Raw genomic sequence first — 121,492 nt, 5'->3', positions numbered from 1 at the left:
CTGCACCACCACCACCTTGGGGCTTGCCTCCGACTGGGTCATCACCCCTCACAGCTCAGCAGCTGGCCATCCACTGACCAAGCGTAGACACTGAAGCCAGCATCATCCCGCTTATCACCGAAAGGCAGCTTGGCTGGGGCACCTCAGGGACACCAGACATGGCAGAACCATTCTGACCCCTACAGCTCTCCAGCCAGAGGCGTCCAGTGAGGAGAAAGTGACCAGTGTCCAGAGGAGAGGGCTGTGCCAGTGGGGGAGGGGTCAGTGTCCAGGAGAAGCCTCAATACGCACTTGGAGGCCGAGCCTGGGAGAAAAGACCAAAGGGGCCAGGGACACCCATACTTGGCACTGTCCCCATCCTACACGCCCCTCCCCCACGGTCAGTCAAGGCAGAGATAAGATTCACACACATTAAAAGTTCAACGCATTAGAATTTTTCATGCCAGCACTGAAGGGGGTTTCGTCCCAATACTTTCCTAAGCTCCAAAATTTGCATTTAATTATATGCCTAATTATACAGCACACAATTCATTCCGTCACAGGAAATGAGACTTCAGTGAACATTTGAGCAGCGCCGTCAGATCCATAATGCATGCATTCGAGAGGAAAGGGGTTCATAAAGCCACTGCTGGCTTGGTTCTGGCCCATCGGTTTCTTCACCCTCCCCACTGCCCCTACATTTCACACGCCAGGACCTGCTGCCAGGGCTTCCCTTTCTTCTGAGAGAGAAGTCTGTGTTGTTGCATGGGAGTGGCTGAGGCCCCCTCAGGGGAGAGGACTTCTCAGCCCCAGGAGACAGCGTGCCCTGCATTGGACACAGTAGCCACCTAGGACGAGGCGCTTCCGTTTGGGGCTCTGGTGTCATCGCCTAGGGAGCGTGATGTCTGTGTGGGGTGACCCCCAGCTGGAAAGAGGTCAGGGGGCAGGGTGGGCAGATCCTGGCCGGGGCCTCCAGCACCTGCCCTTGCGCCACTGATGGACTGAGCGCCGTGTGGACTGAATTCCTCGGAGAGGAAACACTGCGTTTTTTCCACGCATGGAGCAACACCCAGTTCGGATTCTCCAGCTAAGATTTCCACACACGTTCATTTGGGCTGGGTTGTTACAATGTTACAAAGGCAGCTGAAATGCAGCAAAGGTGTTCAGGGGATAGGTAGAGGCTGGTGACCCTACCAAGAAAGCAAAATACAAATCACAGGGAGGCAAGCTTGGCCAGGACCCTGTTTCCTGCTGGAAGGGAGAAGGAGGGAGGGAAAACACTCTGTCAGGGTGTCAGCTTGACAATAAGATGAAACATGCAAGCAGCCTTGAGCCAACTTGGAAATCGATAGGGATCAGATGTTTCCAACCAACGGTGGTGGTCGTTTTTATGTTCCTGCCATGACACACTTTTTAAATATTCATATTTTCTCCTAACAGGCTCTGTTGGTCCAGTCCTTTCAAGAAGCTGAGGCCGAGAAGAGATTAAGTGTGTAGGAGTCACTAGAGGGCACTGTGGATGAGGGCAAGGGGAGGGGGCAGCAGGAGGTGGGGCCCCTGCAGGCTGGGATGCTGGCGTGACACCCGTGAAAGAAGAAGAGGATGGAGGAGCCTCCAGCTCCATCTGTTCCAAGAAAGTTTCAACCAGACCGCCAGGAAGTCTGAGAACCAAAGTCTCCATTGGAGAGGGTCCCACAGCTGCAGGAACAGGCCTGGGTCTGGACCCCACGTGCTCAGCCACTGCCTGCTAACAGCACATGGTGTGACCTTAGTGAGTGAGACCCCCCTGCCCCGTAGAAGGGACCCGCCCCCCACCTTCTCACCTCAGAGCACTTATCACTATCAGAAGGTATCCTCTTGATATTGTAAAGAGGGAACAACAAATCTGACTCCATGTTGGATCTCTTTCTTTGACTTTAACCTTTGTGCTCTGTTGCCTGTGCTGAGTCAGGCTGGCTCTGCACCTTTTGTAAAAGTATGTTGCCTAGAGCCTGAAATATGCAGGAGAGCCCATCTCAAAGCTCTGATCTTTAAGAGTATAACACCTTTCCACTCCTATGGCAATAAAAAGGTGCAGAACAGAATATAACATTGGTTTTGTTGGAGGTTTACAGGAGCACCGTGACCTGACCTAGGGGAGCAGCTGCAAGAACAAAGGATTCCAGCACCAAGAAGTTTGCCAGGACCAACCACGCCCCTTCCCTTTTTAGTATAAAAGAAGCCTGAATTCTGACTGGGGTAAGATGGTTCCTTGAGACGAGTCTGCTGTCTTCTCGATCTGCTGGCTTTCCCGATAAAATCACTACTCCTTGCCCCAGCAACTGGTCTCCCAAATTATTGGCCTGTCCTGTGGTGAGCAAAACAGTTTGGACTCAGTGGCAATGCATTTGTTTCTTTGTTCTTCTTTCTCCTCCACCAGACTATCAGCCCCCCGACCCAGGGCAGGGACTTCATCTGTTGTATCAGCCTCTGGCCTCTAACACGTGGCTAGACACTCCGTAGGCACTCACATATCTGTGGAAGGAAAGAATGCATGGAGGCAGACCTGGGCTTGACAAATTATTGTATTGAAACTGGGATTTTGAAACTGTGGAAGATTAACTCATCAAATTAGAATAATAAATATTCAGATTTCTTTTCTTGGTTGATATCACAAAAAATCATGTGTTTGTTCAAAAAATAAAATCCTCTCTGCACTCGTGATGCCTGTAGCCTTTGTAACCCATGGTGCTGGGGACTCTCTCAACTTTATTCCTTTCAGCAGAAGGTCTGTGATACGCAAAACTACATGTGGTTTTGTTTTCATCCCTCTGTTAGACTTTCCAAATAAAAACATTCCTTCCTCAGGGAGGAGGAAAAAGAAATTTTATGGCAAGCCATGCAGGCTAATTTCTAGCTAATGATGTAGAATTCATGTAGACGAAAGCTTAATATCATTGCATATTAATTGCCTCAGTTATGAAAGAGTTCAGTCTCCACATAAAACCGTTTTTCTTATATTGTTTTATAAATAGAGCCTCTTCACACCAGAGCAAAGTATAAAGATAAACGTTTGGAGCAGAATAACTAAAAAAACCTGAAATCATTATAATCAGAAACAGCCTCTGAACGTGCTTCATTTCCTGACACTGTTACATTATGGTTTTGGTGGGGTTTTTTCTTTCTTTTTTAATTTTTTGGCCGTGCCATGCAGCATTCGGGACCTTAGTTCCCCGACCAGGGATCGAACCTGTGCTTCCTTGGCATTGGGAACACGGAGTCTTAACAACTGGACCACCAGAGAAGTCCCTGTATTATGGGTTTTGCCAAGAGGCTTTATTTTTTCAAATAAGGAAAAAAAATGCGAATGTGTGTGTTACTAATTCTATCAAAGTTCACAGGCTTTAATGACACTTCAGTATATTAATTATTCCTGAGGTGACATAGAGTCCTCGAAATGCAAACGACATGGGAAAATCCAGATTACTGAGCCGAGGGAAGATTATTTTTTGGAAGTAAATGATTTTATGTGTGTCACCAATCGGCAGTTCATGTGCCCGACGCACAGCAAAGCCAAACCGCACTGAAATGCTGGAGTCTGGAGCAGAGAAAGGGTTACTGCAGGGTGATGCAAGGAGACAGGTGGCTCATGCCCAAAACACCCCCAACTCCCCGAAGGTTTCAACAAAGCATTTTTAAAGGCAACGTGAGGGAGGGGCGTGGTAGGCTGAGTCACGATGTCCCTGTAAACCTCCAACAAGACACAAGACACATGTTATTCTCCGATCCCAAACTTTTTATTTTTATATGAATGGAAAAGTGTTACATCCTTAAAGGTCAGCCTTGAGAAACTGGGCTATCCTGTATATTTCAGGCACTAGGCAACATTCCTACCTGGAAGCCAAAGCAATAGAATACCAAGGTTAAAGTAAAAGAAACAGATCCAATATGGAGTCAGATTTGGTCTTCCCTCTTCCAGTCACACGGCTGTCAGTTTCAAAATGGGAGCCACAGCAGACGGGGCCTGACTCCCTGACGACCTGCCCCCTCCAGGCGCCGCCCCCCGCCGCCCGATCTGGCTTCAGGTGGGCTCCACCGACCCTTCCCAGAGGTTTCCTGGGGAGGCTGTGTCCCAGCTCCCTAGGCTCCGCGTGTTCACCATCTTTTCCACCGAGAAACGTCAGCAGCCCCGGGTGACTGATTGGACAGTGATAGGAGACCCAGCCCCACTACCGCTTCCCTGGTGAACAGCAAGTAACCGTGTTTACTTGGCCCGTGGCTGCTTCCCCACCCCGAGCCCTGGAATCCCTCCCCCCACGCCCTCCAGCAACAGTGATGCGGCCGGCTGTTGTTCCCACGGTTTCCCAACAGGGAAACTGAGGCCTGAAGGGCAAGCGGGATGCCTGGAATCAGTGAATAGAGGGAGGCTGAACTCCAGCTCCCAAGGGATTTTTCTTCAATCATCCACACACCTTTCTTTTAGTCTAGACTTGCTTTGGAATGCGAGGTGCTGGGACATTGTTTACGTGTCGATCCGACGAGGCTTGAACTGTTCTCATCCCTGAGGACACACAGGAGAAGCAAACGGGGAAGATCGCTGCCCCCTACCCACCCCTCACGATGGCATCCCAGCCGGGAGCCCGGCAGTGGTCCTCCGCTGCACCCCAGCTTCTCAAGAGGTGACTCTCCCCCAACTCGGGGTCACCTGTCCAGCTTTCCCTGCATGTATGAGCCTCACTGTCTCCTTGCCATCTGCCCAAGCAGGTGACAAACTGAGTGGGGAGACCCCGGCCACCTGGATGACCAGGCAGGAGGGAGGGTCCCCAGCTGCTCCTGGCCAGGCACTTGTCCCAGTACCTCACGGGGCAAGGACCACACGGCTGTGACCTTCAGAGTGTCCTCTCCCCAGGGAGGGGCTAGACAAGGAACTCAGGACCCTCACCACCCTCCCAAGACAGGGTATGGGCAGGGGTTGTCTGGGCTGGCGAGGGGGGCCATTTCATTACAGTATTTTATTTTAGGCCTGCCCTTGGGAGGGGCTGCTTGAGAAAACTGGGGTTCAGGGCGAGGTGCACCATGTTCAAGGCATGGGCTACCAGCGACACCCAGTTTCCCCAGGACGTTAGAGTTACAAGTGGAGATCCTGACGCAGGGTTGTATTGATTGTACCCCATCGTAAGCCAAAGGGCGGGCACAGCCGGGTGGCTTGGACTGATGGGGACTGTAGAGCAGCATCCCTGGAGCCCACCCAGGCCAAGACAGCAACAGGGAGGCCGCGAGTCCAGGTCAGGCCAGGCCCAGCTGAGGCGCGGGGGTGGGGTGTGAGGCAGCCAGGCCCCACCCCCAAGTCTGGAAGTTTCCTCGCTCATGTGGTCCTTCTTATCCCTAATCTAAGCAGACATTTACCAGGCTGGAAAAGAACACGCAGAAGAGAAGGGAAATACAACTCCCTTCAGAAGCCAAGATGCGGAGAATTATCTTCATACTTTAAAAAAAAAATGGGAATAACATGATATGTCTGAGGCCCATTTTCCGTGGAAAGTTGTATTTATTCAACTGTTCCTTGTCTTCTCCCTCCCATGACAGGGTGAGAGCCAGTCTGATCCAGGGGACCCTCGGAGTTCGGGGCTTCTGGGCTGGAGAGCAGGGTGCTGTTGAGGCCTTGACCTTCCTCAGCAGAGGCTCTGGAAACCTCTGTCTCTCCTCCTCTCCCCTCACCCCTCTCTTCCTTGCCCCCCCCCACTCTCTGCCTTAGATGTCAGCTAAGGAACATGTCATACGTGACATACGTGATCCTGGAGAAACACCATGTGTGCTGGCGGCCCCCGCGGAATCCTCGACATCTCACCCCAGTTTCCCAACATCCACGTCAAGATCCTCCAGATTAGCACTTTTGTCAAAGTTTTAAAAAGCTTTTTCAGGAAACCCAAGTGTTTCCCGTTTGGCCCCGGCCACGCTGAAACATCCCGCAGGGACTCGGCAGGGGATGCTCGTGGTCATGGAAGTTGGCTCGGAAGGAGGCGCAGCGCCGTGGCTTCCAGTATCCTGGTGAGGCTGAACTTCCATCATTTCCTTGGCCGCTGCTGCTTCCTCCATAAATGACACGAAACACACACGGCCAGCCTGGAAAATCACTCGTTAACGCACCAGACAGTCCTCCGAGCTCCCGCCTGGGGCACACCCCCCCGCCTCTTCTGATGCCATCAAGTTGACTCTCCTTGTGACAAACGTGGCATGTGGTGTCACGTGCTCAGCCCTCGGTTTGACCATCTGTCCCTCACACACGTGTCCCCATATCGAGGACCTTCCCCATGTCAGGTGCGGCTCTGTAACGCCCTGGGAGACGGGGACAGGCCCAGACCCCAGCCCTCATGCAGGCTCCATCCAGGGGGGAGCCCAACTGACGTGAGGCCTGTGAGGGGTCTGGGGCCTGGCTGAGTAATGACGTGGAAAGTTCTGGAAGGTGGAGGCGTGAAGGAACACAGCCCCAGAGGCGCGCGGAGGCCCAGCCGTGGCTCTGAGTGAGGGGAGAGGCCTCAAGACCCCCGGCAGAGAAGACATGAGGTCCAACTCCACTCTCAGGGGGTCACGCTGGCTGCCTGGTGGGGAAGGCCAGGCCAGAGTCAAGGGGCAAGACCTTCCCAAACCAGGCCCACAAGGAGGGACGGTGGCCATCTGAGTCCTGGGCTCCAGGGTACCATAAAGTCGTAACTTTTTAAATCACAAAGTGAAACAAACTCAGGCCATTTTCATACCACGTGAATAGACGATACTTTTCTGCTAAAAACATTCCTTAAAGCTGGCCTCGCAGTGTTGGGAAAAGCATAAGCGTGATCACAGAACAGGCCCAAGGAGGTGCAGGGTCTGGCATCAGGACAGCCAGGGGCTGACTGGCCAACAAGCCCTGTACCTCATCTCTGAGGGGGGGGTGATGAGGCCGACGTCAGAGAGGGGTGAGCTGCAGCAAAGGGGGGCTAGGAGCCTCCCCGACGCCCATTAGCGCCCCCCCTTTCCCAAGCCAGGCCTTTGTCTGCCCCAACTGCACAGCAACGGCAGCAGCAGGGCCAGCCAGAAGGAGCAGGACACCACCCGGCCAGGCAGCCTCTGCCCCCCGCACGCTCACGTGGCTGCCCTGTAGGGGGGAGGCGGAGCCCCCATCCCTCCCCGAGTGCCAGGCTCAGGCTCCCTCCTGGACCTGCTGCCCCCGCTGCAGCCAGGGTCCCCCAGGGTCCAGCTTGCACTGTCCTAGTGTCATTGGGAAGTGGGACAGAACACCTCTCAGATCAGTATGAGGGCCACTGGATGTGGCCGGTGAGTGCTGGTGGCTGGGTCGGGTCTCAAGCCAAGACCCTGGGCCAGGTGTCCACCCTCAGACCCATCCCAGTGGGCAGGGAGGCCCATGTGGCCGTGGCTCCCATACTGGACAAAAGAAAGTTCTACTGGACAGAGCAGGGCCCAGTAGACCCGTCTCCGGGGCCTTCCCTCAGTTGATGTTCTCCGTTGAGAGTTCTTCCCGTGTCCTAACACTAGTCCTTTGTCACGTCAGACCTCTGCATATGTTTTCTCCCTCTCTGTAACTTGTCTTTTCATCTTACCAGGGTCGTGCACAGAGCAGAAGTTTTTAATTTTGATGAGGTCCAATTTATCAATTTTTTTTCTTATGGATCATACTTCCTAATGCCAAATCTAACAACTTGTCACCCGGACCGAGGTCCCCAAGATTTCCTCCTCTGGTTTTTCTAAGATTGTCGTGGTTTCATGTTTTACATTTCAGATCGTAACCCACTTTGAGCTGAATTTTGTAGAAGGTATGAGGATGGGTCCAGGTTCATTTTCTGTCTATGATATCCAGCTGCTCCAGGCCGCTTGTTGGAGAGTCCTTCCCCTGCTAAATTACCTTCGCACCTTTGTCAAAAATCAGCTGGTGTACTCGTGTTCATGTTTGTAATTAGCTCACGGAGCTGCTCAAAGTTTTAAATGTGTAACGTGGAAGCTCAGCTCCGTGCTGCCAGTGGGATGTGCGCACCTTGGTCAGTGTGATTGGACGGGAAAGGCCAGGTCCCCGTAGGCCCAGGGTAGCCCTTAGCCTGAAAGCCATGTCTTCACCCGCCATCCAGCCCTGTGGCCACTGTAGGGACACACACAACCCCTTGATAACCCCAGGGGGGCTCGGCCAAAACTCTACCCATACAAGCGTGCCCTGGCGTCGTCACCCCTTCACCACGCAGGACCCACTGCTAGTCTGATGGCAGAGGCATGTGGGGAGGCGGAGGGAGAGTCCTTGAAATCCATGTACTGGGGGTGGTCAGCAGTGGGCTCCCCACTGTGATGTCCAAGGTCAACCAGCCAGGGGGCTCCTTCCTGAGCCCCCCTCTGGACCCCACACCATTAGGTCCCCAAAGAGCCCCTCCCAGCATCTGGCCCTGAAGCAGCAGCCTCTCCCACCCTGTTAACACGGGCCCCCCGCCACTGCGGCTCAGCCCGTTTCCTCCCCGTCCCTTCTGGCAAATGAACAACGCTGGGAAGCATCTCTGCGCCACCCCCAACCCCTCCCCGTTCATCAGCCGGCAGGCAGCTTCCATCTTCCCCTGAGCAGCCCCGGGGTCCCACTGGTGTCACCCAGGCAGATCCACTCCCCTCCGGCCCCTCGCAGGACAGCTGAGCCTTTTCAAACCGCCTCATCTTATGGTCAGAAAGGACATCATCAGCCCCAGTGAGATATAGGGAGGCAGCCCTGCAAGGACTCGGCCCAGCCCTGCTTAGGTGCCACGCAGGCTGCCCTGTGCTGCAGGGACAGAGATGAGGCAACGTCGTGCACCCTCCCTCCCCTAAAGGTGGCCAGGCCTCTCACGCGTGCCAGGGGTGGGGGGACTGGGTACAAGCCTGGAGTGGCCAGAACCCCAGGGCTGCGGGGACCTCGTGTTTCTGGAAGACCAGGAGGCCCTGGGGAGGGGCTGGGCCTGTGGCTGCCCCGGGGGATGGGGGGGGAGGGTCTCTGAGAGGAGGAAGGAGGGCCGTCAGACTTTGGGAGTCAGGGAAGGTACAGGGCCCGGGAGTGGGGCAGGCAGCCTCATCTGTGGGGTTTGAGAGTCCAGCCTCCACCCCAACTTCCCCCTTTAACACGGGCCCTGCTTGTGGCACTAGGGTCCTTGTCCCCCAGGGGGACAAGGTGAGGTGAGGCATCACGGGCTAACCCTCCACCATCGCCCTGGAGGGTCACTGAACTCAAAGATGAGGGTATAGGGAGTGCAGACTAAAGTCACTGCACAAAGCGTGATTTTATGGCGATGGATTGTGTGATAGAAAATTTTACGTGAGCTTTAAGGGGGAGTGATGACCAGGCATCAGAGAGGTCTCACCCAGCCCGCCCAGCCCAGACCCGTGACGTCTGGGCTGCTTTTCCCTGTCCTCCCAAGGGGCCTACTTGGGAGAAAGTGTGAGAATTCCAGACTTTACCAAGAAGCTGTGAACGTGCCCCCTGGGTGAGGCTGCCTGTGAGGTCACCAGCAGGAATTCATTCCTCATTCCTCAAGCGCTGAGCATGAGTCACAGAGACCAGCAGCCCTGAGACTGTGGGGCAGGAGCCCTGCGGGAGGTGGGTGGGGTGGGGGAGCCCAAGGGCAGAGCTCGCAGACACTGGCCCCGAGGGGCACTGGGGTTGGAAGGGAGGACCCACAGACAGCTGCAAAGTCTCCCCCACTGTACCTGGTGAATCTGAATCCGCCTGACCTGGGGCCCACCCCATCCTGACGAGGGTCCGGCAGTGGCTGCTCTGAGATCCTCCAGTTGCAGCAAACATAACCCAGCACCTGTGTCTCTATCCTGAGTTAGAAGGGTTCCCGCTGCCAATCACAGAAGCCCTGTTCCAATGAACAAAAAGACTCACCTAACAGGAAGGTTCAAGAAAGGCATGAGTTTCGGTGATAACTGGATCCCCACTCAAACAAGGTCATCAGGCCTCTCTCCCCATCTCTGTCTGTCTGTCCCTCTCTCTCACTCTGCTATTCAGCTCTGCTTGGGACAGTGACCGTCAGCACCCCCAGGCTACAGCACCCTGCAATAAGGAGCAGAGGTCTCCTGTCTCCCAGGGCCCACATCTCAATCCCAAGGAAGGCTTGAATTGGCTCTTCTTGGGTCGTGCACTGTGGCCAAGAGGCGGGGACCCTCCACTGGCCCAGCTTGGCTGGCTGGGATGAGGGGATCATAATTAGCCATTCCCCAGAGTGACAGGGAGGAGACGACCCCAGGGGAGGGAGGCAGGCAGCCGGAAATGACCTTGATGCAGACTTTTAACAAAGCATTTTCACAGGCATTGCCTCATCTGACCCCCATAGCAAAGCCCTCCGGGGCACAGGGCAGGAATGATACCTGCCAGAGAGTCTGGGTGCTACCCAGTGCTACGTGGAGCGGCAGGGGCCTGACCCCAGACTATCCGGTTCCAGAGCGGTGCTCTCTCTGTCACGACACTGTCAAAGCTGCTCTTCTGGGGCAGACACCGTGCCAGCCCTCACCCCGGGCACACACCCCCCTTTCTTCCCACCACAACCTGGAGGCTCTCGGCCTGAGGGCTGTGTCCGTGGAAACAAGAACCTGAACGGCTCACACTCAAGGGCAGGACGAAAGTGCTGAGGCACTAGGGACCCATGAGCAGCCCTCCACCAATGACAGGCCGGGGACGCAGAATAAATACTCCACTGCTCGCCCCTTGAGGGGGACGACCCTGGAGACAGTCTACACAGTTCCGAGAGGCCCCGGTGGCCCACAGTGGGAAGCTGTGCGTCCACACCTGCGGCCTCACAGGCCCCCTGGCCTCCTGTTTCTCCGGGCCACCTCCCAAATAAATGACCTGCACTCAAACTCTGGTCTGGGGGTCTGCTTCTGCAGGATCCCAAATTAAAGTGCTCTGAACACACTAAAATAAACTATCGTCAATAGAGCAGATATAAATGATTCCATACAGTAGCTAAACTTTAAACAAATACCCTCCACCCAGAAGGCACAGAGCTGGACACGGTCCGCACACTTCCACACCCTCAGCAGCAGCCGTTGCTAATTGATCACAGCCCCCTTTCTCCAAGCACAGGGAGAGAGAGCATCCTGATCACCTAGTCATGTCTGGCACTGGTAGAACAGGTGGGGGATACAGCAAGTGCCTCGCCATTTGCCATGCCTGCGCCTGCCCACGGGCTGGCAGAACCCCTAGAGTCATTCAACAAATCTCACTGTCATAATGTCACCAGCTCCTGCAACGGCTAATGTTCCTTCCCTCCACCGCCAGCCTTGCTAAGAGTCACGTGTGCAGAAATATCAGCTGGAAAATGCCAAGTCCCCAGATCACCTAGCCGTTGGACCAAGGAAATAGAGATGCCGAACGCAGAAAGCCCCTAGCGTCAAACCTGGCCCACCTGGAGGAGTGGCACTGCTAAAAATAGGTCTGACTCACACTTGGCTCGAAGGGCCAAGTCACAGTTCCAGCAAGCCCTCCTCTGCCTCAACACCACCTTAGGCGCCCAAGGAGCAGAACTGGGTGTCCTGTATGGACAGCCCAGTGTGGGCAGATCGGACAGCCCGGCGTGGGCAAATCACACAGCCGCACAGCCACCTAGACCCAGCTCTCGCCAAGAGTCACGTGGCCCGGGGAGTACCTGAGGGCTCAGCTCCTCACGTTACACTGAGCACATCGGGCACCACCTGGCCAGGCCTCGAGCCCACTCGGAGTCCCTGCATAAACAGAGCCGTCACCTAGGAAAACAGAATTACATTTTCCATAGCGATGAAATAAATCTCCAGGGGGTATTTACAAAAATGCATGCTCTGTCTCCTAAGGGACAGTATGATTCCTGCCAGTTAGCTTGAACAGGAAGCCCAGGATCTTTGCACAGCATAAGGAAAAGAAAAAAGTCAGAGAAGGAACCAGAGTGAGAAAAAGCAAGTCCAGTCAGGTCCGCATTCAAATTAAACAAATGTTATAGTTACAGACAGTCCCTGATTTATACACAGGCTAAGTTCCAGGGCTGTGTTTCCAAGTCAGTTCTTTGGAACTTGAGATGTATTTTCCCATAGAAACTGTGTTCATGGGTCATCAAGTTAACCCATAGCTGTCTCTTCCTCCAATGATGTATGAAAGTACATTACCATTTTCACTTTTCTGGTTCCCCTCAGCATCAAGTCTGGCATTGCTTCTGTGAGAAGATAAATCCTGATGTCCCGAGCAGATCAAGGGAGGCCCTCTCTCCTGGCGGGGGCAGAGGTGGGGAGGGCATGGGTGGGGGCAGGGAGACCTGGTAGGTGGCCATCAGCTGTGTGCCTGAATCCCAGCACCCGCTTCAAGCTTTGGCAAGATCTGTAACCCCTTTCAGCCTCGGTCAGGTCATCTCCGAACGGTTCCCACTTTAGTCATTGTTGGGAGGACTACGTGGCAGAAAACACATAAATCACAAGTCACTGGGCTTGGTCCCAAACGAAAGCTTGACAAATGGTGGCTGGTATCTTCACTGTGACATTTTGTGTGCAGGAGAGAGCTTGATCGTCAAATCTGAGCATCTCAGGGTTTAGGAGGGTTCACTGAGTGTTCCAACAAAGGGCAGGACCACATCTGTTTTACTCTAATATAACTCCCCTGCATGGCCCATGGTAAGCTCTAACAAGGTTTGGATAGATGAACAAATGGATGGATGGACGAATATGGATGGGTGGATGGATGAGTGGGTGGATGAATGGGTGGGTGGGTGGATGGGTAGGTAGGTGAATGGATAAATGGATGGATATATGGATGGATGGATGGATAGATGGATGGGTGGATGGATGGATAAATAAATATATGGACAAACAGAGGGATGAACAGATGGATGAATAAATGTATGAAGATCAAATATATTCTGCCTTCTTTTCATTCACCACTGCCTCTGGCTTGAGCCCAGGGCCCTCTTCTCAAGGCCCCCTGCCCCTTAGCACTGCCACAGGCTTTGATGCCATTGACTCCACCCAGTCATTGACACTCTCCTACCCCAGGCTCTGAGGAATCACCTCTTTGCACCAGCTCTTCCTTAGCCTTTTTCCCTGACTGCTGGTCCCTCGGATGCCATGTCCATGGAGGTATTTTCCATGGCTCTCCCTCAGCCCCATCCTCCCTTTCTCTCTACCCTCTCCATGGGCATCATTCTCCCATGGAGTCAGCTCTCTTTCCCCCACTCATTTCCAGGCTTAATGTCTTACCTGAGCAGCGAATCAGGTTCACTATGCCCGGTGGTTATTTTCCTACTGAGATCCCACCAGCACCTTAAATCCAAAACCACAATGCCTTCTTTTTCTTGCTTCCTTCCCCAAGCAGGTCTCTCCTCCTCCCGGGTCTCCAGCCCCCTCTGAGGACCTTCCCACCCGTGCAGTCGCAGGCTTGGACTCTCAGAGCCTCTGCACTTCCCTTATTCTCCTCATCTAGTCAATCAGGTCATGAGGACTGTTTCTACATAGCCTCCCAGTCTTGGCGCCTTTGCCAGTGGGCAGGCCCTGCTATCTCCTGGCTGATCTGTTGGGCTGTCATCTGTTACATCAGGGAAGTAAACATCAGCTACTGCAACAGACAGACCCCCAAGTCACAGCGCCACTGCGTCTCCTCTCTCACCTTGTTAGGCACCCATCGCTGTGTGCAAACCCTGCTGAGACTCAGTGGCTCAAAACAACCACTGTCTTTTCACTCATGATGCTGTAGGTGGACAGGTTCAGCTGGGCCGTTCTTCTGTTCCACCTGATGTTGCCTGGGGATGCGGCCGTCTTGGGTACCTGACTGGGTAGGAACGTCCAGCATGGCTCACTCAGAGGTTTGGCCCCTTCGGAGGGATGGCCCGAACACCGGACTCAGCTGGGACACTGAGAGAGCTGAGCACCTCTCTCCCTCTGAATAGCCCCAAGGCAACTCCCTCTGTACTTGGTAAGTACAGCAGGGTACCCGGACTTCTTATGTGACATCTTAGGGCTCCCCAAGTGGGAAAGCATCCACTGCCAGGCCTTCCTAGAACTTGGATCCATAACTGACCCAGTACCACTTCTGCAACGTTCCATTGGCTCAAGAGAGTCAGAGGGCCAGCCCAGATTCAGCATGGGAGAGCTTTACACAAGGATCTGCTGTGCACTGAAAATCCCCAAGGTGATGCTATTAGGAGATGTGAGATTTGATATTTGAGAGGAGATTGGGTCATGAGGGCAGAGCCCTCAAGAATGGGATTGGTGCCCTTATAAAAGAGACCCAGAGAGCTCCCTTGCCCCCTCCACATGTGAGGACACAGTAAAAAGACAGCCATCTGTGAACCAGGAAGCTTTCACCAGATACCAAATCTGTCAGCACCTTGATCTTGGATTTCCCAGCCTCCAGAACTGTAAGAAATAAATGTCTGTGGTTTATCAGCCACAGACCACTATGGTAGTTTATTATGGCGGCTCAAAAAGACTAAAACAGGTGTGAAGACTAGGAAGTGTGGTTCATCGGGGCCGTCTTTTGTTTTGTTTTGTTTTGTTTTTTGCGATACACGGGCCTCTCACTGCTGTGGCCTCTCCCGTTGCGGAGCACAGGCTCCGGATGCGCAGGCTCAGCGGCCATGGCTCACGGGCCCAGCCGCTCCGCGGCACGTGGGATCCTCCCGGACCGGGGCACGAACCCGTGTCCCCTGCATCGGCAGGCGGACTCTCAACCACTGCGCCACCAGGGAAGCCCTGGGGGCCGTCTTTTAAGACTGGGTGCCACACTCACTCAAGCCACGGCCCTCAGCAGGTGGGTGGCTCATCCCCATCTTGTCACTAACATCGTTTGCAACGTGTGGTCTCCAAAGGCATCATGGCAGGAGAAAACAGAGAGAGACCTGAAGGAAGTACAGTGACTTTTAAATGCCTCTGCTCAGAAGTGACACGGCACTTTCCATTGGCCAGAACTAATCCTGTGTCTCCCAGCTTGACCACAAGGGAGGTGCAGAAATGTGCAGGAGCGGATGACCATTCCACCTCTGCCCCATCATCCATCTCCTTTAAAGGATGGTACCCCGCGTTGGTGGGCCTATGCCGAGACCCCCCTCCCTAGTACAGGGACGGCCTCTGCTGGAGGATAGCGGGGGCCCCTCCTCACCCCCAGCCTCCTGCTGGCTCCTGGCTGGGTGTGGAGACCACGCCATGCACAGACCACCCCTGCCACTGGCTCTAAGACTGGGTGGGCATTACTCAGCCACAGACAACAAAGGCTGAGTAATATTAGGACACCAGCCTCTGGTCTTCTTTGCAGAGCATTCTGTGGTGCTGGCTGGGATAGAGAGGAATTCATTCCTCTCAAGGGTGGGAGCTGCCTGGATGACGCCGCTGATTCCCACCTAGCTCTGGAGGAGAACACACAGCATCCTTGTGGGAGGAAAGTTGGCCTCAGGGGGCGAGTTGATTTGTGTGGCCTTTTCAAAACACTGCACCCAATTCAGGGCAGCGTATGAAGGCAAAGGTGGGGAAACCAGAGAGAAATCCAAGAGCAACAAAACCACTTGACCTATAAAGTGAAGGGGGAAGGGACTGGGGTTAACTCACCAGAAGAACAGGAAATGAATCAGCGTCAAATGCCCACGAACAGCAAGTCGTCCAGAGTGTGGACCTGGTGTTGAACGAACCTGGATTCGGGGGCTGACTCCATCGCTTATCAGCTGTGGGGCCTTAGTCACACACTTAACCTCTCTGAATGTCACTTTCCTCACCTATAAAGTGGCCAAAGTCATGGTAGCTCCCTTGCAGCGCTCGTGTGACCGTTGAATTAGACAGTGCGTGTGCCGGCTTGTGGTCAGCACTCAGTAAATGCGGGCGGTGTTGTCGCTGTGCATGCTGGGGACGAAAAATGCCAACTGCTATATCAGTAAACAAGGGATGCTGCGGCCATGAAGCCAGCGGCCACTGCAGCCTCCCCAGCTGTGCACCCTGAGTGGATTCAGGATGGAAAAAGCAGGATACTGGCCCTACATAGCTGAGGTGCAAATCAAAGGAATGATTTCCATGAGCCCAGACTCCTGCATCTTCCCATATCTAGAAAAGCGCTAAATCCATTAACTTGAGATGCTTGTTTTTTCTTTAACGGTAATCTTCTGATGTTCCGACTACCTGGTCTTAGTTGCAAAAACTCCTATGTATCCTGGTTCCTCCCTTGCCTCTTCAGAGCCATCCCTCAGAACATTGGAGAGGCTGCCTCCTGGGCTGAAGTCCAGCAAGTCTGCCAAATAGAACATAATTCTAAACTTTTTTAGGTTGTGCATTTTTTTCAGCCAACAATGTCGTTATGCCTATTTCCAACTATGTTGGGATAACAGAACAATTTCTACAACTTATTGGGTTAATGGAGAGGGGAAATTATTCATAGTCACAGGACAGGACAGAGCCTCAGTGTGGCACTGCAAACACGTCTCTCTCTCCAGCGTGATCCCATCTCTCACCACACCCCATCCCTCATGAAGAACTTACGGTTTGAACCGGTTATGGATCTTCTGGATGAACTTGAGTGAACTTAAGCAAACGGGGAATGTCCTGAGATCCCAAGACGCACCGAAGAAGCAGGACTCAGGAAGGGCAAGAACCAGGCAGCTCTTGGAGAGAGGAGGACTTGAGAGACTATTCTATGTACTTTGAGTTTCGGATGCACGTGAAAGGCGGCCCGGGCTCACAGGACGGCCTAGGATGGTTAACGTGTAACCCAGCATGAAAGGCGCTGCTGGGGAGAGGGACGACCAAGTTGATGATGTGGGGTGGGTCTTTTGGGCAATCTGCCTTGGCATCAACAAATGTGTGCTCTTGGAGTGAGGAGTGTGTGCCATTGGAGCGCGAGAGATGACCTCCAGTGTTTCGGGCACAAGCATGCTTTATCTTGTGTTAGAAATAAAATTGCAGAGCACACCAAACTCTTGGTTTTACAGGATTACTACTTAGCAAATGTGAAAACTAGGACTTGACTTTAAAAGAATCCATTTCAAAGTCGTGAGCCAACAGAGGTGGCACGTGGATATGGCAAGTCACAATGGGGCTTCGTGGATTCACGCAGCCGAAGAAGGAATGTGGCCTTAGAGGGATGGTCGTAGCATGCACATTATAAATAGACATGTCTTAATGAACCCAGGGTCCTAAATGCAACTGTTTTTGAGGACCAGACAGGAAATTTAAGTGAGTAAAGTGGGCCAGGTGCGAGACAACAGGGAGCGGTGGAGACAGGGGCAAACCGGAGGGGGCACCATCCAACTGGCTCGACTCCATTCAACAGTTGCTATGGAGAAACGCAGGCCCAGTGTGGTCAGATCTTCTGTTTGCAAAGAAAAGTTGGACCTTCTAGATTTTTATGATAATTTTTCAGATTTTTCAATGTAAGTAGCTAACTCAAAAGTTGTAAAACAATGGGTGAGCCACACAGAATGTGTCACAGACTGAAGCGTGCTCGTGGGCCCGCACTTTCAGCCCCACCGAGATGGAAGAGAAACCCAAATGCTGCCGACCGGGGGGGGTTATACTGTCCCTCACTGTTTTCTCAGCAAAGCGAGAGAAAGGGCTGTGTAACTGTGCTCCAGGGAGACGTGGCTATGCCAGAAACGCATCTGCCTCTCCCCACTGAAAGGTGGAAATTTCGCTTAGAGAGGGCATTTCTTCTATAATATTTTATTACGAAAATATTCAAACATACAGCAAAGTTGAAAGCCCCTTATAGTGAATATTCAGATCTCCTCCACTCAGTTTCTGCTGTCAGTATATCACGGTATTTGCTTTATCATATAGCAATCCATACATCCAGCCCTCCACCTACCCACCTACGTAAATTCATGATGCGGCTTCCAGCAAATTAGCATGGATGAGGTTGTGAAAGATGTCCCGGTCATTTGCCTGTTTTCTTTCAGATTCATATCCTGACAATATTCCCCATTGTCTTCTAGCTTGTGGGTGGGTTTAGACAAGGGCAGACACTGGTGGGGGAGGACAGGTAGGGGATGAGTCAGGGTGTTTCTACTTCTCTCTCTCTCTCTCTTTCTCTTACTTTCTCTCTCACTGTCTCTCTTTCCCTTTCCATTTTAGGTGCCCCCCCAACCTGACTACAATGGATCCTCCAGCCCATCCCTCTGGGATCCCAGCTCCTACATGCCATGCCTGAAATGAAGCCAGTGTCCACTGGGTGGCCCCAGATCCTGGGCTCCAGCAACACCTCCTCCCATTATCCCTCTGGACCTAGAGGGGTGGGCGACTTCCTCCTCTTGCTAATGTCCTGATTGTCTTATTATTCTGTATCCTGCTCCTTACCTCTTTCTGCCACCTGTGGAAACACTTCCCTGCACTGTGTCCTCTCTCTGAAATAACCGGTGTGGATTCTGTGGTCTTGGTTGGATTCCGGCTGAAGCAAGAGGTTGGCAAGTATGTGACTTCCAGTCTTCGGGAGGCACTGGCCATGGCAGAGGTAGAGTGCAAGACACCTGTGGTGGACGGTGCCTGGGAAAGGAAGAGGCGAGGGAGACGGTGATGCAGGTGGCCCTGGGACACCAGCAGGGAGGGAGAAGGGGGACAGTGCTGGGAGCGCTTGGACTGCGGTGCTCTGCTGGGACGCACCAGCCAGCCCTGCGATCGTCCTGCGCTGGGTAGAAATGGCCAGGCTCTGACCCCTCACTGTGCCCGGAGCTTGTCCAGAGCTGCCCACAGGAGCAGCCTCGGCTCACACACCAGAATGGATCCTAAGGGTGTTGAAAACCCAGGCTGCCAGCAAACTCTCTCCAGCTTTCCAGCGAGTTCTTCCTTAAAGGGAAATCTTAGTGGCTCACCTCCATATTGGCAACAGCAAGCTACTCCTTTGTAAAAACTTGTCTCACTTACACCTTGATTTCACCCTGAGGGAACCCCATATGAGAAAGAATGGGGGGCCCACCCCAAGAGACTGATGTGTAGCCCCAGAGCCAAAAATCTCTTCTCTACAGACACTTTTAAACAGACCATTAATCACACGAGCCACAGGGAATGGGAGGGTTAGGGCCCAGCTGGAACGAGTTAAATTATCTACAGAATGCAGAGAAATATTTTAAGAGAGAAATCTCATCCAGCTGTCAATTGGAACATGGGAAACTATGCTCTAAAACTGACGTTTGTAACCAGCTCTACCGCTGAGCTAAAAACCTCCCGCTCCGATTTAGGGAAGCCTATCCTTTTCAATCAGATATAATTTACACCCAAATGCACTCATTTCAAATGGATATTTCAATGATTTTTTTCTTTCTATGTATATGTAATTAGATAGTGTGAGAGAAACATGTCTAGTGAAGTTACCCAGAAATAGAAGAAAATCCTCATTTCCAATTATATATTTTACATGAAAGGGGAACAAAAACTGAAGTTCTGTGACTATGTATTTATTTTTTACTGAAGTTTAGTTGATTTACGATGTCATGTTAGTTTCAGGTGTACAGCAGAGTGATTCAGTTATACATACACATATATATATATATACTATTTTTCCATTCTTTTCCTTTATAGGTGAATGCTGGAGAGGCTGTGGAGAAAAGGGAACCCTCCTGCACTGTTGGTGGGAATGTTAATTGGTGCCCAATGTGGAGGACAGTATGGAGGTTCCTTAGAAAACTGAAAATAGAGCTACCGTATGATCCATCAATCCCACTCCTGGGCATATATCTGGAGAAAACTATAATCTGAAAAGATACATGCACCCCAATGTTCACAACAGCACTATTTACCATAGCCGGGACATGGAAGCCACCTAAATATCCATCGACAGATGAAGGGATAATGATTTCTGATGAATGTGTACACCTAGGTACGTTAAGTACATATTTTGATGAGTTTCAACAAATGCATCCATGTAGCCACCACCTCAATGAGGGCAGAGAACATTTCCATCACCCCAGAAGGACCCCTCGTGCCCCTTCTTAGTCAGCCCCCACCCTCAGCTCCAGACAACTTCTTACCTCAACGAAATTAGATCCGTCTCCTGCAGAGCTTCGTGTAAATGGGCCCATATTCCACGTCCTCTTGTGTCCGGCTTCTCGCACTCAGCGTGTCTATGACAGCCACTCAAGCTGCTGTGTTATCGTCAGTTTGTCACTTTTTATTGAGGAGTCGTTAGCATTCCACTGCACAAAGGACCCCACTTGGCTTACCCGTTCACCCGTTCACCCATTAACAGATATTTGCATTCTTTCCCATTGTGGGCAGTTACGCTATGGACATTGTGTACCAGTTTTCATATCTCTTTTAACTCATTCACACTTTCTAACTTTTTACTTTGAGATCATTGTAGATTCACGTGTCGTTGTAAGAAGTAACACAGAGAGACCCAAAATGCCCTTTACCTAGTTTCCATCCAGGACAACATTTTGCATAACGGTAGCACAGTATCACAACCAAGAAGTTGACCTTCATACAATTCATTGACCTTATTCAGATTTTATTGGTTTTATGTGCACTGGTGTGTGTGCACGCCAGTGTGTGGGTGCACTGTGCACTGGTGTGTGGGTGCGCGAGTGTGCGTGTGTTTAGTTCTGTGCAGTCTCATCACACTTGCAGATCCTTGTAACCAGCACCACAGTGAAGATACAGACCAGCTCCTTCACAAGGACGGCTTCCACGTCCATGGCCACCTCCCTCTCTCCCCCTTTTCTAGCCCCTGGCAACGACTCAACTTTTCTCCTCCTCTATAAATTGGTCATGTCAAGAAGGCTACTTAAATGTTACCGTGCAATTTGTGACCCTTGGAGATTGACTTTTTTCATGCACCATAATTCCCATAAATCACAGTCCGAGTGGTGGCACGTACAAATAGTCTGTTCCGTTTACTGCTGAGAAGCATTTCAAGCTATAGATGCACCACAGTTTAAAGTTGTTTAACCTTTCACACATTGCAGGACACTGAGTTGTTCCCAGTTTAGAGCTAATACAGGTAGAGCTTCTAAGAACATTTGTATACAGGTTTTTGTGTGAGCATACGTTTGCAAATTTCTGCAATCGATGCCCAGTTGTGCAATTGCAGGACCATCGGGGTGAGGGCATGTTCAGTTTTGCAGGAAACTGCCATACTCTTTTCTAGAGGGGCTGCACCATCGTACATTTCTACCAGCAAGTATAAGTGATCCAGTTTCTCTTCATTCTCTCCAGCATTTTGTGTCATCACTATTTTTTGCTTTAGCCAGTCTTACAGATGGGTAGTCATATCTCTTTGTGGGTTTTTTTGCATTTGCCTAATGACAATTGAGGGTGAATATCTTTTCATGTGCTTATTTGCCATCTGGGAATCTTCTTTGGTGAAATGTCTGTTCATTTCTTTTGCCCATTTTCTAATTGCATTGTTTGGGGGATTTTTTGCTGTTGAGTTTTAAGAGTTCTTTATATACCCTAGATACTAATCCTCTGTTGAACGTATGGTTTGCAAATATGTTCTCCCAGTGTATAACATTTCTTTTCATCCTCTTAACAGAATTTTTCACAGAGCAAGAGTTTTTAGTTTTGATACACTCCAGTTTATCCATTTCTTTTTCCTGTTATGGACAGTGTTTTTGGTGTGACGTCAAACAACTAACTCTTCTCCTAGCCCTTGATCTAAATTATTTTCTTTTTTTCCCCTAAAACTTTATTGGTTTTATGCTTTACATTTAAGTCTGTGATCCACGTGGAGCTGATTTTTGTAAAATGTGTGAGAGTTGGGCTGAGGCTCATTTCTTTGCCCTTGGATGTCCACTTGCTCTCACACCCTTTGTTGAAAAGGCTGTCCCTCCTGGATGGGTGCTCTTGCATCTTTGTCAAATACCAGTTGAAGACATGGAAGCAACCTAAATGCCTGTCAACAGAGGAATGGACAAAGAAGATGTGGTACCTGTATACAATGGAATATAACTCAGCCATAAAAAAGAAGGAGATAATGCCATGTGCAGCAACGTGGATGGGCCTGGAGATGGTCATACTGAGTGAAGTAAGTCAGACAGACAAAGACAAACATCTTATGATATCACTCATACGTGGAATCTAATTTTTTAAACAGTGGTATAAATGAACTTATTTACAAAACATAAACCGACTCACAGATTTCGAAAGCAAACTTATGGTGACAAAGGGGAAACGTGGCGGGGAGGGATAAATTAGGAGCCTGGGCTTAACATACACACGCCACTATATATAAAATAGATAACCAACAAGGACCTCCTGTAGAGCACAGGGAACTCTACTCAATATTCTGTAATAACCTGTATGGGAAAAAAATACGAAAAAGAATGGATACATGTATGTGTATAAATGAATCATGATGCTGTACACCTGACACTGACACGACATTGTACATCGGCTGTAGTCCAATAACATGTTTAAAAGAAAAGGAAAAAAAGGGGGAAATATATCAGTTGAGCACATTTGTGTGGATCTATTTCCGGTTCTCCATTTTGAGCCATTGATCTATGTGTCTATCCCTTTGCCAATACCATACAGTCTTAATCGCTATAGCTCTATAGTGACACAAACATCATAATTCATTCTTCTTTTAATTTTTTTTTTTTTTTTTTTTTTTGCGGTATGCGGGCCTCTCACTGTTGTGGCCTCTCCCGTTGCGGAGCACAGGCTCAGCGGCCATGGCTCACGGGCCCAGCCGTTCCGCGGCATGTGGGATCTTCCCGGACCGGGGCACGAACCCGCGTCCCCTGCATTGGCAGGCGGACTCTCAACCACTGCGCCACCAGGGAAGCCCATCATTCTTTTTTTAAGAAAACAAAGTAATTTGAACTAAATTTAATTTTAACTTTCCTCACATCCTTTGAAGATCCTGCCAGAGTTAGGACACAGTGAGGGTCGGGAAAGTAGCATATGTAGCCCTGAGCCCGGCCACCACTAGAGAAAAAGGGGTGGGGCTTAACCCTTGGGCAGGTGGAAGGGATGGAAAAGGCTCAGCAGGGTTCCCAACCTGCACAGGTGGGTGGGGTTGAGGGTAGGGCTGTAGCCACAGCGCACCGGAGATCTGGGCACACGGCATCTGGGCACAGGGCAGGAAGTTTCAGTGGAGGCCCCACTGCGGGGCTGGACAAACTCTGAGGTCACAGGGCATATGGGGAAATTATAGCAGAGTGGTGTTTTCAGTGCCACACATATCTGTACCCGGTGCTGTGACCGGAAGCAATTTACTGGTAACCGCAAAGCTCTGTGCCTGAAGCATCTTTCCTGAGGGTAAGAGTCTCCATCAGTGATGGACAGAGAGTTAGTGGATGAAATCTCAGAATGCTCAACCCAGGATGTGATAATTCCGAGGCGTATGCTCCCCGCACACCCCGTCTCCCACCAGGCACGACTCCAGTCGCCCGTGGTGTAACTGACTTGATAATACACTCTTTGACCTCAATTCCCAGCCTTAATTCCCCTCTTCCCTGGAATGACCTCCAAAAATAAATTATTTGCATCAGATGTGCTCAGGGTCTGCTTCTGGGGGACACAAACTGAGAGCGGGGCCCAGGGTTGCTTTGAGCTGGTTGCCCTTGGCCTGTAATTGCATTGGCACCACACTGTCTTCACTGTGGGTCTCCATTCTTGTAGACCAACCACTCCCTAACATTCAGGCCGTCACATGATGAAGCTGTCTGTCTCAGCCAACAGTAACTGCAGCTTTGGCATTTTTATCTAGAGGCTTCCAGAGGGGGGCAATTATTTGAATGCCATGTTTTATTCTCATAAAAATGAGTAGTGTTGTAGACTGAATGTTTGCATCCCTTCAAAATTCATCTGTTGAGCCCTAAGCCCCATGCGACTATATTTGGAGACAGGGCTTATAAGGAGGTATAGAAAGTTTAATGAAGTCATAAGGGTGGGGTCCAGATCCGACAGGATTGGTGTCTTTATAAGAACAGGAGGAGCGAGCACAGGTCTCTCTCTCTCTCTCTCTCTCTCTCTCTCTCCACACAACCACACAGAAGAAAGACCACATAAGGACGTAGCATATTGGGAAGGCAGCCATCTGCAAGCCAGGAAGAAAGTTCTCCCTAGAAACCAAATTGGTGGGAAGCTTGATCCCAGACTTCTAGCCTCCAAAACTGGGAGAAAATTCATTTGTGTTGTTTAAGCCACCCAGTCTGTGGTGTTTTGTTACAGCAGCCCAAGCAGACTAATACAAGTAGTAAATAGAAAGGAAAGAAGGAAGAAAGGAAGGAGAGGGATGGGGGAGGGAGGAAAGGAGGAAGAAACTGTTCATACTAGTGATGCCTCTTTAACTCAATACAACTGAGACAGGGATGGAAACCTTTAGAAGGGCCAAAGCAGGGAGCCCTTAGCTTTGATCAACATTCACAAGATGCAAGGAAAAGAACCACGAGGGGAGGATGAGTTCCTCCCAACCAGCCAGCTCCTGCTCAGCTTCCAAGCACCCTTGTCTGAGAGTGGGTGAGGGTGGGCTGCACCTGCTGGGGACAGAGCCACCCGGCTGCCCTGACGGGCTCCGAACTCCTCGTGCGCAGGGACACACAGACGTACCTGGTGGGCTACGGCCACCAGACTTGGGAAGCTCCTGCGGCAGGAGGGCTTCCCAGCCTGTGGACATCCATTCCGGATTTTACACAACAGACGTTTTGGCAGGACCCTTGCAGACTTTCCCATCCAGACGGCTGAAGTCATTCTGCTTATGAAATCAGGCATAGGCGTTCTAAGATGCCAAAGACCATCAAGTTGAAACCAGACACCTCAAGACGTGGCAAGCCATTTAGCAGAAGAATGCAAGCCTTAAAGCACTGAAGCACGCCACTAGTTCTGCTCAGTAGGATTCTGTGATTATAGGTCCCTCAGACGCTAATGGAGATCAGATGGGGCCGCCTTGCAGCCCCCCAAGCTGCTTGCGGTGGGGGTAGGGAGGGCTGCGGGGCCTCGCTGTGGGCTCCAGGTCAGGGCAGATGGACATGCTTAGCAGACAGAGGTCTGCTGTGGGGCTGGGACTAAGGCCTGGGGATCTTGTGTCCCCTGGGCCGGCAGGGTCGGCTGTAGTTACCCTCTCTGGACAGTAGAGGGCATCAGAGGGCAGCGGGAACCGGCAGTGGACCAGGGAGTCCAGGCCCAGCTGGCCTGGGGGGTTCTTTCCTTGGCTCCAGGGGGAGCTTCCAGAAGGTACAGACCTCTGGGTCAGACCTGTGGCCACTGCCCTCAGTCCTGAGCTCCTGGAGGGCGGGCAGCCTGTTACACTCCAAGGCCAAGGGAGCCATGGGAGAGATGCCAGGGGAGACCTCGCAGGTGGGCAGGGGGCGAGGAGGTGTGGGCTCAGCTCCCGGAGCCCGAGGGTGCCCGGTCATGCAGCTGGGGACAAAGGGCCTGAGGGGACCACGGAAGCCAAGGGGGGAGGGGTGTGCATGCTAGAAGCTCCCTCTGCAGAGAGGTGGGGCATTTGGCTGGAGATAAGAACAGCACTGGGGATCTCTAGGGGGTACATCCCAGGCCGGGGTGCTGGGGGCCTGGCCCAGGTCTATGGTGAGGGGTCAGAGGAGGGTCTGGAAGGGAAAGGTGATGGAGACGTGGAAGGGGTGTGTGCCAGTGCCTGACCCCTGCCCAAGGGCTGGGCCAACAGTCACCAGACTGGGGTCAGCAGAGTTTGGCCTCAGCTGTCAGATTCCCCGGGGACCAGCGCAGGGGCGCCAGTGGCCCAGGTGGCCTTCCGGGGAAAGCCTCCCGTCAAAAAGGCACTGACCTGAGAAGGAACCCCGGCCAAACCCGCACCGTCCAGGACCTTTGGAAAGTCGCTCAACTGACGTTCAACCACCCTGAATCTCAGTCTCCTGATCCATAAAATAGGAATGTTTCAGCAGCGTTTACCCCACAGGAGTGCCATAGGGACGGAGTGAGGTCGTATGAGTGACACTTGGGGCAGGGCTGCACATGGCCTAAGGGCTCAGTATCTGGGAGCCACGATTAGCGTCACGCAGTTGTCACTTTATGTGCAGTGGGAGGAGATGACAGTCAGCTGGGCCCCCCTGTGTCAGCAGGTGACGGGCACAGAGGCCCAGGGCAGTGCCCCACTCACAGGGCCCTGGGGACCACCCTAGGCGCTGTACCCCGGCCCCCAGGGAGCCCGAGTTTGCCTGCCCCACTCCTGCAGGGGTGGCCTTTCTTTGAGAAGGAGTGGCAGGGAAGGGCCCAGGACCCACTTATGCTTTCAATCCACAGATATTTGCCGAGTGCCAGCTCTCTGCAGACACCACTGTGGGCGCGCGGCCTACAGCTGGGAACGAAGTCAGGCCAGGGCGTGAGAGGCAGAGGGACGGGAAGGCTTCGTCCTCCCTGGAGGCTCCTCCCATGTTGCCTGCCGTGGGGGCTCCTGTGGCCAGAGGGTCAGGAGGCCTGGGAGGGGGTCAGCAGCCTCTCACCTCACCAACTGCTGCTTCTTAGGGACCCCAGGGAGCCTAGGGCAGAAAGGGCTGCTGGGAACTTGGAAGCCCAGGGACATGTGCGGTCATCCTACGTGGGGCCTCTGTGCCCCTCGGGCCCCGCCTCCCCACCCTGCTCTGGGTCCCGGACACTGACCTCTACGGCCTGCATCAACTGTGCCCCTGCTCCTGGCTTCCCAGCAGGCTCAGCCAACGAGGGGCGCCAGCCAAGCCTGGAGAGCATGGTCCTTCTCCCCTACCTGCATGCAGCGGCCCTGGCTGTGCCGTATCCCACAGTGCTGGTGACACGGCCCCCCACAGCTCCACACTCCGCGTTCCAGAAACCACGCCCTCATCTGCCCCTTAAGACCTAAGGTGGCAACGGCCTCCACTGTGGCCTCCGCTGTGGCCAGCTCCAGGGCCAAGTCAGTCTCCTTTGCTGGTTCCCTTAACTCTGCCCACACCTCTGCCAGGGGTCCCTGGACAGCAACTCTTGTGGCCGTCTCCTTTCCAGACCCTGCAGGGAGAAGGCACTCAGGGAGGCCTGTGGGGTGCACGGCCTGGAGCCCCCACGAGACCAGGCTAAGAGAATGGGCAGAGACAGAGCAGTTGGGGCAAACCCCAGGTCGGGGGCGGGTGGTGGCGCAGAGGTCCCGGAGCCGCCCAGGCCTCGGAGCATCGTGGAGGACTCCACAGAGTGACAACCACGGAGGGCGCCCACCCTCCAGGGAAGCCCCTGTCGGGAGCGGATGCTGGGTGCGGACAATGAGAACAAGGCTTCCCAGTGTCTCCACAGAGCCCTGACTCAGTCTCCTGGAGGCCGGGACGCACATTCCCACAGCCAGCGCGGCCGGCCCCGCGCCACAAGCCGCAGAGCCCGTGCCGCGACTGAGCCGCCAGCAGACGCCGACAGTTTCCCACTGGTTCCTGGGAAATGGTCGACCCAGGTCCCACCCGTCTGCCTCCCGAGACTTAGAAGTAATTCCTGGCCCCTTCTCCCACCCAGCCCGCCCAGCCCACCCGCCTGCTGCCCCCTCACCTAGAGCTGTGGCCTGAAGTGATGCCCCCCTCGGGTCTGCCCTGTGGGGAGGCGGGGGCCCAGCCTCCTCGGGTGGTTCCAGCCAGAAGGGGAGTTGCTGGGAGCAACTTCCTAGCAGGAGCTGCTAGTTGGGGCTGGAGAGAGAGGGAGCAGCCCTGGAGAGCCCCGGGCAGCCATGGGTGGGTCCCTGGAGGCCTCTGCAGGCCTCGAGGTCCAGGGGCTGTGATGGGCACCAGGCCAGGGATCCTGACCCCGTATGTGGGGATGGAGGGAAATCCCGGCACTGGCGCCATCCCCACCCCGGGGAGGGCCCAGGACTCTCCTAGCTGGACCCGGAGCAGAGGGTGAAGTGATGTGATATGCCGGTGCAGGTCCCTGCAGCTCCCGAATGACTGCCCACTGGGAGGTGATTTCCCGAGGATCCCAGCACACGGGGGCCTGGGCCACCAACAATCCGGGCAGGTGCACCAAGTGATGAATTTTTTCTTAAATTCGATATTAAAAACCAAACCAAACCGAAAACAATATTCAAGTAACTACTGTGGATAAAAACTCTTGGCGGGAGATGGGGGGTGCAGGCCAGTGCTGGATCGCCAGAACTTCGCTCTGGTCTGTCCGGGTTTATTTTGAATCACACTGTGGGCAGGGAGTAATATACCCCGTGCTCTGGGCTTGGAGGTCCTAGCCGCTGCTGCTGCATCGTAACTGCAAGGTTTTGCTGAGGTTCCCCCAGTCAAAGGGTGGGAGGTGCGGACCCCTCGTCCCCAGGGCTTGTAAGTCCACCAGAGAGGGTGTCCCTGAGGGTTGCTGGAGGCACCGGAGAGCTTTGGGCTTCCCTGCTGTCAACTGGCTCCTCCTGGGTGCGGGCGGACACACTCCCATGGGCCCCACCCCAGGGGACAGACATGCGAGGGCGAGCAGGGCGCCGGCATGCTTGTGTGGCACTCACCCTCCAGCCAAAAACCGCATCCCTGTCTTTAATTATGCGTTTGAGTTAAGCTCTTTGGCCACAGATGGAAAGCCTTTGAGGCCCCAGCCAGGCCCAGATGGAGGCGGTGGGTGGACTAAGGGTGGGGGGGACATGGGATGGGGAGGGAGTCCCGCTTGTGAGGGTGAGATGCGACCTCATTCACACCGCAGAAATCCCACTGCACGGGGACCACCCTTCCACCCACCGCCCAGCACTATGCTCAAAGGCTGCCTATGCTCTCTGAGCGCAGCAAGGCGTCCCCGTGTTAAGGGTGGGAAAACAGGCCTCGCGGGGCAGGAGCCCAGGCCAGCCTCAGCAGCCTTAGCAGGTTGACCTTGGCCCTGCCAGCTTCTTTAGGGCAGGAGGTTGTGCACCATGTGCTACCCACATGGCAGAAGGTCAGGATGCTGGAAGAGGGGCAGAAAGAGAGGAAGAGCGAGAGGAAGTTTCAGTGCGATAAGCATTGACCCTCCTAAGGGTTTTCACACAAACACATGAAAATCCTCTAATGTAACCTTAATGACGACAAAGAAAATATTAACCACTGATGTTTATTGAGCCACAGCACAAGGAAGGTGGGGTGTATGCGCTCCTGCCTCTCCTCCTGCCTACCCTGCATCTTGGACAGGCACCCACACCCCTACTCAGCCCTCCCTGAAATGGGGACAGGACTGGCCCCGACCTCCCTGGGTAGCTGTGAGGATTAAAGGTGACTGTCATCCTTCAGAACGGTACCTGGCACTGAATAAACCGTCACTAACACTCTCTTCCTCACCTTCGTCATTACATCAGGAGTGCTTTCTACCATAAGCTCAGAAAACCCAAACGGCAGTGGCCTCAACACGTAGGTGTTCGTCTTTCCCCATAACAAGGAGTTCAGAGATTGACGACTGCCTGCCAGGAGCACAGCTCAGCTCAGGACTCCAGGCTTGTCTTTCCACCCCAGGAGCCTTAGCAGGTAGGCTTTCTACCCTTGCCTGCCTCCTCCTGGTTGCCAGATACCTGCTGCCGCTCCAGACCTCACATCCAAGTTCCAGGCAGAAAGAATGGGAAAGGATAAGACACACAGGGCTTTCCCTGAGTGAGGCTTTCCTGCCTTGTTCTGGAAGGGATGCCCTCTCCAGGAACCTCTACCCCCATACCTCCATCGTCCCGAAGTGTGTCCTGTGGTCCATCCTAGCTGCAAGGGAGGCTGGAGAGCTGTGCACCGTCAGCTAGGAGCATCTCTTCTCTCCATGAGAGCAGGGTGCTGCGAGTACAGAAGGAACATGGTTGTTGAGTGGGCACCAACAGTGTTACCAGCATGCTGTTGTATGATTCATCTCACCTGCCAGGTCAGACATATTATTTCTACCTTGTAGACAGAGAAATCAAGGCTCAGTAAGGTTGAAAATCTTCCCCAAGATCACATAGCGAGTGGGTGACGCCCTGGTCCCCTAATTCTAAGTAATAATGTTTTATAAATCCACGACTTCTAATTGATTATTGAGGCCTTTCTGACATTGATTTTGAAGCATTGACATTGATATATGACAGCTGCTTTAAAATCCTTGTCAGGGGGACTTCCCTTGCGGTCCAGTGGTTAAGACGCCACACTTCCACTGCAGGTTCAACCCCTGGTTGGGGAACTAAGATCCCACATGCTGCATGGCACAGCCAAATAAATAAATAAATAAATAAATATCTTTTTAAAAATGAAGTAAAATCCCTGTCTGATTCATCTAAGTACTGGCCTCAGTTCACTGTCTTTTCTCATCCAGTGGTTTTCCTGGTTCTCGGTAGCACCAGTGATTTTGTATTATACCCTACACATTTTGGCTACTATGGTAGGAAACTCGATCCTAATAAAATCTTCTATTTCAGCAAGAGTCACCTGTTTAGTTGAGGTGTAGGCTCTGGCCTACATTCATGGGCTTCATTTCCCCATAACAAGGAGTTCGGAGATTGACTGCCTGCCAATAGTTTTGTGTCCTGAGCCCTCGCCATGTCACCCGGGGCTGCTTCGTTCTTCCCGTGCTGCTGGGGCTCTTCTCAGTCCCTGCTGGTGTCATCTCTGAGGCCAGAAGGCACTGCCCTGGGCCACCTGCCCTCACTGGGTGAACGTGGAATGACTGGCCTAGGTCTCCTTATGCCACTGGGTGGAGGGCAAGGAGACCCATGGCTTTATAACCGAGCAGGATCCTATGTTGTCTTCCTAGGACAGACCACCCCCCATCCCCATACCCTCTGCTGTAGCTTCTCTCAGAGGTACCTAGGTAATAGTATCTGATGCACTTTTCCGGAGTTGTTTCACAGATGCTAAAACCCCCGCCAAATGGAAGAAATTAACTACTAGATGACCACGAGCATGTAACCTCCAGACCTACTGGAGCCTGAGGATTGATAATGTTAACCCCTGTGACACCACCCTGTTACCTCACCATCAACTGATCAGAGAATTGTGAACTAGCTGATCACACATCCTGGGACACCCCTCCCTCACCTGGTCTTTAAAAATGCTTTGCTGAAACCCATCGGGGGCTTGGGGGTTTTGAGCACTAGCTGCCTGGACTCCTTGCTTGGCTCTTGCAGTAAACGCTGCCCTTTCCTTCACCACAACCTGGTGTCAGTAGATTGGCTTTACTGCACATGGGCAAGCAGACCCAAGCTTGGTTTGGTAACAGCTTCATGGCTGCTATAGCTGTGGGCAGATGGACCACCAGGGGCCCAGCTATGGAGGGGCTGGGATGGCCTGGAGCCTGGGTGCTGTCACCACTGTTCACAGATCAGACTGCCTGCTGGGGTCCGGGATGCTGAGCGGGGACCGGAGCCCTTCACTAAATCTCTCTCGGGCTTCCCCTTCCCCAGTCCCTTAGCCAGAGAAAGAAGGCTTTTCCAGGTTTGGGGTTTTTTTAATCTATGCGTGTTGGAGGTTCTGGTTGCAGGTTTCTCTGACACCCAGCCCAGGACTGTGCAGTAGATAAAAGGAAAACCCAGGGAACTCACCACATGGTCCTCCCTCCAGTCATCAGGTCTCTGGCCAGTCCACTCTCTTCCACCCATCTTTCAGAGTCCTTGTATCATTTGTTGAATAATTTCCAGGGTATTTATTTGTTTTTATGATAGACGAGCAGGGGAAATTGAGTCTATGCATCTTATTCCAGAACCAAAATCTTAAGTCCTTTATAATTGCACTTTCCAATCTCTTGACAACCCCCATTTAATACTCCTAGTACACAGCAATTTCAGGGGATGTTATCTTCTCAAGGGATGGTGCCATATAAAGGGCTTAGCATCAGTCAGATATTCAGCAACAGAAGCAGCTAGATCAGCCTTGGTGAGAGGGAGACTGTACAGCTGGACCCATGTAAACACTGAGGTGGCCAAGCACAGAGGCTGACCTCCACAGGAAGGGTCACCCAGTACACCCATTCATTCAGTTTCCTTTCTACTGGAGATGGTCTCTGCTGAGCATTGACTTGAGATGCAAGATTCACCTGTGGTACCCACTCCCAAGATTCACACACATGCCCCTGTCTCCAATTTTCCCATCTTATTTCCTCTAGTTCCCTGACCAACCAAGTTTGCATTAATGCCTAAACCTGCTACAGAATTCCCCCATCCTCTGAGCCCCACCCAAACCTGTCAGCCTTCTGAAAAACTTGCTAAATGGATTGGAGCAGTATTCCCAAGTGGGCATATGTTGCCTCCAAAATCCAGAGTTTCATCAAGTGTGTGGCTCTGCCTCTGTGGTAAGAACTACAAAGTGAATAACTTGCCTTTACCTTAGAGAGCAACTTCCAGCATACTCTAGATCATCAGACCCCTAAAACTTCACCAAAGTTGCATCCCCCTGAATCTTTGTAGGATTTGCTTCCAGCTTCTGGTGCCTAAAAGTCTTCCCTGGGCATCCAGAGTCATTGCCACTTCCAGTACACCAGGTGTAATTAGGAAAAGATCATCCATGTGTTGAACAAGCATGGTCAAGTTTTCTGAGGATGATATTATGACAGAAATCAGAGTTAATACAGCCCTGGGACAACAGGTGTACTGCTGTCCTTCCCATGTAAAAGCTAACTGCTTTGGATCCTCTTTTCTGATAATGATGTAGTGACTCCCTGGATGAGTGGCAGCTCAGAATCTGTGTCCAATCTCCCTCCCAAGTTTGGGTACTTCCTCTTCTCCAATAGGGCAGTTACTCTGGTAAACAACCATAGGCCCCTTGTAGGAAGGAATGTGGAATAATTATGGTATATATTGTGTAGTGACATTGTAAGGTCCGTCCTCAAGGGGGCCTGTTTTCTCCTTTAGTCAAGCGGCTCTGGGGTTGAAAGCTGGTTTAGATCTGGAAACTGGGTGTGGCATTGTAATTTTTCATTGCAACGTCTGAAATCAACCTTCTGTTCACCAGTTCTTGAATTCTTCTACATATACCAATCTAGCAATGCCCTAATTTGATGCCAGTCTTCTAAGCCCCAAGGACTACCATGGTCTATTAGCCAGTCCCACAGATACTTTTGAGCTAGAGGGCCCTGGTCGCCTTTGTGGATTTTCTGCCATTGTGACAATTTCATCCACCTTGACTCTGGTAATGGAGAACCTCCACCAGACTCTGCTATTTCAGAATGACGGCATCCCCTTGGACACTAAGGAGGGCAGTTCCACGGCATAATCTCCTACTGTCAGCACTAATGACAGAGGACAGCCAGCACTGATTGCCCAAAGATGCAGGCGCTCCCCTCATCCGTGTGTCCCTTACTGCCTGGATGAAGCAAATGTCCTCTGGGGCCTCCCAGGGAGCAGAGCCAAGTGGGGGAGTCTTCAATCTTACATAATAAGTCTAGTCTCATATTCCTACTTCCCTAAGCCCTCTAAGCTCTTACTTAATACTCTAGGAAGACAACTGCAGTGCCTACATCTCATTTACATCATGCCCAAGCTTTGCAGAACCATCTCAGCAGTGTGTTTGGATAATTTCTAAGTGTCCTTGCCAGCAAGTGAAATCCTGACACATGGGAGAAATTCTTGCTAATCAATAAACTCAATTCAATATCTTCAAGGTGCATTCCCACACATTTCCCTCTGTCACTTGGTGATACATACCAGTCAGGACCTGTCATTATGTCAGTGAGGAGCTTATTTATTCCCAGGGCAGGAACTTTATTTTCCCACTTAGGCTTTGCTGAGACCTGGCCCCAGTTTTTAATCTAGAGGAAATAAGAAGAGATGGGGACAGATCTTGAGGACAAGCATCCTATTGTAAGACATCCACCTCCGGTGAAGCCTTCTCTAGTCTCTGGGTACCAGTACCTCTGGGGAGAGGAAAAGGGCTGCTTCTCTATGCCCAGAGAATTCTGGGAAATCTAGGTGTTCAAGCTCAGACTCATCCACCCAAATGTCCCCATTCCAGGTCACAGGATGCCAGCACTTCCCTCTCAAGGCCCTGACTTTAGCATAGAAAACATACTCAGGGTGCTCCCTCTGTAGTGCTAGCACATATTTGCCAGATAGTACAAGATCCCCAGTTAAATTTGAATTTCAGATAAACAACAAATAATATTTTAGTATAAATATGTATGCTCCATGAAACATTTAGAACAAGCTTATACAAAAACAAAAAAAATGTTCATTGTTTATCTAAAATTCAAATTTAACTGGGCATCCTGTATTTTATCTGGAACCCCTACACTGGCACCCTTACAATTAAATTCTGTGTCCGATTATCAGCACAGTCTGCCCCAAGGTGGCAGGAGATACGGATTTCTCTAAACACTGTCGTGATAAACATTTCGGCTCGCATAGCAAGCCCTGAGGACGGAGACTTGAGCCTGCCGTTCCATTCCCCAAGGATGTTGGGTTGTTATTACAGTTTTTAAATGGCTTTAAAACCTGAAAATTCTAATCAGGTATCTCCAGAACCCTGAAATACACTTACAAAGCGAATTTCAAAACCAGTGACCTAGCTTGGCCTCCTGAGCTGGTAGAATTTCAGCCAGTTTGGAAGGTGAACTGTGGACGGGTGGAGGAGAAAAAGTGCAGGCACGAAAGCACAGTTTGACATAAAGTTTCCACCCCGAATTGAAGGCATAGCTTGTGCTCCAGGAAACAAGCAAGCCCGTTTGGATTCCTGGGATCAGGAAGCTGGAAACTGTAACTGGGTGTGGGGTTCAGGTGGTGGCGACGGTGCGGGAAACAGGACCATTAACACAAAAATGGGGGTGAATATGGGGTTAGAGGAAGTGTGAGGGGAGGATTCGTGGGCTAAGGATGGGGTGGGGTTGGCCATGGGCTTTGGGATCTGGCCACGGGGTGGGGAAGCAGTGGGTGAGGTACTGTTGGAATCCCACTCCCTGTTCTGGGTTGGTTTCCAGTTGGCACTGACTCCTGAGCCTGTACTGGCATCAGACAGAGAGGGTGAGGGTGGCAGCAGCTCAAGTGAGAGATCTTGTGACAGATCTCACTGCAGGGAAGGTCATTAACAACACTGCAAATGTTCCAGAACTTTTGTACGAGAGTTTAATGTGAAGGGCAACTTACGCTGTTAGAACTGAAATCAGGTCATTCTGTGAATTACGGAAGTGAAGGAGGGGTGGAAAGAATTGTCACTGCAATGCCTGATTTAGCAGCCATGACTTGGGAACCCGGGGGTGGAGGTGACCACCCCATGATGGAGGGCGGGATGCTCTCAGGGGCTAACCTAGCCACTTCCTCTTGTGTGCCCCAGCAAGTAACCACCAGAAGGGGGGTGACTGGGTTTCAGTTTCTAGGGCTGCTCTTCACAGATTTTCTACCTCTGGTTATGCCAACACCAACTGAGCTGGTCACTCCTGCAGTGGTGAGAGCCACAGGGCAAGGTGAAAGTCTAGGCTTTGAGACTCTCAGACTGGGATTTGAATCTGATCTCACCTCTCTAACTGAGTGACTTAGGGCTAGTGTCTTAGCTTCCTGACCTGCACAACCCAATTGATACTGTATAAGTCAGGCACCCAATTCAACTGATACTGTATAGGTCAAGCACCCAACTCAACTGATACTGTGTAGGTCGGGTACCCAACTCAGATGATACTGTACGGGTCAGGCACCCCACTCAACTAATGCTGTACAGATCAGGCACACAATACAATTGATATTATAGAAGTCGGGCAACCAGACAGTGCTCACAGGCACCCAGTAGGTCTTCAGTGAGGATCAGTTCCCTTCATGCTCCTTCCCTTCATAAACACAACTGAGATTTCCAGAAGAGGGTCTTCTGAGAATAGAGCATAAAACTTTATTGCCTAAGTTCTTTCCCTTCAGTATGAACCACTTCTGCTCAATTCCTGAACGCTTCATAGTGAAAACTCCTAATTAAGCTACTCTAGGGAAAGACAAGTGCTCACTGGTTCATGTCTCACATGATCTGAAGCTTCCAAAACCCTGAAAGCCTGAGTGGTCTGATGGCTTTAGAGTCAAGGGCTTCATTCTTCAGATTTTTCCCCCTTCTTGGCTGGCCTCTCTGCCTAATTAGAGCTCCTTCTAAGCACTTATCAAAATCTAATTCCTCATGTGTTCAGATGGCGGGAAAGCAACTTGCCAAAATGAGTTTGCAAACTCTACATTTCTGATCTATTGAACATGGGATAGAAACAGGCAAATGAATTCTGTTCAGCTCTGAGTAGAAGGGGACTGTTTCTTGCCCTCTGACACATCCTTCCTGGGGAGGAAAAGCAAGGATGAGCTCAGACCAACCCAAGATAGGGGAAGAGGCTGAGCTGAGTTGGGGGCTGCTGTCTCAAAACACAGTAAGGGCTGATGAAGGGTGCAAGGAAGAGGGGAATCATGGCCCCAGAAGAAATCAGGCCTCCCTCTCCCAACCCTGCATCCCACCTTTCCAGCAGCCCTCTTCTCAACCAACATCTCTCCCCGGAAGGTGCCCTGGGCTTAGTTCACCTGGGTGGTGGGAACAGAGCTCTGTTTGGAGATCATCAGTCAAAGTTAAAATCAAGGGCATCATCAAGATACTTATTATGATTACTGAACAATATTTATTCAACAAGTAGTCATCAAAGACCAACCATGCGCAGCAGGGACGTCAAAGTGAACATCCCATTCCTGGGGCTCCCAGGCCTTAGAGCAGGGGGACAAAGACGTTACCAGGGCACCTCACACACGTGGTGGGGAAACCATGAGAATGGTTCTGTAAGAACGTGACGGGAATAACGGGGAGTCTGACAGTGGGGAGGGCTGGACAGGCAGGACATGCTGTTCTGAGGGGAGGACAGTTGAGCTGACACCCGAAAGGAGTAGGACTTGCGCAAGTGAGTGGGGCAGGGACATCATTCTGAAAAGGGTTGGAGCTCGGGAACGAGAGGGAAGGCAGGCGGAGGCTGGGAGACGAGCAGACAGGTGCTTTCCTGGGAGTGGTTCTGACCCCAGACCCCACCCCCCACCCCGAGACATACAGCTCAGGGGTCACTGTGTGCGCTCCACTGCAGTCACGGGGCCCTGTGCGCTGAAGAGCTGGCAGGCAGCAGGGTCAGGTGACACCTCCTCAAAGGCCCTGGGATTCCCCGCCCAGGAGAACAACCACAAAGCCAGGAGAATACTTCCCAAAATGGGATTTTTCTCAGTTTTTCAGATTTATAAAAGAAAGAAAATCATTCAGCATTTGATGTAAATGCATTTTCTTTTTTAATTTTACTGGAGTCTAGTTGATGTACAATGTTGTGTTAGTTTCAGGTGTACAGCGAAGTGAATCAGTTCTACACATACATATATCCGCTCTTTTTTAGAGTCTTTTCCCATATAGGTCATTACAGAGTATTGACTAGAGTTCCCTGTGCTGTACAGTAGGTCCTTATTAGTTATCTATTTCATATATCGTAGTGTGTATGTGTCAATCCCAATCTCCCAATTTATCCCTCCCCCACCCCTCTTTCCCCCCTGGTAACCATAAGTTTGTTTTCTACATCTGTGACTCTATTTCTGTTTTGTAAATAAGTTCATTTGTACCATTTAAATGTGTTTTCTTGTAAAATATAGTTTACTGAACATGGCTGGGATTGGAGGTGGTACTTTACGTGTGTTCAACTTCCTGTGTGTTCGTCTCAAAACTCCAGATGCCCTGGTTAGCCCAATGGCAAACCAGCCCAGAGGATTTAGACAGGGGAGAAGGCAGGAAGGATTTAACTGCTGCCTGCCGGTGAGCTCTATCAAGGACCCAAGAAGGGCGGTGGATAGGGGACCGCAGGCCTCTCAGCACTAATCCTGCATCTGCCATCGCGGGAAGCTGGCACTTCCAGACACTGCAGGATGCTCCCTGGTGGGCCGGGGGCCTCCTGCCCCTTGGGGTCTCCTCTCTACCAGCAGAGATGAGGGAAGTCCCAGCCCAGCCCTCAACAGGACTTGCCTGTCCAGCTATCCCTGAAGATGGGGGACTTCCAAACAGTGAAATTAAAGGGCGCTCCCCTGAGGCCCATTTTCCATGGTGAGCTTCCTGATGGCATGGCTGAGACAGCCATTCTGCCTTCCTTGCTGTGTCCACCCCTAAATCTCAGAGAAGGCAGGGTCTCCTGACAGCCACTTTAAGACAAGGAAGTGGTGGGGGGCCCTCTACTTCCCTCTGGTGTCCACCCACCAAGCCGACTTCTTGAGGGTCCGTGATGGTTGATTGCGACGCTTGCTGCTGGAGAGGTAAGCCATCTCCAACTCACTGTGTGACCTTGGGTGTATGCCACCCCCTCTCTCAGCATCACTTTTCTCATCTGTAAGAGACAGGATTGGACCACATAGTCTTAAAAAAAGAAAGCCAGCCCGAAGCAAGTGAATGAGGAAGGACAGCTACAGGGGCAGGGGCAAAAAGGGAGCCAGAGTGTAGCACCAAGGGGCACACCGGGAGCCCTGAGAAGCTAGGAAGGGGCCAGGGCTCCAAAAGTAAGGCCCAGGCAAGCCAAGAATACCAGGAGAAGGAGAAACAACTGAGCCCAAGATACTGGCCAGCAGCCACCAAGCCCCACTGCTTACCTTTCCCCTCCTCTGCTCTCTGTCCCCTCCCTTCTCCCCATAAATAGCTAAATTAAGAAATCAAGATATTCTGAACTGGATCCTTCACAATAAAGGATAATTATGGCAAAATTGGAAAGGGTTCTCATGATTATACATAACAGCATATCATTTACCAATTTTGATGGCTGGATTGAAGTTTTGTAGAAGTTTGTCCTTGTTTGTAAAATACATACTAAAACATCACGTCAGCAACTTACAAATTGGAAGGAGGACTTCTTTGTATCATACTTCCAAATTTATGTCATTTTTGAGATTGTTTCAATAATTTAAACTTTTTCAATTCTAGAATTTTCTCTTAAAAATTGCATACATCCTTTGACTCGGCAATTCAATGTTAGGATTTTATTGTATAGATATATTTGTATTCGCATGTATGTACAATGATACATATGTAGGTACAATTACATTTATGTACCATCATAAATATGTATATGCCAGTGATATTACACATTATACACAAGATGTTTATGGCAGAAATTTTTTTTTTTTTTTTTTTTTTTGTGGTACGTGGGCCTCTCACTGCTGTGGCCTCTCCCGTTGCAGAGCACAGGCTCCGGACGCACAGGCTCAGTGGCCATGGCTCACGGGCCCAGCCGCTCCGCAGCATGTGGGATCTTCCCGGACCGCGGCACGAACCCGTGTCCCCTGCATCGGCAGGCGGACTCTCAACCACTGTGCCACCAGGGAAGCCCCAGAAATATTTTTAAATAGCAAAAAATCCAAAGTTAACTGTCCATCAATAGGAGAGCAGTAAAATATGGATGGTAAACTCATGTAGTGGCTGCTCTGCAACCATTAAAAAGAATGAACCAGGTCTATACTAACAGGGGTTAATATCTACCTAGCACTCACCTCAGGGCAGGTCTCATCCGAGTGCTTTGTGTAGTATACTGATTCAGAACGACCCTACTGTGTAGGTCCTGTTGCTATCCCCAACGTGTAGAAGAGAGAATTGAGCCTGGGGGAGGTTAAGTAACAGTCCAATGAGGATGCAGTCAGCTGGGGTCCAACTCCTGCAGCTGGTTCCAGAGTCCACACGCTCAACCACACACAATAATTTGGGCAGAATACACAAGGCACCACTGCTAACGATGGTTTTTGGGAAGTGGGCTTGGGTGAAGGAATAAGATTAAGTTTGACTTTTCATTTCATACTGTTCATATTCTTTACCATATATCTTTATCACATATCACCATGTATCAGTTTTACACATTACTTAAAACCCACTAATTTAAATAAATAAGCATGAAAGTATAAAAAACATTTTAAAACAATGGACAAGAGTATGGAAGTTACTCTAAAAAGTAAAAATAGAGTTACCAGATGATCCAGCAATCCCACTCCTGGGCATACATCCAAAAAAGATGAAAACTCTCATTTGAAAAGATACATGCACCCCAATGTTCATGGCAGCACTATTTACAATAGCCAAGAAGACATGGAAGCAACCTAAATGTCCACTGGCAGAAGATGTGGTACATATATACGATGGAATACTTCTCAGCCATAAAAAAGAATGAAATAGTGCCATTTGCAGCAACATAGATGGACCTAGAAATTATCATACTAAGCGAAGTCAGTCAGAGAAAGACAAATATCACATGATATCACTTATATGTGGGATCGAAAAAATAGTACAAATGAATTTATTTACAAAACAAAAATAGACTCACAGACTTAGAAAACAAACTATGGTTACCAAAGGGGAAAGGAGTGGAGGATAATTTAGGACTTTGGGATTAACAGATACACACTACTATATATAAAATAGATAAACAACAAGGACTTACTATATAGCACAGGGAACTATATTCAATATCTTGTAATAATCCATAATGGAAAAGAATCTGAAAAAGACTAGATATTTGTATATGCATACCTGAATCACTTTGCTGTACACCTGAAACTAACACAACATTGTAAATCAACTATACTTCAATTAAAAAAAAAATGAAAGATAGGGCTTCCCTAGTGGCGCAGTGGTTGAGAGTCTGCCTGCTGATGCAGGGGACACGGGTTCGCGCCCCGGTCCGGGAAGATCCCACATGCCGCGGAGCGGCTGGGCCCGTGAGCCATGGCCGCTGAGCCTGCGCGTCTGGAGCCTGTGCTCCGCAACGGGAGAGGCCACAACAGGGAGAGGCCCGCGTACCGCAAAAAAATAAATAAATAAGTAAATAAAAGATAAAATACATATTAAAAAGAAACGGTCCTGATACCGACTTTTAAGGGATCTGTTAATTTTATAAGCAACAGTAACGTATATGGTAAGGAAATGAAAAACATGAGAACCAGCTCACAGGGTTTCTGGAAACTCTGGGTTAAGTGTAAGTGTCACCTTACTTCCCGGGTTCGCACACAGAGTTGATGGTGCTTGTCCAGAGCGCCTATGTAGCCCAGAGGACAGAAATAGCCACATGCACCTACAGTGCTTCCGCGGGCACAGCAGACAACCAGAGCTCTAACCCGAGCAGAATTGTGTGCCTTTTGAAAGTGTCTTATAAATTATCCAGCGTGACATCACAATGATCCTATAAGGTTTAGTTTCCTCCTCTGTAAAACTGAGATATCAGTATTTGTTCACCTAACAGCACTGATCATTTATGTATTTATTTATATTCCTGTCCCCATTTCGCAGATATGGAAAGTTTCGAAAGTAGTTCCTGGGGGAAAGAATGTAGTTTTGTTTCATCTTTTTTTATCAATAGTGAGAGGGAGGAGGGGGGAGTGTTTTGATGCGCTCAGCTCCGGAAGGGAAAGGGAAGATGGTGACGCCCTTTAATGTCCAGGGGATTTGGGAAGGACAAGCAGGCACGGCACGGTGGCTGGAGCTGGCGGTGGTGCGTCGCACGCTCCGGGTTTGAGGCGCCCCTGAGCGCGAGTCCGGGCGCGGAAAGTGAGACGGCGGCGCGAGGGCTCGGAGGTCCTTACGCAGGGGATCCTCGCCCTCTCCCTCGCCCTCGTCCCCGCCCCGTCTGTGCGCGGATGCTGACGCCGCCGCGAGCCGCGGCTGTGACTTGCGGGACTTTTTTTGGCGCGCAAGGTCTCGGTGCCCTCCCAATGGCGGGGCTACAGGCGTTTGAGCTTACGGGTCCAGCCGCGTCCAGGCAGGAGGGAAGACGTAGAGGGGCACGCGTCTGCCGCAGGAAACACGGGGTCCAGAGTCCCACTTACGAGTGAGGCGTTCCCACGAGTTAGTCTGTGGCTTTGGGGAACGCTCTTTCCTGGGCCTCAGTTTCCCCATCTGTAAAACCGGAGTAAATCGCGCAGAGTTGGGATGGGAATTAAACGAGGTCCCGCGCGCTCCGAGGGCGAGAAAGACCGGCGGCTCCCTTCGCGCCGAGGGCAGGACGGCGGCGGCCGCATCACCGGGCAGTCTCCCGACTCGCCAGGTGTGGGCTCAGCCCTCCGCTCCCTGCCTTCCTCCCCTCCTTCCTCCCCGAAGTAGGCTGGGGGCGAGGAGCGACGGGCTCTGCCAGGCACTGGCGCCTCCCGCGCGGGCGCCCCGGGTGTCCGCCCCGCGCTCCGCTGGCACCCGGAGGTGCCCGGCGCTCCTGGAGCTGGGCGCGGCGCGGCGCGGTCCTCGTGACCCGGCAGACGCCTCCGGGACCTCGCCCCTCCCTCCTGGCTGTGCGCCCTGCGCCCTGTCTGGCCCGTATTTGCCCTCCTGGCCTCAACGCACCGCGACCCGACGCCCGGCCCGTCGCCTTGCTCTCCCTAGCAGGACTGCAGAGAGCAACCCCGGGGTCCGGGCCAGGGCAGACACGCCCCCGGAAAGGAGTCGGTGAGTTCGGGGAGAAGGGGAAACGGCGGGGTCCGGTGGCGCCCGGGACGGAGGCCCCATGTTCAGGGCGGGTCCGCGGTGCTGGGTGCAGCCCCACCGGTGTGAAAACACCCCCAGGGGCCCCCAGGCCTCGGTCCCGGCTGATGAGGAGGACGCATCCAGCCCACCGAACCCCAAAACCAGGCTTCACCCAGATAGCTTGGCAGACTGGCCTGGATCCTCAGGGAGCAAAACAGTGGGGTTTTTTTGTTTGTTTGTTTTTTGCGGTACGCGGTCCTCTCACTGTTGTGGCCTCTCCCGTTGCGGAGCACAGGCTCCGGACGCGCAGGCTCAGCGGCCATGGCTCACGGGCCCAGCCGCTCCGCGGCATGTGGGATCTTCCCGGACCGGGGCACAAACCCGTGTCCCCTGCATGGGCAGGCAGACTCTCAACCACTGCGCCACCAGGGAAGCCCAAAACAGTGGTTTTAATCAAAAGCCGTGTTGCGGATCTACATGCAGACGGGGCTGAGGCTGCCGGCCTCGGAGGAGACTCACTCTCTGGCTGGTCGCCCAGGGGCCTGAGGCTGTTTGGGGAGAGACCCCTCCTGCCCGGAGAGAGAGAGCCTGGGTGGTGTCATAGCATATGGGAGGAGGCGTCCTGGACTTTGGGGCCTCTGAAAGCCCGTTTTATTGGAATTATGTTTTGTTTTCCGACACGCCCCTCGACAGCCCACCATCTTGTTATCGGGATGGGGGAAGGGTCTGTAGACGAGGAGAGTCACACAGTGGGCCCTGGCCCCGGGTCCCCGCCTGAGCCAGACCTCTTTACAAATCCCCTGCAGTTTCCTAGACTGTGTCCTACTCACCTTAACCAAATGTTGAAAACCCCATTTCATTTTCAGTTGGGTTGGGGTCTTTGCATTTTTATGTTTGTTTTTTAAAATTTTAGTTACACATTTCTTTCTGAGAGGTTGGAATGATAAAGGGGGGAGGTGAGGCCCCCACTAGCCCACCAGGTGCAAAGGTGGCACTGCGCTTGGCCATGAAGCCCCAAGGAGAAGGCCAGGGCTTGCAGACCATGGCAGCGGAGCAGTGACATTGGCACCTGGGTTCAGCCCGTTCACCTCTGTCCTCCGACGTCCAGCCTTCCACTGGATTGTCAGCCACTCCGCTGACCTCAGTAAGACACAGGTCTCTTGGGCAAGAGCCCCCTGCCTGAATCTCCAGGGCCTCACGCCTTAGATCCAAGCACCAATCATAGGTGCCTGTGCTCCACCACATCCAAAATCTGGGTGCAGTGGTAGGAGCCCCGCAGGATTCACTGAAGACAATTCCAGGCACATAGACTAGCAGTCAGTGGGTCTTATTGATTAAGGCATTAGTGACTGAAAAATTAAAGCCAGCTGAGTGGAAGGCTTGGGGGTGATGAAGAGGATCCAGAGCCCTGTAGGCTACACAGAAGGGAGACTTTGGTGCCCTCGGATGACAGTGTGGTGACTTCTCGTGGCTGCCCCCAGTTCATGCCATTGGGTCAGCCTTCTAGGCCTGTCTCATTCTTTTCAGAAGCAGTCTCTGGAGGAAGAGCCCGCTCCCCTCTACCCACCTTGTAACCTCTCCCTTTAACCCTGACATCCTGGCCTCACCCAGGGCTGGAGAGAGACATAGAGGTCATGGTACAGATGGAAAAACTGAGACCCAGAGAGGAAGGGGACTTGTCCCAAGTCGCAGGGCTGGCTGGTGCCTGAACTAGGATAGGAACCCAGTTCCTGGAGCTTAGCCGCGTCCTCGTCCCTCAGCGTCACCTTGGGACCCATCCTCGCTGTGGAGACTAGAGCTGAGGCTTTAGCTGCAAGTGCAGAACTATGTCCATGCGTAAACAAGGTTTCCAGCAGCTTCCCAGGGAGCTGGGAGAACGGAGAGAACGGGCAGGCGGGAGGCAAGCTGCAGGGCCGTTGCTGCTGGAGTGATTTCAGAGCACCCGCAGTGGGTGGGGGGGAAGGTGCTCATTTTGCAGCTGACGAGGGTTGGGGGTTTGGTTGCTGCCAGTGGGCAGCAGGCCCTGCCTGCAGAAGTGACCACACAGGCCAGCTTTGGGAAGCAGCCGCAAAGGGTTAACACAGAGGCCCCACAGCTGGCACCTGGCCTTCCCTCAGGAATGTGCCCACATCTTTATCAGCAAGAGTTGCCCACCTGATTCTGAGTCATTCCTGCCATTGTTTGTTGGGCATTGAAGAGGAACTTGGACTTGCTGCAAAGTTTATCTGCTCAGGCGGTGGTGACTACTCATAATTGCTATCGCTTCCAGCTCAGGGGGCCGCCAGCCCAAGTTTTGTGTAGGAGGGATCCCTGCCCAGATCTCCCTTTAATGTGGCCAAAATATGAACTCAAATCTTTAACAGATAAAGATGACCCACCATTGAAATGGCGGTGGTCTGGGTTCAGGATATCCACTTGGTAAAACCTGTTCTGTCTCTTCCCAACTCATTAACCTCGGTGTCACGCTCTCTTTTCTCTATTATAGCTTTGAAGCAATGGGGGAGGGCTAACAGTCTCAAAGATTAAAAATGTGATTAAATCTGAGCCGTGGACCAGGCGCAAATTGAAAGTGTTTTGTTCAGGAAGCTCATGACTAGGCGTTATCTGCACCGAAGTGGAGCCAGGAGCAGGTGGAGCCTGGTGGGGTCTGCCCCCGCCCCAGCACGCATGCCCTGGGAGGTTCCCCCAGGCTAGGGCAGGGCAGAGCCCGGCCCCCTCCATGGGTCCAGCATGCCCTCTGCTGCCATGTTCCCCCTCGACTCTTACGGTTGGAGGGATACCGGTTGGAGATCAGGGTCTTGGTGAGCAAGCTAAGTGGGGAATGAGGAGAGAGATGATTGTGGCTGAAAGGCTCTTCCCTTCCATGAACCCACGTGGATCCCTCAGCGTGGCTGTACCTGGCAGAGGGGCTGCCCTTCCCCCATACCCCAAGTTCCCCCATCAGCCTGACGCAGGCCAGAAGGGGTGCTAGCAACACACTCCTCGATTGCCAGAGACTTTTGGTTTATGCGTTTTGAATACTGAAATCAAACATATTCTCCATTCGACTTCAGATTATTTTCTAAAGATAGTTTTTTAAAAGCTCTAAACCATCACCCCACCACCCATCATCACCACCACCAACAACGAGAACAACGAAAATAATAAATTAATAAAAATAATAAAAAGCTGGGACTTCCCTGGCAGTCCAGTGGTTAAGACTTCACCTTCCGATGCAGGGGGTGCGGGTTCAATCCCTGGCTGGGGAACTGAGGTCCCACATGCCTCGGGGCCAAAAAAACAGAACATAAAACAGAAGCAATGTTGTAACAAATTCAATAAAGACTTTAGAAATGGTCCACATCAAAAAATCTTTAAATAAATAAATAGCTTTAAGCTTCTGCACATCATTAATTCACTACATGGGAAGATTTGGTCACAGTAGATAAAGATCCATGTCGTGGACCACCCGTGTCGTGGACCCATGTCGGGAGCCAGGCTCCTGACCCCAGGCTGTCCCGAGAACATGCTTCCCTCGGAAGCATCACGTCCCTACTGCATGGCACAGCATCCTACATACGGGATGTGTCTGAAATTTGGAATCACTCTCCCTCCCCTCCTCTGCCTGCACCTCCTGTTCACCCAGAAGTTGGGCCAGAGCTAAAAATAGGCGCCACAGGGCTTCCCTGGTGGCACAGTGGTTGAGAGTCCGCCTGCCAATGTGGGGGACATGGGTTCGTGCCCCGGTCCGGGAAGATCCCACATGCCGCGGAGCGGCTGGGCCCGTGAGCCATGGCCGCTGAGCCTGCGCGTCCGGAGCCTATGCTCCACAACGGGAGAGGCCACAACAGTGAGAGGCCCGCGTACCGCAAAAAAAAAAAAAAAAAAGGCACCACATATACCCTGAGAAAACCATAATTCAAAAAGAGTCACGTACCACAATGTTCATTGCAGCTCTGTTTACAATAGCCAGGAGATGGAAGCAACCTAAGGGTCCATTGACAGAAGATATGGCACATATATACAATGGAATATTACTCAGCCATAAAAAGAAAACGAAATTGAGTTATTTGTAGTGAGGTGGATGGACCTAGAGTCTGTCATACAGAGTGAAGTAAGTCAGAAGGAGAAAAACAAATACCGTATGCTAACACATATATATGGAATCTAAGAAAAAAAAGGTTCTGAAGAATCTAGGGGCAGGACAGGAATAAAGATGCAGATGTAGAGAATGGACTTCAGGACCTGGGGAGGGGGAAGGGTGAGTTGGGACCAAGTGAGAACATGGCATGGACACGTATACACTACCAGACGTAAAATAGATAGCTAGTGGGAAGCAGCCGCATAGCACAGGGAGATCAGCTCGGTGCTTTGTGACCACCTAGAGGGGTGGGATAGGGAGGGTGGGAGGGAGACGCAAGAGGGAGGGGATATGGGGATATATGTATATGTATAGCTGATTCACTTTGTTACACAGGAGAAACTAACACACCATTGTAAAGCAATTATACTCCAGTAAAGATGTTAAATAAATAAAGATAGGCACCAGAGTAAAATTTTTCAGATGATGTCTAATCCATGAAGTACCAACCGTCTGCTCTTGGTTTAGCTATGTGGGATGCTTGTTTTTCAGAGTCTGTATTGCATCATTCCTGGCTTCATTAAACAGAGCATCATGAACACATATCACTTTCCTCAACAATTCAGGGTCACCCCTGGCACCTCCAAAATGGCGCTAAGCCATGGTGCCGTGGTCCCCTTGAAGCGTGGGAGGCTGTCTCCTTCCCTCTGCATCCTGGTCTCCCCTGTTCACATCTCAGTAGGTTGCTGCCCGGCATCACTCCAGGCAGCAGGCAGCCAGGCTGGGCCTCTTCACCACCCGACCCCGGCAGGCACCCGCCTCGCCAGAGGTGCCCGGACCCTCGCTGGTCCAGTGCGCGCCCGTTCCCAGCCCTCAATGGCCTTTTCTATCTGAGCTGGGAAACCAAGTACCATCCTTATTAGAAAGACACATCAAACAAAAGAAACAGACTTGAGAGGGGGCTGGGGTGGGGGGGATCCTGTGGGTGTGAAGCGTCCGGGTGGCAGTTCTGACTCCTAGTGACCTTTCCATCCATCCCTTATCGGTCACTGACATGCTCCAAGACGGTTACGCTTGCGTGGCAAGAAAGATATACTTGTTTCCTTTTGTTTTGCTTTTCTCCCCCACACCTCACAATTTTAGTTTCTTGAAATAAGGCCTGGAATTGTGACTTTTCCTTTAGGAGAGGAGAGAGAATGCTAACTACTCAGCTGATGGTCACGGCTTTCATCTGCTCTGGGAAGAGAATTTCAATGAATGGGCTCCTTATGATAGAATTTTTTTCAACAATGGTGAAAAACAAAAATGAGTAAACCCCAGTCATCCATCAAATGACTTTTTCTTTTTCTTTTTTTTTTTTTTTTTTTTTTTTTGGTGGTACGCGGGCCTCTCAGTGTTGTGACCTCTCCCTCCCGTTGCGGAGCACAGGCTCCGGATGCGCAGGCTTAGCGGCCGTGGCTCACGGGCCCAGCCGCTCCGCGGCATGTGGGATCTTCCCGGACCAGGGCACGAACCCGTGTCTCCTGCATCGGCAGGCGGACTCCCAACCACTGCGCCACCAGGGAAGCCCCATCAAATAACTTTTTGTTCCAGTTTTTTTAAAAACAGAAACTGTGTGCTCTAGAGGAGCATCAGGAATCAGTCTTGGTTTAATGTTTTCATGTCCAAAATCTAAAGTCAACCGTAATGAAAATAGTTTGAATGATTCTGGCACATCAGGGCATCCTCTTAATGCATCGTTCACAGTCAGCACGGTGCTTGAGGATGGAAATACTGAGGGGTCAGTGCAAAAAATTTAAGAAATTATTTTTCACCGACTTTAAGGCACAAGCCAGGAAACAGTTTAGTTGACAGCCGTGGGATCTCCGTGGACATCTCCATTTTAGCTGGCATCGAGTGTTTCTCAGAAAACGGCACTTTTCATAATTAACCTCTTGTACAGCAAAGCAGTTTTCTAACAGCAAGTTGTGTTCACATTTCTGCAGAAAGTACTTTCGGCTGGTCAGCACTGGTGAGAGGGAGAAGTTCCCCAGAATTCAGAAGCAACATTGGGTCTTTCGATTGGTGTTAAGGTTTCCCAGTGAGGGCAGACAGATTGGATCCCTTCTCTGATGTTCCTAAAAAGCAGTTTTCAGTCCTCAGTGAAGAGTGGCTGAAGTCGCACAGAGGTTCTTGAACTCTCGGTTGCCCACAGGGAACCTGTCACCCAAACAGAATCTTCCCCCAGAGCAGAGCTGGACTGGGTGTAGTGGCCACGGTCTCTGGCCAAGGGGTCCCTGTGTGGCCTGACGAAGACCAGAGAGGTGGGAGCACAGAAAAGCACCCCCATGTGCCAGGGAGAAGTCGCCGTCATCGCGATATGTGATGTCACCAGCTGTTAGGTGTGAAGGAATACTCAAGGGGCAGGCGTGATGGGGGAGGGAGAGACAGGTGGAGGTGTCGTCAGAAGATCTCGTTAGGGTGCAGATTCTGAGTCAGGAGGGCTGGGGCAGGGCCTGGGAGTCTGCATGTCTCACAGGCTCTGGGAGCTGCTGCTGGCCTGCAGAGCACACTGCGTAGCGAGCAAGGTGGTAAAGCTCTCCTTCTCTTGCTTTTTGACATTCGGATTTTCCTTCCTTTGTCCTCTTGGCATTGATTGGGGTCTTCAGTGTCCTCGGAAAGGGCATAACGTCATCTGAAGCCTGACTCCTGGGGTGTGGGGATTGTACGCATGGGTTCGTTTATTTCGACTGCACACATTTCCAGACACCCATTTGCCTGTTTTCTAAAACCATTTAACCCAGGTTCCAACTGCTGGGAAATCAGCACTTGCTGTGTTGCCTCTTCTTTGTGAATTGGCCGGCATCCGCACGCGGGCTTCCTGGGCTGAACACTGTGGTCCTGTGTTATTGCAGGTGTGACCCCGACGAGAAGCAGAGATGGGGAAAAAACTGGATCTTTCCACGCTCACGGATGAAGAGGCCAAGCACGTCTGGGAAGTGGTTCAACGGGACTTTGACCTTCGAAGGAAAGAAGAGGAGAGACTAGAGTGAGTGTGTGTGGCTGGGCCCCTGCAGTGCAGCCCTGGTGGCCTCCGGAGGGGCTGTCACCTCGCGGCCCTCTGAGTGGACAGACAGCAGGAGCTCGGGTACAGGACACTGGCCGGAAGCCGGGCGCCAGGAAACATTCTGCTTTCTGGCCTTAAGAAACTTTAATTAAGTTTCTTCCTAATTAAAACAAGGAGATCTGACTTTGCTCCTGAGAGCCAGATATTCCCTGAATAGGTTTAGTTCAACTTGATCCAACCCCAGGGTGACATTCTCTCCTAAGTGGGGTGATGCTTAGGGCATGGCATTGCACGAATAAAAGAGCTAAAGGTGATGAATAGGGAAAGCCTTGACGCTGGCCTGAGACACCCAGAAGCTGGGAGCAAGGGCATTTAGGACAAAGGCTGACTTCTGCCTCTTCGCAGCAGTGTTGGGGGCACCTTATCCTCAGCATGGAGACCCCAGCACCATTTTGCATGTCTCTCCCCGTGGGCTAAAACCCACCCGGCGCTGCTTACTCCCCCTCTGCCCTTGCATGTTCCTCCACCAGACCTCCAAGGCTTAGCTGTCCCCCGGGCTCCCTGTTGTCTTGGTGACTTTTGTGGGTTGGTAGGCCTATTGCGAAGGAGACATTGTATAAAGACTCGGCGGGGGGGGGGGGGGGGAGGTAGCCAAGGAAATGCCTGAAAGGCCCCTGGTGGCGGAGCACCAAGAGGAGGTTAGAGCCATGATGGGGAGCAGACCGTCGGGGGGCTGAGGACCCGGGCAGAACTTGGGCCTTTCCCCGCGTGGCTGCAGGCCTTCGGGCAGGGGAGTAACAAGACCCGGCTTCTGCTCTGCAGGCGGTGGGCTACGGAGAGGTGGTCAGATGAGCTTTGAAGGGGGCACCTGCAGGTTTGCCCACGGGTTGGATGTGGGGTGTGGAGTATGGGAGGCGTCAAGGTCAGGGTCACTCCAGAGCCATGGCCTGAGTAACTGGGGCATGGAGGTGTCGTCATCTCACCTGGGGAAGGCGAGGGTGGAGCAGGTGTGGAGGAAACCAGGACACGGGTCAGACCTGATGACACTGGGTTGCCTGTTAGACACGAAGTGGCCAGGGAAGCCCCACACCCACGGGGCTGGAACCCAGCAGAGACAGGACTGAGGGCGCATCCACCTACAGATGCTGTGGCTGCTGGAATCATTCCAGACTCGGTGGCTTAAAGCACACAAATCCCTCGCGGCTCTAGAGTCCAGAAGCCAAGGCGTGGGCGGGGCTGCCTGCCTTCCGGAGGGTCCCTTGCCTCTGCCGCCGTCTCGAGGCGCCCACGCTCCTTGGCTTCTGCCCCTCCTGCCTCTTCGAGGCCGTCAGCCTGCTGTCTTCCAGTCTCTGTCTTTCTGACCTCTGCTTCTGTCGTCGCATCTCTCTGACTCTCCTGCCCTCCTGTTTTGCCTAGAAGGATCTCACGATCACGCTGAGCCCACCCAGCTAATCCCATCACCAACTCACAACCCTTAACTTAATCACACCTGCAGGTCCCTCTTGCCCTGTAAGGAGACACAGTCCCAGGTTCTAAGAACCAGGACATACAACGTTTTTGGGGTAGAGGGATCATTACTTAGCTGCCCCAGTGTTTAAAGCCATGGGTCTGGAGGAGACCACCCTGGAGGGAGGACACAGAGAGAAAGACGGACCCCAGCGGAGACAGAAGGAGCAGCGGTGGGAGTCTCTGGGTCCCGACACAGAGCAGAGTCCACACAAACAGACAAACTGTTAAGTGAAACAAGTTCAGGGGAGCCCAGCACCTCTCTCGATGGCGGGGAGGCGTCGGACCAGGACCGCAAGGCTTCCTGCTGCCCCTCTGTGGAGCTCTCCACCCTCCGCTCTGTCTTGGGCTGCAGGTCACCCCCGCCCCCGGGTTTTCATTATGAAGGCGCTTTCTCCCCACTGGTGTCTAGGGCCCTGACTCAGCCCCCTGCGACCCCAGGACTGGGGCCCAGAGCTGACCTTGGCCAGCGTCCTCGTGCTGATCGGGCCCGCCCCACCCCTCGTCTCCTCCCTCTGCTTCAGCCGTGACCTGGAGGCTGTACCCGGGGCCCAGGGCCACAGGCTCTCAGCGACAGAGCCCACCTGGCCTTTGCTCTGGGGATCACAGCCTCTCCAGGCAGCCCAGCTGTTGTCACTTTTATTTTTTTATTTTTTTAATTTATTTTTTTAATTGAAGTATAGTTGATGTACTTTTATTTTCAATGACAGCTTAGACCCTCCCATTCAATACGTATATAGAATCGCAGATCAGTCAGAGGGGAGGGGAACCCAGCCCTCCAGGGAGACCCTTGAGTGGGTCAGCCCCTCCCTCCGTCCAGGCAGAGCTCGGGTGGTTTTGCAGAAATTCCTGTCTTTCTTGTCTACAGGGGATGCCCTCCTGACACCCTTCCTCTTTATTTTCCATGTTCCTCTAGTCATTTCACACCGTAAAAGGGAGACACGCCCAGGTAACCTCCAGTTACTGCTGGGAAAGGAAGTCTCCTAAGGATCCGGTTGTGTTGCCTCCACTTCTGGGGGGCCTATGGGTCAGGTCAGGTCCCCGGCCAGTCGGTTACGGTCAGGGTGATGTCCTTGTTCGGAAGTGCCTGAGGCCTTCTGCTCAAGCAGCCTTCAGATCGGCTGCTCTGCTGTGTCTTCTTGGCCTTCCGTGTGCAATTAGATGGTGAGCTTATTAAATACAATAGCGCAGGACATGGTCCCTGGAAATGCTCTAGTTCGGAGAGGTGGTGGTTCAGAGAATCCACATCAGAGTCAAGGCAAGGATGCTGGAGCCCCAGTAGCCTTCCCATGATTGGTGCTTCCTGTGCAGACACAGGCTCCTGGTGACACACTTGGGAAGAGTCGTGTAAACAGCGGGGGCTTAGTGAAGGGTATTTTGTGGGTTTTATTTTTTGATGTTTCTGTCTCTTGTTCACTGTGGTATTGGTTAACTGTGCGACAAGAGGTGAAGCCGCCTCTGCCTGTGACAAGCCTTATCCCCAGGGTCCCCGTGACCCCTGGGAGCAGGGCCAAGGCATGTGGTTCTGAGGCCAGGACACACGGGGTGTGGGTTCAGGTTCTGCTCGGGTGGGTGCTGAGACTTAGGAAGGGCGTGGCGGAAACAAGCTCCGAATAAAGACCTTTGGGTTCTGGACACTGAGATTGTTTCTGCAGAGCAAGTTGGCTAAAATACCAGCAGTCTACAGTGAAACCGAAGACAGTTTAAAAATAATAAACCCCCTCCTTCCCAATCTCCTCTCAGTGTTAATCTGTGCATTTCACCAGTTTCAACATTAATCGTCCATTTCCTGCAGCCACAGTATCCCATTCTCTGTCACACGTCTGGTTTCTCCACGATTCCTTGGAGTCCTCATATTTTCTCCCAGTTCCTGATTCTCTAATCTATGAACCAACAATGGGCTGAATGGAGAAACTGGCCCTCAGGTGACAACTAAGTGGGTGACCTTAACAAACTGAGCTGCTCAGGGGTTGTTCAGATGAGTTTTTTGTTTGTTTGTTTTTTAATTTTTATTGAGATATAGTTGATTTACAAGGTTGTGTTGGTTTCAGATGTATAGCAATCAGATGAGTTTTTGATGTCATTGACACACTCTGAAAGATGCCAAATGGATGGCCCAGCTCAAAACACCTACCGAGGTCATTGACAGAACAAAGTTAATAGGGGGGAAACCGTGAAACCAAGAAACAAACACATGCATTACTTGGAAGGAACTTTCCTGTCCTGAATACACGTCAAGTGGACATAGTGTGTGGGCTCAAGGTCAGTTCACCAGCAGCACATTTACCGGAGAGGCGATTTGCTAAACAGCCAATTCACCAAATATACCAGTTAGGAAACAATCAAACAAAAAAAGGAATACGTTTCCTTTAGTGTTTACAAAGTTAACAGAAATGTATGTTTGATGGATTGCTGCTCAGTTTTTCTCCCCATGTGGGAGCATCACCCTGTAAAGGATGCTGGGATGGGGCCTGGGTGAGGGCTCCGGCACCTCCTCCTGTGGGGTAGGACCAGCACCTCTTTGGCTTCTGCTGTCAAAAAGTGTGTGACCAGCGAGCTGGCCCAGGTCCCCAGCACTAATGCCCGCATGCCCAGTAGACCATCTCCATGACATGAAAGCCTCTGACCCCTCGGCCAGGCCTAACCTCCTGCCCTGTGCAGAGGACTTCTCACAGCCCCATGGGGAAGATGGAGGCCATCCGGTGGTGAAGTGCAAAGGCTGGAGCATCTTGGTGCATCTTCCCCATGAGCCTCTTAAAGGGACATTTCAAACAGAACACGCTCGTTCCAGGGACTGGGGCTGTGGGGAGACCGTGTGGACAGCTACCCTCTGAACTGACCAGGAGGATGTCCCTGGGGGTCTAGCTGCTGAGTGGCAGGTGCCTTGTGGAGCTTCCAAATGGCTTTTCTCACAGGCTATTTCGGGAATTTGAGGAGAAGGAAGGGGGAAACCATCTGACCTTTGATTTAGCCCCAGGCAGATATAAGTCTCTCCCTGAAGTCAGCATGTGTGACCAGGGACTCGGGAGTGGGGTGTTTACCGTACGCGGTGTGATGTTATTCCTGGCTTCCCATCAACACAGTGCTGCACTCCGGAGAATCCAAAACCCAAAGATGCACAAAAATTCTTAGGCAATTCCTTAAGCCTTCACTCTCCTCCAGACCCCGGTCACTGCCGCAGTGAGCTCACCCAGTTCCTCACAGAAAGCTCACGGATACCAGGTGTAACCTCCCCCCATGCTGCCCCCATTCTTACCTGTGTTCATGCCCACCCTGTGTTCCCTCTCCTGGCCCTTACTTGTGCTCTGGCCCTTTCCTGTCTGCTCCCAGCTCCTAGAGCATGGAGCTGCCTCAGTTACTCCCTCTCTGCCCTCTAGCTCCTACTTGGAATGTCAGTAGGATCAGTCGCCATATTGGAACAAAAAAAATAAAAGCAAGAACAAACCAACGAAAAAACACAGAAAGCCTTTCCTTTGTCCCTGACACCCTGCTAAACTCTGGCACACTCAAGGGCTGCACATCCTTACATCTGCCTCATGTTCCACTGGTCTGTTCTGGCAGCTACCCCTTTCACAGATGTAGATAATCAGTGAAACAACATGAAAGTCCTAAAATGCAACCAAGTATGTATAACAATATCTAGTGCAATGGTAACATTTCATATCAGTAAAAGAGGGAAGACTTAGTTAAAGTTAAGTGTTGGAATAGCTGACCATGAGTGCAGGGCTGGAGGAGGGAGTTTGACCTCAGTTAGACTTATAACTGATATATTAAAAATGTAAAACATGAAACTGAAAATTATTGGAAGAAAATATAAGTAAATATGTACATAATCTTGGAGTGGAAAAGCCTACATATGACAACACAGGTAGACATCACAACACAAAATACTGATAAGTATTGACTAAATATGTACATCTGAATTTAAAAGGGAAATGTTTAATTTTTTAAAAATTAGAAGAAAAAGTTTTGTTTTGTTTTGTTTTGCAGTATGCAGGCCTCTCACTGTTGTGGCCTCTCCCGTTGCGGAGCACAGGCTCCGGACGTGCAGGCTCAGCGGCCATGGCTCACGGGCCCAGCCGCTCCATGGCATGTGGGATCTTCCCGGACCGGGGCACGAACCCGTGTCCCCTGCATTGGCAGGCGGACTCTCAACCACTGCGCCACCAGGGAAGCCCCTAGAAGAAACAGTTTTAACAGAAATGGCAGTGATTCACATCTTTGATCTCTAAAGAGTGTCTTAAAATCAGAAAGATAAAGAAGTTTTCCAAATTAGAAAAAAATCCCAAAGTTTACATAGGAAAGGGATAAATGAGAATGCATGGGTGACTCATGTCGCTGGGTGAGGCCCCAAGTTTACTTAAATAGAACACCCTGTTTTCAAGGGCACAGCCCGCAAGTCAAATATTAGGGTGCGGACCTTCCCCAGAAAGGCAAACAGGTGGTGATGTGGATTTGCAATCTTTGCAAACAGACCTGAATGCCTGAGATTACCCACGAAAGAGCTCCCGGTGTGACACGTGGTTTGCAAACCATGACTTGCTTTAAAAATAAATAATAAGGAATTTGAGGTCACCCTTTGCTGGGCCACCTGGCACCACAGACAGGCAACTCCAGGATTGAAAACACAGGGGCTGAAACAGGAAGTCAGCCGCCAGCGCAGCCTGGAGATTAACTGTGGTCTGGGTTCACCTGTGAGATTCCTGTGAGCCTCCCTCAGTGGGCTGTCGTTCACACATCACCACGTATTTCCTCTTTGTCCCTTTTGTCATCATTTGCTCATTCTCTTCAGAAGACCTCAAAGAACTTTAGCAAGTGTCTAATAATTCCTGATACTTAACTCATATAATCAGGACCTTAGATCATGTAATTGCTCTTCAGTTCTTATTACATTATGTTTGTCCTCTTTCAGCAATTCTCTCTGACACTTTAGTTTGGTTGATGTACTTTTAATACTTTTGTCTCAATTCTGTGACTCATTGGTCCTTTCACCTCATTCTTAAGGGTCATACTTGAGATTCGATTTTCAGTCCTCTGGAGCACATCTTCACATTGTTTTCTCAGGAATGGCATGGTGGGGGGGGATTTTATATTTGGGAATCTCTCAGCTGGGAGTGAGATCTCTGCTCACACATTTTCCCCTCAGAACCATGGCAGAATAATGAGCCCCCAAAGATGCCCATGTCCTAATACCCCGAATCTGTGAGTATACTGGGCTACCTGGCAAAGGGGAATTAAGATTGCAGATGCAATTAAGGGTGCCAATCAGGGCCTCAGCATGGGGAGACAATCCTGGGTAATCCAGGTGGGCCAGTGTGGCCACAAGGGGCCTGATAGGTGGAAGGATGCTGATCAGGGCCTGGACACAGGGAGACAGTCCTGGGTTATCCAGGTGAGCCACAAGGGGCCTGACAGATGGAAGGAGGGGGGACACAGGGCAACGTAAGAGTGATTCATGGTGAGAAGGACTCAACCCGCCATTGCTGGCTCTGAGATGGAAGAAGGGGCCGTGAGCCAGTGAATACAGTTGCCCTTTAGAAGCTGGGAAAGCAAGGGCACAGACCTTCGCCCTGAGCCTCCAGGAAGAATCCCATTCCCACCAACACCTTGATTTTGGGTGCCATCTAGGACTTCCGTAGCTTGAGAGGAGAAGTCAATACCTGGCTTCAAAGCTTCAAAAGTCAGGCTGACTCTCTTGTTAGGGGCTAATGCAGCTGGTGACTTTAAGTTGAAGGCAGGGCTCATTTACCATTTTGAAAACCCTAGGGTCCTGAAGAACTATGATAAATCTACTCTTCCTGTGCTCTGTAAATGGAACAACAAAGCCTAGATGACAGCACATCTGTTTACAATACGGTTTACTGAATATTTTAAGCTCACTGATGAGACCTACTGCTCAGGAAAAGATTCCTTTCAAAATAATACTGCTGGGCTTCCCTGGTGGCGCAGTGGTTGAGAGTCCGCCTGCCGATGCAGGGGACACGGGTTCGTGCCCCGGTCCGGGAAGATCCCACATGCCGCGGAGCGGCTGGGCCCGTGTGCCATGGCCACTGAGCCTGCGTGTCCGGAGCCTGTGCTCCGCAACGGGAGAGGCCACAGCAGTGAGAGGCCCGTGTACCGCAAAAAAAAATAATAATAATACTGCTCATTGACAATGTACCTGGTCACCCAAGATCTCTGATGGAGATGGACAATGAGATTAATATTGTTTTTGTGCTGCTAAGACACATCCATTCTGCAGCCCATGGATTGAGGAGTAATTTTGGCTTCTAAGTCTTATTCTTTAAGAAATGCCTTTCATGAGGCCGTAGCTGCCAGAGACAGTGATTCCTCTGATGAATGTGGGGAAAGTAAATTGAAAACACCTTGGAAAGGATTTGTCATTCTAGATGCCATGAAGAACATCCATGATTCACGGAAAGAGGTCCAAATATCAACATTCACAGGAGTCTGTAAGAAGTTGATTCCAACTCTCAACGGATGACTTTGAGGGGTTCAAGACTCCAGTGGAAGAAGTAACTGCAGATGTGGTGGACACAGTGAGAAAACTAGAATTAGAAGTGGGGCTCCAGATGTGACTGAATTGCTGCGATCTCATGATACAACTTGAACAGATGAGGAGTTGCTTCTCATGGATGAGCAAAGAAAGCAGTTTCTTGAGATGGATCTACTCCTGGTGAAGATGGTGTGAAGATGGTTGAAATGATAACAAAGGATTTAGAATATTCCATAAACTGAGTTGATAACGCAGCAACAGGATTTGACAGAATTGACTCCAATTTTGAAAGAAGTTCTACTGTGGGTAAATTGCTATCAAACAGCGTTGCATGCTGCAGAGCAATTGTTCACGAAACGAAGAGTCCATGCAGCGAACTTCATTGTTGTCTTATTTTAGGAAATCACTGCCGCCGCCCTAGCCTTCAACACCCACCACCCTGATCAGTCAGCAGCCACCAGCACAGAGGCAGGACCCTCCACCCGCAAAAAGAATATGACTCAGAAGAAGGTTAGCAATTTTTAACGAGAAAATATTTTAATTAAGGTATGTGCATTCTTTTTTCAAACATAATGTTATTGCACACTTAATAGACTTCAGTATAGTGTAAACATAACTTTTATTTGCCCTGGGGAACCAAGAAATTCCTGCGACTCCCTTTATTGCAATATTCATTTTGTTGCGGTGGCCTGGAACTGAACCCACAATATCTCCAAGGTGTGCCTTATTACCCGTCAGGTGTTTGCTGTTCTCTGCCTTGGCCATCATCTTCTCTCCGCACTTCTGTCTCCTCAGCCCTTTTCTTTGCATTCTAGGAGAGTAAATGTATGGCTTCCAAATCAGCAGTTCTCAAACATTTTGGTCTGAGGGACCCTTTATGTTCTTAAATTACTGAGAACCCCAAGGAGCTTTTGTTTAGCTGGGTTATAGATGTCAATATTTATCCCATCAAAAATTAAAACTGGGCATTTTAAAAATAGTCATTCATTTATTTAAAACAACAGTAAACCCCTTACAACATAAAATTTTTATGAAAAATAACTTTTTTCCAAAATAAAAACATGAGTGAGGAAAATTGTATTGTTCTGTATTTTTTGAAAATCCCTTTAATGTCTGGCATAATCGGAGATAGCTGAATTCTGATATTTCTTCTGCGTTCAATGTGTTGTAATATGTTGTTTTGTCTGAGGTGTTGGAAGAAAATCTAGCCTCACACAGATATGTAGTAGGAAAAAGCAGGAGTGTTTTAGTAGCTTTCTCACATAATTATGGACATTGTTTTGATAATACATGAAAACCCTATGACTGGTCATTTCTTAAAGGAAGTTACAATGTGGAATCTGAAACCATGTCAGTGAACTTTACCTTTCCTGTTTCATGAAAATCCATTGGTCCATCTTGCACTTGAAGTTAATCTTCTGTCCATGCATGATTTTGTGACACCTATGCAGACTTTCCAAATGTTGACACATTTCATTATACAGAACCCCAAAAATCAAATCACTGCTGATCTTATCAGAAACCGCTCAGTGATGAAAACTGTCCGGCCCAAGTCAGCAGAGACATAAAAGTTTTCCAAAAGTCTTTGAGCTTGAAAGCTTGAGTTTTGTCAATGGCAACAAATACTGTCACTTGACACACTTTTAATCAAAGACGCACTTCATCAAGACATGCTTTCCTTTCTTTTCTTTTCCGGCAGAGAGCAGATTGACCGTGGGTACACTCTGTACCTCTGGCTTGATCTGTGCTGAGGCCCCAGAACTTTCACCCACCATAGCTTTTGCACCACCGGTGCGGGGGTCAAAGAGCAAAAAGCACAAATACTACCTTAGTGTTATTATGAGAAGAGTTTTGACCTTGTGGGCCCTGTCAAAGGGTCTCAGGTACCCCTGTAGGTCCCTGGACCACACCTTTAGAACCACTGCTCCGAATCCCTGGACTTGATGTTCTGCCCGTTTCCCTCCCCATTGCCCACCTCAGTTCCTTTCCATCTTCACTTTAGCCCAGTCTTCTCCACCTCCGTGAACATAGCCTGTGGTCTTTCCACCTCAGCCTGGCTTCTTCTTACCTCCTGCTCCTCTCTTTTATGCCCACTCAGCACACACACAGGAAGACTAGTTTCAAGTCTTCCTCTGTTTACTACTACTGTGTAGTAAATCACATTCAGGGCATCTTTTATTCCTGAAGGTGACCTTAACTTGTAGCTGCATGTTGGGCTTGTCCCTGCCTGCAGTGCAGGGACATCTGGTCGACCCTGTGATTGCGATAAGCAGGATGGCTCTGGCCCCTCACGATCCTCCAGGTCCATTGATGTGCCCTCTGGTTGGCAGGCATCTGGTGTTAACTCTGCTGGACCCATGCAGGGTCCCCTCTTCCCTCCCTCCTGTTTTCCAGCTGTGAAGAAGAGAAGTTGTGTTTTAAAGAATCTGAAGCAGAGTCACAGATGTAGAAAACAAACTTATGGTTAGCGGGGAGAGGTAGGGGGGATAACTTGGGAGATTGTGATTGACATATACACACTACTACATATAAAATAGATACTAATGTAAGGACCTACTGTAGAGCACAGGGAACTCTGCTCAATACTCTATAATGACCTCTATGGGAAAAGAATCTAAGAAAGAGTGGATACACGTGCGTGTAGAACTGATTCACTGTGTGCGTACAGCAGAAACTAACACAGCAGTGTACATCAGCAATACTCCAGGGCTGCCCTGGTGGCGCGGTGGTTGAGAGTCCGCCTGCCAACGCGGGGGACGCGGGTTCGTGCCCCGGTCCGGGAAGATCCCACATGCCGCGGGGCGGCTGGGCCCGTGAGCCATAGCCGCTGAGCCTGCGCGTCCGGAGCCTGTGCTCCGCAACGGGAGAGGCCACAACAGTGAGAGGCCCACGTACCGAAAAAAGAAAAAAAAGATGGACAAAACAATACTCCAACAAAATTTTTTTAATTTTTAAAAATTTAAATTAAATGTATTTTAAATAATATATATTACAAATGAATATATTCACAAAAAAGGAATCTGAAGCAGAGTATCATTATCTGTTCCCCCAAATTCAACACCTGAAAGTTTCCAGCCGCCACCCCAGGACTCTCGCGGGCTCTTATTTAAGAGGACTTCACATCCTGGGATGCAGTGTACCTCTACACGTCCTCATCTTTCTTTCTGGGGGTCCGGCTCTACCTGGATGGAGAATGGGGGATCCATGCTGGGAGACAAGCTGGACAAGGCCCTGCCCAGCCAAGGGGTGGCCTTTAGGCTTTCTGGCTGAAGCAGATACACCAAGAGTGGACGTGGAGGACACTAGGCCCTTTCCACCTGGCCCCAGGTGCTCTGCGGTTTAAGGAAGACACTTTCTCTACCTTGTCAGTGCAGCTTTACCTAGCCTGTAGTCAGTGGATGACAGTATTCTTCCTAGATTCCTGCCACCACTGGGCTTTTTTTCTTGGCTGTGTGGGTTCAGCTTCTCAACTCTTACTGTAGGGTGCCGACCTGACCTCCACTTACCTGGTGTCACCCTCAGCTCAGGGCCCTTAACTCAGGCCAGGGTGGCAGAGCAGGTGTGGCTGACCTGGGCCTCACAGAAGAGAGCGTCAGCCTGGCCCACCGTCTGCCCACCGTCCTGCTCCATCCTCTATGGCTCTTCCTGCTGCTGCTCTGACTGGTCCAGGAACCTCTTGGATTTTTCTCCTCTAATCTCCTGCTAAACAATTAAACTGGGCCACAGATTGGCTCTAGATAACTGTGTGGCCCAACCAAGCTGCACCCTCAGGACCTCACCGGGCCCCATCCCTGCTGGTTTCCCAGAGCCACCAACCCCGTCTGGTCCGACGGAACTTGGACACTGGGTGCTAGTGGCCACGGGTCCACACTCATCCAGCTATACAGTCTCCAAGCTCTGGGCTCTACATCAGAAGAGCTCCGGGTTCAGGGTCAGAGCTGGGGAACCAACCTGGGGTCCAGGACCTCTGTGCACCCTCTTCCCGCTATACTGAGTTACGTGAGGTGGTGAGGGCAGTTGTGGGCCTGCTCCCTCCTGTGATTCTGAACCTGTATGGTTCGCAGCCCTTTAGCAATGAAAGAAAGTCATGGTGCTACCTGACTTTGGGTCACTGTTATCTGCATCTGAGAGTCTGTGTGTGTGTGTGTGTGTGTGTGCACGTGCGCACGTGCGTGCCCTTGAATTTAAAGCCTGTTGCAGAAACAAGGCATCCGATATTTTCTTGTTTCCGATTCAGGGGTTTGAAAGGCAAGATTAAGAAGGAAAACTCCAAGAGGGAGCTGCTTTCGGACACGGCCCACCTGAGTAGCACCCACTGCGCCCGCTGCCTGCAGCCCTACCGGCTCCTCGAGACCCCCAAGAGGCAATGCCTGGACTGCGGCCTCTTCACCTGCAAAGGCTGCGGCCACAACCCGGAGGAGCAGGGCTGGCTCTGCGACCCCTGCCACCTGGCCAGGTGAGCCGGGACCTGGAGATCAAGTGGCCCTGCCGGCGGGGGGCCCGGCCTGCCCCTTCCAGGACACGGGGGTGTGTGCCGCCCCGCCCGGGCCTGAGCTCTGTGTCTCTGCAGGCTGGTGAAGAGGGGCTCCCTGGAGTGGTACTACAGGCATGTGAGAGCCCGCTTCCAGCACTCCGGGGGGGCCCAGGTAGCGCGGTCCCTCTGCGGGAGGCTGCAGGGAGCAGGTAAGGAGTGAGCCTCTTCCCCAGGCATCCAGTACGGGGCCCAGACTCTGTCTTTTCAGCAAACATTCCCCGTGAGTCCGATGAGATCATCAAGACATAAGAGATGGGCTGTAGCTCAATCGTTTGTTTTAATATTTTGAATCCAAGTATTTATTCCATGAAGAACTTGAGGTCCAGATGGTGTTCTTACACTAAACCTGTGCTCACCTGTGTTGTCCACCTTGAAGCCATTGGGGTAGAGGGATATGTCGGGGGAAGGACGTGAGATTGCCTGAGCTTAGAAGTGTCTCCTGAACTTCAACGGAGAGAACTGAGCGGTGTTTTCGGGAAGCTCTTGCCTTGTCCCTGTCACCTGAGTCCCAGGCTCTGCCAACACCTGGCCAGGCCTTCGGGCTGTGACAGCCTGTCAGGCCAGTATCTGGGGGCTCGGTGTCTTGACCGTCTCCATCTGGGGCACCGAGGAGAATGCCCCGGGGTCTGGAGCTCCTGCACGTCCCGAGCGGAGGCGGTGCTTCTGGGATTGGGGGTGTCCTCACTGGGCGCCAGCCCGGGCGTCTCCCCCAGGCCTCCTGGAGAGGCGCCTTACTTGTGTCTCGGGCCCTGTAAAGCCCTACGTTGATAGGCAGATGCAGGAGGTAGGCATAGCCACCCTCAGGGCATTGGCACACTCACTGGGCCTGGCACAGGTGTTTCTGAGCAATCTTAGCACACTGTTGAATTTAGGACAGACCACCGAGAGGCTTCCTCACCTGTGATGGCTTTTGGCACCTGGAGCAACAGACCACAGGGGTAGGGGGCTTCCTTGGGTAGGGGGCTTCCTTGGGCCGGGGGTGCAGGGGGCATGTGATAAATCATCGAAACCAGGACGTTTGTAAAAGTGGCTCTCCTGATAACTGTGCTGAGACAGCTGGCGTCACTAGGAGTGTCCTGGTGACACGGTGGGGCGGGGGGCACCGTCACCCTATGCTTCGGGAGTTTTCCCCACCTCCTCACCAGGATCCTCACCAGGATCGTGGCCGATATTTCTGTCTCGGTTGGAGCCTATCAGTAAATCCCACAGCCGCATGCACCCGCGACCCCGTGTCTGTTCGGCCGGCCGGGAGGCAGCTGAGGGATCTTCCTGCAGCAGGAGTGTGGTTTCACCGCCGCCGCAGCACTCAGTTGTGGGAACCACAGGTAGCACGGGAAAAGCCACACCGAAGTGTCTGAGAATCTCAACGCCAGAGGCCCCGTTCACGGTGGGAAACCACAGGCCACATCACAACGCTGAGGACCTGGTCCTGGCCCCGGGAGGTTCTGATTTCTAGGGACTGGGGTGGGCTCAGGAATCTGCGTTAGGTAAAAGGTCACGGGGATTCTGGCGCCCAGCCAGGGTGCAGAGCTGGGAACCAGTGCCACCCAGAAGCAGCCAGTTTCAGAACTGTCACCACCGAGGGCCAGGAGGTGGCACTGGGGGGCAACAAAAAATCTGATTGCAGCCGCTGCTGCGGACCCAGTGAGGCAGGTCTCGGGTGGGGTGATGGTCCAGGGGCTGCATTCTCCCCGCTGGTACCTGTGAATGCAGCACACCAAGAAAGGGCACACGGAAAGAGCACAAAATCGGGAAAGTCGTACCTTTAAAACGAAGTAGTCAAACGTAAAAAAGAAGAAGAAGTGATTCAAGTTAATGTTTCAAAAGCTGGTCCAGGCAGGGCCTAACGCAGGGGTGTAGCTGGTGAGGGCCGCTGGGGTCTTTGCTGAGCGCTTTTCTTCGGCTATAGGTTTACCTGACCAAGTGCTGAGCTCACCTGACGTCAACAGTAAGTCTTTTGTGCTCACAAGGATGCCGGGGTGCCCCTGGCCCCCAAGGAAGGCGGATGATCCATGGGGCTTCCAGACTAAAACCCCAGAATGCACTCCATCACTCTTGTGTAGTGACCTGAGGGAACAACACCGGCCAGGCCAGTGTGACTGGGGGGAAAGAGGGAAGAGTGAGGCTGTGCTGGGGGTCGGGGGACAGACCTGGAGGCTCAGGTGAAAAGGGCGTCCTGGGGGGGCAGAGAAGGGAGGGGAGGGAGGCCCGGGGCTGAGAAGCAAGTGGGATGAGACTGAAAGTGAAGAGGTTAGTTTGGGAAGAGGTGACTTAGCTCCAGGCCTGCTTCACCCACACGCCGCTTAGGAAGCAGTCAGTGAAGCTGACCATCGGTGAAGTTGATGCAGAGTGTTCGTTTTCTGCTGTGATTCAGACCAGCTCTAACTGATGCTCAGATAGGTCTTTGGGAGGCCAGTCGAGGGCCTTGCCTGGTCGCTTCACAGCAGATGGAGGGGTCGGTGGGCGGATGGACGGATGGTCTTGTCCTGGTGGAGTCATGCAGGCGTCCATTGCAGGTGGGCCTGAGCCAGGCCCCGGAGGGAGAAGTGGAGACAGCAAGCACACGGATGAGGACAGAGAACAGGACACAGGGGCCCAGGCCCAGCCCGTTGGAAGCAAAGTAAGTCTTCCCCCAGCCCCGCCCTCCTTGATGCTGGAGGCTCGGATTCTGATTTCCTGAGAATCTCAGGCTCTCCATCACTCCGCGGGGCAGGAGCACGAAGAGCCGCCTGCCTCCACCATGTCCCGCAGCCTCTGAGATCACTGAGCACCAAGCAGCAGTGTGCTCTCGGCACAGGTCTCTCCATAGGAGACCCCAGAGAAAGCCGCAGGGGAGCGGGGCCTGCAGAGAGGCCTTCCTGGACCTCCAGCCCTGCCTGGACATCCGGCCAGCGTCCTCTGGGCACGTGGTCGTGAGGGCACTAGTGTCCCCCGGAAACAGCCTTTGCACCTTTCAGGGAAGCAAACCCCCTCTGGCTTTCCTCTGTGAACTTCCTTGCTTTTGTTTATAGCCAGCCGTGAGCCTTGTTTTTTATTGGTGTCTGCTTCTGCTTTCACTTATTTTTTAACTTATTTTTGGTGATAAAGACAAGCAAAGTAATCCCCGGGGTTTCTGGACAGGTTGACAGAAGGGCAGCAGGAGGGAGGGGAGGGGCGGGGCGGGCGGTGATGTTGGCTGGAGCCCCTTGGAGAGTGACAGGGTCTCTGAGAACCACGCTGGCTGGTCTGCACAGCTGGCCCCCGGGGACTGTAGGCATCTTTTTATGAGAAAATTTTATATGTCTCGTTGACTGAGCTCAGTGAATACTCTCCAGTGTTGAATATTCCCTACACAGTACGTTTAAAGGATGGAAACCATTATGAGGGAAGGATTCGGAATAAACTCTGCTCTTTAATCTAAAGATGATGGAGCTCTCTGGAGACCCCCTCCCGCCTCTGCTTCCCCGCGCTGGGCACCCCTCATTTGCTAAAGTGTGAGGGGTGAGAAGCACCCATCGGCCCAGAGAAGCCTGCCTGCCCCCCAGGGCGGCACTGCTGGGCTGTGTCCTCAGCACCTCTGAGCAGCCGTGAGCCCGTCAGGGGCTGAGCGGATGATTCCTTCTGCTCTTCTAAGACGCGCTGGGGATGCAGAGCCTGTGATGGGTGGGGGGCTCTGGGCGGCCCCCGGCGCCGCCGCAGGTGGTGGCTGTGCCCTTGGAGATGCCCTCCCCGCTGCCCGAGGTGAGGGCGTGTGGCCCTCACAGTCAGGCTGACCCTCTGTCTCCTCTTTCCCGCACCCCTTCCTGCTCAGAAAAAGCGCGTCCTCCCCATTCACGGCTTGGACTTCGAGGCAGACTCTGACGACTCCACTCCGTCCTGCGGGCACCCCTCAAGCCTGTCCTTGGTCTCTGTGGCCGCGGACAACCCGCAGGTCAGTGGGCTCTCTTTTCTGCCCCCGGCCATCCCAGGATAACCTGGGCGACAGGTTTTCAGGCCCCGGGTGGGGAGACAGCATTCTGGGAAACAGTCTGATGGCCATGGGGGCATCACAGGCAGGGGGACAGCTGGGGTGGGGGGCACAGAAACGTCACACCCTCCAGTCCCTGGAGAGACGGGGTCGGCTTCTCGGAGAAGTGGGGCGCGGGGCAAATGAGTCAGGGCCCTGGGGCGTTCGGGGCGGGTGCCTGTCCCCGGGTGAAGGCAGAACCCCTGAGACTCAAGAGCGAGGGCAGAGGAGCCACATCGCCCTGGAGTCGGACAGGGCCCGGCATGTGCCTGCACCCACTGTGGCTCATTAGTGGGGTCCTCTGCTTCATTGCCCAAACTAGGATAGTCTTGTGGGTGGAACAGGCTGCTGTTAATACTTACACCAAGACACACGGCATCCACGGGGGCCGCCCAGGAGAACCGGCCATGTAGTCACTGCTCCTTAGCTGTGTGCCCTTGGCCTGGGGACCCTGCGTGAGGCTCCATCCTCTTGCCTCACCTGGACAAGGGGTGATCCTCTCAGCCTCACGGGATCCCTTTCCAAAGGCACTAGAGGCTGAGCCCGGCACACAGAGGACCATCGCACACAGCACAGGCAGCTGGGGCACGAGCCCCAGAGCGAGGACCCCCTCAGCTGGAGCCCTGACATCTCAGTGCCCGGGCTCAAATGGCACCAGCCCAGAGCTGGGGCTAGGCTCGGGCTTCCGGGGCTGATCTGCAGACGCCTGCGGGCGGGGGCACAACAGAGCAGGGAGCTGGGAGCCAGCACCCAAAAGGTCTTTGGGCCACGGGTCCTGCTCCAGCGGCAAGTCCGGAGCCCTTTGAAATGAAAGGGAATTGAGTCTCAGGGGGCAGAGAGGATGGGTGTCCAGTGTTCGGTTGGTCAGATGATGCCTGGAAACCCTCAAGACTTGGACTGGAAAGACCCACTTTCCAAGGACCTGCCCTTTCCTAGTAAAACCTGCCAACAGGCCCCGTGTGCTCAGGCCCTCACAGATGAGCCCTGCACAGAGACCACCTCCCAGGAGCCCGTGGTCCTGGATGAGGCTGACGCCAGGGCCTCTGGGTGCCACCCCTGTCCAGAAGGGCAGATGGCCAGCCTCTCGCCTGCCGGACCAGACGCCCTTGCTAAGCTCTGCCTGCCGGGAGAGTCTTGCATGACAGCCCCGGGGACCACTGCAACACCTGGTAGGTGCCCTTGACAAGCGTCTTCCGCGCGGGCTCTGTGTGGAGGAGAGGGTCGCTGGCACCCTGCCCCCCGACCCCGATCTGTGCCAGCCCCCTGACTGGTTTACAGTGCGCAGCCCCTTCTTCACTGTGATTGCTCAGCATGTGCAGGCCTGGCACACGCCATCAACCCCTGCTCCCCTGGGCTGGGCACTTCCCTGGTAACACTCAGAAGTACCAACATTGACGCCTGCCCTGGCCACACAGCTCATTGCCACCTTGGATGGGGGGACATCGAGCAGGATTGGGGTAGGGACGTGCAGGTGTCCCTGAGATGATGGGATCACTGGTCACCCGGACCGACCATCTTATCCACAGGACAGGGCAGCTCCAAACCTGGGGCGCCACCTCCCTTCCAGCTATGACTCGGGAGGTCCCTAAGTGCTGAGACCCTAGTTTAAATCCTCAGTTTAGTTTTGTTGTCAGACAGTCGGCTTCATAATGAAATCCCGAATCACTGTCTGTTCCTGTGCCCTGGGGGAGTGTGCACTGGGGTCCGGGGTTCAGGTACCCTAGTGATGAAGGAACAGATGAGATCACAGAAGTAGCACCGGCTGCTTCCCACCGACCTGCTCCCACGTGGCTGCAGCGTGGGACCAGCTGCCGGGGAAAGGTGGTTAAGATGCCGTCTGCCAGGAAGTGGGCCGGCTTTCCATTTTCCCTTTTCATTATATTATAGGGACTGTAAGCTCGTGATTCACATGCCCATTAGGATCCTGGAGGCGTCTGGGGGCAGTGGGAGGGCAGTTTTACTTCCCCATAAACAACGAGTAAACGAATCTACATCGACCAAGTCACAGGATGAAGACTCGGACACACGCATTTCCTCCCAGGATCCCTAATCAACCCCAGCACGTGGATGGGGTGGCAGCGGGGAGAGGGAGAAGCTGAGACAGACAGTATCGAGCTGGGAAATGCGCCTGGGAGACAGGCAGCTCTGAGTTTCAAGCCCAGCTCCTTCGACCAACTCACCACCCGATTTCATTGATTCTAAGACACATTTGTCACCTCGTCTCAAATTGGGAGCGTCTTACAGCGAGTGTGGTAGAAGAGAGTCTGTTGGAGACAGATTGGCAGGGTTGTCTCTTAATAGTGCATCAGACAAGCTACAAGGTCTGCGGTTTAAAGGAGTGTGGTGTGTGCTTGATCAAACCTCTGAACCGCCGTGCCTCGGTTTCCTCATTGTAAAATAGGGTTAGTGCCTAACTCAGCGCACTGTCGTGGGCTCTAAATGGGATGGTTGCGTCTGTTAGCCCTGAGACGTAATGACCCATCACAAACTTACCAGCTTTAAACAACACACATTTATGAGCTCACGGGGGCCAGGCATCCAACACGGCATGGCCAGGTCATTAGCGCACATCTCCCAGGCTGAAACCACAGTGTCCACGGGGCCAGAGTCTCAGCTGGAGCTCAGGACCTTGCCCCCAGGTCGGTCAGGGTGCTGGCAGGGCCATGTGGCCGACTGCACGTCAAGCACAGAAACAGCTTGTGCAGCTGATTCCTGGGACCCTGGCTCCGTGGGGCGCCCCACAGGAGGGTCAAGCCCTCCCCGTCCCAGCACGGCTGGATGTGGTACCCTCCAGGCCAACCTGGAGCTCTGGGGGTACTTCCTGGTGAGAACATGGGGCTCTTCCACCAACAGAGCCCAGGAATAAGCATCTCAGGCCACACCATAGGTGACCTGTGCCCACGAGAGTCTGCGAATCACTAGTCTGGCAGGAAAAGCAGTCCCCAGTGACCAATGTGGAAAGGCTTCCCAAAGTCACCTCCACTCGTGGAGACTTCCTGGGACGCGTGTCTGCCACACCCGAGGCGTGTGGAACTCCATGTGATGTAATTATATTACATTTGCTTTGCCCACCTGGAGCCCCCCGGTGAGTGCTGGCCGGGGCAGGGGCTTCTGCTCCTGAAATTCCGTGTGTGGGACCATGGACTCTGTTCCATTCTTACTTTGATTTAGGGATCTCAGCCCCATAATATCAATGGAATAGAATCATGTCTCCGTTTTCTTCGATTTCTGATTTCTGTTCATTGGAGAAAATGCCCATTGGCTTTCAGCTTTTCACTCCAAATAATCCAAACCCATTCTTCCTCCAAAGGAACAAATGTCCTCTGGAATGAGCAGCTCCCATCCCACTATCTGGCCGACGTGGACACCTCAGATGAAGAAAGCATCTGGGCTCAGCGGGTGGCCTCTCACCATCCCAGACGGAGAAGCCAGACCTTGTCTGAGAAGCAGGTAAGGTGGCCAGAAAGAACGCATTCTAGTTGCTTCTTTGGGTGGCGCCTTATTACCTTAACATCAGTTCATTGCTGAGAAATTAAAAGTACTTCAAAACTATAAAACTGCACAAGCCTGCTCAACAGAGATGTGCAATGTCAAAAGCCCTGGGACGAGGGGTGTGGTCCAGTGCTGCAGCCACAGGCTACAGACTGCTCTCCAGGGCCTTGGGGATAACAAGTAGGGCTGTCAGCGGGCCGGGCCTCTGCTGAGCCCTCTGCTTCCATCCGCACCCCCTTCCCCCTCTGATCTGCCCGGGGCTCACCCTTCCCGGGCTCGGACGTTGGGGGGGCCCTTCCTCAGTCTAAGCTGACCTAGAACAGGTTAGGGGCCCTTCCAGCCTCAGTCCCTTCACAGCTGTGCTCCGGAAGTGAATGATCTGAGAAGAGGAGCGCCTGACTTGCAGAAGGTGCCTTTCTTTTTTTTTTTTTTTTTTTGCGGTACGCGGGCCTCTCACTGTTGTGGCCTCTCCTGTTGTGGAGCACAGGCTCTGGACGCGCAGGCTCAGCGTCCATGGCTCACGGGCCCAGCCGCTCCGCGGCATGTGGGATCTTCCCGGACCAGGGCACGAACCCGTGTCCCCTGCATCGGCAGGCAGACTCTCAACCACTGCGCCACCAGGGAAGGCCAAGAAGGTGCCTTTCTTCGCATGGCTTTCTGGTGAATCAGTGTCAGGTGTTTTGTTATTTGTTTTGGGAGGTTTTTTTGTTGTTCTAAGATTGATCTAAAATGTCAACAGGGCAGAAGCATGGAGTTTTTAAACTCTGCGTCTCCCTCTGCAGAGTCAGTGCCCGCAGGCCCAGCTGGCTCTCTTTCCTATAATATCACCTGGCAGCATCACCCGACCCCGGGGCTGGACGTACCTCCTGCTCCGACCTCCGTCTCTGAGAGAAGCCACTGACCCTTTGCCCTGAGCACAGCAGGGCACGAAAGGCCCTCAGGAGGCCTGCAGTGAAGACCCCGCTCCCTGTCATTCAACCCAGGGGCTCACTCTTCTTTTATGGAACAGCAGGGGAAATGCTGATGCAAGGAAGTGTCCTTTGATTCAGACCAGGGAGTGACTGGCTTGGCCCCTGGGAAGGCTGTGGGATGATTGTGGAGGGCCAGTGCGGCCAGGACGGAGACCTCCCCAGGGCAGAGACAGAGACCTCCCCAGGGCAGAGACAGAGACCTCCCCAGGGCAGAGACAGAGACCTCCCTGGGTGGCAGAACCACCACTGGCAGAGAAGTTCCCAGTGTCCAGGCCAGAAGACAATGGGATAAAGACTAGAATTAAATTGTCTATTTTCAGCAAGTTTTTAATTTAGCAGCTTTAGTGACATTCAGTAAAACACATATCCCAGTATTTAGTCCTACTGACACCAGTCATCCTTTATGCCTCCTTGAAAATTACTCTCTGTTTCATGCTTGTATCTCGTCTCTGGAATTCTTCTTCATTTCTTTCTCTTGACTTTATTTACTTTCACTGACTTCACCTGCATCTTTATGAAAAGGGAATCAGGCAGTGTAAAGAGCGGCCTCCAGAGGGCAGTAGCGTCCCTGTTCATCAGGGAAGACCCAGGGCCAACTCTTACAGGACTCACAGACATGCCGTGGGGATCTGGGAGTTCTTGAGAGTAATGTACTATTGGGGTCAGTCTGAATGGTCCTCCCCTGACCTGTTGCCTGTCTTCGCATCTGTACTCGTGGTCAGGACTTTCTGGGTGAGGGATAGTCAGCAAAGACTTTCTATAAATAATCACTCATGCTGAGAGAGAGGCCAAAGAGAGCACAGCATGTGGTACCAAGGACGGATGCTTCCAAGGGGCTGAGATCAAGGAGGTGCAGGAAACGGAGCCCTGGCACGCACCCTGCCCCAAGTGGTGGGTAGTGAGCCCCTGGTGCCCCAAGAGCGCAGGCTAAAGACACTGACTCAGTTTCCCCACGAAAGTCTCACCAGTGCCAAACTACAGTCGCTCATTTTCCTCCTCTGTCTGTACTGCATTCCTAAATTGTATATCTGTGTTTTGCTGCAAACGAGTTGGAAACACCGGAAGTTCATTCCAAGTTGCCGTCCGTGTGTCCAGATAGCATGTGATTTACCTGGACGGAGCTCACACGGGACAGAGCGGCTCCCGCTTTGGGCCGAAGGGAGGGGCACGAGCAGCTTTGGGCCCCTGAGCACCTGAGAGACAGGTGTTCCCTGGGGGGCGTCTACAGGGGGCCAACGGCTCTTGATCCCAGATGGAAAACCAGGACGCGTCCAGGCTGTCCTGGCGGCACGCGGACAGGCTCTCTTGCTCAGAGAAAACCACCAGCCTGCAGCTCACCTCCCGTTCCGAGGGCTGTGGTCTCTCCACGGCTCTGTGCTGCCCCCAGCTCGTGTCCCTCCTCCGTCAGGACGAGAACTTTCCGAGTTCTCGTCGTGGGATGCTTTCCTTTCTCTTTCGCTCTGGAGGTGATACTTCACTGTGCCGGTGCCGGTGCTGGACCCTGGTTGGGTTAGCTCTTATTCTCCTGCCGTGGGTTCATGCCCACCACGCTCCCCGGGGACACACGACTGTCTGCTGAGCACCCCCCTCCCAGGTATTGATCGCTGCCTCTCAGGTGCCATGAGTGTGCCCACAGCTGGTCTCAGTTACCAGCAGCCACTCGAGGCTGGGGCCACTCCCGCCGAAACCCTCGTGTTGAAGCTTCTCAGCTTGTGCTCTTCTCTGGGCAGATTTGCCCACTCAGAGCCCTCGGTGCTGTGAAGATCAAACTAATTACCTGCGGAACAATGCAAAAGCATCTTACCAGCCTGCTGGAGCCATCTCCCTCTTTTAAAACAAGGTGGACCACAGAGGAGATAATGGCAGGCCAGATGCATCTGCTGGGCTTGGAAGAAAACAGTAGAATTGATTTTCTCATTTCCCGGCCTGGGAGTTAATAGACTCCGGTGACTCAAGAGCTGGTGACTCAAGGTATGAGCCAGTCGCACTTTCAGGTCATCACCTGGCAGGCCTCCTGGCCCACGGTGACCCAGGGCTCTTGACTTTTAGTTTGAGCAGCCTGGCATAATCAATTCACACCTTCCTGTGCGCCTCAGGTTCAGCAGTGACAATGGCTGCGCCACGGCAGTGACGCTGAATGTGTCACCTGTCCTGCTTTATTCATCCTCCCAACGCCCCCCGCCCCCGCTTCTGGTACCGCTCCCAGCTTCTGCTTGGCGTTCCAGGACCCCAGCTGTCAGAAAATGGGCCTCACAGTTACCTTCCCAGGGCACATGACGAATGGTGGCCTGACCTTTCCTTCCACTGCTTGGGAATTTGGTGCTCCCGAAGTGGTAGGTGCCAGCATCCTGCTGGCCGGAGTGGCTCTGTCCTCCAGCCACTGAATCCCTCCCTCTGCTGCATATCTCTGAGCGGAACAAGTACATGTCAGCTGCCTGCTGACCACCTGCTGACCCGCTGGGGGTCAGCCGGGGACCGCCTGCTGACCTGCTGAAGCCCCTTTGTTAAGGGAGGTTGAGGCACCAACACGGGCTTTGCAAGGAAGACTCTCGATTGGGAGCTCATGTATGGGGCTCAGAGCTGAACAGGTTTCCACTGTACAGCTGAGGGGGGTGCGTCTGCCCCGTCCAGGCCCTTGCCGTCCGCCGTGCTCGGAGCCTGGGCATCTGTGGGCCCAGCCAAAGGTGCAGAACTCAGAGGGGCGCAGGTGTGCAGCCTTTGGTGCGGATGTAACGAGAGAGGGGCTGGGAAGTCAGAGCAGCGAAGACCCGGGGACCTCGCTTGGTCCTGCAGTATCCGGGGGTCCAGGCCGTCGGAGCGGGCAGGGGTCTCCTGCCCACCCTGTATGTGAGGGTGTACCCAGCGCATTGGGGACACCTTCTGGGGAGTGAATGGAACAGAACCCTTGGTCTAATACGAGTGCATGTGCACATGTGCGTCTGAGAGACAGACAGACAGCCGGGTAGCTGTGGGCGTAGGGGCGGCGATGCTCAGGCCCTGCCCCGAGTCTGCCTGAGCCACGGCCCCGGTTCAGCACCCGGCCCCCTCCCTGCAGCACCCGCGGGCTCTGGAGATCAGCTCCGGCGGCAGCTGGGGTGGGCAGTGGGAGCCACGCAACCCCAGGGCCACAGCCACCTTCACCCACGGAGGTGCCCTCTGACACCCTCTGTGGGCCGGCAGGGCCAGGCTGGCCCAGAGACAGAGTTTCAGTCCCCGGGTTTTAGCTGAGGAAACAGGCCCAGGCTCTCAGGAGAGGAACTCCAGAGCCCGTGGCCGGCAGGGAGCACAGTCTGAAGTGCCCCCGCGCAGGTCTGGGAGAGGCCCTCTGCCCCTCAGGATGCTTTCAGGACAGGCCCTCTCACCTGAGTCTGTGGCAGGTGTCCCCCACGCAGGCCCGGTAGCCCGCAGGACCCCAGGGCTCACCCCCAGCTGCCCAGACCCCGGGCTGCCTCCACCCCGTCCTGGATGCTGACCCAGATCCCCCTCTGGGCCTCGCTCTCCCCCACCAGCATCACCAGGGCAACCCGTGCCCCTCTTTGCCAGGGGCCGAAGGGTTCCCAGGACATAGGGCTTTCGGGGTTCAAACTTGGATGCCTTGGTCACCCCAGCTGTATCCTGTCGTGCTGGCCAGCTGCCATCACGTGTATATGTGTTTGCGTGCATACATGCATACATGTGTGTTGGACATGCGTGCGTGTGTGTGTGTGTGTCTGTATGTGTGGGGTTTTTATTTACCAAGTAGAAACAGCGCCCCCTTCTGACAGCAGTTCATAAATCTCCACCCCACACCCTCGTCAGCTCCTGCCTGGGGTGGCCTCAGGTTCCCGTTTCTCAAGGGGATTCTGAAGTTTCTCAACCTCATTTACTCTGAAAGATTTATTCCCATCAGGCCCAATAGAATCTACCCTCCGAACGTCACAGGGGTTCTCTTCACCCGTTGTGGCCTCTGAGGAGATTGGCTTTTTGAGCATCTTCAGGAAATTGGGAGCCTGTAGAAAGGCGTCCCAGTAGACGTGCCGCTTCCCCCTCAGCTCACTCCAGCCCTTGGCACTCGTCTGCGAGGCTGTTGGTTCCATTCACAGAGAAAATTAAGTGATAGCCAGCACTGCCCTCTGCTTGCCAGGAGCACCCGGGGCCGAGGGGCCGGAAGGCGGCCCGACGGGCACTGTGGGTGTGAGTGACGTCGTGGTGCGGAAGCCCGCCTCCCAGCAGCAGCGTCAGCGGGTGACTCACTCCCCGAAGGAAGGGACGGGGAGGGAGATCTCAGAGTCCCGGAAGGCGGTCCTGGGGGGACCCTTACCTCACACTCTGACGTCTGCTTTGTGGGCCGAAGGAGAGGCAACCAGTGAGTTAATGAGCGACCGGCCTCCCTGCTCACGTCCCCCCGCCGACCCCCAGGGAGCCCTCTGCGGGGCAAACTGAGAACAGGCTGTGGAAACAGGAGGCCAGTTAAGAGGCTGGTGGATCGTCCAGGCAGGACAAGGTGGCGGCTGAACCAGGCAGGGTAGCAGAGGTGATGGGAGGTGGACCCTGGGTACCTGTTGAAGGCAGAGCCAGCGGGGATGGATTCAGAATGAGAGAAAGAGAGGGGTCAGATGACACCAGGAGTTTTGGCCTGAGCAAGCTCTGCGGGATGGAATTGCCCTGAACTTTTTTTTTTTGGCTGTGTTGGGTCTTCGTTGCTGTGCGCGGGCTTTCACTAGTTGCGGCGAGTGGGGGCTACTCTTTGTTGCAGTGCGCCGTCTTCTCATTGCTGTGGCTTCTCTTGTTGGGAGCACGGGCTCTAGGCACACGGGCTTCAGTAGCTGTGGTGCACGGGCTCTAGAGCGCAGGCTCAGTAGTTGTGGCGCACGGGTTTAGTGGCTCCACGGTATGTGGGATCTTCCCGGGCCAGGGATCAAACCCGTGTCCCCTGCATTGGCAGGTGGGTTCTTAACCACTTTGCTACCAGGGAAGTCCCCGCCCTTAACTTTTAAATCTCATTACCCCCTCGCAAGTCATTTTGGCTGTAAAGGGCTGTTGGGATAATTTGGCCATTTTTCTGTTTTTTTCACATGACTCTGGTCACTTCTTAAAACCAACACACTAAATCCCTTCACATGAAGCTCGTGTCCACAGGCAGTGAACCGCTGGCCGGAGTGCAGGAACGGGTAGCAGCCGGAGCTTACTGCAGTCTAGGCCCTGGTATGATGCTTACTGAGTGAGGCCGGGCAAAGGAGGGGCTCTGAGCATCCTTTCCCCACCTGTAGAATTAGGGTAAGTTCTGGAATCAATGAGGGGCTCCCACCCCCTTCTAGAGACTTAGAAAATTATGACCAAAGAATACAACCCTGGGGCTTCCCTGGTGGTGCAGTGGTTGAGAGTCCACCTGCCGATGCAGGGGACACGGGTTCGTGCCCTGGTCTGGGAGGATCCCACATGCCGCGGAGCAGCTGGGCCCATGAGCCATGGCTGCTGGGCCTGCGCATCCGGAGCCTGTGCTCCGCAACGGGAGAGGCCACAGCAGTGAGAGGCCCACGTAACGAAAAAAAAAAAAAAAAATACAACCCTGAAAAATAATTTCAAGAAACAGAGGCCTAGCTAAACTCTGGAGAAGAGATTTCCAGAAATGAACACTGTTTAGCTCTGAGTTTCTCACCAGCAAAGGCAGATAAATAGATATTCTGGGTTGTATGAATCTCATCCAAGTCCACCCTGGGTGGCAAACTTCCCTGGCTCTAGATTCAGGAAGGGGTGAGTGGTAAAGGGTGCTACTCACTGTGTCATGGAAAACATCACTGAGAGGTTCACACAACTTTGCAGTTTTCCAAGAGTCACAAATACACTGTAGACACTTCTGTCAGCTCCAGACCAGCGTCTAGGAGTATGATTCCTTTGCAAAGCCGACAGGAGGCTCGTGGGTGAGACCGTGGACACAGAGCCTGGTACACAGAGACATAGCATGGACAGTGGACATGAATGCTGTAGCATTTATGCAAGTTCAGGACCCACCCCTGAGCCCTCGGGTGATGCTGAGGCTACACGGCCATCGTGTACTTCAGTCTTATCACGGGGAGACCGAGAAAAACCCCGAGAACAGACTTGTCAGCACCCCGTAGCCTCAATTGGCAGATGCAGACAGTCCGGGTTGAGGTCTTGGTTTGGCACCATAAGGATGCTTAAACCCTAGGAAGTGGCTTGGGGACCCAGTGTGGGAACAGAGAGAAGAAAAATGGTGCGTCTCAGGTGGCCTGGGTGCTGTTAGGATCGCCAGGAACATCCCACCCTTCGGGGCCTGGTTCTGGAGGACAGGTGGCGCGGGCCCCTTGGCCGAGCTCGTGTGGGGCGTAGATGAGACCGCAGCTCTGGCCAAGCCCCCAGGGTGCTGGGGGCAGGTGCTTTCCAGAGCCCTGCTTCTGCTTTCAGCGCTTCCACGTGACCGACCGGCTGAGATCAGCCACTCGTCCATCTCAGTGTCCAGTTGGCAGCAAGCCCACAGGTGCCGACATGGAAGAGGCGGCCCTAAAGAGAAGACTGGAGGCCTTGATCAGCCGCACCGGTGACCAGCGGGCCTCATCCGAGGAGGAGGGCAAGGACGGAGGGGCAGAGCAGGGCAGCAGCGCCCCCATCGAGGACCCCCCCAGGGCCGCCCCGGAGGTGAGGCTGCCTGAGCGACCTCAGCAGCACACACTCGGAGGCGGGGCCGGGGGTCAACAGCTTGTGCCTGAGCCAGCGGCCTGGCCCCAGCTGCACACGGCGCCCCACCGCGGGCTGCCCGGCTGGTGGTCACGTGCGGCGCTTCCCTCTTCTAGGTGTGCACGGCTGCAGGCCAAACGCCCAGCAGGACCACAGACGAGGAGCTGTCGCAGCTGGAGGACAGAGTGGCCGCCACGGCCTCTCAGGTGCAGCGGACAGAGAGCGAGGTAGCTCCGGCGGCCCCGGGAGCAGGCGGCTCGCCCAGATAGATAGTGGGGGCCCTGGAGGCCTGGCAAGGGTGGTCAGCCCCCCGAAGGGCTCACACATAGGGAGCCCACGTTGTCGGCTCCAGGACAGGCTCCTGGGGCTTTCCGTGGAATCACTCTCCCTGCACCCCACCCCTGCCCATCTCCCTTTTAGGCTGGCAAGAGACAGGTGGCGTTTTCAGCCACGGAAGGAAGATGCTGGCACTCGCCCTCCCTGCGCCGTGAGGAGGGCTTCTCCAGCAGCAGACTTAGATTTTAGGACAGCCCCGGGGCTCAGGACCAGACTCTGACCGAGGGTCATCCTGTAAACTTGGGTCCCGGGCTTGAGTTAGGGTAGGAGGTGTGTTAGTGGTGTGCAAAGGTCAAAGGACAGAGCCAGGGTCTCCCAGAGACAGTCAAGGTGATTGGGCTCTGCTCTGCCCTCCCCCTGCTGACCCCAGAGGAGAGGAGGTCTGCCCGTCTGAGTGCAGGGGACCCAGCACCCACTGTCCATTCATTCCAGCTTCTTTTCTCTTCAGCAAGTGCCCTTCCGTCCCCAAGGAAGAAGGGGCGCATCCCCAGGCCGTGCCCCTTAGGGGGCGCAAGTGAGCCTGAGAACTTTGCATTCATTTATTCCTTCCTATGGAGCCAACAGTTCTCAGTCGGGATCCCAAGTACGGTGGGCATTGTGTAGACACAAAAGATGCAGCTATGAGCACCTCAGACCAAGCCCCTGCGTTCCTGGAGCTTGTGCTTCTAGTGGGAGGAGACAGAGAACAAGTCGACGAGACTGAGGAGAGGGTAGCCCCAGGGAGCGCTCGGATGGGGCTGCCTCGAAGGGTGGTCGGGAAGGGATAATACAAGAAGGCAGCCCGGGCGAAGGCCCCGAGGTGGTGTCGAATTTGGCGTGTTCGGGGATCCGCAGTGGAGCCCTGCGCCAGAGCCCAGGGAATGAGAAGGGGAGTGCCTGGGAGGAGAGCAGATTCCAGAGAGCCCCAAGGACCGTGAGAAGGGTTTGGGGCTGTGGGAGGGATCTGGACGGACCTGAAGGGGGCCCGGTTCGTGTTCCCAGAAGCTTCTGCCTTCAGCTCTCCCCCCGTCACTACCCCTCCCTCAATCCCTCATGGATGAGCCCCCAGAAAATGTATGGAGCCCCTCCCCCGCTTGGGGGTGACCCTCCCGACAACCATGGAAGACGGATGGAAATGGGGCGCCCAGGAAGTGGCCCTGGGCGGGTCACCCACCTTAGGGGAAGCATGATGAAATCGGTGAATCGGGGGCAGCAGCTTCTCCTGTCCTGTGACGTTGAAAGGACATCCAAGTGACATCTGTCTGTCTGTCTGTCTGTGGTTCCCTCAGGTTTCAGATATCGAGTACAGGATTGCAGCCTTGCAGGCTGCAGGGCTCACTGTGAGGACCTCGGCAAAGCCCCGGAAGAAATCCAGCCTCCCGGTGAGTGGAGGGGCTGCAGGGCCCTGGGGGTCGTGCCTGGAGCCCTGGCCAGGAGCACAGGGCAGCCCAGGGCCTGGCAGCGAGAGCCCCAGGGGCAGCCACCGCCCTCCTCCTTAATCTGCCAGCCTCGTGTTCCTGCAATCAGTGACCTGTGGGCTGCGCTGGGATTCCTTTTCGTTTGCTAGTGTTGTTTCTAATGGAAGAGTGCTATATGGGGGGACCGTCAGCTCCTGCATGAGAATTGGAAACACAGCCACGTGGTACACGCGCACACACACACACACACACACACACACACACTTTAAAGTCCAAAGGAAGCAAGCTGGACAGCACCTCGTGTTGGTGGCCTTCATAAAAGCGCTGTTGCAAGGGGGGTGTGACAGTAGCAGGATGGGGACCTGCCCACGACAGAGACCTGAGGCCAACATCCTTCCCCCCGATTCAAGTCGGGAGTCTCCAGACAGATCAGAGTATGAGGAAATCTGGCAGAAGGATGATAAATGCTCTTAGGGGAGTCCCAGATGCGGCTGCCGGGATGCCCAACCAAACCTGAATTTCAGATTCACAGCAAGTCATCTTCTAGTATAAGTATACCCCGTGCAATATCTGGGACATACTTATACTAAAAAAATTTAATCATTGTTTATCTGAAGTTCAAAGCCAACTGGGCGTTCTGTACTTTAATCTGCTAAACCCAGCAGCCCTGGGCGCAAAGCCCTGGAGTGGTGTGTGCTCTGTGGGTGTTGCCGTGCCGTCCCGGCCTTCCAGACCGAGGACTACAGAGAACACCGTCCGTGTGTCCTGCCCGCCCGCCCTGTGGCAGGAGGTCAGACGAGCGGTCATAAGCACAGGCTCCTTCCCTGTTCTCCAGATATTTCTTCCCCAGCTTGTTGGGAAGTTGGGCCAGAGTCCTAAGGATCTGAATGCAGACCCTTCGGATGAGGTCAAGGTATGTGTTACTACATCCAAGCTCGAGAGGCTGGAAGCGGGTAAACGGTTGGCCCGACTTTTCCAGAAGCATGACAAGTACGGAGGAGGCGGCGGGGGGTGGGGGTGTGGAGCTGAAACATTGGGACTTTAGAAACCTGGCAAGTCTCACAGGCTGGTCTCCCCATAGGGTGTCTGTCGGGGAAAATCCAGGAAAGCCCAGCCAGGGGAGTGGGAGGGTGGGACAGAGGGCAGAGGGCAGAGGGGAAGGAGACGGGCAGACCCCAGGCAGGGGAACTGGCTGAGAGGAACACAGAGCCCTGGAGACAGTGCACATCACAGGGGCCGGGTGCTGGGCATGTACTGCCCTCCACGCCCCCCTGTCCTGGGTGACGAACATTCACAGACACAGCAGGCTCCAGGGCCCGGGGACGGGCCTCCCCTGGGAGCCGCGGGTCCCGGCCGTGGGAGCGAAGCACGGGAGCCAGTGTGTGCGAAACGGCACAAGGATGGACGTGGGGTATGGGCGGGACGCACAGAGCAGGCCGTCTGCTCCGGGTCCTGCCTGCTGCCTGATACGCCCCTTGTGAGCTGTAATGAGCACCTAGTCATTTGTGCTTCTCGTGACAACAGCAATGGGTAGCTCTTCATAGTTAAAAACGGTATTTTTTTTCCATCCTTCCATTTGATGTTCAAAAAACCTGGTAAGCAGGTGTGGATATCGCCCCTGTTGCACCAATGTGGAGCCTGAGGGTGGGGGAGGTAGACATACTGGATTGAGACCACACAGACCAGCGACAGGCGGTCTCAGTCCGGCCTCCCAGCCCCACCCTGACCCTCTTCTCGGGGCTGTGGTCTTTCCTGACCTGTCCCGGGAAGCCCAGCCTGAACGTGTCTGCAGCCAGCCTCCTGGTACAGCCCACAAAACCAGCCAGGCTGAATCGCAGGGAGTCAGGCGTTGGCAGGACTTCCAGGGAGTCAGGCCGTTTTGCTCTCAGCTTCCCCCCTGAAGAGGCAAAACAGCGAATGAATTAGCCCAGAGCAGAGAGATGAGCAACAGGAAAGGGGCAGGGAAAGAAAGGTGGGGGGCCCAGCCGCCATGGGGCACTGAGAATGTATTAGGTACAGTTAATCTTCCAATATCCTGTACAGGGGCTGCTGGCCCATTTTCCAGATGAGGAGACAGTTCGGAGAGAAGATGTAAATCGTCCTTGTCACGGTGGTGAGGGGTAGCGATAGGATTTGAACCCGTCTGTGGGGCTGGAACTTGGGCTTTTCCGCTGTACCCACCCAAGGCTGCAGTTCTCCGAAAGCTAAGCAGCTCTTTCATATTCCGGCATTTGTCGCGTAATGTATTGATAGCGTGCATTTTAATATTGTTAAAAGTTCAAATTTTGCCCAGGAACAGAAGAGAGTTGCCCTGATTAATCCGAATCTGCAGGAATGATGAGAAATCCAAACCTAGCTCCCCGGTGTTCCTAACAATTACAGCAAGGTACTGACGCCCAGAGACGGCTTCTTTCTTCCAGGTGGTGGCTGCACCCTATCTTGTGAGGAGAAAGCTCAGTGATTACCCCAGAAGTCAAGGTAAGAGTCACCTGCTTCCCTCGTCCCCCAGGCCTGGGAGGTGAGCTCAGGGGCATGAAAATGGCCAGTCGGGGCCCCATATTTCTACGTAACCCGTGGGACCCGGCATGTCATGCCACTGATGCCCGAAGGACACTCCAGTGCCCTCGGGCCACCCTCAGGGACCGTTGCAGTGACGTGGTGTCTGGATACCTGGAATTTGCTGCCTGAAGCACATAAGGGTGTTGATGGTGGTGGCAGCGGTGGTTTCCTTGTCCTGCGATGTAAATCGTCCTAATAATGGTGCAAAGCTCCCCACCTTTTAGAGCACAGGACGTCATTAGCCTACCTTGATGTCTTGGCGGTGACGAGGACATCAGCTTCATCCTGAATGGCGCATTTGTTTTTATGCTCCTTTTAAAATTTCTTAGGAAGCAAAGACACTTGTTTGGGGTAAGTTTGTGGTTAATAAGCACCCCCCTCCTGTTTTCCTCAAAGACAAAGATGATGACTCCTTCGATCGGAAGTCCGTGTCCCGCGGATCCCTGACACAGAGAAACCCCAGTGGCAAGAAGGGAACCGCCAGCCACAGCATTGCAGTAAGTTTTCGCTTTTCACTGAGGTGGCTTTAAAATTCTCTCAGATTGGCATGTTGATATTAAGTTTTCAAAGTAAAGAATTGGGGTACACTAACAGGAATAGTAAAATCAGCAAAAGGTCTAAAGGAAAATCAGAAACATTTCTTAAAGGTACACAGTGTACCAGTGATGGGGTCACCTGGCCCTGGGGGGCTCTGGGCTTGGGGACGGGGACAGCACATGAGGCAGTGAGGACTCCCCACACAGCCCCACCTGCCCACCCAGCGCTGTAAAGGTCATTCAGCTGAACCACCTGTGCAGGTGCCGGGGTCAAGGCTGTCCCCCGACTTCCGTGGGAGAGGGCTCTCTGCAGAAAGAACACGAGGTGCCTCCCAAAGCCCAGGGGACATCAGGCTGGACCAGCGGGGTCATGGCCTTGATGCCTACAGAAGTGCACCTTGCAGACCCTTCTCTGGCACCACGGTCCTTGGTGTTTCCAGCCGCACGAGAGCCTGGTGAAAGCACCAGCTTTTCTGATGGGCGTGTCAGCTGCCTGGAGTGCCCACGGCACTTCACAGACGCAGGGCTGCAACGACGAGAGACAGCTGACCTCTAGGGACCCCAGAGTCATGCCCACGTCCCAGGGGTGGGCATGAGGTCTCAGTGGCCAACGTCAGGGTACAAACACCCCCATCCCCACAGCTGTCCACACTGCGACCACCCAGCAGTCATTCTGACTTCATGCCGGTTACGAGAGTCTGAGTCGACGGCTTCGCTATCCAGGAAGATGGAGCGACCGCTCTGTTCTTTCCACAAACTCCGTTTTTAATCGGGATTTCAAAGTATCTCACAGTACTCATTGCTGATGACTGTGTGCGAGCCTTGTGTCGGCAGACGGGGAGATGGGGCACACGTGTCCGAGACAGCCAGCGTTAGGCCGCCCCAGACGACAGGAAAGGACAGAGGGCAGAGGCTCCCTGCCAGGCTCCACCTGAGCCCGGAAGAGGCCGCCTGGACCGTGGCCAGAGCGTGGCCATCCCCAGGGGCTGATGGCGGGCGATAAGAAATCACCAGCGGGGGCTTGAAAGTCTACGTGCTTTCAAATTAGAACGCACCTTCCGTGCTTCAGAGCTTTAGATTGTCATATACTTTCTGTCCTTACAGCCGGTGAGGGCCGGTGTCATTGACCCATAGCTGGGGAAACAGGCAGAAAGAGATTGAGTAAGAAAAACCTGGCAGGGGGTTGACTGATGCCTCCTGACCAGCAAGCCCACGTGCGCATCTGTGTGCTCTCCCGTGTGTGTGTGTCTGTGTACGTGCTGTGTGTGTTTTTATGTATGCACAGTCATATAGCTAAGTGCATGTCTACGTGTGTGCACACCTGTGTGTTTACATGTTCCTCTGTGCTCGCCCGTGTATTTCTGTGCCCACACCTGCATGAGTGTGCGTGTGCTCTCACCCGTGTATCTGTGTGCGTACCCACCTGTGCGTGCTGACGTGTCCATGTGTGTTCACAGAAGCCCGTGATGACCCACCAGCCCTTAAACGGGAGGTTCGTCTGAACGGGACAGAGCAGGAGTGGCGCCGGTCCTTTCCCTCCACCTCGGCCTCCGTGTCCCTCCACCTGCCCCGCGTTTTCCAATGCACGCAGCCCAGTGGAGGAACGAGAAGAAACCCCATCCGTGAGCTGACAGCGGTTCTCATGAGGCCCGTCAGCTCTTCACCCACGTTCTTTGATGACCTCCAAGGCCGCCCCTGCCCACCTGATCTGATCCGTGAGAAACATCTAAGCTGACGCGTCTTTCCTTTAGGGTTTAAGCTTTCTGAAGGACACAAAGAAGCTCTTGTTCAGTGATCTTCTACCCCTTTCACTGCTGGCTTTCTTATGCTGCTTTCATGACCAGAATGGAAAAGGGGTGACTCAGTGACCGCACCAGCCATCTGTACACTCCTGACTGTGTCTGTCGGAGCCAGGGCAGGTGTGTGGGTGCTACTGGACGTCAGGACAAGTCACTGAGCTCATGTCCATCTGAATAAGAGGGAGGGATAGACCCCCGCATCTCCTCACACAAACAGACCTAGTCTGCAAGTTCCCAGCCTGTGCTTCACAGGCTGGGAGAAGGGACACCGTGGTCGAGGACAGAGCATGCCAGCGGCAGCAAGTGAGCACTTGCTCAAAGCCCGGGTGCAGGTGCAGACCGCCTGCCGGGAGGCACTGGCGGAGTCTGGACGGGCGGGGCCCAGCCTGGCACTGCCACTCGCTGTGGTGGAATCCAGGAGGCCACTTGCCGTCGGTCTGCAGAGGATCTCCAAGTCCTGCTCAGCCTCGGACAGTCTGGGTGTCTGTGTGGCTCATCCAGCTTGAAGGGGAGCCCGCTGGGACCCCCTCCACAGCTGCCTTGAGCACAGTAACCCTGTCTCCCCTCGCTGAGCACGGCTGTGTGCTTCAGAGGGACTGGCTTATTGAGTCCTCAGAACAGCGCATTTTGCAGAGGAGGGAACAGAGCCCCGAGTGTGAGGCAGCCTCCCCTGTGATCCTCTGATACGTTCCAGAGGGACTGGGTCAGCTTTAAGTTTGCTCTCTCAAGTGGTTTGGTGTCTGTGTTCTGTGGTAACTGAAAGAAGAGGTGAATAAATGATGCCCAAGAGGCTTTGATACGAAGACTGACTGTGGACACAGCCCCACCTATGGTTTACAGACTCTGCATCACGAGCTCCATTCGCGTTTCCACTGAGCCTATAGCATCACGGTCACCACAGAGACCGTGTCATCGACGGGCTGGCCCATGGCAGCTCCAGTGCGCTTTTCAGAATCAGCATCTGAGTTGATCTGAATGACTAGGCTTCAGGTTGTGCTGGGATTTGCAGAAAAGATGGCTCCGAAACTCCCTCTCAGAATGAAAGCTGCTTGAAATAGTCAGCTCCTAATTCAACGCTGAAAATGATTAAAGGATTCCAGTAAGCCAAAGAGGATCAATCCTTGTTTCCGTACACCCCTCCTTATTCACAGAGTAAACTAAAGTCAGTGTGAGTTCCTAGCGTCAAGGAAGAAGCAGTCCCGGCTGGCCTGCAGCACAGCCCTGGGTGTGATGCAACAGGCACGTGAGGCCTTGTGCCCCAGAACCTTAGTGGCCACTTAGCTCCGTTGCTAACTTGAGTTCAGAGAGCTTCCAACCTGGAAGCACATTTGTCCCTCCTTCAGAAGGCCTCTCGCTGGGGTCTCCGATTAGGGTCAGGGCTACACTCACTCTTTCATTCTCTCGGCAGCACTGCAGAGGCCCCGGACGGTGTGCATGGCCCAGGCACCTGCACCCATCTTGTGGGCAGCGGCCGGGGTGCCGAGGATGTGAATTCTCCCAGCTCCTGCGCTGGTTCCTCAGCCCCTCTCGGCCCCTTGATGTCGAATCTCCTTTCCATCCCCATCAGGTCCCACGGCTTTAGGCACCTGTGGCTGGATTGCAGTCCAGACCCCCCGAGGTCCCCACCACAGACCAGCTGCCTCTTCCTCTGGCATCTCAAAGTCAGCCCATCCTACTGAACTCCCATCTTACCCCCAAACCCTGCTGCATCCACTCAGGTCAACTCCGTGCTCCCAGGGGCTCCGGCCAAGGCTTTACCCTCTCTTTAACCTCACATTCTGTCGGGAAAAGCTGGCGACTCTGACTTCTGCGTATGCCCCAACCCTTCCGTCCCATCAGCGGCTGTGTCCCTTATTTGGGGTATATTTTTATGCCAAATGTCCGCTCGGTTATTTCCAGGATGTCAGACCTGGCTTCACATGCCTCGTACCCCCTGTCACCCCTGTCACCTCGTCGTGCTTATCTTACAACCCTGTGGTGTTGCATGGATGCTGTGCTTTTGTTGCCAGTGTTACGAGTGGTCCAGTGTGTTATTGCTCTCTTGAGACCATCGTTGTGACTTGAGGACTCATGTCCCCTGGGAGTACTGGCTGCTCTGTCCGCCGTGCCTGGGCAGCCCAGGGCGTCAGGATGGTCACCATGAACCCCACTGCCGGCCCCCTTTGCCTTCTCCTTTGAGCCCCTGGGAACCTTGAGAGGAGACAGCTCCCCAGCCTGGGGCCCACAGTCCTGTGGGTTTGGAGCGACAATGTCCAGGCAGGGCAGCCCTTCTCTCTTCTCCGAAGCTCCTCCGCCCTTGCTCCCTCCCGAGGCCGCCGACTCCAGCGGTCCAGGCCGGGTCAGCAAGTCTGGCCAGGTCCACATGCTTCCTTGTGTCTGTGGTTGCTTTTGTGCTACAAACCCGAATATTTCCTGTCTGGTTCTTTATGGAAAACCTGTGCTGACCCCTGGTCCAGGCTGCGGACCCCACAGGTGCAGGACTGCCTTGGCCTTGGCCTCGAAGGGTTGGCAAGGATCGTCCCCAGGCAGTGCCGAGCAGCGCGGAAGGACCAGACGATGTCTGTCCCTTTATCTTCACCCCAGTCCCCCTCCACCCCAGCTGCTGCCACCAGTGCCCCAAACCTTCCATCCCAAGCGGCTCTCGGCCTCCCCGAGGGCCCTTCTCAAAGCCTAGGATTGTTTGTTCTCTTACTCAATAGTTTCTGAACGGAGCCAGCGCCTCACGTTAACTCACCATCTTGGCAGAAACCGAGTGCGCTGTGTCTTGGGATCGGGCGCCGCCCGCAGCCTGACCTCGATGGGCCCTGCGGCTGCTTGAACAGGTTACTACAGCCTGGGCTGCTTCGAGCAGCAGAAATGTGCTCTCTCACAGGGGCCGGAAGTCCAAAATCAAGGTGTGTGCAGGGCCACACTCCTTCCAGAAGCTCTGGGAGAAACTGGCCTTGGCCTCTTCCAGGTCCTGGGGGCTCCAGTGGTCCGAGGCTTGTGGCCGCATCCCTCCAGCCTCCACCTACCTCCACACGTGTGGAGTGTCGTGGAGAGTCGGTGTCGTCTCCTCGTCTGTCTGTCGTCTTCTCTGTGTCGTCTCCTCCCTCTGCCTTTCTCTCACAAGGACGCTTGTCACCGGATTTAGGGCCCAGCTGGCCTGTCCAGGACAGTCCGCTCCTGTTACCTGAGCAAAGCCGCTGTTCCCAATAAGGTCGCATTCTCAGGTTCCGGGAGTTGGGATGGCGATGTCAGTTTCGGGAGCCACCATTCAGCCCACTGTGGTCACACTAGGAAATCTTCCGTTTACAGGAACCAGTCAGTGGAACCCCTTCCAGAGCCCCGAAAAGGGAGTACGGAGCAAACAGGATGGGCCCCTGCCCCTCGGGGCTCAGCCTCCACAGAGACCGTGGGACTCTGCCCGCAGCCTGGCCACACTCACACCTCACCCCTGAGAGCTGGGGGCACGGACACCCGGCCTCCCCCGTTCCGTCCGGTGGCATCGCCTGCCTCACCTTGTCCCCCAGCCCTCGTGGGACTTTCCCTCGAGTTCTTGCCTTCGGTCCCCACTCAAGGCCAGAGGATCCACTCTGTGCAAGGAAGCCTCCAGCAGTGCCGGTTTAGGGAAGGAGGCGGGGAGGAGCTCTGTGCCCGGGCAGCGAGTGGCCGTGACCGGACACCCGGGGCCCAGCGCCCGGACGCAGTGGAAATGCCTCAGGATCGAGAGCCAGGCCCGTGACCTCACTGAGCAGTGATGCGAGCCCAAGGTCAAGGCCGCCCTGCACCTGTGGCGTCCGCAGCAGCCTGGGCACCACCCCAGCGAGGGACACACCGCCACCAGACTGCAGGTTCCCAGCGGGGACACACGGCCGCCAGACTGCAGGTCCCCAGCGGGGACACGCCGCCGCCAGACTGCAGGTCCCCAGCGGGGACACGCCGCCGCCAGACTGCAGGTCCCCAGCGGGGACACACGGCCGCCAGACTGCAGGTCCCCAGCGGGGACACACGGCCGCCAGACTGCAGGTCCCCAGCGGGGACACACGGCCGCCAGACTGCAGGTCCCCAGCGGGGACACACGGCCGCCAGACTGCAGGTCCCCAGCGGGGACACGCCGCCGCCAGACTGCAGGTCCCCAGCGGGGACACGCCGCCGCCAGACTGCAGGTCCCCAGCGGGGACACACGGCCGCCAGACTGCAGGTTCCCAGCGGGGACACGCCGCCGCCAGACTGCAGGTCCCCAGCGGGGACACACCGCCGCCAGACTGCAGGTCCCCAGCGGGGACACGCCGCCGCCAGACTGCAGGTTCCCAGCGGGGACACGCCGCCGCCAGACTGCAGGTTCCCAGCGGGGACACACGGCCGCCAGACTGCAGGTTCCCAGCGGGGACACACCGCCGCCAGACTGCAGGTCCCCAGCGGGGACACTGGTGGCAGCAACCACAGCCGTGCACACCCCCCACCTGGCCTTCGGAAACAGGGCTGAGCTTTTGAGGCTGAGGGAGCCCCAGAGCTCTTGTTGTTTTCTGGGATGTGGGAGGGATGCTGAAGACAAGGACTGGTGAGAACATAAATGACTAATCAGGAAAACTAGAGACGTGACATATTCAGACCCCAAGCCACGACAGGGGTCACGATCTCTAATCCACACAACAGCCCCGCAAGGTAGGTGCCAGCAGCTTGCCTTCTGAATGAGAAAATAGAAATTCCACGAAGGTCGTAAGACTTGCCCAAGCTAGTAGCGCGAAGGCGGATTCAGACTCAGGACTACAGGAACACCAAAGGGGACGCTTTTTCTGCCATATGAGGGTGTCCAATAAATTGCAGATTTCCCCCCACCCCCTGTGCCTCCCCCAGGACATCGTCACGTGACTGGTGTGCTCTCCCGGAGTCCTCGGGGACCCTCCTCACAGCAGCCTCACCGCCCTCAGCCCCGGCAGACTCTTGAGAGCACACTTACTCACCACCCCAGCTCTTCATCCCTAATCCAGGCTCTCTCGGGGTTGGTGGTTGTGTCTTTTTGGCCCCTTTGTAAAAGCTACAGGGTTTGGGGTGAGAGCAGACCAGGGGTGGTGTTTGTTCATGGATGCTATGAAAAAATAAATGAAAAACTAAGATAATATAAAGAGTAGAATTTAAATGACATGTAACGTATGTAAACATTCATATGCAAAGGACCAAGGATTGAAAGGTGCAGGGGAAAGGTCAGGTGGAAGGTTCCGGGCACACCTTGGACCCCTGCTGGTGCCAGCTTGTCTGGGGACCGAGGGGTCTCTGGCCAGGACCCACGTGGATGGGGGTCCCTAGAGCTCCTGCTGTGCGGCACAGATGGGTGCGGACCTAAGGATAGGCGGTGGCCTGGCTCCACCCCTGTCCTCCAAGGAGTGGCAGGATGTGAGGACAATACAGTGACACAGTGATGGCACATGGACAGTCTCAGAGCAGGACCGGAGTTCGCCAGGCAGAGCAAGGGAGGCTGTAATTTCAAAGGGCTCCCAAGCTGCCCACCTTCTGCTGGCTTTGCCACAGGTGACGCTGTTGGCTCGGTCCAGACAGAGACCCAAGGCTCATCCCCGAGATGAGGGAGGGGGCTTCCTTTGGAGTCAGACAGGCACAGGGACAGAGCCAAGCCCGTGTCCCCCAGGGCTGACATGGCGCAGAGTCTCCTGCCCTCTGCGTAGGACACTTCCTGACTTGCTATCCAATCTCTCGCTCAAAGCCAAGGCTCACAGCCCAATCCAAAAATCTGCAGAAGACTTAAATAGACATTTCTGCAAAGAAGACATACAGGTGGCCAACAGGCACATGAAAAGATGCTCAGCGTCACTAATTATTAGAGAAATGCAAATCAAAACTACAATGAGGTATGACCTCACACCAGTCAGAATGGCCATCATCAAAAGACCTACAAACAATAAATGCTAGAGAGGGTGTGGAGAAAAGCGAACCCTCTTGCACTGTTGGTGGGAATGTAAACTGGTACAGCCACTATGGGGAATAGTCAGGAGGTTTCTTAAAAAACTAAAAATAGAACTACCATATGACCCAGAAATCCCACTACTGGGCATATATCCAGACAAGATGAAAACTCTAATTCGAAAAGATACACGCATCCCTATGTTCACAGCAGCACTATTTACAATAGCCAAGACATGGAAACAACCTAAACGTCCATCGACAGATGAATGGATAAAGAAGACGTGGTACATATATATATATATATATACACACACATATATATACATACAGTGGAATATTAGTCATAAAAAGAATGAAATAATGTCAGTCTCAGCAACATGGGTGGACCTAGAGATTCTCATACTAAGTGAAGTAAGCCAGACAGAGAAAGACAAATACCATGTGGAATCTAGAAAACATGATACAAATGAACTTATCTACAAAACAGAAACAGACTCAAAGACATAGAAAACAAAGTTCTGGTTACCAAAGGGGAAAGGGGGCAAGGGATAAATTAGGAGTATGTGATTAACAGATATACACTACTACATATAAAATAGATAAACAAAGGCCTACTGCATAGCACAGGGAACTATATTCAATATTTTGTAATAACCTATAATGGAAAAGATATGTGTGTGTGTGTGTGTGTGTATCTGAATCACTTTACCCCTAAAACTAACACAATATTGTAAATCAATTATACTGCAATTAAAAAAAAAAAAAAAACAAGGGGGCTTCCCTGGTGGCGCAGTGGTTGAGAGTCCGCCTGCCGATACAGGGGACATGGGTTCGTGCCCCGGTCCGGGAAGATCCCACATGCCGTGGAGCGGCTGGGCCCGTGAGCCATGGCCGCTAAGCCTGCGCGTCCGGAGCCTGTGCTCTGCAACTGGAGAGGCCGCAACAGTGAGAGGCCTGCTCACCACAAAAAAAAAACCAAGGTTCAACTCCAAAGTGCTTTGCTGGGTGTCAGGCACCCCTGTATTTCCAGGAGACACAGAAGCCACACTGGCAGCTGTGTTTCTGGCTCCCAGGGCATCTAATAAGAGGGGATTTTTCATCTAATTCCCAATAGTCTTTATAAATTCCACTGTTTGAGAGAATTCTCCCGAGTTCCTTTTTCTACCAGATGGCCATTCCAGAGACATCTCTCCTGGGAGCGGAACACAGGTCAGGGACCAGTGGCCCTGGTGTACAGAGAGCCATACCCCTGCTTCCAACCAGGAAGCAAGAGAAGCCAGTGGCTTCACTGTGACCCCGGGTGGACATGAGAGACACTATTTAAACAGTATTTAAAATACTTCTCCAGAGTCTTTTCCTCTGTCAGTCTCCTTAATGCGGAAAAGAGAAAAAGCATTAAGAGGAGTTGAATGCAGGAATCTACCAAAGACCTTTCACGGTTAAAGGCGGGCTGTGAGTGGGCAGCACAAATCATTCTGCCCAGATAACCTAGCATCCAGCACCCAGGTCACCAAAGGACGCCCAGTCTCCTGCAAGTCCTTAGGGAAGAGTGTGATTTCACAGGTCACCTCCCTGGTCTCATCAACTCCAAGCCAACCATGAGTTAAAGAGCTGCAATTCTACAATTTTATACCAAACCGTCATTTCAGAAAGTTCCAAGGACTTTCACTTCTCAGCAGCACCGTGAGGAAGAAGCTGCTTTGCTGGGGCCTAATAACCCGTCGCTGAAGGAGCGCTAGGAGTCTTAGTGCTTGGCCTCTGCCAACCAGGCGTTCCGCGTTCAGCTTGCTGGCTGCAGCCAAGAAACCTTTCAACATACTCACAATGCCCGTATCTCCAAAGTTATTTTTATAAAGGATTTTTATTACCTATGAGATGCCTTTAGGCTTTATTGGGAAGAAAACAGAAAAAATAGATAAGCTAAAAAAATAAGGTAAGAAAAGCAAAAGTCAGAATCCTCTCTCACCCAGCAATCTTGTTCATTCCTCCGGACATCCATTCACATATTAACTTTTAGCCAAGACTCCTGCAAGTTAATTTACGGGTAAGTAGGTGAAGTCCATTCCGGAAGTTACCTGACAGCTATGGCTTCTCGGGAAAGGGCCAGCCTGAGGAATCTTATGCTACCAGATTCCCCTGAAAACATCTACGGCAAAGTCTGCCCAGAGGCAGCCTTTCGGGTAAATAAACGGGCCAACCCCTCAAGTCCTTCCACACTCGCAGCTCAGTGGCACCTGGGCCCAGAATCCCAAGGAAATAGTCACACTGGAGAAAGTAGTACTTTGCTCCATCACCACAAACACAGCAGTCTGTGATGGTTAATTTTACGCGTCATCTTGGCCTGGCTGCGGAGTCCAGATGTTTAGTCAAACACCAGTCAAGATGTTGCTGTGAAGGTGACTTTCAGGCGAGATTAGCAGAAGACATGCCACAATGTGGGTGGGCCTTGTCAAATCAGCTGAAGCCCTTAAGAGGAAAAAGATTGAGGTTCCCGAGGAAGAGGGAGTTCTGCAGACTACGTTGGGACTCCGGTGGCAAAATCAACTCTTCCCTCGTCTCCAGGCTGCCGGCTGCCCTGAGGATTTCAGACTTGCCAGGCCCAAAGTCACATGAGGCTATTCCATAAAATCCCGCTCTCTCCCTTTCTCTTTCTCCTTGAAAACACGCACACGCACACACACACACACACACACACACACACACACACACACACACACACCCCTTATTGGTTCTGTTTCTCTGCAGAGCCCTGATCAATACACAGCTCCTGCGTACATAATGCTTCTCACATCATCATCGCATTTGAAGCTTGGAAACCAGTTGACTGGGAGCCATGAGCAAGGCGCTGCTGCAGATCCCAAATGCAGAGTCAGGTCCCCAGAGCCACTGCCTCTTGGAGAAGGAAGGGACCCCCACTGCTGCCCACCCACCTCTCAATATAACTTCATCCCACTCAGGCCTCAGGGACCTCACTTTCCACACGACTCAGACTTCAAAAACAGCTTTCTAATTTATAGATGAGTGCTTTAACATTTTCTCAAGAATTTGGATTTTCAGAAGCCCTCTACCTCAGAAACAGCTTTGCCAACAACTGAATACTCCACTCACCAGGGCTCTTCTGCAGCTAGACCTCAGATAGGACAGTGTCTTTCCAGGGGTCCAGAGGAGTCCTGTGTTTAAGAAACACACAGGCCAAAGCCACAAAGACTCCAGTTTCTTCTAGGAACAAGGGCCAGAAAGAAACATGTCATCAGTCACTCAGACACATTTATAGAGCACTGCATATTTTCCCATGGCTGCCATAACAAAGGACGACAAGCAAGGTGGCTGAGAACAACAAAAATTCATTGTCTCACAGGTCAAGAGAGCAAGTCCAAAATCAAGGTATCGGCAGGCTTGGTTCCTTCTGGAGGCTTCCAGGGGAAATGGCCCCATGCTTCTCGTTCAGCTTCAGGTGCTTCCGGCAGCCCTTGACGTCGTCCCTGGTCTTGTGGCTGCATCCCTCCCATCTCTGCCTCAGAATCCACATCGCCTCTTCCCTTGTGTGTCTCTGCTTGTCTGTCCTCTTCTCATCATGACCCCAGCGATTGGATTTAGGGCCCGCTTTACACCAGAATGATCTCGTCTTAACAAATTACATCTGCAACGACCCTATTTCCAAATAATGTCGCACCTGAGGTTCCGGGTGGACATGAATTTGGGAGGACACTATTCAACCCCCTACAAAGCACCATTAGGTCCAAAAGCCAAAACAAAACCATCGATCATCACGCTACTTACTGCGTGCCCGCTGTGTACCCAGTAATCTACCATGTGAGTGTGTGAGCTCAAAGACCTCAGAACTGTGACTTCCACCCCAAAGGCTGGGGTTCTCCTAACCATGCTGAGGACACGGGGGTCTCCTCCACGTGGCTCTTCCAGTGCAGGAGCGTCATCCGCTCGCAGCAGCCTGGTGCACCTGGAGCATCCTCTCAGGACGGAGGAAAGGGCAGGGGCCAGGGTGGCTCAGGGCAGCCATGCCCTTGAGACCTCTCGGAGCGTCCCTCTTGACCATGAGCCGTTCGTCGCGCATTTCAGGAGGTGAGTCTCCACCCCCGCCCCTGCCTCTCCAGCCCAGATTCTGACTGTAGCCCTGCAGCGGCCACAGCTCATGGTTCTAGACACAAGAGTGAGCAGGGTGATGTGTGTCCCGGGTGCTGGCCAGTCAGGGATGGACCGAGCCTGCTGAGAAGCCCTCCGCTGGACCAGCGGGGAGCGGTTCACTGGATCCACCCATGTACACCTCACAGACACCCCACATGGGGTCCCAGGAGCCAGACTGTCATCTCTCCCCGAAGATCTGAGGCCTCCCTGTGTGGAGTACTGTTCACCCACACCTGTCATAAATCATTTCTAGCTAGAGATACAGACCAGGGAGCAGCAGACTGTGGCTCCAGGTGCTCTCGTAAATAACGTCTTGCAGGTGCCCCCTGGGGCTCGGGGGCTCCTGGCAAGAGCAGTAGAGTAGCACCTCCAGTTCTCAAAGTGCCCCCTCAGTAACTCTGGGTCCTCTTATGGCTGCCACCAGAGACCACGGGGGACATCATTCCCCTCTGTCAGCAGGGCGGAGCAGAGAGCCGTGGGCGCAGGGGCTGGAGCAATGCCACCCTGTCGACCAAAATAATCAATCGACAGTCTATACTAGGAATAGCAAAGAGATTTATCTGAGCCAAACTGAGGGCTACAGCCCGGAAGCCAGCCTCCCAGATAACTCAGGAACTGCTCTGAAGGAGCATGGTTTTCAGAACATCTGTGTACCTCGTCAGAACAAAAAACATTAACATTAAACAAGTCAGGGATACATTCTTCCAAAGTATTTTTAAAAAACAGACCAGCAGGTACACAGCGAGCCAGCATGGCCTTGGCCCTGGGAAGGGAGTCTTATCCTCAAAGGAGCGCCAGCATTGGCGTCCCAGGAAGGGAGGCATTTCATCTTTATTTTTAATGTGGACATTCTTTACTTCTAGTCAGTGCGCCCTTTTCTTTAATGATTAGAGCAGACGTACAATGTATGTTTGATGGGCCACAAACAGGATGTTCTAGTTAACATACAATTCAAGTTAACACAGGTATAAGCCAGAACGACTCCCCCAGACCTCAATATGTGAACATTTCTTTTATCAGCACCAATGTGCACTGAGACGAAGCTGCTTGGCTGAAAGAGAAGGATTCACTACTCCCCACACACACACACTCATGCACACATACACACTCACACACCACACGCACACACCACATGCACACACACATGCACGCATACTCACACTCGCGCACACACGCGTGCACTCTCACAGTCACGCGCTAGCACTCGCTCACACGTGTGCACACTCACTCGCTGCACGCTTGCACAAGTGTGCACACGCACACACAGACACGTGCACGCACGCACAGACTCACGTGCTGCACACTCGCACATGCACACACACGACGTGCACACTTGCACACACAATACTCACAGACACACCCACACGTGCACACACGCGCAGGCTCCCACGATGGTGCCCAGGAAGCTGCCTCCAGCTGCTGTGGTCTCACAGTGCCCACTGCCCCTGAGGCCCAGGTGCCGTGCGCACATCTGCAGGGAGAGGACCCACCTCAAGACAGGACCACACCTCATGTGACTGCTTCTCCACCATCACCACTCTTCACAAGAGCCACTCTGACCACCGCGGACCCTGAGCTCCCCTGGACATTCTGACAGAATCCATCCCAGTGGCCTCAGCCTGCAGCCCGGGGTAGAAGCCACCCGCCACACTCCTTATACACTCCCCCTCACCAGCGCCCCCCGACTCCAGACTTTCTGGGAACCCACCACCCATATAACCTCCATCACCAGGAACGGGCAGCCATGACAGGAAGGAGAAGCGCCCGTGACTGGCCCTCTGGGGTCCAGGTACTGCTCTGGAACTTCCCCTGAAGTCTGACGGAGGCTCAGGAAGGGCCGTGTGGCCCCTGCACACGTCCAAGGAGAAAAACCCGGGAGGTGTCCTCCCCAGGACAGGCTCCTTGAGATGAGACTCAACGGCGCTTAAATGACCTTTGCTATAATCTATGATTATTCAGTATATGAACGAGTTCAGTTCTGAGGGCCAAGTGAAATGGAGAACAATGTTGAGTTATTTCAAATAGCATAAGTATACAGCTTTTTTAACAACTTGAGGACATGGTTGTTAAATGAAAAGAGTCCAATGAATCTACCCAGAAAGTATGTGAAAAGCCCACGAGAAGAAAATATATCACATGTGATAAATGGCTGGATTCCCTGATATGATGGATGTTTTTTTTTCTAGCTTTCTGTATGTGCTAAATTCTTTCCAAATGTATATAAATAGCTTTTACAATAAAAATAAACTTGTTTATTATTTATTTTACAATGGAAATACATGTATTTGTTTTATAATAATAATAAACTTGTTTATTTTAAACAGTAATTATGACAATTCTGGAAAAGCCTAGAAAAAAATCATTTTTCAGTGATCGGAACAGGACGAAAGTGGCTTGAATGTAATGAATGCAGCTATGAAAAGCCACGTAGGTGCCTAGGAAGGATTACGAGGATATCATTCAGTGGTGATGGCCTCGGGTGGCTTGTCCCTTCACCTTTGCATTGGAAACTGGGACTTAAAGGAGGAGGGAGACAGCCGCAGGGTCCCCTCTGTGTCAGCCATCACGCAGCTGCGAGCACCCAGGCTGGTGGCACCTGACTGCAATTGCCCAAAGCATGAAGGAGGAAGGCTAATGCGTTTTAAAACCACTCAGCCCAAATGAAATTATATAACCCAGGAAGGGACACATCACATCGCTGATGAGAGTTAAAAAAAAAAAAAATAGAAGAAAGAAAAGAAAAAAAACCAACTCTCTCCTGATGCCGCCCAGTGAGGGAGGCGGGCGGGGAGGGACGGGTGGGTGTCGGGTCGACTGCTTCCTCCTGGGACTATAAAAGGGGGGAGCTGGCCTCTACCTGGGTCACTGTTCCTGGTCACAGCACTTGCCAGCCTCGTGGGAGCCTCGGTGAGTAGCTCCCAGGGTGCTGGAGAGGGTGGGGATCCCTGGCACTCCACCCTCCTCTGTCAACCTTCCCTCCGCATCCGGGCAGGGGTCAGTCCTGGCAGCCAGGACCAGCGCTGGAGGGGACGGAAGGGGCAGCCACCACGTCGCTTGTGCATCTGAGGGCCACGCCGGCCTGCTGGGGCCCCGGTGCACAAGGCTGTCCGTGGTGGAGATAAAAGGTGAAGCCGTCCAGGCAGCTCTGCTGGGAATGCAGACCAGGAATCCCGCCGGCCAGGCGACAGCCAACCTCCAACTTTCAGGAGGCAGGTCCTTCCTCTGGTATCAGGTGCTGTCAGGGTTCTCCTAAGACGCCCTCCACCCAGCGAGGGTCCCAGCCCAGGGAGAGGGGCAAACACCCCAGTGTCTCTGGGTGTATCTCTTTATTACTCTGCTTTTTTTTTGGCTGCGGGGATCTTAGTTCCCCAATCAGGGATTGAACCTGGGCCCCAGCAGTGAAAGTGCCAAGTCCAACCACTGGACCGCCAGGGGGCGCCCTTTATTACTCTGCTTTGATGATGGCACCTCCATTTCCTCTAAGTCGGAGTCCCCCTGCCACTCAGTGTGAGACACCCCAACATGTCTCTAGAAAGGAAAGGGGTGGACATCTTAAATCTCTTGGATGGAGAGCACCTTCCGGGGGCTGGAAAGCCAAAGTCGGCGGAGGGGTCCTCCCTGAAACAGGCAGCCTCTCTGACATCTTCTGCGGGTTCCTGAAGTGCCAAGGGCGGGTGGGGTGGGAGGAGCCAGCCCTATGAGCTGGGGGCACCTGCGGAAGGAGTTGCCAGGTCTGCGGGATGGATGCTGTTCAGGGCCTCAGCCCCGGCAGGGTGAGAAGTGAGTTTTCTCTGTTGCCCTGAGCACCCTCTCCCCCAGCACCGGTACTGGGGGTGTCCTGCTGCACGAGGACAGGTCCCACCTGCTGCAGGCTGACCTTGGAGACTCAGCAGCTGGGATCTGGGGTCGTGGGGAGGTAAGTGCTCTTGGGAAGGATGGAAGATGATGACGCGTCTACAGCGCCCGGCGGGCGGCGCAGGGCAGGATGGAACTGGGCCGAGGGAGGGAAAGAACCCTGCACCAGGGTCCCGGCCCCTGAGCGTGGTCCAGGCTCAGCAGCCCCCCGGCTCCCCTCCCTGGGCACGTCTGAGGTTGGGCCGCACCCCGTCCACCTCTGCAGCAACCCTGGCTCCTCCGGGCAGCTCCCCCCCAATGAGCTCACCTCTGCCCTCCCTGCCGAGGCCAGGTGTGCACACCCACAGTGGTGCGGAGCCCTCCCGCACTCCTGGCTCCCTGACACAGACAGGCAGACAGATGGGGGCAGTTCCAAGAGAGCCCCGCTCTCTACATCCACAGCTCACATTCCTCCCGGCTTCCTTCTGAGGACAGAGGGTCCTTGCAAACATGACTGAGCACGGCAGAGGCTACCACACACGTGGTCACCTCATTTAGTGCTCACTGTACGGAGGAGAGGCTGGGGTCCCCAGGGGAGCAAGGGACTGTGCAGAGAGCCAAGTCGCCTGCCACCTCTGTGCTCACTACCATCCCAGCAGAGCACAGCTGCCTGCACACGCGTGTGACCCCATGCACACCCCCTCACGTACACAGGGGTGTGAAAACACACGCACACCCTGTCGTACACAGGTGCACACCCATGCACGCGTGCATTCACACATACACACGCTCACGCACATGGGCACGTCCACTCTGACATGCACAGCGCTCGCGTTATCTGAAGGTCCCAGCTCTGTGCGCACGCGCCCTCATGCGCTCTCACCTTTACCCCTGCCCCAGGCTGTGCCCTCCCGTGTGGGACCCCAGCTCGAGTGGGCCTCTCAAGGAGCCAGAGGGATGAACGCACCGGGGGCCTGGCTCCTGTGCCTGCTGCTGCTGGGCCTGGCCCACCAGCACTCCATGGAGCTCCGCAGTGAGTGCCCGGACCCCTGGCCTGCCCTCCCACCCCTCCGCCCCGGGGTCACGGTGGGGGCCCGGCCGCCTCCTGAGCTGGGGCACCATCCTCGCTAAGTGCCCCAGGGCTGGGGGTTTGGCCTCCTGCCCACCAGACCTCTCCCCACAGCATCCCTGACACCTGCTCCCAAGGGCCCTACCCGACGTTCGGGGGAGGGCTTCACTCCTCACCACCAGGGCAGCCTGGGGCTGAGGCCACTTTGCCCATGAGAACGGGCTTGTGGGGACAGGCAGGGAAGGGGGACTTGGTCCTGATGTGAGCTTGAATTCCCATTTCCCGAAGCCACCGCACCCCCCAGAAACGGCCTGGCCAGGCCCTCTGGGCACCCCTCCTGCACGGGCAGGTCCCAGCATGGCCTGGCGACTGGGCAGCAGTGAGCTGCGTGCACTGGGCCCTGCCACTGCGGTTGCACACACCAGGGCACATGCATTCACACACTGTTCTCTCTCTTTCCAGCCCCCGACATCAATCCTGCCTGGTACACAGGCCGTGGAATCCGGCCTGTGGGCCGCTTTGGCCGGAGGAGAGCAGCCCTGGGGGATGGACCAAAGCCTGGCCTCCAGCGCCCGCTGGCCTGCTTCCCCCTGGCAGGAGGCGCTGAGCCCTCCCAGGGTGGCTGACAGCTCAGCTCCTCCAGGAATAGCCCCAGGAGCCTGTCTCCAGACCCCTGCCCCCTCCTCCACAGGCTACGTCCCCTTCAGTCCCAATAAAAGCAGCTGGCCTTGTTTGCAAGTGTCTGTGTGGGGACAAAGTGGGAGGTGCTTTCCCTCGTGGGACGTTAGCCTAGAGGACCCTTAGAGCCCAGAGGCTCTAGGACTTGTCCAAGGGCGCCCAGCATGGAGTAGGGAGGCTGGGATGTCCTCGGTCGCTGCAGCTCCTACCACCCTCCCCCAGCCGCCCTGAATGGCTGCTCAGGCTGTGCACTGCACGAGGCCACCACGCAGGAGGCCCCAGTGGAGGGCAGCCCCGCCCCCCGGCCTGCCCTGCCCTCTCTCTGCCCCAGGCCTTCTCGCCTCCCTATTGGTGCTCGGGGGAGAAAAAGAAGCACGAGTGGCTTGTTTCCAGTACTCTTAGGTTCAAGTATTTCAACCCCAGCTTGCGTCCCTTTCAAATCGCACGGGAACGTCCCTGTGTCCTGTCTCAGAGGGAACTCGCTTTGGCATCAGGGAACACACAGCCACTAACTGGGCGGCTGAGCCCAGCTGCTAACTTCTCGGAGCCCCGGTTCCCATGCCTGAACCTGGGGCTAATAACCACCCCCCTCACTCCTGAGCTCAGGCTGGTGCAGCCAGCAAGTGTGGATGCTCTGTGAGCGTGAACCCCCTTCTCCAAGGCGCACCCCCTAGTCCAGCGCTGGGGTGGGGGCAGGGCAGGTTTAACCAGTTGCTTCTGAACTCAGAGCTCAGGGCCCGTCAGGCCTCTGCCTGCAGGGTCCCAGGAGCCTGCCCGGACCACGGGACTCCTTCTGTCCATCCACACTCAGGAGGGCTCGGGAGGCAGAGCAAGCCCCCAGAACCCCAGACACCAGCCATCCCTGCTCCAAATCAAGGAAGGCGGGTCACACTCACTGGCCAGCTGGAGGAGGCTGAGCTGGCCCAGACCACCCAAATGGAGCTGCACCAGGGCTGCCCCCCTTCGCAGCCACAGGGAGGGCAGAGGGAGGCCAGAGGCCAGTCCCCTCCCAGGGGAGAGCTCCCGCAGCGTCGGCACCTCCCCAGGGTGGATGCGCACGGGGGAACAGGAGAGCGGCCGGGTCTGCTTCCGGGGCAGGCAGGTGCTGGGCCAGGGCAGGCAGCGTGGAGAGCCCAGGAAAGCAGTTTGGCGGTTCTTCAAAAGTTAAACCTGGAGTTAGCACACGGCCCCTCCCACTCGTGGGTACATACCCCAGAGAGCTGAGAACCGGTGTTTGAATAAATACTTGTACAGGAATGTTCATAGCAGCACAATTCACAACAGCCAAAAAGGTAGAAACAACCCAATACCCATCGATAGACGAATGGATAACAGAACGTGGTCCATCCACACAATGGATTATTATTCGACCATGAAAAGGAAGGAGTTCTTTCAAATGCTACCACATGGGTGAACCTTGAAAGCATGACGCAAAGTGAAAGAAGCCAGACACAAAAGGTCCCACAGTGGATGATTCCATTTATATAAAAGGTCCAGAAGAGGCAAATCCATAGAGACGGAAGTAGCTTGGTGGTTGCCAGGGGCTGGGGTCTGCTCCATGGGTACAGGCTTTCCTTGTGGGGATGAAAGTGTCTGGGAACTGGCCCGAGGTGGTGAGTGTGCTAAACGCCACTTAATCGTACACTTTAAACAAAAGAGTTCACAGGCCCACAGGACGCAGACATGGAAACATCAGTGTGATGAAGGGCTCCGGATTCCAGCCACCCAGCGTATGATACCCTGTCAGGGCAGCCCCAGGAAACAAATACATCTTCTGAGCCCAGAGGAGTATAGAGATGGAAGATGTTATGTTTTCTACAAATTCTTATTATGAAAGTTTGCAAACTTACAAGAAATCACAAAAATATTATGATGACATCTGATACGTTGCATTAAATTCTGCAGTTATCACTGTATTTACTTTCTCTCCCTGCCACCTCCCCTTCTCTCTCTCTACCGCTTGGAAGTAAGCTGTAGACATCCTATTTCCCCTAGAAGGTCTCAGCATCTTTCTCCTCAAACTAAGGACAATCTCCTACATAATCACAAGATTATCACCATGCCTAAAACATTTTGTAATAATTCCCTAATGTCATCGAGTTTTTAGTCCATACTCAAAAATCCCCAAATAAGGCAAGAAAATCTTAGTTGTCTTTTCTTCTTTTTTTTTTTTTTTTTTGGAAGCCAGGCTCCAATCTAATTTCAAGGTCACCCTTAGTTATTTCTCGTCACTCCCGGATCATCTCATTTTGTCACGACTTTAACTTTCACAAAGGCCCGGATGTGTTACCTTGTAGAACGGATCCACACGTGTGACCTGTCGACTGCTCCCCCAAGTGCTGTTACCCTGTTCGCCTGTCCCCCTCGCCCCCGCCCACTGTATTTCCTGTAATCTGAGCAGTGGGTCTAGGGGCAGAACTGGACTCGGTTACTACTGAGGGCATGAATGCTCTGTGTCTGTCCTACAGCATCGTACCTGATGGTGGGCTCTGGGCCCCACTCTGACCGGTGCCAAGTCTGGCCCTTTACGGAGAGGATCTCTCAACTGTAAAAATCTCTCAGGTTCCCCGTCTGCTCACTATGCGATCCGCAGAGGTCCTGGGGACCCACGGCACTAGCCTGTTTCCCAAAGAGCTCACAGCCAGTGATGTAAACCTTATGGAATACCTTCTCTGGGATCAACTGTTACATCATGGGTTGTACAATGGTGATTCTCTAATTCCTTCCACATGTATGAGCGGGATTCTTCTAAAGGAGATATTTCTCCTTTTTTCTCCTTTTCTCCCTTTTTTTTTTCTTTTTTGTTCAGCAACTTACAAATCATTCTTGATGCTCAAATTGTCCTAAGTTTGGCCAGTGAGACCTTCAAAAAGGGAATACATTTTAAAAGAAAAAGACTGGGGCTTCCCTGGTGGCACAGCGGTTAAGAATCCGCCTGCCGATGCAGGGGACACGGGTTCGAGCCCTGGTCCAGGAAGATCCCACATGCCGCAGAGTAACTAAGCCCGTGCGCCCCAACTACTGAGCCTGCGCTCTAGAGCCCGCGAGCCATAACTACTGAGCCCGCGTGCCGCAACTACTGAAGCCCACGCGCCCAGAACCTGTGCTGCGCAACGAGAAGCCACCATAATAAGCCCGCGCACCGCAACAAAGAGTAGCCCCCGCTCGCCGCAACTAGAGAAAGCCCGCGCGCAGCAAGGAAGACCCAACGCAGACAAAAATAATTAATTAATTTTTTAAAGACGGTACCAACGGGGCTTCCCTGGTGGCGCAGTGGTTGAGAGTCCACCTGCCAATGCAGGGGACACGGGTTCGTGCCCCGGTCCGGGAAGATCCCACGTGCCACGGAGCGGCTGGGCCTGTGAGCCATGGCCGCTGAGCCTGCGCATCCGGAGCCCGTGCTCCACAACGGGAGAGGCCGCAACAGTGAGAGGCCCGCGTACCGCAAAAAAAAAAAAAAAAGGTACCAAAAAAAAAAGAAAAAGAATGGATTCCTGAGTCAGTCCTCTGGGCACAGGGGGCTCTTCCAGGGAAGTTGGAGGAGGCGTTAGAAGCAGAGGGGGATGGGAAGGGTCACGGCTACAGGCAGGACAGCAGGGCTGCGCCCACATGCTGCTTCTCGTCCTCTCTGTGCTTCCTGCCTCCATCACGAGCACGCACGCGCACACACACAGCCCGGCTCATGAGAAGGGCTGGAGCGGCTTCCCTGGATGCGGGCAGGACGGCGAGCTCACCCAACAGCCTCCCCTGAGCACCTGCAACCCCACGGGCTCATCGCCTCCCAGGCTCTACGCCCACGCCCCCTACCACCACCTCACGGTCAGGACGGGCTGAGATCAGGTGGGAGAAGCACTGACGCAGAGAGAGGCTTCCATAAACGTCTGCGGTGGCTGGGGTGGAGGCTGTTTGTAGAAGAACATGCCTTTTCTTTACATCACTGGGAATATCGGCTCCTGTCCTTTCTTGGACACATATTTGTTGAGTGCCTGGCATGTACCAGACATCGTACCAGGCACCAGGAGCCCCACGAGAGGAAGGACAGACAGAACCCCTGCCCTCATGGCAGAGCTCCCCCTTATCTGAATATTAGATCACCAGGAGGGCTCAAAACTCCCAGGGCTCAAGTCGCACTGCAGACGGATTTAACCAGAGCTTCTGGTGGGCACAGGGATACTGCCTGCAAAGGCTCCCAGGTGATTCCATTGCAGGGCTGAGCGCCACCTGCCTCGTGGGGGAGAAGGGGAGGAAAAGGGGCTATCACAACCGGCAATGGGGAACCCAGCTCCAGGATCACAACGCACCCCATCCCATCTTGGGGGAAGGGAGGGAAGCGTGAACGGATGCCAAGTGGCAATGAGTCAAAGAATATGTTTTAATAATAAATTCTAGCACAGTGTTACTAGCCTGGCAAGACGGGAGAAAAAAAAATCAGAAATGTGGGCATCCTACAAATATTATTTCCCCACTCCCTATTTCATCGTGGATGGGTCAGATACTCCTCTGAAAGCCTTACTGTCAGCAAAGCAGCATTCAGGACGCAAAGACCAGGGGCGGTGGGGTTTGCCTTCAGCGATGCTGGCGCGCCATCTAGTGGCCAGGGGCCACCTCAGCCTCCCGCCACCTCTGAAGTGGGTCCCGCGCTTGGCAGAAGGGATCCCAGCCCTGCTACCCCAGCGTGGGGGAACAGACAGCATGAGGACTCCGCCTTACACAGAGGGGCTCACACCTCACGTACTTCACCTACAAGGAAACAATCGCATACAAAAATTCACTGCAGTCAGAAACTGCAGGGCACACAGCACCAAGTTGTCAGGTTTCACCTGGAAATTGTCTAGGAAAAAAGACCGTGTGAGTGCTTTTGGGACATCCAGGAGCTCAGCGTCAACGGGGAAGGATGCTTTACGTTTCTGTTGATATAGAAGTTACAGCTGATATAGTGAAGCCACCTTTTTCAGGGGGATGACAATGTCGTCTTATTTAAAATTTCATACAGAAGAGCCATCGGGCCTCTCTAAAGGCAGGAACGAGGTGAGCACATGATGTGTCACCACCAGAAAGATGTCCTGTGCCCACCTCAGCCACAGCCCGCGCCTGGGGCCCCTCAGTGTTTACTCACCATGGGCCCTCCTAGAGGATGTGCAGGAACAGACCCCCAGCTTACGAACTCACCGAAGACCACGTGATATAAAGTTAACCCTAAAAATGCATTCCAATAGACAGTAGGTGCAGACAAATACTGTTTGATTGCACTTACACGAGGTACGCAGAATAGCCAAATTCATAGGGTCAGAAAGTACATTGATAGATTCCAGGGTCGGCGGAGGGGAGGTGGGGAGGGGGAATGGGGACTCGGGGTATAATGGGGACAGAGTTTCCGTTTAAGAAAGTGAAAACTTCAGGAGGAGGATGATGGTGAGGATTGCACAGCAATGTGAATGCACTTAGCGCCCCCGAACTGTACAGTTAAATGTGCTTAAAATAGTATGTTTCATATTATGTGACTTTCACCACAATTAAAAAACATTTGGAAAAACAAAAAGGACCACATGATAGAAATCAGTTTACTTTTCGGAGAAAAACTCATACGCGATACAATTTGCACCTCAGCTTGAAGTCTGAGTCCTGGCGCGCTTTGCACAAGCACCACTTCGCATTCACAGCGAGGAGCAGAGAGTAGGGGGCCTGACTCCCCCACCCCCATCCCCAGCTGCCCTCTGTCAGGCACCGTCCTTCAGGGGAACCTCACAGAGATCCAGTGACGACGGGCCCAGCCCCATGATGGTCACGCCATCTCTCCCTGGCACTGCCCCCTGCAGCTGGGCCTGCTGTCTCCTCTCCCACCTCCCAGGAGCAGGAGAGCCCCAAGCCCCCGGGCAGCCCCCTACCCAACACCAAGTGCATGCTGGGTGATTTTTCAATCTTTATTTCCCCTCTGACCATTTCATTCTCCAGTGTCCGGTGACCAGGTAGCTAAGGGCAGGGTCACGTGTGCCCACCCCCCAGGACATCCGGGATTCAGTCGGTATCTGGTGTCTGAGAGGTGGAGCTGACAGCCTCTGGGAGCCTTGGACACGGGACCCTCTCCTGAATGATTCCCATCAGCTTGGGAGGTGGTTATTCTAAGAGAGGCCCTCTTGCAGAGCCTCTAGGACTCGGGAGCAAGCCAGCCTCCACAGTGAATCAGGATAAGTACCACAAGCGACTTGGAGCTGGCGGTGGCTCACCCTGAGGACCAGTGGGTTGTGGGCTGGGCGCATCCTCCCCACGGCCTTTCCTGGAGTCGCCCCTTCTAGTGGGCGCAGCATCTACCCCGCCCCGGGGGCGTCTCATTCAGAGCCAGCCGTGCATCTCCCTGCTGCCTCTGGCCCTCCTTCTTCTCTTGTCTCTGCAAAAGCTCTCGGGCTGTGGACGACAGGAGAAGGATGTGGCCTGGTTGGGAGGAAAATCCCCCAACCCAGCCCAGCACTCGCCTTGCACACGTGGCATCCCCCAGGGTCCCACCCTCCCTGATGTTTTCCAGGAAGCAGGAAACATGGGCCCTTGACTCCTGCCCACTTTCCAGGCCCCGGGGACGTTCTGCTGGGTCCCAGGTTGCCAGAGAAGAAGACCTGTTGAAGACCCAGTGATGGTGCCCCCACCCCCTGCTCTGGGGTCGGAGGCTGGTCACTCACCGACAGCACTGAAGACTTCAGTCACCTGGTGGTTCAGTTTGGCCGAGGTCTCCATGAACAGCAACCCCTTGCTCTCTGCAAACTCCCTCCCTTCCTGACGGAAACGGCCACGGAAAGCCCACATTAATCATTGGAAGTTTCCCAAGGACACTTAGACGCCTTCTAACAGGAGGACCCAAGAAACACCGAGAGACAACTGCACCAGCAGAGAACGTCATTCCTCAAGTTCTGTTTCTGGGGCTCCCAGAGAAGGCGGCCCAGACCAGGAAGCAGGGCAGGGAGGGTGCTCGCTGGCAGGGGAGCCCGGCACCCGCAGCGGGGTCCGAGGATGCTTTCTTGGCGAGGTTCCCACCCCTACCACGGCTCTCTGGCACCGGTGGACTCTGAAACCAAGTGAGAACAGAGGAAACGTGGAAGGGGAGTGGGGACAGCCTGGTGGGAGCCCGGCCCTTCTCTGGGTCCCCCACCACCGTCCCACAGGGGTCCGGCCTACGTGGAGTGAAGGGTGTACAGAGCAAGGGCGTCTGGGAAACACCAGGGCTGCTCGTGTGGCCAAGAAGCAGAGAAGCGTTCATGGGAAGGCCGGGGTGAAGGAGGAGCTGGGGGCCTCCCCGTGCAGGCCTCTCGCCTCCCGACCCTCCCAGGAGGCGGAGTGCTCAGTGCCTGATGCTGAGCCGGGCCCTGGGGGCTGGGCCGGCTGTGCCCACAGCATGGCACCCAGCGGTGCCTACTCCCCCCACCCCCAGCCTGGCCCGCAGGGCTTTGCTCTTCACCACCCCCCAACGAGCTTCTCAGCCCTTTCCCAGACACAGAGGGATGGGGACATTATTACTTGTATTTTAAAGGACAAGGTGACCTGGTACAGCTGAAGACTCGGTGACTTCAGGTAGCTCATATCTGGGTCACATGAATGAAACTCAAACATCCCCCTTTGCCCAACTAGCTTGGGGGGTTCCAGATGGGGTCATTTTAGGGGTTTGTCCTCGGGTCCAATGAGCCTCTGGCCCCCAAATTGCAGGTCCCCAGCCCTCCATCTGCCAGTTTGTCCTGGAGGCTCCCCACGATGGGAGCCACGGTTACCTCACCCCCCATGGAATGAGCACATCCAGTGCACAGATCTTGACTCCTAAACTCATTCCCCGGCACTAGGAACCAGGGCTCTTTGGGGAAATGATTGATTCCAGGGCTGGGGCCGAGAAAGGACAAAGGTGAACCTGGAACAACTTGGTGAGCCAGAAAGGAAGGAAGCGCTCAAAGAATAACAGGGCGGGTGACAGGGCCAGGAGGGGAGAGCTCTCAACGGCCAAATCTAGGAGCAGATTTCCCACGACCAAGAGAAGGGCATTAGTGGGAAAATGATAAAATCTGAACAAGAGCTGTAAAGTAGTTTGAACGTTCGTTTCCTGATTTGCTCGTTGTTCCGAGCTTACGTAAGATGTTAACATTTGGGAAAGCTGGAGAAGGGCCGACAGGAACTTTTTGTACTATTTTTGCAACAATTTTTGTAATTCTGAAATTATTTTGAGATGAAAAGCCCCCAAATCAATGTAAAAGCTGCACTGGCCACAGGTCAGCTTGGCCTCTGCCCCAGCCGAGGCACCTGCGGCTCCGGGGTCTGCCCCCCGCCCCCAAGGCCCAGCTCAGTGGGAGCTCAGAGGGAACAAGAAGCCAGGGTGGGGTCTGGGGGCCCAGGGTCTACAGCCCAGGCCCCAGGGTGGCTGCTTCCATGCAGTCTAAGCCACGGGGTCCCCCTCCCGCGGGCAGGGGTCCTGGGAGAGCGGAGAGGAGGCCCCTCCCGCCCCTGAGCTGGGCCCCTGGCCTCCAGTGGGTCTCCCCACCCAGGCCCCGTCTCCCAACTCGGCCTGACCTGGGCCCCACACGCTCTTCCTAAATCACCCATCAGGTCCCCACCCCAGGGACTCAAGGCTGCCCAGGAATAAAGACCCCAGTCCCAACACCAGCGCTGGGATCTCTGCCTCTGAGCCCTAGCGCCTACTCAGCGTGGCCTCCGCTGGCCGCCCCCTGCCCCCAGACTCCCTCCCCTTCCTGCCCTGTGCTGTAGCCCAGCACCCTCTCCGTCCTTCTCTCCCCTCATCTGCCCCTCCTCCCAGAGCCTCTCCTAAAACCCATCCCCACATACACACACACAGACACCACTGTACACACACGTCCTGTACACACATACACGTCCTGTACACACACACACGTCCTGTACACACACACACATCCGGTACACACACACGTCCTGTACACACACGTGTCCTGTACACACACACACGTCCAGTACACACACACACGTCCAGTACACACACGCGTCCTGTACACACACGCGTCCTGTACACACACGTGCGTCCTGTACACACGTGCGCAAACCCCTTGCTCCCTGCTTCAGGCTCTCCCCACTTTACAAGCAACTACCTAGAGCATTTATTCTGCTGTTGGCCATTTTACAGAAGAGATGCAGCTTTCGGGTTCTCTCTCCCTTGCTCATTTCCTAGCAAAAAATTTGGATTTGCCCCTTCTTGAACAGTTTATTGAACACAAAGAGAAAGATCTGAGACCTGCATTACTCAAAGAAGGAGCGAGGGTGGGAAGCGTCATGGTTTCCTCATGGAAACCGTTCCCTGCACTGCGCCCGCCCCTGCCAGCCCTCGGGAGGCTGCGGTCATGCTCACAGCTCTCCCCGCAGCCAGGAGCAGCCGCCTCTGGGGCTGACCTTCCCAGGAGAGACCAAAAACCTTTGCCCAGGAGGGAAGCTAAAGTGGTATGTGTGTGTGTGCGCGTGTGGTGTGTGTGTGTGTGTGTATGACTGTGTGGGTAGGTGGGCGTGTGTGTTTGGGGTCCCTCCCCACTCCCACACCGGGGACATAATGACCGACTCCAGGCCCACCTCAAAGGTCACCTCCCGCTCCTGGTTAAGGTCCGTCTTGTTGCCGACCAGCATCACCACGACTTCCCCCGGGTGGAACTCCTCCTCCAGGTCCTTCAGCCACTGCCGCGCCTTGCAGAAGGAAGCCTGAGAAAGGAAAACAGGACTGTCAGGCAAACCCAATGGTCTTCCTCAGTTGTCCCAGGAAAGACAAGGCAAGTGTCGGTGGCTACCCTGCGTAAAACACAGGATCCAAGTGACCCACCCAAGGAACCGTGAGGGATGGATGGGGGTGCTCTGTTCTGGGTACTCTGGGAGGACCACGGAGGGGCTCAAACCCAACCGTGCAGCAGGAAGAGGGGCTGTCAGAGAGGGCTTCCTGGAGGAGGTGACCAACTTTCACTGAAGGAATCTACTGGTTGTCACGATTTTAACATAAAACGGCACATGATCCAACTGGCCTTATGTCGGGCCCCAAGGGCTGTTCTGCCCCTTGAGCAGGGGTGGCTGGTCTTTCTCTGGCCTCGGGTGGTCTGGGCCGAAGGCAGCTCTGTCCTCACCCAGCCAGCAGGAGGCTGGGGGCTGCAGGAAGTTCCGAGTCAGACTTGGAGCTCTAGAGGCCTCTGCTCCCGGATGCCCTCAAGGACCACTTTGTGGGGAAGTGGCTGTCACCCCAAACCCTGATCCTAACTGCAGCGCCCCACAGACCCGGGAACGGGGCCTCTGCGCTGGGTCCCATGCAGCCCCTCTCCCCAGCAGCCATGCTGACTCAGTAGGCCTGCTCTCAGCACTGCAGGGGCTCCATGCACGGCACTCGACCCCCTTAATTCCACCAGCGCTGCCCTCTGACCAGAACTCCCTTCCCCACCCCCCCACTGCTCACATGCCCACCGCCACCTCCCTGCCCGGCCCTGCCCAACAGGGCTAATCCTGTTTCTGCCAACGTCTCAGCTAGAGCCTTCCTGCAGGAAGTATGGTGCCCCTCCTGTCAACTCCCATAGAGCCCCACCCTTCCCTGCTGGTGCAGTAAGCAACAGCTCACTTCTGTTTGGCCCGATGATACCCTGTAGAGTGGATATGCAGCCAGGGGCGGTGTCCTGCTTCCATAACACCCCCTCACCAGCTCAGTGGGCACCCAAGGAATCGTGAGTGATGGATGGGGCTGCACTGTTCTGGGTACTCCAAGAGGACCACGGAGGGGCGCAAACCTAACTGTGCAGCAGGCAAAGGGGTAGTCAGGGAGGGCTTCCTGGAGGAGGTGACTGACTTGCACTGAAGGATTCTCCACTGGTGCTCACGATTTTAACATAAAGCACCAGCACAGGTCAGTCACATAATGCCGCCAGAAGGTTGCGTCCATGTGCCTGGGAGGGCGGGGACACACCCAGGTGAGCCTCACCTTCCTGGTGACATCATACACCAAAAGCGCAGCATTGGCACCCCTGAAGTAGAGGTGGCAGACACTGTGGTACTTTTCCTGGCCAGCCGTGTCCCAAATCTCAAACTTCAGAGACGCAGCTCCCAAATCCACCACCTTTGTGAAGAACGCACCTGAAACAGAAGCCCAGAAGGAGTTTTACATGGAGGACGAGGTCTTTATCCACGGCTCAGCCTGGACCAGCGTGAACCCTGGGCTCAGCAAACCAGCCAGAGACAGCCAGCCCTGTGCTTCCTGTCACCCTCAGTGGGGAAGGCTCAGCAAACACCTCTTCTAGAAGATGGCATTTTCCAGAAAAAGCAAAGAGTTGCAAGGAATTTGCTGCAGACCTTTGCAGATTCCACAGAGGCTTTGGGTGGGAAGATAGACTCTCAGGGTCCTATTCAAACCCTCTGGACTATGTGAGGCATGGAAGGGTCTCTGACAACCAGGGTCACCCCGTGGGTGTCCAGCGAGGTAGCTGGCATGCCGACGGTCACACCAGCTCCTCCCCTGCAACCTTCCTGGCCTCCTGCTAACCCCCCGGCCTGACCCACACCTCTCCCTGCTGACCTCCCTTCTCCACTGACCTCTCTGCTTGGAATCCTTCCTCTTCCCCACCTCCCTACATGTCCACCGGGTCTCTGAGCGTGAGCCCTTGGGGCAGTGCTGGGGCCCCCTTCCCTGGGAGTGGTCTACAGCAGCCCGCCTGTGCCCATCGCTCACCCACTGCACAGGTAGACTTCTGTGTTCTCACCTGTCACCCCTGGTGACAGGGAGCACCTGGAGAGCAAGGACTTTCATGCATTATTGTCCCTGCTTAATAAGTACACGCAACGAAAGGTCTATCCCCAAACCATTCATTCAACATATTGGGCAATCCACCTTTCATTTGAAGACTGTTTTCCCCTTAGCATAGCTTTCCAAAGTGTTGTGACTTTAAAATAGTTATTTACTAACACCAGGATGTTCTGTCCCCAGAATGTAAATTGGTGCAGCCACTATGGAAAACAGTACGAAGGTTCCTCAAAGAACTAATAAGAGTTGCCATGTGATCCAGCGATCCCACTCCTAGGCATATATATCCGAACAAAACTATAATTCAAAAAGATACACGCACCCCAATGTTCACAGCAGCACTATTCACAATAGCCAGGGCATGGAAACAACTTAATGTCCATCGACAGATGAATGGATAAAGATGTGGTGCATACATACGATGGAACACTACTCAGTCATAAAAAGAATGAAATAATGTCATTTGCAGCAACATGGATGGACCTACAGATTATCATACTAAATGAAGTAGGCCAGAAAGAGAAAGACAAATACCATATGGTATCACTTATATGTGGAATCTAAAACATGACCCAAGGGAACTACTTACAAAACAGAAACAGACTCACAGACATAGAGAACAGACTTGTGGTTGCCAAGGGGGAGAGGAGGGATGGATGCAAGCTAGTATATATACAGGATGGATAAACAAGGCCCTGCCGTAGAGCACAGGGAGCTGTATTCAATACCCCGTGATAAACCATCATGGAAAAGGATGGAAAGGAATATACATATGTATAACTGAGTCATTTGCCGTACAGCAGAAACCAACTATACTTCAATAAAATAAATTTAAAAAAAGATGTTCTGGGCTTCCCTGGTGGCGCAGTGGTTGAGAGTCCGCCTGCCGATGCAGGGGACGCGGGTTCGTGCCCCGGTCCAGGGAGATCCCACACGCCGCGGAGCGGCTGGGCCCGTGAGCCATGGCCACTGAGCCTGCGCGTCCGGAGCCTGTGCTCCGCAACGGGAGAGGCCACAGCAGTGAGAGGCCCGCGTACCGCAAAAAACAAAAACAAAAACAAAACACATGGAGACCACTTACAAAACTGACGTTTCTAGTTCTTTAAGTGTTCATTACACAACAGTTATCAAGGATTTATAAGATGTATATTTGAACAAGAGCAGCATGATAAATTCTACCTGCTCAGGTAGGGAACATAAAGGTAGGATGGACATTCATCAGTTTATCTTCCCTCAGCAACTCTGACACAATGAAAAGGGCTGTGTTTCTTGAATGGTCATCAGGGTAATGAGGCACCTTCCCGGAAAGCCAGTCCTGGGAAGCTGGGGCCTACAGGTTTCTTCATGTCCATGAAGAACCTTCCAAGTGGAAACTACAGCCATGGTCCCTGACCTTATCCCAGCCCCCATAGCGTATGGGGTATGTCATATACAGAACTAGACCAGGGACTGGGAGGGGCCAGGGGTGAGACTCCAGGCAAAGCTTCTGTCCTGCCCAGACCCGGGCTGGGTTGGAAGCTTGTTGGGAGATTCTGGTAAATGTAGCCACATGCTTGAAGTTAAATTTTTCACTCCAAGGCCAGTGTGTTAGTGCCCTGGGGTTGTCATAACAAATAACCACAAAAAGGGTGGCTAAAAACAGCAGACATTTATCCTTTCAGTTCTGGGGGCCAGAGGTCCAAAATCAAGGTGTTTCCAGTGTTGGCTCCTTCCAGAAGTTCTGAGAGGGAATCTGTTCCACGCCCCCTCCTGGCTCCTGGTGGGGACCAGCAACCGTCCGTGGTCCCTGGCTTGTAGATGCATCTCTCCCGTCTCTGCCTCTGTCTTCACATGGCCACCCCCTCTGCATCTTTGTGTTCTCCTGTTACAGAGACACTGGTCATGGGATTCAGGGCTCACCCGAAATCCAGGAATATCCTCAACTAGTTACATCTGTAAACACCCTTTTTCCAAATAAAGCCACATTCATAGGCACTGGGAATTAGGAGAAGGACGAATCTTTTGGGGGACACAATTCAATCTGCTACAGACAGAGAATAAGAGACAAGTCTGGGCTGAGATTTTTAGCATAGAAAGGGTAAGATCATGATTCTCTCTCATGAGAATCTAGTTTGGGGTGACTCCTAAATGGAAACCGCTGATCCACCCTCTGCCTGCACATCCTGCATTTTTCTGCTCATCCACAAACTTGAAGTCAGATACACTTCCTAGGTGTTATGGACTGAATGATTGTATCCTCCCAAAATTCACATATAGAAGCCCTAACCCTCAGCATGATAGTATTTGGAGATGGAGCTTTTGGGAGGCGATTAGGGTTACATGAGGTCATGAGGGTGGGGCCCTCAGGATGGGATTAGTGCCTCTGTAAGAATGCACTCCCTCTCTCTCACTGTCTCTCTCTCTGTCTTCTTCCCTCTGTCTCCTCTCTCTGTCTCTCTGTCTCTGTCTATCTGTCTGCTCTCTCTCCCCTCCCTTCCATGCAGACACAAAGAAGAGGCCATGGAAGCACACAGCCAGTGACCTAGATGGCAGCTACCCATAAGCCAAGAAAAGAGAGCTCAGGATGAAAACTACTTTGCCAACACCTCGCTTTTGGACTTCCAGCCCCCAGAACTATGAGAATAAACCTCTGTTATTTAAGGCACCCAGTCTGTGGTGTTTATTATGACAGCCCAGCAGAGCACCACACCAGGTCAAACAAAGCTGCCGTCTTCAGCTCAACAGTAGGACTGACAGCTCCCAGCTCATACAGGGCTACTGTCAGGACTGAGCAGGACAGAAGCTCCATTAAGACTGTTGAGGTCTTGAGGGTGAGGGCCACGCCTGGGCCTTGGAGGGAAGTCTATCAGCTGCAACAAACTCTGTCGGCTTGCTTCAACCTTAGAGATCCCAGCTTCCTCCTTTACCAAGAGTCAACAGTGCCCTCTTCCCAGGGCGGTTGTCAAACCCGGGAGAAAAGAGACGAGGTGCAGGGTGTGGCACCTGACGCCCCTTCCTCCCCTCCCTCTCCACTCTCCCGGCTCACTGTCTGGGAACAGCAGCCTTTGATCCACACCCTTTGTCTGTTTGCTATCAGGTCAAATCACACTTCTGCGTGCGATTTTGGTTTCATCCTAAAAGTCATCACTGCCAGGTTACAGGTGGGCATAAAATTCAGGTTTGCCTCCTTTGCTTAACAATCTTAGCTTCTGATACTTTCCTTTTCTACTCTGAAAACGATGGCTGGTGGTTGAGTTTAAATCAATGTAAAATCCCAACCGATTTCCAAGGAGCGCAGGGTTTTCACACCGAGCAATGATGTGGCATGAGTGGCTGTTGGATATTCACAGACCGCAGCACCTCGTCTCCCCTGGAGAGAGACACAGACCCCCCAGGTGGGCCCCTGGGCTGGTATCCAAAGCAAACTTCCACCCCCTGCCCCGTGAACTCCTGGCTCCAACCCACAAAAGAGCCCACATGTATTACCTTCCTTGTTCAGAAACCCACTGACCACATTTTCTACCTGTTCACAGCTAAAGCCAAAAAGTGATTAAAAAATAAACTTCCGAGGTATTCAAACAGACTGGGAGATTTTTCCTGAAATGATGTTGGCAACAAGCTGGGGTGTGGGAGCAGGACCAGGCCCAGAACCCGGAATTGTCCACGTTTCTAGAATACGCTGGTGGAGATGACACACCAGCACATTTTTACCAGACGATACTCTGAACCGGGGCCACCTGGCACTGCTTTATATGGTGACACAAAGCAGGGCTCCAGCCTCCTCTGGCCCCAGCACAGACCTCAACACAGGAGCCCCAGCGGTGGGGACACTTGGGGACGCTTCCAGCCCCCTCCCCAGCCTCTGGAAGTGGGCGTGCCTTCCACTTGCTGAGCTGGATGGACCCCCAGTGGGCAACAAATGACAAGAGAATTCACTGGGGGTTGTTCTTCAACTTGCATTCTGCTGCCCCCAATTAAAAGATGTCTCAACTAAATGTTAACACAAGGAAATGTTTTGCTTTTTGACCTTTTAATTTAAATAAACGGCGTATCCTGCTCACTGAAGCCCTCTCTGCAGCGCTCTCTTTTCTGTAAAAGTCACAAGTTGCTTCCTGGTGGAAGGGAACACGACATGGGTGACTTCTCAGGGTCACCTGGGCTCCAGCAATGTTTCATTCAGCAGGGAAGGGAGGTGGGGTGAAATCCAGCACCTTTCGCACCTTCGCTGCCCCAGGCAAGGCCCAGCTGGTCCAAACTGGCTTCTGCCAGCAAATCTGAACACAAGCACTAGATGTCACCACCCCTCCAAAGATGTCACTAAAACGTGCAGGGCAGGGAACTGGGCCGGAATTTCCCCTGCTGCTGCCTTTCAGGATTCCAGGATGAGGGGTCTGCGGGAGCTCTTGGTGCTCCAAGCTCCCAGCCACCATAAGCGCGTCTGGCAGCTGCCCACCTCCCCTGCCAGCCCCTCTCTCAGATGGGCCTGGCGGGCTTTGTGGTGCTGGGGCAGCCAGGAGTTCAGGGGGTTCTGGTCTCCTCCCAGCAGGCCACGCCCTCGGGAGGCTGTGCTCAATTCCACTCTGGCTCTGCTTCGGGTACAAGAGTCTGTCACCGCCTGCCACACTTACGGCTCCGGCTTCCTCTGGAAGGACAGGTCTTGCCGCAGGGTGGCTGGAACCGTGTCTCGGCCCGGGCGCTCTTCTGCACAGCTGTGCCCAGTGCTTGTGTAACCCTCCACTGCGGGGCCACTCCACACACTCACCGACAGATCCAGACCCTCTGGAGAGGCCCAGGGACCCCCGCTCTTCCCCAGGGCTGGAGTAGCTTGCAGCTGGCCTGCTCTGAAGGCAACACCACCAAAGACATGCCAGGCCCTGGTCCCACCCCTGCCCTCGGGAGTGTGAGGGTGGCCGTCTGAGGAAAGGGGGCAGCAGGAAAGGGTGACAACTGAAACCAAGCAGGACCCTGTGGGGCTCCTGGGCACAGAAGCCTTTCCATGCCCCCCGCTTTTGTTTGTAGGGAACAGACTCCAGCCCCCATGACCTTCCCTGAGTTCCAGAGGGCAGATTCGAACCGTTGCCAATCACGGAAGGGAGGGGATACAGAGACAAGGGAGGGGCAGCCAAGAAACAAATAGAGCAGCCCTGGGCCAGGGTCCTGGTTCCGCCTCAAGGGATACACAGAGGGACTTCCCTGGTGGCACAGTGGTTAAGAGCCCACCTGCCAATGCAGGGGACACGGGTTCAAGCCCTGGTCCGGGAAGATCCCACATGCCGCGGAGCAACTAAACCCATGCGCCACAACTACTGAGCCTGCGCTCTAGAGCCCGCAAGCCACAACTACTGAGCCCACATGCCACAGCTACTGAAGCCCGTGGGCCTAGAACACGCGCTCTGCAACAAGAGAAGCCACCGCAATGAGAAGCACAACGAAGAGTAGCCCCCGCTTGCCGCAATAGAGAAAGCCCGTGTGTGGCAACGAAGACCCAAAGCAGCCAAAAATAAATAAAATAAAGGTCCAGTGGTTAAGACTCTGCATTTCCAAAGCAGGGGGCGCAGGTTCGATCCCTGGTCAGGGAATTAAGATCCCACCTGCTGTGTGGCGTGGCCAAACCAGAAAAAACAAAAAAGGGGGGAGTGTCTGCTTTTATAATAATATAATAATTATCATAGCATAATAATTAATAAAATCACATAGAATATAATATGTGATTAAATATCATATTATAATAAGTAATATCATTTATTTATTTTTATAAAAACTTAATAATCGTTATAATATCCACCTGCAAAGGTCGTAAGAACATCACAAGGTGCACAAGGCACGTGAAGTAGGCCCAGAGATGTACATGGCGGAGACGGTCATTCCCACAGGGGATTTAGCTCCTCAAAGCAAAGGAGGGCGCACTCATCTCTACGTCCCTTACACCCAGCTCAGTGGCTGGCACCTAGTAGGTGCTCCATAAATAGGCTGGTTGCTGATTGAATAAAGGACCGCTAAACCCACCTAGAGGGCTGCGGGACACAACACTGATCCACACCCTCCCACGGCAGCCCAGGAAGCCAAGGCCTAGGGCACCAGCCCCAGGGCAGAGGCAGGGTCCTGGGGAGATGAGCTCGGGCCTGGGGGAGGGGCACGGGCAGGAGGAGGACGGCCGGGGCCGGGCAGAGGACCAAGGGTGGAGAGGGTGCATCCTGGCCTGCCACCCAAGCAAAGGCCCCCCACCCTGACCCGAGCCCAGCCTCTGTGCACCCTCCTGACCCTCGTAGGACCCCTGAAGAGCATGGTGACTTGGACAGCCTGGGGAGGGTGACAGCTTGGCCCCCGACTTGCTGGAGCTAAAGGAAGCGGTGGAGGTGACTGAGGTTGGGGAGACAGGGCACCCCACCCACCGTCCATGAGCTGCAGCGCACTGGACCTGCGGGTTTCTCGCTTGGGAGAGTTAGCGAACTTGTCTGCGCTCCCCTTTCCCTCCCCGGAAATACAGAATGCCAGCGCCGCCCGCAGCCTCGGCCTGGCTCTGTGTGTGGGGCCTCTTCTGCCCCACAAGGTAGGTCAGAGTGGCAGGCCTCCCTGGGCCCACTGAGCTAAGTTCTCGGCTCACCGTGAGTCCCCAGGCCACTCTATGCCCGCTGGAGCCCACCCCCTGGCCACCCGCTGCCTCCCGGGATACTGGCTCTCGAGCAGCGGTCCTAAACTTTTGGGGGGAAGTTCCCTGTAGTAAACATTTTAGGCTTCGAGGGATGTACTGTCACCGTTGCCAGCAATCAACCCAAAGCCGCCCTTCCAGAGGGAAAGCAGCCACAGAGGATACACAGGCATGAGCGGGGCTGTGTCCCCATAGAACCTTATTTGCAAAAACAAGCAGGGCCCTGGGAGCCGTGGCCTCAGACCTCGGTCTTAGAGTGAGATCCAGCCCGACAAGCCGCCCGGTCTGGTCCCTGCTGTCTCCCTCCCCTGAACTGGAATCCAGGTTCACACCCAGGCACACAGCCCTCGAAATCCCAGCTTGGCCTGGCCCCCTTCTATGGTCTCTGCTCTCAGCGAAACCCACCTTGAAGCCAGACTTGGCACTTTGTCGTATTTTTTTAAAGCCCAGTCTGATATCACGGGTGAGCGGTGTCAACTTTCCTGCTGATGGAGAAGAGGTGGCCCTGCGTGCCCCTCAGCCGGCCTGAATCCACGGTCTCTACCAGCTCTCCCCGCGTTCCCGTCCTGGGGCCAGCCCTTCACCCTGCTTCTGCCCTTCTCACCACTATTTCTGGGGGCCTGGCCCTGGCAGATCCCTTCGGGCCGCATATTCCTCAGGGACTCAGGAACCACCCTTCTGAGAAGACTGAGGGCTCCCAAGGAGTTAATACCGTTTGCTGAATTTTGTGCTCTGTTTCTATGTTGGTGTGTCTGCTTGGCATCTTAGAGAATCCTCCACACCTAATGTGGGCCTGGGACAGAGGCCACACCCAACAGATACTTGCTGAGTGAGTGAATGAATGGATGAGTGAGTGAATGAATGGATGGGTGACTGAATGAATGAATGAGTGGACACAGAGAAACGGAAGGCTTATCCATAGCGGAGTCCAAATTTCAAACCGAAGCTTTCGTTCCCAGTGAGGTGTCTCTTCCACCACGACGGCTGCCTCCTGAGAGGACTGGCGCAGAGCACACACTGGGTTTCCCTATTTTAGGTGGGAAGTGGGGCTTTTCACCCCCAGACAGGATGTGAAGGAGACCAGTTGTCCACAGATGCGCCAAAGTCCCTCCCCTCTGAAAGCCATGACTTGCTATCCTCTTTAAGCAGTGCAGTGAGAGGGGCCTCCCTCCCTGCCGTCCCTTCCTACAGCACCCACCCTATCCGCCAGCCCAGGCCAGGTGGGTAAGCCGAGTCCAGGCAGGAAGGGAGCAGCGTTAGCAGGAGAGCAACCAGCCAGGGTGAGAGGCCGGCTTGTTTAGAGGGCTGAGTGGCAGAGCCTGGGGGCAGGTTCTTCTTCTGGGCTCCTCCCTCCACCAGCAGAAGCCCTCACACACCCAACCCTTCGGGGCCAGAAACTCTGTCGCGGATACACTACCCGCCCCCTCCCCGGCCCCCGCAGACTCCAGCTGAACTGAAACCTGTCTGGGTTCTGGATCCCGTGTGCATGCCTGCCTGGGGTGGACCTCATGCCCTCCCTGCACGTGCCAGGCACTGCCCGAGGCTCCAGGAGAGCCTGGGAAATTCCCAGGCGGCCTCATCCCCAGGTGTCCCACGTGTGGGTCAGCAGCCCTGGCTCCCCCACCAGGAGACGAAGGAAGGGGACCCTGTCGCGTCACTTACATCCCACGGTCGGCAGGATGCTCCTGAAATCATTCTTCACATACTGGAGAGCCAAGCTGGACTTGCCCACAGAACCACTGCCCAGGAGAACCAGCTTGAAGATGCAGGCCTGGCCCAGGGCAGCCCCGGGCCGGGGGGCCCCATCCACCTGCGCCATGCCCTGCAGAGAGACAATGATGGACGGAGGCTGAATGTCAGATGCCGAATAATCTCAGCAAGTGCGCCCCCGGGACGCTGCTGCCCTGGATGAATACAGACAGCCTTGAATGGAAGGCAGCTCCAAGTCAGAGGCACCTGGCTTGCCACTCGACACCCCATCTCCCCTTCTGGAAAGTGGGGCGAGCAATAGCTATAATATACGCCTGCTGTGAGTGAATGGATGGATGGGTGACTGACTGAATGAATGAGTGGACACAGAGAAACGGAAGGCTTATCCATAGCGGAGCCCAAATATCATACCAAAGCTTCTGTTCCCAGTGAGGTGTCTCTTCCACCATGACGGCTGCCTCCTGAGAGGACTGGCACAAAGCACACACTGGGTTTCCCTATTTTAGGTGGGAAGTAGAGGCTTTCACCCCCGGACAGGGTGAAAGTGTTGTGAGGTGCTTGCAAAGTGTGTCCACGGTGCCCGGCAGGGGCCAATGCGTATGAACGGCTTCGTACCCTGCAAAGTAGTGATTGTGTGCTAGTCATCATGCTGGCTCATTGCCCTCTTTCCATCACCTCTCACTTTTGAAAAACCTATGACTTATTCCAAAAAGCTTCTGAAATACCTAAAATGTACAGCACTCTCTCAGCTGTGGTTCATGGATTCAAATTGGTGTTTCAAGAAAATCTATTTACAAAAAAGCTTGGTGTTTCAAGGATCTCAAAACATTGCATTCCTTCCCACTGTATTGAAAGCCTCAGAACCCACAGTGATATGCCCTGGAGAAAAACGGCTCTGTGATCAAAATTAATTTGGACAAACCCTGCACATGTTTTCATTGTAGAAAATTTCAGGCATGTACCAGAACAGAGAGGATGGAGGTCGTTCTGGTGGACCTCAGATCTCCATCATCCACCTCCACAAGAATCAGCTGTAGCCAATCTTGTTTCACCCACATCCCCAAACCCCCCTTCCTCCGAAGATTAGTTTGAGGGAATTCCTAGACATCCTATTAATTCTCCTGCAAATCCCGGTATATGTACATGCAACTTCTTTTTCTCTGTAATTTATTTGTTGAAGAAATCAGATTGCCTTGTAGTTTCCAGTCTGGATTTTGCTGATTGCATCCCTAAGTTGTCATTGAATGTGTTCCCTTGAACCCTGATTTTCTGTAGCTTGGTGGCTCAGAACAGAAATCTGATTGGATATAGGCTATCTTTTGGCAAGAATACTGTCGTGAGTGTGGTGGGCATTTCCTCAGGAGGCAACAGCCGTTGAAAACTGTCCCTATGTCCACTGTCTCATTCGGGGGCTGCAAACTGGTGGCATTCCACTGTTATCATTTTGTCTTCGTCTACTATCTGGATTGCATCTAGAGAAAACTTCCCCTGAAATATATCCAAACCCACCTCAGAGCTAGCCCGTCCAGTGAACAGAGCCTCTCCCACCTCATTGCAGTGGGTGGGAATGGAGGAAGGGAAGGGATTTTGAAGAGGGAGGGAGAAAAGCGAGAGCAGTAGGAAGCAGACCCTGTTTCCTCACTGTCCCCAACAAGCAGCCACAGCCACAGACTGGTCTGGTCTGCCCTGTGGGGACAAAAGGAAAAGAATCGAGTTTGGGATCAAAGTTTAAAAGCAAACAGGACGGAGTCCTAAATACCAACAAGACTTTCTAAACAGAAGGTGACTGGAGTTACAGGGTCTGGCAGAGAAGGGTCCACAGGCCCATCCACTCCCTGGCGAAAGGGACACAGCAGAGCTGAATGGTTATTGGAAAGCATGTCTGGAACCCCATCTTCCACGGGATGCTCTCAAGTTTCACCATCGGGGATGATGCTTAATTGTGTCAACGGATGACATCCCGCCAGGGCACCCTGCAACTTCCTCTGCATCCCGCAGACCCACAGCTGCCCCGGGGGTTGGGGAATGGAGTTCTGCAGGGGCCAGTCCTCTCTCCAGAACCCACCACCCATGCAGGAATTCAAAGCAGCCCTTCTGCAGATTTCTGATCCACTGGTAGAAATTAAACTCAAAGGCAAAATAAAATAAACACCAGGAACAAATGGGGGCGCCCCCCCCAAAGTGGCTGGCCCTCCAGGGATAAAATGACAGCCTATGATTCAGCTCTACAGGCCAAAGG

At 53.5% G+C, this 121,492-nt stretch overlaps 3 protein-coding genes across 3 annotated transcripts; 2 read left to right on the top strand and 1 right to left on the bottom strand.

Moving 5' to 3' along the window:
* The first annotated feature begins 48,842 nt into the window (after positions 1-48,842).
* Positions 48,843-87,275, top strand: MLPH (melanophilin). The gene is made up of 18 exons (XM_089916072.1): positions 48,843-49,231; positions 61,489-61,707; positions 61,822-61,934; positions 63,695-63,733; positions 64,281-64,405; positions 65,576-65,695; positions 66,738-66,939; positions 69,081-69,220; positions 76,687-76,869; positions 77,025-77,135; positions 78,513-78,605; positions 79,477-79,554; positions 81,062-81,119; positions 81,597-81,720; positions 81,998-82,061; positions 82,177-82,322; positions 86,408-86,576; positions 87,048-87,275. The coding sequence occupies exons 1-18, from the start codon at positions 49,122-49,124 to the stop codon at positions 87,273-87,275; spliced, it is 2,322 nt and encodes a 773-aa protein (XP_089772198.1). The 5' UTR covers positions 48,843-49,121.
* An 11,025-nt stretch (positions 87,276-98,300) lies between these two features.
* Positions 98,301-99,108, top strand: PRLH (prolactin releasing hormone). The gene is made up of 2 exons (XM_022568330.2): positions 98,301-98,446; positions 98,945-99,108. The coding sequence occupies exons 1-2, from the start codon at positions 98,371-98,373 to the stop codon at positions 99,106-99,108; spliced, it is 240 nt and encodes a 79-aa protein (XP_022424038.1). The 5' UTR covers positions 98,301-98,370.
* A 5,549-nt stretch (positions 99,109-104,657) lies between these two features.
* On the bottom strand, positions 104,658-119,365 carry RAB17 (RAB17, member RAS oncogene family). The gene is made up of 5 exons (XM_022568331.2): positions 119,206-119,365; positions 110,100-110,251; positions 108,722-108,847; positions 105,832-105,925; positions 104,658-105,562 (listed from the first exon to the last, which is right to left on the bottom strand). The coding sequence occupies exons 1-5, from the start codon at positions 119,360-119,362 to the stop codon at positions 105,450-105,452; spliced, it is 642 nt and encodes a 213-aa protein (XP_022424039.1). The 5' UTR covers positions 119,363-119,365; the 3' UTR covers positions 104,658-105,449.
* Positions 119,366-121,492: the final 2,127 nt, after the last annotated feature.

The sequence above is a fragment of the Delphinapterus leucas genome, chromosome 8 (genome assembly GCF_059928025.1).
Source record: "Delphinapterus leucas isolate spDelLeu-1000000601 "Yukka" chromosome 8, BTC_Dleu_Yukka2, whole genome shotgun sequence".
NCBI lineage: Eukaryota > Metazoa > Chordata > Mammalia > Artiodactyla > Monodontidae > Delphinapterus > Delphinapterus leucas.
This window is presented reverse-complemented; position numbering and strand designations above follow the sequence as displayed.

Coding starts and splice junctions, on each gene's coding strand:
- MLPH (XM_089916072.1), top strand. CDS start 49,122: ATGGGGAAAAAACTGGATCTTTCCACGCTCACGGATGAAGAGGCCAAG. Junction 76,870..77,024: donor CCCCCAGGGCCGCCCCGGAG/GTGAGGCTGCCT, acceptor TCCCTCTTCTAG/GTGTGCACGGCTGCAGGCCA. Junction 82,062..82,176: donor CTCTGCAGAAAGAACACGAG/GTGCCTCCCAAA, acceptor TGGTGTTTCCAG/CCGCACGAGAGCCTGGTGAA.
- PRLH (XM_022568330.2), top strand. CDS start 98,371: ATGAACGCACCGGGGGCCTGGCTCCTGTGCCTGCTGCTGCTGGGCCTG. Junction 98,447..98,944: donor GCACTCCATGGAGCTCCGCA/GTGAGTGCCCGG, acceptor CTCTCTTTCCAG/CCCCCGACATCAATCCTGCC.
- RAB17 (XM_022568331.2), bottom strand. CDS start 119,362: ATGGCGCAGGTGGATGGGGCCCCCCGGCCCGGGGCTGCCCTGGGCCAG. Junction 108,848..110,099: donor TGTATGATGTCACCAGGAAG/GTGAGGCTCACC, acceptor TTCCTTTCTCAG/GCTTCCTTCTGCAAGGCGCG. Junction 105,563..105,831: donor TGAAGTCTTCAGTGCTGTCG/GTGAGTGACCAG, acceptor TGTCGTCCACAG/CCCGAGAGCTTTTGCAGAGA.